The 102914-nt window shown below is 40.1% G+C and overlaps 2 protein-coding genes across 2 annotated transcripts; one reads left to right on the top strand and one right to left on the bottom strand.

The window, feature by feature from the left end:
- Positions 1 to 4002: 4002 nt before the first annotated feature.
- ctnnbl1 (catenin, beta like 1) lies at positions 4003 to 86573 on the bottom strand. Its single transcript, XM_085344516.1, has 16 exons — positions 86428 to 86573; positions 85287 to 85517; positions 83432 to 83538; positions 83104 to 83255; positions 82430 to 82515; positions 78407 to 78500; positions 74445 to 74536; positions 72052 to 72124; positions 70814 to 70872; positions 70419 to 70567; positions 60109 to 60290; positions 39830 to 39927; positions 35834 to 35914; positions 18652 to 18789; positions 17918 to 17990; positions 4003 to 4606 (listed from the first exon to the last, which is right to left on the bottom strand). The coding sequence occupies exons 1-16, from the start codon at positions 86455 to 86457 to the stop codon at positions 4518 to 4520; spliced, it is 1734 nt and encodes a 577-aa protein (XP_085200642.1). The 5' UTR covers positions 86458 to 86573; the 3' UTR covers positions 4003 to 4517.
- On the top strand, positions 21714 to 24526 carry LOC146610687 (zinc finger protein 862-like). The gene has a single exon (XM_085344465.1). The coding sequence runs from the start codon at positions 22180 to 22182 to the stop codon at positions 24448 to 24450; it is 2271 nt and encodes a 756-aa protein (XP_085200591.1). The 5' UTR covers positions 21714 to 22179; the 3' UTR covers positions 24451 to 24526.
- Positions 86574 to 102914: the final 16341 nt, after the last annotated feature.

Genomic DNA, 102914 nt, shown 5'->3' with positions numbered 1-102914 from the left:
ACAAAGTGTTGCGAGAGCCAGTGGCTTGTTTCATCACTGTACACACACACACACTGCTAAACTCTGAAATAACTGCGCCCACAGTGGGCATCACAACCACGTATGGCTAACTGTTTTTTTCCCCTGTCCACGCCAATGTTTCCTGTGCACCTAAATACATTGGCGCTGTTTGGGGGTCTCATAGCTCACCTCTTGCGTCCAATGTGAACCACTCACTACCAATGTGAGTGGTGGGAAATAATTGTTTCTTTTGATGTAGCTGACAGTCTGCTCACTGATTCATTGCATTGTTTAGACTAGCAGAGCCACAGTAATGAGCTTCATCGCTGATTTGGCGCTGGAGTGTGGTTTGTTTGCTTGAGAGACTGATGTCAGGGGCACGCTGCCTGTGTGTTGTGTAGCTGTCCGTGGTGCTGAAATGTAGCCTCACTGCTGTTCGCATGAGCAGTATAGAGATCAGATTTCTCAATATAGGGCAGCCCAGCCAAGAGCATCATTTTTGTCCACCTTGTTAACCAAAATAACATAAAACTCTGGATGGTGTTTTTTTTTTCTTATCAGCTCTGCCAACTGGATTTTATTTGTCTTAAATGCTTCAAAAAGTGTGCAAAATAGAAATTGAAACTTTACTTTGAATACACATATGTAACTTATACCGGTAATATGTTTTATTATATTTTGTTCAATGTTTCTGTCTATCTCACAACTTTGAATTACTTAGCTTAAGATATGTATTTGTGTTATTTTCCAGTGGTGGGTCTGTTTCACACAAGGCACAGATGAAATATTCAATCAAGTCGCTAAAGGGGCAGCTGCCCCTCCAGTCTTAGGTCAGTATGCAGTAGCATTGCACTCTCTGTCAAATATTGCCCATTCAACATAATTTGTCCAGTGTTTTGTTCCAATAACCTTGTGAAAGCTATGCATTCTTTGTTTTGGAGGCAGGAAACAATTTTTCATAGTATTTTTTTCCTCCTGTCCACTAACACCATTCTTTCAGTTTTTCCCGTTTTTCCCTCAATCATAGGTGCTTGTAGGACATTGAACAGAACTTGAGCAAGAGCATAACTCGTTAGGAGTGTCCTCCTAATGGAAAAGGAGGACACTGTTGTTGATGTTCTGCTTGTCATTCTGGTTGTAATACCTGATAGTCACTTTGCAGGGGTGCCATTAGGGCACACTTACAGTTGTATGTGTGCTAGTAATATTTTGCCAGGTCTCACTGAAAAACTATTTTCACAGTAGGGAACGAGAGTGGATACTCTGGTGGAAACATCTTATGCAGCAATAAGTTCAGCCCCTATGCTGAGTTCTGGCGCAGAGCGGCATTTGGACTACAGGAGCAATTAACTTTTTTCGAGCCTGCGAGTTTAAGTGCTGTTAGCTTTATGTATGCAAACTGCTAATGAGGCAAAGTTGATGATGCTGAGAACTTAAGGAAAAATCAGTTTCAGTGGTGTAAACTCAGGGCCACATGTACCCCACCAATATCGATCGACCAGTCGGGCCATTTAAGGCACCATGCCGGCAGACTGAATTCACAACCAATAAGAGACGGTTGTCATTAGACCAAATCTCACCTGTCTGCTTCAGGTTTTCTGCTGTCTCTTCCTTTACCTTAGACAGCCATTAATATAGGTAGAGGGTGTTAAACAGCCAGCCTGCCTCTTTCCCTGTCACCACCGGTATGCTTACTCAGTGTCTGCTGTCTACATGGGCGAGCTCATGACTGAATATGTCAACTCCCGGCCTGCTAGATGTGTTTAGCGAAAGTCGCATACAGTGATTTTGCCTGGCAGTATACATAGATTGTTGCCATCCTTCCCTCCTCATCACACTGCTTTTGTTATTTCTTGCCATGTTTACTGAGGGTCAAAATACACAGCTTTTATTATGCCAACATTTCAAACCTAAATATTATTAGTGCTAATACATAAAAGACTTAGCTACAGAGCTATATTTAGCCTTACATGTTAGCTTTACAGATTTTATCTGGTGTGTGTGCAGATCTATTTCTCTATCTATCTATCTCTCTATATATATATCAAAGCATTAAGGTGTCTGTTTTGCAAACTTTACCAATCCCTCTGTTCACTCTCAATAACAGAATACCTTCTTCTTCCCTACTAAAAAGAGAAAAGCTCAAAACCACAGTGGTGCACAGTGTTTGCACTCAGTCATTCGGAAAATACAATTATTCTCCCTCCCCTCGGCTGTGAAATTGCTGTACAACCGCTGTTAAACACGCTGCAGTCATAATCACTGATAGGAGATGCATGGGGCTGGGCCTCCTCCGCCAATACGGTATGCAAACGACGCCCCGCCGCTCTACCCATCTTGTTACTGAGTGATATTAGACTTTGTAAAGGCACTTAGGAAATGCAGCAGATGTGGCAGCTGTCAGTGAGCATCCCACCCAGTCCCTCCCACCACTGCTGCCTCCTGTCAGCAGTCATGGTCAAGGATCTGGAGAGGACATGGTGTACTTAAATGGGTGATTGATAATGTAAGCCAGTTTCTAACAAAAGTTAGGATATAGTGTAATAAAAACCAGAAGCCACTAATTAAAAAAAAAAAAAAAAAGAACCTTTCAAGGTAGAAAAGCACTTTCCGTGCTCCACAGTCAAATGGTTTAGATTCAGGATCTGCAAATAATCTTAATATTTAATCGTCATCATCTATGGTTCAGATGCACAGAAATCTTTACCTGTGATAGGAACAGGCTCTGATCTTTGAGCCCTGACTGAGTGTTTTGACAGAAACCTGACATAACTGCGTCATATAAATCTCTTAATAGGCTCAGATGGGGCACAACCATATGCAACTTTATTAATATTCTAAATAAATTTGGCTCTGAGGTTTATTGCTCTTTGTAGATTTAACCAACTTAATTCAACAAGATATAACTAGACGTAACACCTGCTTCCCAACATCTATCAAGTATAAAGCTAGTATGAAGATGGATATTTTAGATTTAAGAATCCTCAGCTAAAATCTAAAATTGGTGCGTGACCTGACTTAGCAATGACCATAATCGACACAAGTGTCATGCACAAGTCTAACACAGTTCATCACTTAAACGTCTGCCTCTGCACCTATGAAGGAAAAAAAAAAAAAAAACATGTCCAGTATTTGCGGTCAATAACACAAAATGATTGTATTTAATTTTATTTTCAATCAGCCCAATGAAGCACTTCACTCTCAGACGCGTGCCTTACTTGTGGTTCCTAACCTATTACAAAGAAGAAAGAGGGAGAGCTTTCAGGCCGCTCTTCTGTGAAACCAGCTCCCAGTTTGGATTAGGGAGACAGACACCCTTTCTGCTTTTAAGATAAGCTAAAAACTTTCCTTTTTGATGAAACTTAATAATAATTAGGGTGACCCTGTATCCCCAACCAGTGGCAGGCTGATGGATGCCTATCCCGGAGCATGGCTCTGCTTGATGTTACTTCCTGTTAAAATTGAGTTTTTCCTTCCCACTGTCACCAAAGCGTAAATTCAGTCTTTATATAGAAATTACTCTTATAAGATAAGGATGATACTAGGCTGATATTCTCTCTCAGTTAACATGTAATTCATAACAGGTTTTTTTCCTCCCAAACAAAGATGCAGCCTGGCGGACAAGACAGAGACAATAATGCAGTAGGTCTGTTTGTGTACACAGCTGTACTGTAATCCACCTCCTCACTGATGTGCGTGAACAGCATCAGCGTCAACGAAAAACAGCAGTGGGCTGAGAGCTCCGGGAGGCTGCTGCGATCCATCCGTGGGTGGGTTTAGACAAGTAAAGAAGAAGCAGGTCTGCCTTTCCGCAAGGATTCTAATATTGCGAACGGGGCTGCAGATATAGGCTTGCTGTCTCCATCTGCGCTCCGTGCAACAGTAACCAAGTGGGGGCATAATGAAATTCATGTGCACAGACCGTTATCAGCTTGCTGTGCCAATCCCACGCTGTAAAACATGACATTTAATCAAAATCAAAATGGCCATCAGAATTCCATCACCAAATGTTTTTATTAGAAAATATTTTACACCTAAATCTATAAAAAACAAAAACAGAAACAAAACAGACCAAACAAAAACTCGCCAGGTAAAAAGCTTTGAGGGGGGAATTTCTGAGTTTAAAATCTGTGTCCATGATTATCCTGCAGTGTCCAACACCAGAGTTCAGTAAATAAACAGCACTGTTGCTGAGAGTAGTCTTGCTGGCTGGGTGTTTCAGTCAAGATACAATTTTCTGCCCTCCAAACTCAACTCCCACTGTGTCTGCAGTAAACATCTTCATTGGAACTGAACCAATTCTCTGACACAAGACTTAGACAAGTAGACAAAAAGGATATTATTAACTTAGGGCTGTAATTTTAAATTCTTTCTCACATGAAACCCTATCTCCCTCCACTGAATGCTTTTAGCTGTTTCTGTTCATTTAATCATTAATTTTCTGGGTTTGATGATCACCGAGGTTCTTTGTGTTTGAGGGTGGGAAAGCGTGAGCGTCTGCAAGAGAAGAAGTGAGCTTAGAAGTTGTCTGCGAGGTCCATGATCCTCTTCCGCTCGGCCTCTTTGAACTCATCGCTCTTTCCATCTCCGATGCTCTCGGCGTACTCTGCAATACATAAAGAAAAATCAGAGGATTAGTTGGCTTGACAGCACAGCCGTGGGCCTTCTAACTTTTGCGGTTAAACAGAACATGCTTGGAGCCAGAAATTGACAGAATTGGTCCTCCTCCGGCACTGAACAGGAGGCAAATGAGGGAAGAAAAACATCGTACACTTCAGGTTTAGGAATTTTCCTAAGAAGTTTAATTAGAGTAATGTAGGTTCAATAATTCATTTGTTCAATAAAACAGACAGAAAAACGCAAAGATATTCACAGAAAAACAAAAATTTATTAGATGGGTTTTTGTCAAAGCCACCAAAAACTAACCAGTGCTCTGGTCCTGAAACACCACCTCACTTCAGCTTTACTTTGTGCTGATTAATTTAAAACTGACTGAATACAAATATACTTTGAATTATGCATGCAAGCTGATTTGAGAAACTGACCATCAAGGGCCCTGGGGCAAGTCTGCAGTTCAGTTAGAAATTACTGGCACTGACGCCTGCTTCCTGCACTTAAAATGCTGAATAATTAGAAAGAAGCAGAGCAGAGATGCTGTAACTTCGGGAGGGAGAGTGAAAGCTATTCTCTGTATATTAAAAGGACTAAGCGAAAGGGAACTATGCATTAAAAGGCTTTTGTTATTAAATAGCCTTTCACTCTAGTCTAGACATTCTTCAGTCTGTACATCACTTTTCAACAAAAAGTCAAATTATAGGATGTTTCCTGTGGAAAGAAAGAAAAAAAAAGGGCTTTTCTATAATAAGACGCCCTGCAGCAGTGGCTGCACTGAAATCTACCCTGTTTCCTCAGTAACCGGTCCAGGTGTATTGTGTAGTGCTTGTACTTAAGTGTGGACTGCTCTACATTTGACTGTTTTCTTTATTGTCTGCCTCTCGCACGAGCCCTCTGAGACAGCGCGACGGTCGATTTGTGAGTCTAATGTGCAGAAAGTTGCAGCTGCCGCAGCCCCGGCGGAGTCCGTGCATCCGGCGTGTCTCTCACCCAGCCTCTGAGGCAGGGATTACACATTAAACTCAGGGATGTCGAGACAGAAAGATGGAATAAAAAAAGAAAAAAATAATAAAAAAAAGATTTTTCTCTGGGAGACACTTCAGAGAGAAGAGAATGAAGGGGGGCTTTCCTCACAAGAGCCCGCAGGGTTTAGGAGGATAAAGAATGGCTGCCAAAGACACAGAGAAGACTTTGCTTTTGAGGGTAGAAGGATGTTTTTATGTTATTAGATTGTACATAAAGGATAGTGACAGATGTAATAGGGCTGAGGACGAACCTCAAGAGATACTGTAAAAGAACACTACTTGTTTACAGATGTTCTAGAGGAACAGGCAAAATTATTTATTATGTTAATTCTGGTTTTATAAGGACCTGTTTCTTAATTTTTCATCGTTCTGACAAAAACAAAAGAAATCAGTTTAGACTTTAAAAAAAATGTGTTGATGCTCAAAAAGCAGGATATGGATATACAAAAATTTAAGTGTTTCCACGTGTCAAGAACTGGAGTGAGAAGTATCAACTATAAATTCAAAGAGAGCCACGCAGCACCGAGCAAGCCTGGCAGAGGTAGTCAAGGACACTGGAAAGAAAACAAGTGAGAGATATTTCTTGAGACCCCAGAACAAATGCAGAGACACGAGTGAACTTAGCCATGTTGGGAAATGTAGTCCCAAGGAAGATAATCACTAGGACCCTGCACAGGAATGGACCGTGAGGTTGCAGACCAAGAAAAGAGACACATTCAAGCCAGACTGAAGCACGCTAATGATAACCTGGAGAAAGATTATGTAGACTTCTTTGGCGAAAGAAGGGAGAGGTGTACAACCAAAGATCACAGTGTACCTGGAACTGTGAATCTCGTCAAGGTGGAAGGAATCATGAAAAAAGGATGTAGGATTATTTTGAAAAATAAACCTCAAGCAGTCAGCAGGTAAACTTAGTCTGGGTCACCGTTTTTATCTTCCAGAAAAACAAGAACCAAAGCACAAAGCCCTGATCTAAATTCTACTGAAAATCTGTGGGGTGAACTGAAGATCAAGGTCCATCCCTGACGACCATCTAATGTTAAAAAGCTTGAGAGATTCTCCAAAGAAGAATGGGCTAACATGCAGACATGCCTAGCACACCTGCTGGCCACTGTACGGCTACATCCTACAAATCTGTATCTATCAGAGTAGTATGGGAGAGCATTAATAGCTACAGTGGGGCAAAAAAGTATTTAGTCAGCCACCGATTGTGCAAGTTCCCCCACTTAAAATGATGACAGAGGTCAGTAATTTGCACCAGAGGTACACTTCAACTGTGAGAGACAGAATGTGAAAAAAAAAATCCATGAATCCACATGGTAGGATTTGTAAAGAATTTATTCGTAAATCAGGGTGGAAAATAAGTATTTGGTCACCTCAAACAAGGAAAATCTCTGGCTCTCACAGACCTGTAACGTCTTCTGTAAGAAGCTTTTCTGTCCCCCACTCGTTACCTGTATGAATGGCACCTGTTTGAACTCATCATCTGTATAAAAGACACCTGTCCACAGCCTCAAACAGTCAGACTCCAAACTCCGCCATGGCCAAGACCAAAGAGCTTTCGAAGGACACCAGGAAAAGTATTGTAGACCTGCACCAGACTGGGAAGAGTGAATCTACAATAGGCAAGCAGCTTGGTGTGGAAAAATCAACTGTGGGAGCAATCATCAGAAAATGGAAGACATACAAGACCACTGATAATCTCCCTCGATCTGGGGCTCCACGCAAGATCTCATCCCGTGGGGTCAAAATGATCATGAGAACGGTGAGCAAAGATTCCAGAACCACACGGGGGGACCTGGTGAATGACCTGCAGAGAGCTGGGACCAAAGTAACAAAGGTCACCATCAGTAACACACTACAACGGCAGGGAATCAAATCCCGCAGTGCCAGACGTGTTCCGCTGCTGAAGCCAGTGCATGTCCAGGCCTGGCTGAAGTTTGCCAGAGAGCACATGGATGATACAGCAGAGGATTGGGAGAATGTCATGTGGTCAGATGAAACCAAAGTAGAACTTTTTGGTATAAACTCAACTCGTCGTGTTTGGAGGAAGAAGAATACTGAGTTGCATCCCAAGAACACCATACCTACTGTGAAGCATGGGGGTGGAAACATCATGCTATGGGGCTGTTTTTCTGCCAAGGGGACAGGACGACTGATCCGTGTTAAGGACAGAATGAATGGGGCCATGTATCGTGAGATTTTGAGCCAAAACCTCCTTCCATCAGTGAGAACTTTGAAGATGAAACGAGGCTGGGTCTTCCAACATGACAATGATCCAAAACACAGCGCCTGGGCAACAAAGGAGTGGCTCCGTAAGAAGCATTTGAAAGTCCTGGAGTGGCCTAGCCAGTCTCCAGACCTCAACCCCATAGAAAATCTGTGGCGGGAGTTGAAAGTCCGTGTTGCTCGGCGACAGCCCCAAAACATCACTGCTCTCGAGAAGATCTGCATGGAGGAATGGGCCAAAATACCAGCTACTGTGTGTGCAAACCTGGTAAAGACCTATAGTAAACGTTTGACCTCTGTTATTGCCAACAAAGGTTATGTTACAAAGTATTGAGTTGTATTTTTGTTATTGACCAAATACTTATTTTCCACCCTGATTTACGAATAAATTCTTTACAAATCCTACCATGTGGATTCATGGATTTGTTTTTTCACATTCTGTCTCTCACAGTTGAAGTGTACCTCTGGTGCAAATTACTGACCTCTGTCATCGTTTTAGGTGGGGGAACTTGCACAATCGGTGGCTGACTAAATACTTTTTTGCCCCACTGTATTTCACGGTTCTTAAATGGCATGGTAATTGGTTTTAACTCGTTATTTAAAACCAGTAGCACTTTTAAACTCCTTAGCTGACCAAGTGCATAAAGTTGTCTTTGTCTACAGTGATTAGGGCTGTGCGATATGACACAAAATCTCATATCCCGATATAAGACATCTATCGTCCGATAATGATATAAATCACAAAAATGTAACATTTTCTGTAAATTCTGTGAATCTCGGGCAGCTCGTCTTGCGTGAAGTGGTTCCAGCTGGGCGTCGTGTATCTGGAGTCGAGTGTTTTAACCGATGCATGAAAGTATACAATTTTAGATATAAGTTGTAACGGCCGCCGTTTTCTTTGTGAGTATTTATTACGTGCTGCGGGGAAAAGCCTGTTCTAACGTCTAAGTCTAAGGTTTATTTTTTAGCACTTGACGGTCTTTTTTGCTTCTCATCTGAAAATACTCTGCATACTCTTTCAGGTGATTCAGTTTATTTTGAAAAGTCTCAACAGGATCTTGAGCTTTATTGTGAAAGGTTTATGTGGAACAAGCGGACACGTGACAAGATGGTTTTACCGTCGTTGTTGCTAAAGACAACACATAAAAACAGGCGCTTGTCCGTCCGTAGTGTGGTTATATTAAATATAAGAAAAAGAGAGAACTTTAAGAAATTAATGTAGCCACTACAGTGACCATCAGAACGATGAAAAAATATTGCCGTAAACAGTTTATTTTGCGACACCACGAAACAAACGATAGCGTAAAATTAAACATAAACGTTTTTATATCGTCATCCGATATATATCGTTATATTGAACAGCCCTAACAGTGATTAATAAATTTCTTTCTCTAACTCTTATTCAATAGGAAAGCTATTAACAACAACACTTTCTATGTTTCCTCACCACAACAAATAACACCTAAATGCAGCATGATGCATTCTTTTTCATTAGGAATTTTAACTTTGTAATGCCACTCATGGAAAGTAATGTCAACCTTTGTAGGTCAAAATATGTATGTATAAAATTTGCATTCAGAAATTCTAAAAGAAGAAAAATATTTCACATGATTTTAACACCATGCTTCAGTTGGAGATAGCATTTATCATGCTTTAAAGCCCACAGTACAGCAAAAGTATAGATGAGTAGACTGTAGTCAGTAAAAGCAGAATTTCAAGCCCCTGCAAAGTTGTAATGAATGGAGTAATTAGCCGAGTTTGGCCACTGTAATAATCATTTACATCTAGTCGAGGGACTGCAGTCTGTGGCACTTCCATGTTAGTTTCATTTTTTTAGGTCAATGCTTATTTCACTAAGATGAAGTCTGAGGTAAATCTGAGAGTAAATAAATGGAAAATGCCAAGCTGTGCGTACAGTTGAGTTTGACATTTATTGTCAGCTTTATGCAAGAAATTCATGCCAAGTTTTGATTTTCTCTTCTAAACAGCTTGAGCTAACACAGAGATTTTTTGAAAAATGCATAATTCTTTGACTGTTCTGTACAGTGAAACTTGTAGAGAGACAATGATAATACCTAATAGCTAAAACTATTAAAACTATTTAAGAAGAAGAAAAAATGGCTCTTTAAAGCACTAAGATGACAATGAGCTTAAATACCTAAACCCACACTTCTGCCAAGCTTAATTCTTGCCTTTTCTTACCTGATAAGAAGAGTATATTTATTTAAATGTTGAGTAGAGATGAACGCTACAGTGAGATTACCGGAGACGCCCAAGTGCAAAAAGAGATTTTCATATTTTTATGGTAAATGGACCAGTTCTTATGTAGTGGTTTTATGTAGTGGTACTTTACACAACTTTGCTCATTCATCCATTCACACAAGCACTTTTTTTCTATACTCTTTCTATACAAGTGCTCCTATCTAACATCCACACATTCGTAACTTGGGGTTAGTACTTTCCCCAAGGATATTTGGCATGCAGACAGGAGCAGACCTTACTTTACCACAAAAAAAATAACTGAAGTGAGACTGCAGAGATGTATTTAAGTTTGAGCAACATTAGAAAGAAGTTAGAAGTAAAGGCAGCATAGCACGCTACAAGAAGTGCTTCTAGAAGTACAAACACTGAGCTCAGGTCAGAAGACGCTCAGGATGACAGTAATCTGCTCGGGTTACTCCATCATTGAGTATTCAGGGGAGAGCTAGGTTATAGCAGGCCACAGCACTAGGCATAAAGTTAAGTGTAAAGTTAGACCAGCATCTGCAGATATGAGGATGCAGATTTGTCCACAGATTTGTGCAAATACAAAAGCCTTGAATGTCAGAATCAGGGATTTTAATTTGATCCGCAGAGGTTTGGATGCGAACGAGACTTACTTAAAAAGGCACAATTTTAAGGGTGACTGAGAAAAGCAGGCGAGGGGCAACTCAGAGAAAGCAACTCAACAAAAACATGATAATCTATGGCCTCTATTACTGCCAGCCTGTCATTGTGACCGAGTGCCAGTGTCTCCATGTCTATAAATGGTGTTGCAGTCAGCCACACAGACAGAGAGGTCAGAGATTCCGTGACTCTTCAACTCTCTGCAGAACCTTTTCTTTGGCATGCTGGTACCCTCTCCTTCTGTCACCACGGCAACACGGCAGAGGACAATACAGTAGTGAGCATCGCCATTACTCAGGTCAGCGACTGGGACGGATCTGCCATGAATACAAGGAGAATCATTTCCAGGAGCAGCCTCTGCAACGGCAGCCAAGGATAGGGACACGCTATAGGACTTTCAGCGTGATTACAGCTGCAGCTGGAGCACCATAAGTCATTTAAAACACTGCTAAACCAGTCTCAAGCCACTGTGATCCCACTGAACAAAGGACAGCTGGTACAGAATATGCCCACAGTGGGGTAACCTACCGTCTATAATCATCATGCAGTTTGCCTTTTAACAAACAAACAAAGAGAGTGGGAAAAAAGATACTGCAAAAGCTCTCTAAAATCTGGATACCATGACAACATTTAGCAAGACATAAGCTTCAAAAAACAATAATTGCTGCAAATGTTTATTTTCTTCTCATAAACCAGTTTCATCAGCACATCTAATAAACACAAATAAATTTTTATCTATGTCTATATTTTTGATATTTTCAGAGAAAGTCTGTGTAGGGTGGACTTTGCTACTTACATTAAATGCAATAGTTTGTATTTTTAATAGAGATGGCACGATACCACTTTTTTATGTCCGATACAGATATCGTAAATTTGGATATCTGCCGATATCGATATGAATCCGATATAGTGTGTTTTTTAATCAATAAAACGTTTTTTTAATATCTTGCTGCATTTTGTATAAGTTTTTACTCAAGTTTAAATAAATAACAACACTAAAGCTATTCTGTTATACCTGTACGTAAAAAAATACACTGCGCCCATTCTGTTGGTTTTTGTCTTTTGCCCTTCTCCCCCGTCCCTCTTCTCAGCTGTTTCTCTTTCCCTCTTTCTTTCTCCCCTTCTTTCCCCCAGTCAAGTCTGTCCCGTATTCAGTAAGTGAAAATAAAATAAACAATAAAAGGTGAATCAAATGGACCATTACGGCAAGGCTGGGATGGTCAGTTTGGTAAAGTAAATCCGTTGGGCATCTTTCTTTACCTTTAGACAACAATTCTGATGGCAAAAGAGCCAAACGGGACAGGCAAAAAAAAAAAAAAAAAAAAAAATACACTGCGCCCAAAATATTTCATAGTTCAGCAACACTGATCAATCTAATAAACTTAAACCTATTCCATGCTCCCTATTCTGGTATTTTAAAGAGTACTTAGCAGAAATATTCAACAACCTAACTAAACTCCCAGCAAAAAAAAAAAAATAGGGAACCACCCTCCACCTCATGTTGCTTAATCGATGTAATCAAATTTAATTTGATGCAGGGGGAAAACTGCACAGAAATAAATTCTTTTTCAAGAATAATTAAATAGATTCAACGTCTTTCTTCAACAGAATTGCAGAATTCACAGATGGTACTTTCCCAAAGGAAAAAGTACTATAGCTTACTAGGGTATATTAGACTTAACAGTTACTACACTGAACAAAAATATAAACGCAACACTTTTGTTTTTGCTCCCATTCCCCATGGGATGGACGTAGAGACCTAAAATTCATTCCAGATACACAATATAACCATCCCTCCCAAACAGTGGTCACAAATCAGTCCAAATGTGTGGTAGTGGGCACATCTGCCATATTGAGATAATCCATCCCACCTCACAGGTGTGCCACATCAGGATGCTGATCTGACATCATGAGTAGTGCACAGGTGTACCTCAGACTGCCCACAACAAAAGGCCACCCTGGAATGTGCAGTTTTGTCTCACAGCAAAATGCCACAGATGCCACAAGCAATGAGGGAGCGTGCAATTGGCATGCTGACAGCAGGAATGTCAACCAGATCTGTCGCCCGTGCATTGAATGTTCATTTCTCAACATAAGCCGTCTCCACAGGCGTTTCAGAGAATATGGCAGCACATCCAACCGGCCTCACAACCGCAGACCTCGTGTAACCACACCAGCCCAGGACCTCCACATCCAGCAGGTTCACCTCCAAGATCGTCTGAGACCAGCCACCCAGACAGCTGCTGGAACAATTGGTTTGCACAACCAAACAATTTCTGCACAAACTGTCAGAAACCGTCTCAGGGACGCTCAACTGCATGCCCGTCGTCCTCATCGGGGTCTTGACCTGACTCCAGCTCGTCGCCGTAACAGACTTGTGTGGGCAAATGCTCACATTCGATGGCGTCTGGCACGTTGGAGAGGTGTGTGCTTCACGGATGAATCATGGTTCACATTGTTCAGGGCAGATGGCAGCTGAGAATGTCCCAGTTCTTGCATGGCCAGCACCGGACATGTCACCCATTGAGCATGTTCGGGATGTGCTTGACCGGCGTATACGACAGCGTGTACCAGTTCCCACGAATATCCAACAACCTCGCACAGCCATTGAAGTGGAGTGGACCAACATTCCACAGGCCACAATTGACAATCTGATAGACTCCATGCGACGATGTGTTGCACTGCATGAGGCAAATGGTGGTCACACCAGATACTGACCGGTTCTGGGTCCCCAGACCCCCAATAGCGCAAAAAACTGCACATTCCATGGTGGCCTTTTGTTGTGGGCAGTCTGAGGTACACCTGTGCACTACTCATGATGTCAGATCAGCATCCTGATGTGGCACACCTGTGAGGTGGGATGGATTATCTCAATATGGCAGATGTGCCCACTATCACACATTTGGACTGATTTGTGACCACTGTTTGGGAGGGATGGTTATATTGTGTATCTGGAATGAATTTTAGGTCTCTACGTCCATCCCATGGGGAATGGGAGCAGTAACAAAGGTGTTGCGTTTATATTTTTGTTCAGTGTATATACAGTAATGGATTTCTATATATTTTACATCAGATTAAAACTTTGGGTGTAAGATTCAGATAATTATTTATTAAAAGCTAGACATTTTAAATGAGAATAAGAAAGAAAAGTATGTCTTTGTGCCCCCTTTTCCCTGTTCATGCCCTATCGGCCCCCCTGGCTAAACTTTGCTAGATCCGCCCCTGCACAGTTACAGCCGTCAGCTGCGTAGAAAAAGATCCTGGTGTAGAAAGTAATATTAAATAAATTCTAACAACAGCTTATCAAGCTTAAACGTGCTGCTGTTGTTCAGCCGCTGGTTTCCTCGTTCTGGTGAGAAGTGGGCCAAAAACAAAGAAGGGAGACGGACTCCCGACAGAAAAGCCGATCAGCTGATCATTGATCAGTTTCACGATTGAAGTAGCAGGAGGAGAGTGAGAGAGGCAGTCTCTCCATATATTGGTTGTTAAGCTTACCATGGGAATGCTTTACAAACATTCAGAGATGAACTTACACACTTGCTTTACTTCTCTCTGGGATAACTTCCTCGGAGATGAAATGCCTGATTGCTAGCAAGGCTACAAATACACACAGCCGCTCTATCACGTGATGCATACTGCTGCAACTTGCTACGGTTATGAGCAGAGTTACGCCGTGTAGCAAGTTTTGTGAGGTGCTTTTTTGATATTTAATGGATCGGATTACATTTTTTATTTCTTGCCGATATCCGATCCAGCAATTTGGGTCAGTATCGGACCGATACCGATACGTAATATCGGATCGGTCCATCTCTAATTTTTAAGTCTTGCAAGTTCTTTCTTTAGTACATGTTCTTACCCCACAGGATACCATGGGAGCCATAATTTCTAGTCCCTGGAATAAGGGCTTGACATTACTTAACTGTTCTTTTGTGATGGGAGGGTGAGCAAGGGTTTCAATATTTTTGGTCAACTTCCACCTTTAGCTTAAATACAGCGTAAAGACTTCTTTTGCACCTTTTTCTTTCTTTACCTCTTGAAGGCCGACTAGGCGTAAACCTTGAAGCTCTTTTTTGAACTTCTTATAGAACAAAATAACAGAGTTTGCATCAGCAGTTAGTCAGGGTAGTCTCTGATTTAAAAACCCCAAAACTATTCTAACATCTTTATTGATATAAAGATTCATGCCACAAGAATGTGCTGCAGGAAAGAACCCAACTTCTTAATCGACACAGTCGCTTAAGTACTGTTTTAGTCAACGGTACAGTTCAATGGCACAAAGGCTGGTTTTCATTGTGTTAAAATAATTTGAAGTGGAGACTTTCAGTTTTATTTGAAGGTATTACACTGAATATTTAAGAATTGCATTCATTTTTGTCCACTGTAGGCTCAAAACTACTAGTATCATAACTTTAAGTGTAAGAATTAGCTTCAATACTTGGGTAAAAATCCAAGTATTATTATACAAGGTTATCACAACTGAAACATTTTAAAAAAGGCAAATCATAAACCTCAGAATTCAAAACCAAAAACTTCACAACACAAGCAAAATTGTTCCTGCGGAGCAGTTTTTTATTCTTCAGTAAGCTAAAGCCGTTAAGGTCAAGATAGCAGAGCAGGCGACACACACTGCATGTGCTTAACCTTTTCCTGTGGTTTAACATTGACCGGGTGGGGCACTTGAAATGGGAGATGGCTCCACACACTGTGGCCTAGTAGAAAGGGTGAGGTCACTGAACCACACGCGCGCAGATGAATTATGATAGACATATGCAATGGCTCTAAGCTATTATGTATGCGGACGCATAGTTATTTGCAGAACACATAAACACAATATAGTTTATGAAAAATAAGTCACATCAAGATCATGCAAGGAAACCTAACATGCACATTAATATGTAGAAAACATTCAAGGGCAGGCACGAGTACAGAATGTAAACTGAATCAGAAATGAAGTAAACATCTGCAAGGATTTCCTCTCAAAGGTTTGTTAATATCTAAAAAATATGCAGATAAAAGCAAGCAAGGACATGTGCGTACAAATAAACATGGAGACATGCTAATGGCAATCACTCACACACACACACACACACACACACACACACACACACACACACACACAAACTCTGTAAGTAAGCAAAAACATAGTGTGGACAAGCACGATGTGCGTGTATGCAAATATGCAGATGAAAACAAAGAGTCACACAGCCACATTTAGGATACAAATTCCTGCACACACGCACACGGGGAGGACTGGAGAAATGCCACGCTTGCTGGCAGTGCCATGTGTGACGGATGGCTCTATCTACAGTGTTACATGCCACAGAGAGCCAGAGGGTGTGTGAACGGAGCCACGTCCTCGAGCTTTATCCAACAATGATACGGGAAGGATGGATGTCGCGCCGCGAAGGAAATAACACAACCTGCTAGGTCTTTGACGGCAGAAAACAAATATAGCACGAGGAGAAATCTCTGGCTAAGTGAAAAAAGTGAATAAAGGACAGACAGACTGTCTCTGCTCTACTCAGTGATAATATGATCAGTTCAGATTTGCAAGCCAGGCTCAATTTCATCATATTGTTTTACCATCTGCAGAAAGGTAATACAATTAACAAAAACAAAACAATCACATCTGCCTGGATATTTTAGATGCTCGATTTTATCGTGTTTATTTTTCCATCTGAATTGTCTATATCGTAATAGTCAGGACAGTCTAAATATTAAAGACACCCCTCTCATACAAGGTGACCTCTGCTACTGCAAATGCAAAGGAAGAATATACTAAACAAAGGTCAGAGTGACAGGGTCTCCCCAGGCCTACTTCTTTGTTCAAGAGAACAGGAGCATATGACATTATTTGTGGTATTTTATTATATTCCAACCTAACCACTTTGGCAGGCAAACAGCACAGGCTTGCTATCAAACAATAACCAGAGCCAAAGAACAGCGATTATACCATCATTTTCCCCTGAAATGCTGTTTCCTTGCCAGGCTGAGAAGCACTTGGAAACAGGATTTTACAAAATGTGTCAATAAAATGCACTTCTGAAAGTAATATAAATCTCTGTGGGTGTAAGAGCAACTTTTGAAGGCACCACTTTGCCCTTTCAAAATATGCAGTTTTTCTACTTTTATCCTTGTTCACTAAGGTGAAGGATCTGCGCTTTTGGGCAAGGTCCCAGATCAACCTGTAGATTTGATATAAAGTCACGGGAAAGGCCTGTGCTGAGAAATGTGTCACTACAGATTATTCTCCCATTTGCAGAGTATGAAGATAAGGAGAAAATTATTTCACACTTTCAATTTGATAGATGAGGACTATCAGAATGGACGTTTTTGTCAGAATTCTTCCAACTGCTTTTTTTAACGGCGCAAGGAATTTATAACATAGCATTTCTAAGCATACAATAACATAATTACTTCAGAAAAAGCAAAAGCAGTACTATTTGCCTTCTGAAAAACTAACCTTTTTATCAAACCACTGCTGTGCAATGATGCATTTCAACTTTATGTACTGTAATACTCAAAGTTTGTAAAATCAAGCTAAAACTGAGGATTTTCTTCCACAATATAAAAACTTCAGCGAGAGTTTGAGCTGTCACCTGTGAAAGCATCATGCCAAAAGAACTCAGTTTGGACTTGAGAAAATGAAGGATATCTGAAGATTTCAACAGTCAGAAGCCAAACTGGATCTGGGTCGTCATTTTGTCCTCCAACATAAACACAACTCAAAACATGCGTAGCTCCTTGTAAAGAAATATCTCCGTCAAATTTGTAGAAGCTTGAGAGATTTGCCAAAGAAGAATGGCCTGGGGAGAAGGCGTGTTACAGACTTGTTGCAAACCACAACAAACGACTGCAGGTTGTTATCCAGCAAAAAGGAACTGATTGATTTTAACCCTGGCTTTTTTGGGTTTTTGTAAAATAACTTTGCCTGTTTGCAAAGTAAAATAACATAAACATCCAAAATAAAAAGCTATGTTCAAAATTCTTTACTCACGTTAACAGCGCTTAAAAAAATACTAATAACCTTTTGTGTATTGATCAAACACATTTATATGTTAAAGCACTCCCCATATGTTTTCACATAAAACAGTGTCTGTATGTTTATGTGCAGCAGAGTAGCAGAGATACTAAGGAAATATTGAGAAGATAAAGTTACTCACCTCTCATGATGTGGCGCACTACTTTGACAGAACCTCCTCTTAGGTTAAGAATTTGATGGACCCTCTGTTGAAGCTACATGCAGACAAAAAAGAAAAGAAAATAGAATTCCTATTATGTAAAGCTGTATATTGTTGATTGTTTTGATGTGTCTTATTACTTGGTCTGTATTTTAGTGATAAACAAGAACTAAAGGTAACATTGTAGCTAAAAAGACAGTTTCCACTTTGAGTTAATGCTAGTTTGCTCAGCTTAAAATGTCCAACTTTAAGCTAATTGTTTGCTCCATATGTTTATTCTTGGACTCTACTATAGTGGCTTTTATGTTATACTAGGCCTTTTAAACACTAGTGCTTGGAAATATTGCCTCAAATCTTTATCCCAATATTTCATTCATATTTTTTACAATATAGAAAACAATGCAGTGGTTGCACCTTGCAGGCAGTAGAATTTAGCCCAAACCCTGACAAAAGGTTTCAGCAGCAGTATTACAGTGTAACAGTAGTGACACGGCGTTATAGACTGTGACATAATGCAAGTCAAATGCCTAAGTAGTATTTTTTTTTGCCTGCAACTGCAACACTTTAACAAACTGCACCCATTAAAAGCTATTTGACCTCCATCTGTTTTCATAGTTTGTGTGATCAGACATGTTAAGAACAATTAATCTGAAAGGAAATTGGCAAGCCAGGACCAGTTTGCGTGCGTGTGTGCATGCGTGCACATGTGTGTGTACCTGTGGGATTCCTGAGTTGCTGATCTCCACCATAATGTAGCAGATCAACTGAAGAACAAATAGCCCGGCGTCCAGACGACGAAGGTAAAACTCATCCTCCATGCTGTCGTCCAAGATCTCCCCACGACGGACCATCTCCTGCACACACACAAACAGACAGAAAAGCCTTGTAAAAAGAGAAATGTTTTCAAGCACAAAGCAGAGTTTTCTGTTGTTTGTGGCACACTTATAAAAGATTCAACAAACAGAAAAAAAATCAGAGCCCAAGTTTAATTTAGGTGTTGTTTTTCAGCCTCTTCCACAAATCAATTTTCTTATTGACCAGACAAACAAATCAATCGATTTCACAGCTCTACTGCTGGCTCTCACACACTTACACATACGTACACACACTTGCATAGTTATCCATCTTAACGGTCCTGTCAGTATGCCAATAACACAGTGGTGCCAATAAGCACACAGCCTACATTAATCATCATTAGAGATCAAGAAGCAGACCTGAGGGGAGAGGGGAATCTGAAGCGTAAGCCACTAGAATGGCACAGAAATACAAACAGTGTGTATAGCACATTGCAGCCTCTAAGATTTACATCTAAACGTCATCAGTAAAGTCACTATTTATTGTGAATGATGCAACTGGCCTGGTAATAAAAACACTGAAATATTCATGTATTTGCAGAATGACAAACTGAGTGTATTTGGTGACATTCACAGGAAACATGCTTTATTAAGCTACCGATAATGCAAATGCAACCATTTTCTAATGATACACCTTCATATTGAAGCATATAAATGGTAATACTAACTTTTCAATGAGGCAGCCAAATTTCACTTTTACCAAGCAGCTAAAAATCTGATTCTTGCTGCCAGACAGAATGACGGAAAAGGGACACTTATTGCCTAGCCTCTATTATTTAAAAAGAATTTCAGGGTTGACAAAGTACAGTGGGGCAAAAAAGTATTTAGTCAGCCACCGATTGTGCAAGTTCCCCCACCTAAAATGATGACAGAGGTCAGTAATTTGCACCAGAGGTACACTTCAACTGTGAGAGACAGAATGTGAAAAACAAATCCATGAATTCACATGGTAGGATTTGTAAAGAATTTATTTGTAAATCACGGTGGAAAATAAGTATTTGGTCAATAACAAAAATACAACTCAGTACTTTGTAACATAACCTTTGTTGGCAATAACAGAGGTCAAACTTTTACTATAGGTCTTTACCAGGTTTGCACACACAGTAGCTGGTATTTTGGCCCATTCATCCATGCAGATCTTCTCGAGAGCAGTGATGTTTTGGGGCTGTCGCCGAACAACACGGACTTTCAACTCCCGCCACAGATTTTCTATGGGGTTGAGGTCTGGAGACTGGCTAGGCCACTCCAGGACTTTCAAATGCTTCTTACGGAGCCACTCCTTTGTTGCCCGGGCGGTGTGTTTTGGATCATTGTCATGTTGGAAGACCCAGCCTCGTTTCATCTTCAAAGTTCTCACTGATGGAAGGAGGTTTTGGCTCAAAATCTCACGATACATGGCCCCATTCATTCTGTCCTTAACACAGATCAGTCGTCCTGTCCCCTTGGCAGAAAAACAGCCCCATAGCATGATGTTTCCACCCCCATGCTTCACAGTAGGTATGGTGTTCTTGGGATGCAACTCAGTATTCTTCTTCCTCCAAACACGACGAGTTGAGTTTATACCAAAAAGTTCTACTTTGGTTTCATCTGACCACATGACATTCTCCCAATCCTCTGCTGTATCATCCATGTGCTCTCTGGCAAACTTCAGACGGGCCTGGACATGCACTGGCTTCAGCAGCGGAACACGTCTGGCACTGCGGGATTTGATTCCCTGCCGTTGTAGTGTGTTACTGATGGTGACCTTTGTTACTTTGGTCCCAGCTCTCTGCAGGTCATTCACCAGGTCCCCCCGTGTGGTTCTGGGATCTTTGCTCACCGTTCTCATGATCATTTTGACCCCACGGGATGAGATCTTGCGTGGAGCCCCAGATCGAGGGAGATTATCAGTGGTCTTGTATGTCTTCCATTTTCTGATGATTGCTCCCACAGTTGATTTTTTCACACCAAGCTGCTTGCCTATTGTAGATTCACTCTTCCCAGTCTGGTGCAGGTCTACAATACTTTTCCTGGTGTCCTTCGAAAGCTCTTTGGTCTTGGCCATGGCGGAGTTTGGAGTCTGACTGTTTGAGGCTGTGGACAGGTGTCTTTTATACAGATGATGAGTTCAAACAGGTGCCATTCATACAGGTAACGAGTGGGGGACAGAAAAGCTTCTTACAGAAGACGTTACAGGTCTGTGAGAGCCAGAGATTTTCCATGTTTGAGGTGACCAAATACTTATTTTCCACCCTGATTTACGAATAAATTCTTTACAAATCCTACCATGTGGATTCATGGATTTTTTTTTCACATTCTGTCTCTCACAGTTGAAGTGTACCTCTGGTGCAAATTACTGACCTCTGTCATCATTTTAAGTGGGGGAACTTGCACAATCGGTGGCTGACTAAATACTTTTTTGCCCCAATGTATATCGGTAAAGCAAAAAACAAAACATGGATTTCAGCATCAAGCTAATGGGTATCCCCATGACCTTCAGACCCAAATGATTTAATCTCTAAGGACTTCTCCTTTAAGATCAATCACATTGAAAAGCTGCCTCTTCTGAGGACTACATTACAAGACTATTTTGTGGAAGCCCTTTTAAACCATGCTGCAAAGCTGGGAAACAAAATAGCATGTCAGTGTAAGAGACTTTGTGATTTAACAGCAGGATGGAGTTTGTACAAGTCTAACAAGCTTCAAGGTCAGTGTTTGGTATGCCTACTTTATTCTGCAAAACAGCCTGAAGTTTCTTAGGCAAGCTTTTTAAAAGTAGTCTTCAGGAATATTTCTCCAGGCTTCTTAAAGGACAGTCGAGGCTCTTCTTTGGATGTTGGCAGATTTTTGTTCTGTTTTCTGTTAAGATCCCACGCTGCTTCAATAATGATGACATCCGGGCTCTGAGCAGGCCTGTCCATGATCAACAGCAGGGCTCGCAAAATCGCTAGCCCGACGTCCCGGGGCTAGTGATATTTCCAGTCGGGCTACCAAAATCTATCTCAGCCCTGCCCGTCGGGCTATCATAGGAAGTAAAAATATATGACAATGCCTTTGCTTTCTTTCGCAAATGTAGCTGAGTAATTAGCTGAGTCCTCATCAAAGAACAGTGCTCTTTAATGAATGCAGCACATAACTTTACATCGTAGAGGTAACAGGGAGACATATCGAGTTATCAGATAGCCGTCTTAACTATATTCTAACTCTACAATTTCCCGACTGCACTTTCCTCTTATTTCACGACACCACCCTCTAGTGGTGCAATATGGTATAGTCAGACAGGACACAACATCACTCACTAGCTTACTCTTCAAACGTGGCACGTGAAATCTCCCGCAGCAAGCTTAAACGTGCTAGAGGTTGACTGCGCAGAGAATTAAAAAAAAAAATCTCTGGCATGTGTAAAGACAGATGGATTTACGCAGGTATTTTAGTTCTGCTGAGCCAAAAAAGACAGGTCAGGATGAAGAAGGGACAGGCAAAGAAAGGCTTACCACAAAGCGGAAAAGTTATGATAAATCAGATTACGAGGCAAAAAGAAAGCGCAGTTTTTTGGATTCATGGACAAAAGAATTTCTGTGGCTGGAATATGACAAGGTAAATAACATGATGTTCTGCCGGGTGTGTCGTGAGTTTCCCTCTATTGCTGAGTCGACAAGCGCCTTTGTTACTGGGACCAGTAATTTTAGGAAAGACCCCATCAGAACTCATGAGAAATCTCTGCATCACAAGAAATGCATTGGTGCTCAGTCTGCAGCATCTGTCCCAGAACAAACACCAATTGCAAAAACCATACTAAAAATAAACCAAGCACAACAAGAAGTCCTGAAAAAGCTGTTTAGAACTGCGTACTATGTTGCAAAGAGTGAACTACCACTGGCAAAATTTAGCAGTCTTTGCAAACTTCAGAAAGCAAATGGCCTAGATCTTGGTTCCACTTACCTCAATGACCATGCTTGCAGAGAGTTTATTGGAGCAATAGCACAAACTTCAAGAGACCAGATTGAAAAGGAAATTCAAGAAAGCAGGTTCTTATCCATTCTTGCAGATGGCAGTACAGACACTGGTATAATAGAACAGGAGTTGGTTCACGTCAGGTATGTGAGGGATAATGGTGACATAGCCACATACATGATCAAATGTCAGCCAGTCAAGAGTGCAAATGCTGCAGGTATTTTAGAGGCTATTGATGAAGCAGTGAACACCATGGGTATCAGAGAGGACACATGGAAAAAGAAAGTAGTGTGTGCAAATTTTGATGGTGCTGCAGTGATGATGGGTGAGAAAACAGGAGTAGCTGGGAGACTGAAACAGAGGATACCCCACATCATAACAATCCACTGTGTGGCACACAAACTAGAGCTAGCCGTGCTGGATAGCGTGAAAGGCTGTGAGTACCTGGTGAAATTTGAAGATACACTGAAAACCATCTTTAAGATGTACTACTATTCCCCAAAGAAGCGAAGAGAGCTGACAGAAATAAGTGAACTGCTAAATGAGAGGCTGGCACATTTCAGTGGGCTGAAGAGCACACGGTGGCTTCCAAGCCGGCTGAGATGTCTAAAGGCTGTGGAAAAAAATTACACTCCCACTGTTGTTCATATGGAGAACATGGCAGAAGGAAGTGATGTCAAAGCCGAGGATGCAGCCAAGGCTAAGGGGGTGGTGCAGGAGATGAAGACTGAGAAATTTGTTCGCTTCCTGCATTTCATGTTGGACTACAGTACCATCTTATCCAAGTGCTCTACTGATTTTCAGCATGATAACCTAAACATCACACGAACAAATCAGTTAGTTGAGAGCACAACATCACGCTTACTCAGCCTAAAAACAAAACCAGGAGAATATCAGAAAACCTTGGACACAAAGTTCACAGCGAACCAGGATGGTAGCATTTGCTACTGTGGAACTCAGCTAACAAAAAGTCAGCGACCTGCTAGAAGAGGTGAGGGAACAGACAAAGACACCTTTGGTGCAGAGATCCAGAAGATTATTGACAACACAGTCAAGTACATGGACAACAGATTTAAAAATCTCCATGAAAAGCCTCTCTCTTGTTTCAAGGTTTTTGACCCTTCCACTCTTCCCTACCCCAGAGAAGAACTAGCAAATTATGGGGATGAAGAGGTGGATTATCTTGTCACACATTTTGCCTGTTTGCTAGATGCAGAAGAGAAAGAGAAAATTCCACAAGAATGGATGGATCTAAAAGTGTGGCTTGCAGAACGCCGGGGTCGCAAAGTAGATTGCTTGTACAGAGATCTCCTCTCTGAGAATCCAGAACATCTCTCTCATATCTTGTTGCTGGTGAAATTAATGCTGACACTTAGTCCATCGACAGCCATCTGTGAGAGAGGATTTTCTTGCATGAACCGAGTGAAGACAACACATCGTACCTCTCTACACCCTGAAACACTGAATGACTGCATGCAACTCTCCATTAATGGGGAAACAGTTGAATCTTTTTGCCCTGACAAGTCGATTCGTTTCTGGATGTTTTCTGGAAAAGGTTCAAGACACCTGGATCATAAAACCCCGACAAGAACAAAGAGCAGTGAAATGGAGGGCAATGCACAGGAAGAGAAAGCTGATGAAGGAGATGCTATGCCCTCAACGTCGAGTGGCATTTTCTCATCCGAGACTTCAGTGGAAATTTCAGATTCAGGATCTGACACAGACTAATTCATGTTCTACACAGTTCTAACAAGTTCACAGAAAATTCTGTTTAATTAGAACCAGATATTTGAGTTGATTGTAATGTTTACACAGTTGTTGTAATTTGTGTTTTAACAATTTTTTGATTGATGTTTTGTTTCCTTTACAATATTATACAATAAAAATAATCTTTTTTTATTCGGGCTACTCAAATTTATTTCGGGCTACCAAAAACTAAAGAGTGTCTGCCCGAAGGGCTACCAGGGATTTTAAAATTTTGCGAGCCCTGAACAGCATTCCATTTTCTGTTTTTAATTTTTTCTTCCTAGTTTTTTATGACCATACGTTTCTTTCTTTTCATCACCATGAACTGTGTTTTACAAATGGGTGTACCTCTCTTCATAAGCCTTATTGTCACCGACTTTCATGTGTAATCTGGCATACCTCAGCCTCTTCTCCCCATTTCCCTTCTTGAAGAATGGCTTCTTGATGGCCATCCTTCCACTGACATCACTTCTGATAAGGAGCAGATGAACAGCAGATAAATCAACTAGAGGTCCAGATGCATCTCACAGGTCCTCTGTCAGGTCTTTATTGGATTTTTAGGTTTGCCCACATCTTCTTTTGTCCTCCACTTGACCAATTAAGACAAACTACATAGCATGCTCAGATACACCAAGTTTTTGGTTCTTCTTAGTAATCACCTTGTTGGCCCAAAAATATTATTTTATGCCTCCCAAACTGTGTTAGCATTGACATTTCTTTTTACTCCAGCTAAAGAAATGGGAACACATAATATGTTTTGCAACATTTGCAGCCAGCTACTAGTAACAAAGTAACAACAAAAAAAAGTAAAACTATTCTACTTGTACTATAAAGCACACCTACCTGGAATGATTCAGAGAGCAGAACTGAAACATGACAGGTGATGCTGATTAAAAAATACTTGATTTGGAGTGCTGCCATGTATGCTGAAAACTGGTTATTAAGTTCAGTTTACAAGTATTGTATGGTGCATGACTGACTTAATTAGTGAATCCAAAAGAAACTAACAGGTTACACATGGTTTCCCCTGGTTTAGGCTTCATTAATTACAAGAATAGGGGGAAAAATACCCAAGTCAGCTAATGTCCCTGACATTTTAATATCATACTTGTGCAAAATGTTTTTTTTTAATGTCAGTGAAGTATCAGATTTGCATCATTTTTATTTGCTTCCACAGTCAGAGGCTCAGTTTAATTTATTTAGTGCTGAGAAACTGTGCCAAGGAGAGAGAGGTGTTTTTCAAAATGACAGAAGAGGAGGAAGAGGGAAATGCTCAGAAAACTCCTCCTCAGTATGATCCTGGCAGCTACTAATATTAATTTTGAGAACTTTATCACCTCAACCTCTAATAGAAAAAGCATCTGCCCAGACTCAAAACACATTTAGTGTATAATTTTAGAGTGTACATATGGCCGGTCAAGGCAAGAGAAGCCATGATGTCACCAATGGAGGATGACAGAAAGAAAGAAAATTGCAGTTAGGCTTATGTTGTCACAGAAAAATGTGTGCAAGGTTTTCTTTGCTGACATAAGACAGCTAAGATCAGCACTCTGGTATGTTAATCTATCAAAACACATATGACTAAGAATAATTTCACTCATCAAAACAGAAGAACAACCTTCATTGATGGGCTCTATGACACTTAAAGCAATATTATTTGTCAGATAATTCAATTAAATGAGTTGCGCCTGGTTAGTACTTGGATGAGAGACCACCTGGGAATACCAGGAGCTGTACACTTTTGGTAAGCTGTAGCTCAGGTAGAGCAGGTCTTCTACTAATTGGAGGGTTGGTGGTTCAAACCCTGGTTTCTCCAGTCTGCACGACAAATATCCCTGATATTAATCCAAAGTCGCTCTCTGATGCATTCATCAGAGTATAAAGGTGTGTGAATGTAGATAGAAAAGCCTTTAGGTAGAAAAAGCATAGAAAAAGTGCATGTATGAATGGGTGAATAAGGCAAGCTGTATACAGCACTTTGAGTATTAAGAGTTGAAAAGCAGAATATAAAAACCATTTACAAGGAACTGATTTTTTTTTCTTTTTTTTAAATGTCATTTTAACGTGAACGTTTAAGGGGGTTGCAACGCTTTCAGAGCCAGCCTCAAGTGCCCAATAGAGAACTGCATTTTTTGGCACACAGAGGAACCAGCTTCCAATCTAAGTTACAGAACATACAAATCTAGGTGAATTAACACTGAAAGTTTTTCATTTATCTATATGAATACCCCCCCCCCCTCTTTTTGGGGGGTTTAAGGGACTAGAAGCAGTTTTTAACCAAAAGCCTTAAACTCTATAACTGTAACTCACTTAACATAATTAATGTGTGACGTTTACTTCTAAAGGCCTTTTCCGTAACCCATGATCCACAATCCATTTAGTTACACTTCAGCAACAACGGGCCTCATCAAAAAGAAAAAGTAATAAAAATTTTGCAAAAGTCACCTGCAACACTTTACAGTAACAGCAAGAAAAGCTCGACAGATCAAGAAAGACCTACGAACGTGTGAGAGAGTGGAAGTTCTTTTAGAAGCATGACGTGCATTTACAATTTATTATAGAAAGCAGTGGAAGTGGACATTTGGGATATTAAAAGCTGAACCGGCGTAGGCACTGTGGCAGGATTCATTACAGCGAGAGAGTTTTGTTCACTCGTAAGTTTTGACAATGTGACCAATATCTTTTGTGTGTCAGCTCGGTCCCTCTGGCAAACACCGGACAGAAGAAGCGGAGGAAGAAAAACGTGTTGAAAGGAGGGACTGGACAAGTCAATTACTGCAACCTCAGGGGAGCCTGGCAGCTAGGCTACAGTACAGACAAAGTAATAAGCAGTGATTTTCAGCTGCATTGTGCTTGTGTTTGTGTGATGGCATGTGTATGATTTATAGAACAGTCTGCATACTTTTGGAAATCACATAGGTTTGTTTGGGTCTTTGTTTGACATGTTCATAAGCGTACATATCTCTGAACAAGAGCCTTTATCTAGTGTGCTCCTTAATGTATGTGTGTGTGTGTGTGTGTGTGTGTGTGTGTGTGTGTGTGTGTGTGTGTGTGTGTGTGTGTGTGTGTGTCTGCTTGTTATTCCGGTGCTCTCTTTTTTGCTGGCATACTTCGATGCAGAATTAAAGTGATTTCTTTGTCAGCAATTTACAAAAACCCACTGTGGCTGTGTGTGTAGGAACTAATGGTTTTTGATGAAGCTTAAGCAAACTCCAGAAGGAGGGGTTAGATAGCCTCATTATGAAACAGAGATGCAGAGGTTCACAAGGAAAAATCTGAACCAAACACTGCTTTGTGAGAACACACGTTGACATGCTGATTTCTAGTTGTGATGGAGAGAGCCAAAGAACAGTCATCTGCTTCTGGGCTTGTATCAGTTATCGTTTGCTTACAAAGTGGGGAAACGCAAAACAGCAGTGTTACAGGAAGATGGGGTGGGGTGGGGGCTATTTACAAGCAAAAACAACACATTCGGTGCTGAGCTCTGATCAAATGTTGAAATGGTTGACGGTAAAACACAGTTTGTCCGTGTTCATTCTCAAGCAGCTTTGTGTTCTCGATCTTTGACAGCTTCCTTCAATGTTTCTTTTATGAACAGGACTACACTTCTCCTGTAATTTATCTTTTAAGTTGTGATTGTGAGTTAGCCCTGACTGGATGACTCAATCAAAGACTCAGGAAAGCAGCGGCGCACTGCTTTTAGCCAGAGTTGGGGAAGTAAAGCAAACATCGTAACAAAGACGGTAACAAAAGAGTAAAAGAAAAACCAACAAAAGGTGTTTTTCTAAGGCTACCGTTTTCTTCTAGAACCAAACATATTACCTTATTTGGTGTCGTGATGCTGAAAATAGAGAAAAAAAATTTAACATATTAGCCCAAACTACCAAATAAGCCCAAAAAAGTGTCCAACAGAGTCCTTGGGAAGGCTATAGCACCTGATACATCAGACCTCCAAAACAGCTTGGACCCATCAGGGCATGAACACAGACCTCCTGAGGTACGCTGTGGAAATCTGGCACTGGAATGTTGGCAGCAGATCCTTTTGGTCCTGACAGTTGCAGGGAGGGTCTCTGTGGATCAGCCTTGGTTCAGAGCATCTATGGATGCTTGATTGGACTGGGATCTGGGGAGTTTGCAGGCCAGGTCAACACCTCAGGCTCTTTGTCATGTTCTTCAATCCAATACTGATGAGTTTTCACAGTGTAGCGGGGGGGGGGGGGGAGGGGGGGGATTATCTGTGTTTTCCACTTTAAAGCTACGTAATGGCTTCACACGGGCACTTCCCTAACCTACTTATGGGTCCTTCAGGGACTGCCTCGCAGTGTATGAGACTGGTCCAATTGGACTTTTACCTACACTTATTTTTGTCTCGAAAACAGATACAAACAACTGATGGTTACAATATATCAAGAGTATTCACACCCGGTAACGCAACTATTTCCAATATTAGGTTGTTTACTGCAATAGGTATTATTTAGGCATCATTAGAATATTACAGTTTGGTAGTATTTTCAGTTTAGATGATACATTCTCGCCGTTAATCACATGACAGCAAACTCATTGATTCAGGCATGTAGATATGGTTAAGATGACCTGCTGAAGATCAAACCAACCATCAACATGAGGAAGAAAGATGATTTAAGTGACTCTGAATTTGACATGGTTGTTTGCACCACACAGGCTCGTTTGAGTTTTCCAGAAACTGCTGATCTACTGGGATTGTCCACAGCAGATGATCACCATATCTATGGTTTAAGGGGAATGGTCTGAAAAAGATAAAATGCCCAATGAGTGGCCAAAATGCCTTCTTGATACTAGAGGTCAGAATAGAATAGCTAGACTGATCCAGGAAGGCAGGAGTAACTCAAGCTAACACTTATTACAGCCAGCGTACGCAGAAAAGCAACTCTGAATGCACAACCTTGTCGAACCTTGAAGACAGAAAGGATAAGGAAGCAGAATACCACACTGGGTGTCAAGTTGAACAATAGATGATTGGAAAAACACTGGCTGGCCTGATGAGAGTGTCTTTTGCAACATTCTGGTGGTTAGGTCAGAATTTTTCATAAGCAGCATTTAAACGACAACAACAACAAAAAAACCCCACAAAAATGTTTCTGTCTTTGTAAGAATCAGGCTAATGGTATGGCGGATACTTTCTTGGGGCCCATTAGTAACAACTGAGCATTGTTTACATGCCACAGCCTGTCCGAGTATTGTTGCTGACCGTGTCCATGCCTGTATGACCACAGCGTATCCATCTCTGGGTGTCTGCTTTTAGCAGGATAATATAGTACATCACAAAGCTCAAGTCATCTCAAACTGTTTTCCTTAACATGACAATGATTCAGTGTACTCAGCTAATCTCCCCAGTCACCAGATCTCAATCAGAGAACCTTTGGGATGTGGTGGAATGGGAGATTTGGATTATGGCTGTGCAGCTGAAAATCTGCTGCAACTGCATGATGCTATGATATCAATAAAGACTAAAATCTTAGAGAAATATTTCATGTTTCAATGTGTCATCACAGTGAACAAATAAGGTACGTCTGAAGGCAGAAAAAAATCTAACCGTGTGCAAGCAAGGAGTAAATAGTTAAGTGGCCACTGAGTGTATATCTTTAATAAAAGAAGCTTTTATTGCTGCATTAGGCCATATTCAGTGCTAGACCTAATTAAGTTCATCATGATACACCAGTATTGGCAGTACCCACTATATATTAAAACAATTAAACATAGACATCAGATCATAATGTATTTTCTTTACAAAGTGCACATGAACAGAACAGTTATGGTTTGACTTACTCACCAATTTAGCACGGCTCTGCACTGATGCCTGAACTTACCCACTCGCCTCATGGCTAATTGAAATAAGGTGACTATAGCTATCGGCATTCACCTCTCACATACTAACTGAAACTTCCCACAACAAACTTGCTAATTTTGACTGAGTCACTCACATGGGTGTAGATTTGATTTAGCTAATTATTTATTTAATTACTAGTTTTCTGTCTGCTCTTTCTGCTACTTCTTCATCCCTGTTTCCTTTCTATCGCTGACCTGTTCACTCCATCACCATGTCCTTGACTCAGAGGTGTTTTTGGATGGCCTGATTTAGTCACTGCAGTTTTTTGTTGTATTTTCACCTGCTTCACATTTCTTGATACCAGTTTAACCACATATTTTAAATATTTACATCTGGGGAATTGTTTTTTTTTTTTTTTTTAAAGCTATCATGGTCATATCATTGCTATTGTCTACAATAATCATGTAGTGAAAATCAGTGATTGTGACACTTCTATACCACATAAATGTGTTGGTTAAAATAAATTGGATCACTGGGTAAAAGAAAGAGATTTTAACAAGGAGATGCAAAAATTGGTCTCTGTGTATCTGACACTTGACTCTAAGTTTACAGCTTGGTAAAATAATACCACAATACTTCCATCTGTGAAGTGCAACATTACCTGTAAATACAACAGCATTTTTTCCCCTTTAAAATGTATTAGTCTTTAGAAATTATTTTTATATGAACACAGTAGATGAAGAAATGAGAGACATGTCTTTTTGAATTAAGACTGAAAAGTTAATACCTGTTAACATTAAATAATTCAGTCCAAACTGGAGCTGGGCACACTCTGGTTAAAGGTAATTTTTAGTCCTAAATCCCTGAGGACTAAACAGTCAAATATATGAATGGAGGGTGACTTTTAAAGGGAAAGAATAACAGATGAGGATAAAAAAAAAAAGCTGAGAGGAGAAAGAGAAATGATGACAGGAAGATAAACAAGCTGTGACACAAACAAAATTTCACTGAAGAATCGTGTATGAATCAGGAAACAGAGAGGGAGAGCGAGTGAGGGAAAACATTTATCCTTGGAGGACGTTTAAGAAAACTAAATATATCACATCCAGGTGCAAAACCAATTCCAACTTAACACAGACTTTCTTTGAAAATGTCTACTGTCACTAAAGCTAAACTAGCTCATTTCTGCTGTACTTGCTACAGACCAGTAAAGGAAACCCACACTCGCTCTCTCTCACACATGCACACACACAACACCGCCAGCAACTGAGTTCTTAGGAGCTAGGAAAGTGCACTCAGGCATTTTACAGTATTGAGGTCGGCCTCAGCCATGTTTTGCTGAGCTTCATCAATCTCAAAGAGCTGTTACCAACAAGCTGAGAGCAAAGGGAAGGTTTGGAAAGGAAGAGAACTGAAAGCAGCGGCATTAGGGAGAGGAGGAAAGGAGAACTGAGGGAAATAAGAAAGATGTGTGAGGAGTGAGGTGGTGTGATATAGCAACAGAAACTGAGGATGAAGGAGAAAAGATGCACAACAAGAAATACATTTTATACATAAGCTGCTCACAAGGAAGTAAAGGAAGAAGGAGAGGTAGAAGAAAAAGGGGGGTATGGAAATTAAGTAGAATAATAATATTAGAGGTATGTAAAAACGCAATTTAATGCAGAAAAAGGAAAATTGGAAATATGATAGGATGAAAAACAGCTTTAAGAAAAAGGAGGAGAGAATGAGTGGGATAGAAAGAAAAGAGAAAGAGATACCAAGGTGGAAAGAAAATAAGCAGCTTATTAGAAAGGGACTGGGCTGGAGATGCAGAGAAAAGGCAGCAGCAGCTTTTCCTCTGCTATCCTCCTGAGAAATCTGTGGATAATATGTTGCAGAGGAAAAACATTTTGCTTACCGCCCCTTAAAAACAGGCTTAACTAGGGGAAACCAAAAAGCACGGCGGAGAGAGATAAAACGCTGCTGCTGCTGACGGCAGTCGATTCTGACGAGGCGCTGGACAGAACTGGGTTGGCGTCTTTATCGCCTTATTTAAAGTAACGTGGCATTTGGATTCACACAGACTTAAAATATCACTCGGGTGTTTTCAGGACTGGATGTCGGACCAGCGGGAAGGAAACCACTGCAACCGCAGTATCATTTGTTGTCCAACATTAAGGAGAAGAAGTGATCAAATCAGAAAACACTAATGGAATTTCTATGGTTTGTGAATTAAAATGACATGTCAAAAGGAGCTGGAGAGAACAATCATGGCCTCATGGGTACACGTGAGGCCATAAGTTACACACAGCAAAACTTCCTCGCTGATGTCAGAGGAGAACAGCTAGACTGCTAGAAGAATTAAGGTGTAAACAACATGAAAACATAGATCTATACAGTATCAATGGATGTAATGTATGATGTAATGCTGTGGGGGATCATTTCTTTGCACACTTTTGGCCCCTTAGCACCAACCGTACATCATTTAAACACCCATCCTACCTGAGTGTATATGCCCTTATTTTCACTTTAACCTTTTATGAGTGTTACCACTCCAAATGTGACAAAAAGCACTTCAGTCTATAAATGACTTTGGGTCCACAGACAGCACCACCCCACCGTAAAGTACTTCATATCCCTGCTACATGCTAGAGGCTTCAGGCTACAATATGCATGCCAATATATAGCTCTACACCAGGAATATCCCACTCCAGGCCTCGAGGGCTGGTGTCCTGCAGTTTTTAGATCTCACCCTGGGTCAACACACCTGAATCAAATGATCAGTTCATTACCAGGCCTCTGGAGAACTTCAAGACATGTTGAGGAGGTAATTTAGCCATTTAAATCAGCTGTGTTGGATCAAGGACACATCTAAAACCTGCAGGACACCAGACCTTGAGGCCTGGAGTTGGACCCCCTTGCTCTACACCATTAAACACTTATATTCATATAACTATAAGTCTATAAATGGTACAAGTGCTCCTTTGCAAGCAAAAATAAAAGGTGAATAATGCTCACCAACACGGAAACTAAAACAGTGCTCTGATTCAACCTAAAAAATGTGCACTCGAATAAAGAAATGCATCTTATCAATGTGATTTACTTGAGCTCATGACTACTAGCTGAAAAAACCTCCAGTCAGAGCCTAGATATTTTAATTATTCTCTTTTTCAGTGTAAAATGAAGAGAATACTGTTGCTGTGCGACAAACTGGCTCACAGTATGAAGGCTGAACTGGCTGAAGCAAAACCATGTGGCTTCAAAGATAGCTGCACACGTAGACATGTTTCTTATCACCATGTTATCGCAGTCATACTTCCACCATCACGGAAGAAGAGGCGAGAGAACGATAGAGGGAGGCAGGGAGAGAGAAGAGAAAAGGAGAAAGAGAGATGGAGAGAAAATGTCAAACTGTCTGGTCTTTTCTTGGCAATCCCACCAAAGATGCCTGTCTGAGAAATTAATCTTCTGTCATCTTTAGATAGGAATCTCACACTTATCTGTCTCCAGCCAAACCCCGGTTCCCCTTGTCATTCTCGCTTTCACTCAAACCTCGCTCTTTCTCCTTGCATTTATGACACCATCTCCTCTTATTTTGACTATATATCTGTTGAGATATTTAAAGTATAACTATGTCTTTTCTTATCTTCCAACCTTTTTGAGGCTCTTTCTCTCTCCATTCAAGCCATTATCCCCTGCTCGGTCACTTATCTTCTATCTCTAGCCCTCTATCGTTGCGTCTAGCCCACAGCTCAATGCGCTGACATATACACACGCAGACAGCTCAATAGGTCACTTTCACACAGCTATCAAACTTTCCATTCTTCTGTAAACTGTCATATTGTTATCAGCAGGACTGTGATTGTATTTTAGGTCTCTTCCCTCATGGCTTTGGATGTGACACTGTGTGGAACCGCACACCTTATCTACCCCATCCCTCCAAAAAAACCAAAAAGGACTGTATTTTTGAACGCAAACACCAATCCTTTCAAACAGGAAATGCAGCTGAAATCTGAACATCTATATTGCAGTGTGATTTAGCTGGTGGACAATACAAAACCATGTCTGTCTGATATTGCGCTGCGGTCCACATTTTTTCCCCCGTCCGTGGACAATTCCAACTCAGAGTTTATCTTGTGCTGTTGCGATGACCTGCTGCAGACTGCTCAAGTAACTCACAGACCTGTCTCTTAACTTCCTTCTCTTCCTCTCTCTCTAAATGTATTCAACCTAGCAATGCTTCTGTACGTGTCCTTTAAAAGAGTGTCGACGCAACACCACAGATAAACCACCTGATAAATGAGCTCTTACTGACAATACATTTCCCTCTTCCCATTTTCTGACACTCTGAATAGGCCACCTGTCCAGGGGGGTACCCCGCCTCGTGCCATATGACAGCTGAGATAGGCTCCAGCACTAGCATGACCCTGAATTGGACAAGTGGTTAAGAAAATGAAGGAATGGGTGGACGGGCTTTTATAAAACATTAAACTAAATTAGGCTGTTCATCACTTATAAAAAAGGGCCATAAATCTTGAGTAAATGGCCCCAAAGTTTTCTCTATCTATAGCCTTTAATACACACACAAACTCTTCCAGGCCTGGAAAGGGAATGCAGGAATGGTAAGTTCTGGGCAACTTATCTGGGTGCATTCGGTACAGCCTGCCGTCCACAAACGCAGGACAAAGCTTAATCATGCAAAGACGAAGCCATATTTGAACAAGGTCCAGAAATAGTGCTTCTCTGTTCTGCGGTCCAATGAATTTACATTTCTGCTTAGAAAACATGGACGCTGTGTCCTAAAGAGGAGAAGGATCATCCAATTTGTCATCAGTCCTCAACGCCAAGGTCTGCATCTCATATGGTACGGCGGTACATTGGTTCTTATGGAACTGGCAGCTTGCACAGCTGGAAATGTACCATCAGTGGTGAAAGATCTATTCAAGTTTTACAGCAACATAAGCTCCCATCCATTGTCTTTTTCAGGCAGGGCCTTGCATATTTCAGCAAGGCAACGCAAAGCTGCATACTGCAGCTTTTACAATAGGATCCTCTATCAGACAAGAACGGGAAAACAACACTCTCAAAAGTCTAGCAGCTGCTCTCCTCAGTCCCAGACATTTACAGACTGTTGTGAAAAGAAGAGGGGATGGCCTTAACCCATGTTGATGCCATCAAATTAAAAATAACTCTAGTTTCGCCTGAAATGGTACATTTCTTCCATGTTTTTTTAATCCATTGTGAGTAAAACATTGCTTAATGGTATTTGGAAATCATTGCATTCTGTTCTTAGTTATATTTTACAGAGCTTTATTGGAATTTGTCTTGTCCTACAAAACAAACAAATCAAAAAGATCAAACCAACCCAAAACAGAAAAACGCCTGTATAGCAATATTACTCCGAATAATGTCTCAGTGACTCATAATTCATTGGTGGCTTTTGTTTGTGGTCAATAATGAAATCCAGGAAACACGAATGCATAATGTAAATTCATCATCAAATCAAAAAGCCTCACTGACAGACTGAGAGGGTAAGAGGGAGGGATGGGAAAAAGGAATAAAAGAAGAGATGCTTACATGTTTCTCTCCTTCAATCCTTTTGTCAGCCTGTTGAACAGCCTCGAGGTACTTAAAATGCAACTCCATCAGTCGATCAACCTGGAGAGAAAATGAAATAGAGCAAAGTAGAAAAAAAGTGAGAGATGCAAAGTGGAAAAAAGAAACATAAAGAGGACACTACAAAGCAGCGCAAAAGCAGGATGAAGCTCTGCGAGCATATATGGAAAAATTCTAACAGGGACAAACAAATTCCACCTTCTTAAAATGAAGTAACAATAGAAAAATACATTTCCAATTTCATATTTCTTTTTATATGTTAGTATGCCACTGATCATCCCCTCATTTATTTGGCTACAGACCTTTTGCAGGGAGTAACCTATGGAGTGGCAAACAAAGAGAAGAAAACACAAGCTTCCCTTATTGCCTTAACGCTGGATACAAACCTTAAAAGCTGATTAAAATGAGACTCTAGGTTGCCTCAGTAGTGAGAAAGCTATCGACATTTGATTTGTACCACAGGCATTTTCAAAAAAAGTCATGCATCCAATAAAATGGCCTTGAGCCACAGGCTGAATATGACACATTTGGGCACATGTGAGTAGGATCGTGGGAGTTGAGGTGGGTGGTGGGAGAGTGTGCAGTGTGTCGCGCTGTCAGGTTTGACATCATAATTGCTTTCTCACATTCTGCAACATATGGGAGACGGTATACACAGGTACAGAGTGACTCGATGACCTCGGTGTATTTAACCTCTCGTAACGTCTTAGAACTAGTTTCTGGAAAAAATAGAACTACTGCAGACTGGTTCAGGTAAAGGTGTTCCCCAAGTGTGTGGAAGCTGAATGGCCTTCTAATGTGAGTATGTTATGAATAGGGCTGCTCAATTAATCGAATTTTAATCACGATTACGATCTGGGCTTTCAACGATCATTAAAAATGACTGAGCCGATTATTAGCCCCTCCCTCATTTATCCGCGACACCTTAAAGGCCGGTCCGTGAAAATATTGTCGGGCATAAACCGGTCCGTGGCGCAAAAAAGGTTGGAGACCGCTGATTAAGAGGACCCGAGGGAAGCTCGGAAAGCTAAGCAGAAGTTATTTGGAGAGTGACTGCCGTTGGTTGAAAAGAGAGTTTAAAAAAAACAAACTTCAGTGGTGTTGCACACTATTTTATATTATTTTTTTAAAGTCATTGTTAACCCTTTAAAGCCGGTCAGAGCAGCACGCTCCGTTTTGCGTAACTATTTTTAAATCCCTGTAGAACCTGAACCGTGTAAGCTAGCGCAATAATTTGTTTTGCATATGAAACCGGAGGAGTTGTACTTACATCTTATGCCATCAGCTTGTCCTCGGTCACGGTTTCGTTCCACATATAGCTTTGCAAAAATTGCATAAAAAGCGCTTGCAGGAACAAAAACATAATATTCCAGAAACACGCTTTGCCGTTCCTATCAGCTGTTCGTAACACTTCCCACAGTGAAATGATGCACATGCTGTTTTCTTTGCAAATTTGCATCATAGGATTGTTTTTTGTTTTTCCTGCAGTATATAAAAATTGGTGTATCTCCAAAATAAAACTATGAAGACACTCAAAATAAATTTCCTGTGGTGGGAAACTATTTTTTGCAACTTTATTGTATTTAAAGTTTTGAGGGATAAACCTCTTAAATTTCTCCAAGTAGAAATATATGTAAACAAAACAAAAGCGATTTTCAATTTTTTTTGTAGTTTATTGCACTTTTTTGCAATTTATGTAATTACTATGGACTTAATGCATACATATTATTAAAATATGGGCTATAACAGTTGTATTGATGTATAGCAACTTGAAATGCTCCCACAAATGGCACTACAGCATGTAAAAAAATAATATAAGCTCTGGTGGACTTGGTTCTATAGTAGGTCTTAAAGGGTTAAATAAATATCGTCAAATAATCGTGATCTCAATTTCAGTGAAAATAATCGTGATTATCATTTTTGCCATAATCGAGCAGCCCTAGTTATGAAAATAAGATCTGTGGCAAAGCCCAATCGTGGATACGCTGAATATTCAGGCTTTCACCTTTAATCACTTTTGCTTTATTCGTTTCCATGTATACTAACCTTTTTAGCTGTGGTATTTCTACCAGTTTCAAAATAGACTTTTTTGTTTTTGCTTTTGAAAGAAAACATATGTAGTCTATCTATGATTAAAAATTATTTCCAAGAGTAATAATTTGTACATTCATTATACATGTTCAACACTGTTGTCATGAAGTTAAAGCTAGGCAGCCAGTGTTTTGTTTTTACTGACCACACAACTTTAATACTTTTATAAATGAAATGTCACTGAACTTGTCTTTTTTTTCCTTTTGATCCTCTACAGTTGCTGTAAAACATTTTGCATCGCAAAGACCGCTCAAAGTTACGACTGGGCGTAAGTTTTGTTGATGCAGCTCACGTAAATTTAAACTAAAGACTAGTTTGAACAATTTTCTGACTAATAGTTAAAAGCTTCTTTTGGCTGCTCCCTCACAAGGGTCGCCACAGCGGATGGATCTGCATGTTTGATTAGGCACAGATGACCTCCAAATGTAATCCTCCCATTTAAGTGGGCTTGGGGCCGGCATGAGGAGTACACAAACTTGTGACCCCATGAGGCTGGGATTGTATCTCCTCCCAGTCCTAACCAAGGATCTTCTCTGTGTAAAGAGAATATGTAAACCACTACACCAGCGGACTGGACCGGTAACAGTCCGTGAGTTGTTTTGGTACCGGGGTGCAAGAGTTGAGGCTTGGGTGCGAAATTTATGGTTTTTATCGTTAACTCGGTTTCCCTGGGTCTTTTCCCGTGTTGTAGTTGTGTGTCTTATTTTGAATGAAATATTTACGCATTACCATAGCGACAAGAGAGCATTAAGGGGCAGAGAGGAGGATGTTACACTCAATGTTGTTGGCGCATTTCAGGATGATGCTGCTAATAAAGTTACACAATTACACAGTGAATTTGTGTTTATTATTATATTTACAAAATACCACAGTTTTTGTCTTGGTCGTATGATTTTATTTTGTTGTATTTATCCGCGACACCTTAATGGCCGGTCCATGAAAATATTGTCTGACATTAAACCGGTCCGTGGAGCAAAAACGGTTGGGGACCGCTGCACTACATCATGGAGCACAGAGAAATACGTAACTACCAGTGTCCAAAAGGGACAGATGATCAACTTTTCCCAGTTCCGATAAAATGACTTTAAATGTCTGCAGATACAGAGTACCGAGCAGCACTAGAAGTATTCAAAACGATATTTTTTTTTAAAATGTATAACGCAAGATCAGGACCTAAAGATTATGTCACAAAATAAAATACACAAATAAAATACATAAAAAAAACACCCCCAAGAATATACATTTAGTAAACTAATAAATGAAAACAGTACAAGGATAAAGAAAATAAAAGATTTAAAAAAAATTTGATTATGCTTTTCATCCAATATTTTTTCACTAGTCTCATTGACTAGATGCTGCTCTCATCTAGGGGCTAAACATTATATAAGATCAAATATTAGCAAGTGTGGATGAATGACAGAAAGAATCCAATATGGAAAGCTTCGTTGCCTGTAAGTTTCATTCTAGTATTTGGGTAAAAACCAGTTGCAAACATATGACAAAGTGCAGAATAACCCTTGCTGTAAGGCTACTTAAGCTCAGTCATGCTGTAGTAGTATTCAGAGCCTTCTCTCACCGATTCCCAGTCCTGACACATTTGAGTCAGGATTGGACCATTATCTACTCCTAATATTGATCAGTGCGTTTCTATTGCACAGAGTACAAAGCAATTTTAGAAAATATATTTTTAAGTCATTTAAATTTAGGAAATATAGTACACCTGCTCGGAATGAAAAAAAAAACAACTGGTAATGAAGACAACAACACAGTCTGATGAAGCACTCAAAAACATGAGATGCAAAACAAAAAGGGGTTGCAAGGCAAGAAGAAGAATGAAGAAACCAGCAAGACGACAATGATACAAACCTTCTCACAGTCGTTCTCCGTGAACTTGCTGAGGAGCCTGCTTCTCTGCTGGGACTTGAGATTTCTCAGCATGGAGGCGATGATGGAGCAGACGTGTTCTGAGAAAGAGTAAAGTGAGAAGAGAAAAGCTCATCAACGACACAAAATATCTCTCAAATATCTCAAGCACGGCATCGCTTCACTGAAGACCTCACAGGGGTTTACAGTAAGCTTAAAACCCAACAGGTGCATGATCTTTCACCACAGTTACAGTTAAAGCAAACAGTCTCAAACTCTTAAGAAAAAAGAACCGATTACCGCAAAGCTCATTCTCACCCACATCCACAGAAAGGACAAATCGATTAGCACTTGATAATTTGCAATTAGAGCATGCAGCCGGCTAAGCGTGGATACTCTTACAGAGAGTGCACAGAATGAGAGGAGGGAAAAATGTTAATGAAATTTAGAAATCAATTTTCATTTTAGGGCATGCTGGAACATGCTAAATGGTTTTGGCTGTGGCTGAATTACATTTATCGGGGTGATAGAAATTCGTCTGTGGCAGCTCTGGGGCCATTTAGCAAGCAGGAGGTCTAGAAACATGTTAATTGACTGAATTAGCAACAAACACCAGTTAGTCACATTGAGTGCCCTTGTTAGCCAAATTCATGCTATGTAAGACGTGTTATCTCATTCAAAGACCTTCTTAGTCACAAAGCGGCACCAAAAGGCAGCAATCGCATAATATTGCTCCATGATATTGAATGGGAAATACAGTGTACACACAAGGGGGGAAGAGAATATGACATTGTAAAATCTCTGGATATACAGAGTGGAGGGGGAAAAATGTAATTGGACTTTATCAACAAGAGGTCAATATTCTCTCTCAACGAGGCTTTGCAGTTGCTAAGCAACAAGTGTGCAGGAATCAATCCCATTTCTACTTTTTAAAAGGGGTCGTATTTGCTGTCAGCTCCCTTTGTGCAATCCCCTATGACCCGCAGGCTCTCTACCCACAAGAAGTGAAGGCTGGGAACACTTAAGGCCTCTAACACCTGCCAGATGCAGCCTTTTCAGAATATAGAAATATCCATCAAAAGCAGAGGAAAAAAAAAACGTGTGAAAATGAACTGGAGTTGCAGTGTTTCAGCATGGCAATTCAGCGGAAATGTAAAATGTAAAAAAAGCTAAAAATTAAACAATAAATGTGTATTCCTGCTAAATCTGCAAGCCAAATATTTGGTTATTTTAACACTTCTGTTCGCATCTATTGCTCTTCTATCAAACTAAATCCCTCCAATGTTTTACATCAAACTTCTAATAATTTACTCAATACTTCTGATATAATTAAAGTCCCTGAAACTGTAGCTTTGTGCTTTAATTATGCCTCTAAGCAACCAAATATTCTTGAATAAAAAACAGCTTTTAGTTATTTGTAATGTTGGTGATAAGCCCTATATGGGCATGGCTTAATCAGGTGTGACATACGGTGATGGCAAAATAACAACACCACGGTTATATTTTGATTCAAATATTATTAAACTCTGATTCATTAAAATTTGAGAATTCAATACGTGAAACTTTCAAGGAATTCTGAATTCACATTATCCATATCTCAACAGTCACTGCAAGAATGCCCATGTCTAAAGTAGACCAACTTTTTGATTTATACTGCTGTGATATGTTTGTTTACAGGAGTAAATTAAGGATTAATTAACCATACTTCAAATTTTGACAAACTAAAATCACCTCAGCACTTCTATTAAAATCCTTTATATCATCATGACACATCAGAACAAAGGAAAAAATAAATGAACTATTTCTGACTGGTTCAGAGGTATCACAAGTATCTGCTCAGGCTGAACATCAGGACGGTTCAGTCCAAAGATCCCTTATTTTAATGTAGACAGCCTTATTTCCTGTACACAAAGACAAGGAGGCTAAATGCCATTTCCAAAAGGACACTACTTTATCAACTTGATCCAAGTGGTAATTGATGTCACCACCTCCACGCCCTGCCGGGGAGGCTATTGATCGCTGGCTGCAGAATGTTCTTTCCAAAGAGTTTAAAACTAAGCAGAGACTGCTCCTTTGAGATTTGTGAAGGAGGTGGGAGCGGGATTACATTGTGGCTACCAGATAAAGGGCAAAGCTGAGTAAAAATAAGCTTCCTCATCTGTCTTAGAAAAGTGTGCAATCAATACCTCATTTAAATGTTTTCTTTCAAACCTCCTTCAGTATTTCACTATGGGAAGCGCCCTCTGGCGTGACCAATCACGGAAGCGCCACTACCACCACGCCTGTTCAAGACAGACCAATTACTTCAAGGACAAGGGCCCCCCCAACCCCTGGCCCCCACACTAGGCATTCTCACTTTCTTCCCTGTAAAGATTATAAGAGCTCCTCAGCGGTCCTCAACCAGAATAATTAATTGAATATGTTCATTGACGCAGCCATTAAGGTTGTTCAAGAACGTGGTTGTTTTTTTTAGTTTTCGGGAACATTTATTATGCTGTAGCTTTGTATTTTCATTGAGGAAATAATAGCAGTTGTCGCGTTACTGCTAGCACATCCTGTGCCTTTGGTAGAATTGTGGGTATGTACTAGGGGTGCAACGATACACAAAATTCATGGTTCGGTTCGATACTCTGGTATCACGGTTCGATATTTTTTCGATACAAGAAAATGTTCATGCCTTTTTAATTTGTCATTTATTAAAATTATAAATATATGTTTTAACTCAAAAGTATGGTTTTTAAATGTAATGTTGCTGAAACAACAAATTAAAAAAAATAAATAAATCTATCTGATCGAGAAATCACTCATCTTTGGAAAAGAGAGTTTATTACAGATAAATGGCTCTTTCCAAAATAAAAGCTATACTATCCGCTTCTTCTGGGCTATATTCTCAGCAGCATATTAAACATATCAGGTCCCCATAAGGAGAATCATGTGCTAACGGCTGTCTAAATGACTCGGGTAAAGTTTGTAGCATGCATGCTTGTTGTTTTTGTCTGCTTCCACTTGTCTTTGCACTAGGATGCTGTCGGTGTAAATGTGCAGTGATATTCGTTGTGTTCCCACTAGTGCTGTCAGCGTTAATCTCGTTAAAATGACATTAACGCCATAACGCAGCAAATCTCCGTTAACGAGTTACCACGGATCGCCCCGTGTGTGGGGCTGGACGGGGTCAACACGTTAACAAGATAACTGTGCTAACGCACTAGTTCCCACCAATTGAGCATTGCGTGGCACATCCGACATATTGTTTTTCTTTTGTCCATGACGCGCTTACCATCAGGGTCATGCTTCACATGAAAACCAAGATAGTTCCAAACGCCAGATCTGAATGAGGGTGGGGGAGGTTCAGCTTTGAGCTTAGCTTCTGTCTTGCTAGCTTGAGCTGCGCTCAGTGGATCTGCACTCGACAGTGCAGCCTAGGCACAGTAGTTGAACGCAGATTCACTGAGCGCTCAACACAGACAGCATTGTCAGAAGAAAAGTTGATAAAATAAATAAAATTTTTTGTATTGTTCGATACATATGCGTACCAAACCAAAAGCACTGTATCGAACGGTTCAATACCGATACGAGTATCGTTGCACCCCTAGTATGTACGGACATGTTTTATTTTTTTTATGAAGCCAGACATAAAGCCAAGAGAGCAGTGTGACTGGACCTTGTTTCTGAACTTTCGTCCCCTGGGTTAATTAGCCGCCAGGGTGGAGGAATGGCAAGCATGCGCAGTCTATTCATGAGTGTTAACAACCGTTGCCAGGGGCTACAGGCTACAGTTTGCAACGAAACCAACCATTTACAATGGCGTGGTGGGTTCAATGGCTACAGAGCAGGGCCAAAAAGGCTTTAGAGAGCAAAATATCCTCTCTCTTAAGCTGAGGAGTGGTATCTAGGCTTTTATTCCAGACATTTCCAAATTCCGAAAAGGTGGGGGATCATTTGGTCCCATTCTGAAATTAACGCTCCCTCAGTTCTCACCTCAGAAAATACAAATTCAGAATGTTGACACAAAATGTGTTGTTTCGATCTATTCACATCGATAGATCTACAAGACACTCATTTCCACATTTCCAGTTCTGGATAAATGCTAATTCTTTAGGTTTGCGTTCCAGGTGTGGAGCAGGGAAATTATTTTACTGCTATTGTTAAATAATTGTCATCATTACCATTACCAATATAATCTGGAGTTTATATTGCATTCAGGGGTTAAACAGTGTCTCTTTCAGAAAGACTGAGTTGCAGGCTGACAGGAAGTTGTATGCAGAAGTGAAAGCAGATAGTTATTTTGAGCCGCAGGCTAAGACGAGGCTTTAACAATGTAACAGATAGCTTTAAGAAGGCCTTAAGCAGTTATGACTATTTTATACACAATGCATATCTGTGCTTATTAAAGAGTTGGAGCTCGGTCAATTAATTGGGGGTCGGAAGCTTTGTTCGGCGCGATGTTCGGACAATCTATTGTGCAAGTGACTTGGAGCCATAGAAGGAATTGCAATACATGCTTACAAAACACTTATATATCAGATCATTTTATATTAAGGTTTTAGTAGAGGTTCTTGGTTAAAACATTTATTTAGTAGAAGACATACACATAGTCTCAGTGAGCTTCTGGTCTGGTAAAAGGTCAGAAGTGCAACAGGTGAATTGAGAAAGAGCATTTGAGGACGAGACACAGACAGTAGGTGAAGAGGTGACACAAAGAGCATGTGAGGTCGTGACACACACACACATAGAGTTAAATTTATTTAGAGGAGAGATTACTCATGTCTGGTTGTAACTGCAAAAGTGTCTCGGTAAAAGAGGAACCGTTCCTTGTTGTCTCGGCAAGAAAGAGGAACAAGACAAGAACTGAAAGGTAGACAGGAAGGGCTAGCCATGAAAATAGAAGATGATCTTCTGGGTTAAAAGTCTGATCTATGTATAAAATGTATCTGTGACGCATGAAGGGGCGTCAGTAAACAAACCCTGATGCTATAAAATATCTGTTCATGCTTTGATTAAGTCGAGGACTACTGGCTGTCTGCGTACAGAGTGTCTTCCCACGCGTGTATTCATTAAAATCATTGTTGGACCAAGATCCTCTGGACCATGGGTGGTGTGTACTCTCCTTCCTCAATTTTGAACCTTAACACAGGGCATAGCCTACAAATAACTCTGTTTCGCAACAGAAAGCTGGTCTCATTAACAGCTTGCTTGCGTTTAACTGGACTGATTGTTTCGGTGATTTCCGTCATTTCCCCAGGGGCTGTCCTCGCTGCAGCTGGATGTGAGACGTTATCTCAGTCATATGGCCAAAATTTCTCCCCGAATGTCTACTGGCTCTCGGTCACTGGAGGGACCCCAAACTGTTCACTGTTGGTGACCCTTTGAATACCGTTATTATGAGGAAAATTGACAATGGATACTACATTAACAGGATAGGGGTATATTTCCGAGGGGTCCGCCGTAAATGACACCTCGCTAGAAATTACTTGGAGCTGGCAGCAGTTTTTCCAACGCTGAAGTTAGAGCTGGGCGATAGAACGATAACGATATGTATCGCGATATAACTTTTACTCGATAGAGAAATTAAGCTATCGCGATAGACCTCGCCGCTCTTGTCCTCTTAAAAAAAAGAAAAAAGAAAAAAAAGAGAACAGCCAATCCAAATTAAGTAGCGCAGAGCCGAACCAATCACAGCCGCAGCGTCACGTCACGTGACTTGTTACGTACAGCACAAGTGCCAAGCCGCACATGTGTACTTGTTTGGGAAGCAGCCAGCCACCGTACCGCCCGGGTAATGGAGGAAATGAGTGAGCCGACTAGAAAAATCAACCGAGCGTGACCGAAGAGAAAACAGATGACGGTTCCAACGCCGGAGAGATTGTCGAACGGAAGAGCCATAGAAGTTCCGTAGTGTGAAGGTATTTCGGCTATTTCAAGTCTGACTTAAAAACAGAGTAGCGTGCACTGTAAATTGTGCCGAAAGCAAGTCTGGAAATTAGGGCTGAACGATATATCGCATTTGCGATAATATCGCGACATGATCAAGTGCAATTTTCTAACCGCAAAGGCTGCGATTATACTCTGGACATGTCCAAATTCATGGGCTGCATCCTCCTGAGGCCGCATTTGTAGACCGATTACGTCACAGCGACGTGCCGAAGGCTGTCCAAATTACTACCATATCCCAGAATTCATAGCGCGGCCCAGCCAAACTCCAGTTTCCAACAATGGCGGCCGATACTAAGTTTTAAAATTACTCATACTAATCTTTCTGGGTCACAAAATAAACTTTTAACATATTTTCAGGCGAGAAAGTAGTTGTGTAAACATCAAATATCTGCTCGGTTTATCAAGATATCCCATATTTGCAAAAGTGCTTCGACGTTTTCAGAGGCGTCTGCTACCCACCAGCTCGACAGCTAGCCGGGAGCTCGAGGGTTACTGATGCGGCCGAGAACGGCACAACTCCCGGCACATCATTTTCAGATCACCGCGGAGTTTCGCTGCTCGGGTTAAACGTAATATATAAGTCACTTAGACAACCTAAAAATGTTATTGTTGGGCTTTTTTCAGTGTTTTGTTTGTTCGTGAGTAAATCGGTTTGGCTGAGATTAAAGTTATTAGATTAGATAAAATAAAACTTTATTAATCCCCCGGGTGGGTTCCTCCTTGGTTTTCACACAGCTGACTAAACGTCAAACAGAAAACTGATTAAACAGAAGTATGAGACAGTCGAGAATTTACGCCAGTGTCTGGTTATATTTTAGATAGCAAGAAGCAGACGGCCGAGTTTATTAAACTCCACCGAGACAGCGGTGACGCTAATCAGAACTAGCCTTCTGATTCAGCAGGCTAGACCGTCCAATTTCACGCCTTTAAATTTTAAAGGCGTGTTTGTGTGTGTGTTTATACAATTGCTATTATGTTTGCACTTTATGTGTAATGTTACTGACTGCAGAGATCAGTAAGATGTGTGTATTTTTTATTTATTAGTTTTATTTATTTAATATTATTTTTTAATTGAATGACTGTCTAGTAGTTCACAGATGTCGAAAAACTGAGTGTGGTAAAGCCACTGATTTTGTTTATGTATATTTCTGCAATCTGCACATTGTACTGACTTTCATTTTAATGTTTACACCAGGGTTCCTTGTCAGCACTTTATGCTCAGATGTTTGTAAGCTAAAAATAAACTATTGTGTATGTTCAAATATACTGTTGTGATTGAAGAAGTTAAATAAAAATGTCAGTCATCAATTCATGCATCACCTCATGTCATCATAACAGAGGTCTGTCTTCCAGGAAAGAACAGTTTAAAATTAATGTAATATAGTATTGGCCATACTATATGATGTATTGCTTGTCTTTGTTTAATAATACAGAAGACAAAGACCTTAAAAAATAATCGCATATCGCATCGCAATTGCAATATTGGGGCAAAAAATCGCAATTAGATTATTTTCCATAATCGTTCAGCCCTACTGGAAATACAATAAACTGGTGCATGCGCTACGTCCACACGTACCCGGGTATTTTTGAAAACGCAGATTTTTCTATGCTTTTGCACCTTTCGTCCACACGTAAACGGCGTTTTTGGTCACTGAAAACGAAGATTTTTGAAAACTCTGTTTTTGCATTTACGTGTGGACTAGAAAAACGGAGAAAACGCAGCGTCAAAGGTGTGCGCCACGTTATTGTTTCGGTGAAATGAATTTCTACAATACTGTTAATTCTACTCTCTGCAGTGTTTAAATGCTTACATATACACACAGTTACTGTCCCTCCACACATACGACTCAGTTCTGCTTCTATGCCCCAGCTTTGTTTACTTTTTCCCACCGAGGCTTCTAGACTTCTGATTGGCCAACATTTCTGCACGGTTAGGAATCTAGCGCCACCTGCTGCTTTGGCATGTTCATAGCAGCGTTTTCCTTCATTTCTGCCTTTATGTGTGGACGGGATTATTTTTTAAAACGAAAACGGAAAATCTCCGTTTTCAAAAATACCCGTGTACGTGTGGACGTAGCCTCAGTCTCTGAATGGAAGCGCTAATTCGTCATTCGGCTTTTGTCAGACTAAAGTAACTGTTAAAACTGTTTGAAAAGCTAAGCTATACAACAAGGAGAGATTGAGAATTTCCTTTTAGTTCTGTTTATTTGATATTGACAAAAGTTAGTCAGTTTTGTCTGTTCTTCTGTAAAACAAACTAAGATTTATTTTTAGAATTAATATTTTGTTTCTAAGTGGAATTGACAATTTAGTCTGTTTCGTTTGTTCTATTTTGAAACTTAAACGCTTTAGCGGCTGCCTTTTGTGTAGTTTGCAATATTTGCCTTTATCTATCTGAAAAAGTCTCATGTTCCTTAAGTACATCTACCCTGTTGAACTTATTATGGGAAATAAATATTTAAATCAAAACAAGCTGCTGATTATTTCACATTTTACTCGTGAGCAACGGCACATTTAAATCTTACAAATATAGTTATTTGGCTTATATCGTGATAGATATCGTTATCGCCTGAAATGAAAAAAACATATCGTGATATGAAAAAAATCTCATATCGCCCAGCTCTAGCTGAAGTGTTTTTTGCCGCTTCTGAAAAGTTGTCATATCTTAGTTAAAACAGACATAACAGCAGTGCGTATATACACCGTCATGAGGAACTTGCTCTGTAACTTTGCACAGACTGACACACAGCCTGATTACGTGCAGCAGCAAACACCTCCTGTCATTACGCACGACACACATTCCCAGTGTGTTGAACACCATGGCAGATCTGCTCTCTAGAGGGAATCAACTCTACCGGGAGTTTAGACCCAATTCAGAAATGGTGCAACAGCTGTGGGAGAGGTTCGGACAGATCTGTTCGCATCACACGAAAATGCACAATGTCCTCTGTTCTTTTCGTTAAGAAACAAGGGCACGCCATTAAGCGAGGATGCACCCATCCTATTGCTGGCTTTGGCATCAGCGAAAACAATGAGTGATTTGCATGCTATGAATGATTTATCTATGTCCTGTTCCTGTCTGCAGTTTGTCCCCCATCCTTATAATAATTTTATAAGGTGGCTCTGCGCCCCTGCCTTCATGCCTAAGGTTAGGGAGTCTACCTATAGCTGCCCCAGGATCTATCAGCTTTTCCTCTGCCATTTGTTGCTGAGAGCCAGAGGTGGCTAAACTCATTTTGTCCTGTCCGATCATTAGCAATCTGGGAGTAGGCTATATCTCCCATAGTGAGATACCACAATTGGTTTTCAGAGAACAGAGGTTATACAAGTAACCAAAACTTTTGAATAATGAGTGTAACAACTGGGGGGGGGGGGGCAATCCACAACAAAGTCCTTCGTTATAAATGTCAAGCAACAATGTCGTCTGAAAAGCCTACCTCACCGTGTTAGAGTTACATCATTGCTGACAATAAGACAACGCGAGACTGCTGTTAGTGTTTGCACTTCCAAAAAGTAATGCACGAAACCCTCGAGTAAAGTTAAACTACTTCACAACAGTGAACAAGGTCCCTGTCAAATATTCCTAGAAATATTTGCACTCACATTACCCAATGCATAATATTCCAATTGCAAATATTCACTCATCCTCCTCCAATCATTCATCATTTGCATTTGCCTTGCCCCAGGGGATCCATAGCACTAAGTTAACATGCAAATAACCCTGAGGGGCCTGGATTCATTTATTGATTGACAGTTAAAGGAAGCATGGTGTAATTCTGAATGACAGAAGAACAGATAGGTGGTAGCTAAATGATAGACTGATTGAGTCTGGACTAAGAGCACCCTAGGGAGAGCAATCAGCCTCTCAGCACCACAGGATAGACTGTCAGGAGGTACCTGAAGGAGCATGAATGAATTGTGGGTTTGTTTGTTTGATTTATTTCATTGCTATCAATTTGCTATCATTAGCTTGGCTAAGTTTAAAAACTTAATCTACATATTGCCCCTAGGAAATGCATAATACATCTTGTTCCAATACCTGTTGGTGGGTACACAGTCTGATAATTTGGGAACTTGGGTGGAAATTTGCAGTCCTGGATGTTTTCAGCTGCCACAGTAACTAATGTTTCTGTCCTATTTTTGTCATAATTGAAGCAATCATCTGTTTAATTAGCATCTTCACGGTTCCTCAGATGAGTACATAAACAGGTATCTGAGAGTATGTTCTTGGAAGCAGAAATGGATTTGTGGGCAGAAATGACAAAAATTAAGGTTTATTTATGCTCCTGTTGACAAAATGCAGGCCATCCTGATGACTTAACACACATGACATGCAGAATCTGTTTGAATATTTTGTGAGTTAAAATTATTCTTCTTAATACAGCTGTACACACCAACCGCACAATTTCCATAGAAGACTTTGTGGCATTTGTTTTTCTTTTAACCAAGCTTGAATTTTCAGATGCGAATAAACAGATCTGACCAATCAGACCACTGTGCTTGCAGCTCAAAATGCGCACAGGTACTGGATATACAAATAGTAAAATAATACTATTTTACCTCAGACACAGATAGATGCTGCTTCGGCTCAATTGGCTCTCTAAAATTGTTTTTCTGTCTGAAATGTGGTCCCAACTCTAAAAGCAAAAGCTCAAACTGCCCAACTGAGATCCTGAAATATGTACGAAAGCGGCCATGATAGAGCTTGAAATCTTGGCTCAAACCATGAAATTCTCCCTGGTGCTTGCTTGTCTTGAGAATTGGATGAACCCAGAATCTCCATTTCATCCTTTTTCTGTGCAGAAAGACCAGGTCCAGCTTGTCATCACTAAATTTCGACTTTTCTTTTTCCACTAAAATGCAAGTTCATATCCAAAAAATTCAGAATTTAGCATCACTTTTTTGCAATGGACTTGGTGAGTAAAAGGCTTTTAGAAGTTCCTCTGGAGGATAAGGTCTGGAGAAAGAGACCCAAGTTCACATCTTCGGATTCATTCATTATGTTTCTCAGTAAGATTTTCAGACTTTGTAACACATTATACAGTACAGTTTTTCTTTATGGGAGCAGTTTTTGTATACAAAGTATATCTGGTTCTAGTCTATATTTGTCAGAATAGCCATGATCACAGATGAACTACAGGCAATGAAGCAATTTGTATGTAATTTGTATGGGACATCTAATGTTGTCCTTTCTGAGATGTAGCAAACAATAAGAGTTCCTTTACTAATGGAATTGAGCAAGGATGCTGCCAGGTTGGAATTTGTGGCAGGACACTTGACGTCTGCTCAGCATGCATATTTCAGACCATTTTTTCCAACGAAAAAAAAAAAGCAGCTGTCAGGTTAAATCAATATCTGACTGTACTGGACACACGCAGACAGCTCCGCCAGGTAAGATAAGAGAATTTTAAGGTTGCACTTTTATTGCTTCTAAACAGGTGTTAAAGTGGAACGGAACAATCCAGAATGGGAATCCCAGTTAATTAGTAGTCTAATCTGACAGGCAGTTTCCTAAAGAAAACTATCAAGAAAGTTATTTACCTCTGTGTTGCAACTTGTATGTTGCTCACAGTTGATGGGATGAAGATGCTTGTTCAGTACTTAGAAAGTAATGTCATCCCACAGTCAACTTATGTCTTCAACACATCCTTTCTTCTTGTAATCACTTTGACGTATTCATGCTCCAGATATCAATAAAGTTGCCTGGCTAAAACTACAGAAGATCAGAAGGGAAGGAAAAATGTTCATGTGTGATAATTCATTTTCAGAGACAGAGAAAGGTGTTAAAAAGAGAGGACCGTAGAAGTAGCTGTGAGATTATTTTCAGAGGTAAGGACTGCTCAGTGAAATCTGAAACGCTAAAAATCTAAAGGTTGGGTAAAGTTCTAAATTTAGAGATTTTTTTTTACAATAGCTCCAGGATTTATTGATGATCTGTTGCTGAATTTATGTATTTTTTTCATATAGTGAAAAACATAAAAACAAAATGAAGTACAGCAGTTTTGTTGCATCAAAATACACTTTCGTGCAGGCTAAACTGGTTATTGCGCAGTATTCTGATGAAGACTGCATGGACCGATGCAGGGCAAGCTCTGGTGTTCTTGGTAAATGTCAGATTATATCAAGAGTAGCAGACAGTAATTTAAATTTTGTTAAACTATCTAATTTACAAAGTGCAATAAAACCTAAAGCAGCAACAGCAGCATGGGTCAGCTGGTCACAACCTGTATGCAAAGAAAATAAACTAGAGCTCACGATACAATTTACGTCTCTTATTTCTAAGTGATTTTTTTCCCTTGCTGCATGGTTACACCAGAGAACAAGGGTTCACAGCTACCTGCCAAATCCCATTTTAACCCATGCTATTAATCCATTTCTGACAGACAGTATATGACCGCAGAGCAATCATTTTCTAAAAACTACAATAGGTCTTATAAACAAAACAAAAAAAAGAAGCTTTTTGTACGGTATAATATTAGTATATTATATATTTGTTCCACCTTGTTGCACCAAACAACCCGTGCATTGGAAACGGCTGAGTTTATTACTTGCTACTACTACTAAGTAGAGCAGGGCGATATGGCCAAAAATATTTATCACAATATATATTTGAAAATTTGCGATAACGATATAACTGATGATATAATTGATGCGAGACAAAATACAACTCCACAACTTTACCAGCGCAAAAAAACCCCATCCATTTATTTTCACTTAAACAAGCAGCTGTTTTTTATATGCATTAAAGCTATTTAAAAATTTAACAGTGCAAATGCAAATTCCTTGCTGAAAGTTTAACCAAAAGCCATTTCCAGTAGAAATGGGCTGACATATCCTGAGCATAACCATGTATAATATCCACTGAAGTTAAAAAGAGGTGCTTTGCAACATTAAACTGCAGTGTGCCAAATAAAAAAAGTCTAATATGTATTTTTCGGACCATAAGGTGCACAGGATTATAAGGCACATTAAGCAAAACAAAGCAGTCAGATAAATCAAACTTTATTCAACTCATTTTTCTTGCTTCCTCCACTTCTGTACCATTGATTCATTAATGCTGTATTCTATCACAGCTGCTCTATTCCCATGTTGTTGCAGTATATTAATGACTAACCTTCTATTGTGGATGGATTGTCTCAGTTGTTCTCCTGACTTAAGTTTGGTCCGTTTACAGCATCCTGCCATGCGATTGCATTTGTCTCTAACCGTCAGGAACCCTCACGTTAACTTTTATCGAGTGGAAAAGTGTTAGTGTTCATCCTCCAGCTTCACTGTTTATGTTATGCTAACATAGCTGTGTCGCTAGTGATCACGTAGCACATCATTATATACCAGCTAGCCCAACCTCAGTAACCTTACAAACGTCACTGCTGTTTAGTTTCCTGTCTGGAAGTGATAGCAGAGCTGTACGTTTGAATTTTTTCAGAAACCTCTCAGCAGAACATGGTATATCATGCATAGGTAACTAGCGAAAATAGCGAGCTAACTTCCTGTTAACTTCTAACTCCGTTAAATGTAATAAATTCTGTTTTCATTGATGCCTGGATGTTAAACTTCATAGTTAAACCTGGTAAAGCAGCAATGCTGATTGCTTTATTAAAGATGAAAGAATTTAGACAGTTTTTAACTCTCAGTGATGCCGCAGTGTTCGTTTGACTTTGGGACCTTGGGAGTTGGGAGTTTAGGACACAGATTACTCCCAGATTTACGAGCACCTTAGTCCGACAAATTTGGCAATAACGACGGCCCGCTTGCATGTTCTACAAAAAGAAATGTACTTTAGTGGGTATCTGACAGACAAACACCAAACCAGTTCCACATCACTGAAGTGGCACCATTTTTACAAACCAAATCTGGTTCATCCTCACTCAACGATCCGCTTTCTCCCTTCTCATTCTCCGTTGCCGCCATGCTTTTTCGGCCATGTGCGTATGAAAACAAAGGCACTGTGCATGCACGTTTTACCCATATTCTATCGCGATATTTCATTTTCTTATTGTTGCCTAACATTGTACTGGTATTATCGTGAACGGTATAATATGGCCCAGCCCTACTACTAAGTAATACATTTCGCCTAAATGTTGTCCAAGTCCCTTTCTGATCAGTCTGTTGAAATAAACCGTTTATATACAGTACAAGTTAATATACCCCAGCACATTTCATTAAAGTTTACAGAGATAAAACATGATCCCCCTACAGAGGAAAGACCAAATATGAAGAAGATGTTAATTAGATATGTCTTTACACAAGGCTCTAAAAGCATATCTCTCCCTCTGAAATACACTAATAATAGGATTAACACAGCACGACTACGACAACACAGTTTGCAATCATACTTGTAAAATGTTACTGATACCAATCTATGCCTAAAACGTCTGTGCTGGGAGAAGGATGAATAAAGGAGATTTCTATTTGATTCTGGGCTTTTTTCCCGAAATATACAAGTTTCATCTTAATATCTAGATAACCAAGTTTTTCCATTATAGTCACTTATCTAATGTCATATATTTTACTATGCATTCATGCTTTAAGAAAAAAAAATCTCATTTGTTAATATCAGAGAAGAGATGCTTGTGATAAAGTAATAAGATGATAGAGTTTGAAGTTTCGTCTTTGTAATGAAATCTCTTCTTGAGGACGAGGAGGAGTGGAGTTGCTTTCATAAAGGGATGCCGTTTCCATCAAATGGTCTATTCCATCTTTTATACCCACAACGTGTATATCTTGCAGACCTGCAGAGCCATAAAACATGATGGTGCTTCTGGTCTCTTTCTGGCAGCATGTCTCACTCATTACCTATAGTAGTGCAGTCATTAGAAAATAAGGGTCGCGATACGGCCGTTCGCAGCACTGGAAGGTGTTTGTGTGGCATTCAAAATGTATCATGCACAAAGGCCTCTGTTCCCTCTCTCACCACCAAACAAACACGCACACGCACACAAGTGCACACACAAAATAAAAAAAAACTTTTCTGAGTTGGAGCTGGAGAAAGAGCTAGGACTATTGTGCCTCACCATGTAAATTAGTTGTTTACTTCTGTTCCCTCCCGCACTCGCTCACATCATTAGCCACCTAAATATAACAACCGGCTGCCACCAATTTCCATCATACAATCTCATTTCACTGGTAATGACAGAGTACATACACCAATAAACCGAGACCCTAAAACAAGGTGAATGGCGGAGTCGAGACAAGAATACTTATGAGCACAGAAATGTAATTTGTTGTTTGGGTTTTTCTTTTTTCCGCGTCTTTTCAGTGTTTTCTCGTCACTTACAATGCCCTATTAATTATGCCATTCTGTGTGCTAACTTGGTCTGGCAATCCCTGGTCATTTGGGCTATGCTAATTTCAAAAAGGATTTCACAGGGATCAGTCTTCACAAAAAGGTTTATGATAGAGAGACTAATAGAGTGAATGTAACCAAGGGGACTGTGGATAGAAGGACAGCGAGGTGCATACTTCCTAATTACTTCTGTTTGAAGCGCATGATAGTTAATTAATCTACGCTGTTATGTTATTCCAGAGAACCACTTGAGTCACACCATATTCAATTAGAAGTCTTACGGAGAAGGAGGGTTCACTCTTATATTGTGACAGGCAACTCATTACATCTATTGCTGTTTGACGAATCAATACAGACGTGATTGGGAAAGTTACGCAGGTCCCATTTGTAACCACAGAGAATAATAACAGTAATCATGTGCCAAATATCAAACTAGGAGCACTATATTGATTCTACGAAGTTATTTTGAGTCCCCCTCCCCCCAATGATTATGTTTGTATTTGAAAAAAAAATAAAATAAAAATAATAAAATAGAAAATAGTAGAGATGCACAAAATCAGAATTAGTCTGCTTCATGCACAGTGGTGGAGGCAAACAGCTGTCCACACAAGTTCAACAAAGTAAATATAAGTAAAGTAAAAAGGCAGCTAAAGCAGCTGGTGTGCCCCACACACACACACACACACACACACACACACACACACACACACACAATGTTTCAATAAAAAGTTTGTAATTTACTAGTTGGTGTAATGCTGCATAAAAATTAGAATAAACAAAACACTTAAAAGACAATTTTGAATTCATTGTATGCCTGTTGCTTATATCTGACAGGAAATATGTGCAGTGTTTTGGTGTTGCTGGTATAACCTTTTCCTCTTTATCATTAATAGAAATCTTGAACTGTTAAGAGAAATGTAGAAATTTGTTCGAGTGAACCATCCTCTTTGTAGCTTAGGATAAAAACATGGAAGATTAAGTTAGATTAACTGGGGCTTCTATAGGGCTTTTCCACGCTGAGCTTTGAAATGTTCTTTACTAGAAGCAACATTCACTGATTCATACACACATTTAATACAGCACTTTGATGTATGTGTTTAAGCACTCTATAGCTACCACTCCAAGCGATGCTTTCAAAACTCAAGGAGCCAGGGATCAAACCACTCACGTTCGCATTAGTGGATGGCTTGCGACACCTCCAGAGACACAGCCACCCATTTAATTAAAAGACCTCACATTCCATAGGAATATATTCCATAGGAGGGAAAATATTTTAACTCTCCAAATCCAAAAATGTAATATTTTTGAACATTTTTGTAGTTTGCAGTTTACAAGAGAAGTTGAAAATCTTGACATTTAAGAGAAATGCATTTAGTGCATATGTAATAAATTCCACCTGCCTACTTCCACCTTCAGTAGGAACTGTTCTGCATTTATGATTTAAAAAAAAATAAAATAAATTATATATATATATATATTAGGGGTGCAACGATACACAAAATTCACGGTTCGGTTCGGTTCGATACTTTGGTGTCACGGTTCGATATTTTTTCGATACAAAAAAATGTTCATGCCTTTTTAATTTGTCATTTATTAAAATTATAAATATATATTTTAACTCAAAAGTACAGTTTTTAAATTTAACCCTAACCCTTGTGCATGTTTTTTATTTTGACAGCGAATGCGCACCTGCGGACCACTTATGTGCAGCCCTGGTTATTTAGCTTGTCATATTGCAGCCACAGAAATTATTTTGTCCATGAAACCATAAAGCTGCACTTTCTTTTTGCCTTATAGTCTGATTTGTCATAACTTCTCCGTTTTGTGGTAAGCTTTTCTTTGGCTGTCACTTCTTCACCCTGACCTGTCTTATTTGGCTCAGCAGAACTAAAATATATATCTGTCTGTGAAGGTTCTCAGTCATCCAGGTCATCGTAGTCAAATATAAATCCTGCTGCTTTTACACACGCACTCACATAAGCTCAGCGATTCTCTGCGCGATCAACCTCTCACATGTTTAAGCTGCGGGAGATTTCACTTGTCATGTTTGCATAGTAAGCTAACAATTAATAAGACAATGTCAGAGGAATTGGTGCGCAAATTATCATCACTCACAGATCAGTGCTGTCGCTCTCTATACACAGTTCGCGCGATTGCAAAGTGAAAGCAAAAAAACAAGCGCAAATTCAAACGCGATTTCAATATGTCACATATTGACAGTGGCTCACCGATGCCAATGACATAATTACCCAGCTACATTTCCGAAAGAATGCAAAAGCATTGACATATATTTTTCCTTCCTACAATAGCCCGACGGGCAGGGAAGAGATAGATTTTGGTACCCCGACTGAAAAACACCACACCAAAGTATTGAACCGAACCGTGAATTTTGTGTATCGTTGCACCCCTAATAAATATATATATATATATATATATATATATATATATATATATATATATATATATATATATATATAATAATGTCATGTAATGATGCCTATAAAAAGGACCAGTAGTAATTCCCCAGTTTTTCCCTTGAAGACCACAAATCAGCCCAACTGAGCATGGTTTGATTTGGCCTAAAAACATCATTTTCTGATTCTGAGCTTGACCTCTTTAATCATTACTGCATATCACACTGTTGAGCTCCAAACACAGCTTATGTTGTCAAATACAAACCCATGAAGACCACATTTGTCAAAATTCAAGGGCTGGGAGAACCTTGGGGATGGATTTCCACATTAGTCTTTTAAGAGTATGTCTGCCCTGCCAGAGGCTTCAACACACTGAGGGGGGGCTTTATTATCTTGGTCCTGCTCTTCAAGGGGGTCAAAGGTTAATTTATTGAGTCCCTGGGTGAAAATGGGACACAATGGAAGACAATTTGTTCTTCTCTGCAGAGCAAGCAAGCCCCAGCTGACATATGAAACCTAATTAATACGAACAGAAGGAGAGGAAGGATTTTACGTCTCGGTCGTTGATAATCAAACAAAGGGCAGAGAGATGGACAAGCTGTCTACCTCCTCTTCCTTCAGTCTCCTCTCCATTTTTACTCACTTGTCGTGTATGACACGAACCTACGTCTCTCTCGCCGTCTCTCGTTTGCGCTTCCTATCTCTCACTCAGAGACAAGAGAGGTTCGAGAGCACAGGCAGGAAAATCAATCAAGATTGGATTGATAGTGTAAACTGACAGGTCAAAGAGGTAGCAAACCATGATACATGAGCAGATTAGGACTGAGAGCGCCTGCAGGAAATGAGTGTGACTAGACGTTGCAGAAAACTAGAAAACAGGAGCAGAAACAAGTAGGGATGGGTATCGAAAAACGGTTCTTGTTGAGAACCGGTTCCCACTGTTTCCATTCCTTGGAATTGTTTGCCATTTTTGCAAACGATTCCCTTATCGATTCCAGTCGCCCCGAATGACGTCACCATGTTGCGGAGCGTCATTTACCTGGCAGGAAACATGGCGGCTCAAACGCTCAAAAGTTAGGTTATACTTTACTAGCAATACTTGCAAAGTAGATACTTCATTTAAGGGAGGAAACACTACGAATATGCAAAAGCATTTGCTCACAAAACACGTGATAACCTTAAATGAATGTCGTGTTTTTAATTCCGCTCCGGACTCGTGAATCTCAACCCAGCAGCAGCGGTAACGTTTGCATGTCCTCTCCCGTTAATGCGGCAGGTAAACAGTGCATATTATGTTAGCACGATCTGCCTTATTACAAAACCTGCCTTTACTGTGCATTTAGGTGACCATGATGAGAGAGACAGACAGAGTCTGGCTCAGATGCTGGCAGTTGTCGCTGCAGTCTACCGGTAGCGTCTCCTTTCAGGCCACGATAGACGAATGTCACCGAGCAGTGACTAAGTTTGTGGTAAAAGGTTTGCACCCATCTGCCACAGCAGATGCCTCTAATTTTCAGAAAGTGAATGTGTTTAATTGTAGGCAGGGACATTACTGGATATTCTGCGGCAATTGCTACAGAATAATTTATGTTATACTTTGTTATTGCTACAGAAGAATATTTATTTTATTATTTTACATTTACAATTTTTTTTCCTGGGGACCCTGTGACACCCCATTGAAGAGCTGTAGGCTGTGGATCTCTTAAGATCTCACTGTTGGGTTTGTAAGGCCATGTTACTCCTAAATTTCTATCTTGGTCAAAGAGAAGATATAAAACAACAACTGTCAATTTCTTGATATTCGTTTAGAATCACATCTGTAAACCCTGAATATTTATTACTCGGTGACTTGTATATATTGTGCCAGTCCTCATATCTTAACATACTGTGTTGACAAATAGTCTAGTTTGTTTTTGTTGACGCTAGTGTACTGGAGCAACTGTAACCCACATAATTTCCCTAGGGATTAATAAAGTATTCTGATTCTGAAGAGTCACCATAACTTTAAAAAGAGACTTGCTGCCCCTCATACAAAGGTTTAAAGAGGGACATGTCTTTTCAGGTATGGTCACAATTAAAAATGAACCACAGTTTGTTTAGTTCTGTGAGCAGCCGAGTTCATTAAAGCTACAGTGTTTTATCATTTAGTCCCAGGGCCCATTTAAAACCTAGAATCGCAATACAGCAACACTGTGATGTTGAACATTATTCAAAACAATTATCTTTAACACATCACAATGTCTGTTTAACTCAAAGAAGAAGAAAAATGCAAAAACTTTATGCAACTAACATTAACCAATTTCAAGGCTGCATCTCTTCAGGTTTTTGCCTTTTCCCTGCTCTCAAACGCTGTGCTTTGTAGACATTTGAAAAGTGCCACCACGAGGAGTCATGAAGTACTGACACAAAGTGAAAAAGTCAATACATTGGCACCAGTGTATTGATAATGTCTCTGAGAAAATGAAACCAAAAACAGTCCAATCCCATCAATATTTTGTCCCCCTAGATTTTACGCAGTTTAGAAATGTTGCAATAATTTCTTTTTCATTGCTTGAACCAACGTGTCACTCTACTCCAAGAGATCAAAACAAGGTAACAAGATTACAGCTGAACACAGCCTCGCTGACCTGCTGTAATTAGTAACTGACCTTCATGCTCCCGCTCTGAAACACCAGTTTTTCTCATCTTCTTAGGAGTTTTCATGAAAAGCGGGAAGATTGTTCGCAACCCCAAGATGTCCACAAATTTATGGCAGTTATCTGTTCCCTCTGGTCCAATCATTCCATGGTCCAGGACCTTCAGAGCACTGGTTCGGGACATCTTCTTTTCTCTGCAGGATAGAGAAGAAACACTGAATAAATCTTAAATGCAGGCTTTTTTATTTTGTCCTGGAAAAGTCTAGCTAACGGTATTGAGACACCGATAACAGACATGCCATTTTTTTAATGCATTTATATCTACATGAAATTTCAGCCTTGAGGTGCATGTTCTCATTTCTGACAGAAAAACAATATATATTTATTCCTGCAGAGTCAAACAACATGGATTAAATTGGACCACAGCTTTACATGATCACTAGAATTAACAGATACAAAAAAACAAGGTATTTGACAATTATGCTGCTGGAAATTTTAAGCACTTAAAATAAACAGTGGAGTGCATAAAGAATTACTTGTGCAAACACTTTTGTTATCGAGCACCACATAAAAGGGATTTCAGCACTTGCTTCTGGCTTTTGGAATGTTCTCTTATCTGCAAACAAAACATACAAGTGATCCAGATCTAAAATAAAAGAATACGTTTTTCGCTGTTCTCCTCAGCGTGAGGTTTGTGAATTTACTGACAAATACTTGGCGTTTTTGCGTGGCAACTTTAAACTTCTGTAGTGGTTCAGAAAATTCCTCAAACAGCTGCCTGGCAATCCTTCTTTATGGTAGCTGTAGGTGTTGTTGACAGTTTAGCAGTGCATAAACATATAATAATATCTTTCAGGGTCTATATGTCACATCCCTCGAGTATCTCTCTTCAAAGCCAGGGCTTGGTCTAAACAATTCTTAGCATTTCATAGCATTTCACAGACTAAAAATCATATCTTACAAACACACAGCTGCTTTATATTTGATTCACAACAAATAAGTGCAGTTTTAAAGAGCTGATTTGTACAAGTTGTAAAACAACACTCACAGTATTAAGCATGAGAGATTTGAGACGTTCAGGAACGTGCAAGCTTGCCAAGCAACAATGAAATGTTGCCTATATTCTCCACTCACATCATTTATTAAGTTGTATATCCCTAAAGGCTGTCGGCCCAATGTAATGCATGAAAACTCATATATGCTTTTACTAATAAAAGAAAACGAGTAAACACGACAAGATGAATTGTCATCTGTTTTTCATCATCAATTTATTGTAGTAATAACGAGGATATGCTGTTCTCTTCTCTTTGCATCAACCCCGTCCGCTCTACACACTTCTTGTAGGAAATGTAGCTGTCTATCAAAGTGTCACTTCCTCCATTCCCACCAATGACAGATGACAGTGTTTATCTCACAGGAGGGACACATATTTCAGGCAGTTGTGTCTGGTTCTGCAGACAGACACATTATATATGATGGACGGCAGTGAAGGGCAAGGGGGAGCGATATGCAGTGTACTTTCAGAAGGGAACCTTCTGAAGGGAAGCCAATTCAGCTAACAGACAGCTGACTTAACTCAAAGTCCTGGTGTCATGAACTACTCTGCTGTCACATAAAAAATGGATTGTGGGTTGTATCTAGTGGATACAAGCATGACAGCAGCAGTATGTTTTCGATTTCAGTCAGATTCTAGATTAGACTAAACCAGAACAAAGTCAAAGAACCTGGAAAAGAGTTTATTAACCTGAGCAAGACAGTTACGAGGATTGATCAGAAAATGGCTACATCCCACTGGAAAAGACAGGGAACTACATTAATAAGAACTTGTATGAAAGCTGATGCATTTAAAAGTCTTACTGTGTGTTTGTAAAACTGCTCTGATAAAACTCTGTTTCAGTGGCGGGTCTAACAAATATTTCGCTCTGCCAGGAATTCATCAAGACACCAGGTCTCAAATCTTTTATGTTATATGAGGCTGAAGAGGTCTGAAATTGAGCTTTTGATCGAAGCGTCACAGTGAGTAGAGCAGCTTTTCATTTTTTTATTATTCTGTTTATCTTGGTTACTTTGTAACTCAAAGATCAAAAACACTACATTTTGTATGATGTGGGGTTATTTTGTTAGGCATGTTGGTGGTTTATCATAAATATAAGGAAAATGTAAGTGATCCGGTGTTTAAAGTGAATCTTTATTCTAATTTACATCTCTCTTTTAAACCACACCTAGCTTTTTTTATGATTCACAGTTCAAAATTATCCTTATTCATATTATACTGGACCTTAGTGCAAAGCCTGATGGCTAATCTAACAAGCTCCAGCATTGCTCTGTGAGGAGAGGAAACCTTCCAGAACGCCTACCATTTCTGCAGCACTCCACTAATCACTTTTCAAAATAAGGCACATGACAGCCCTGCTGGCGTTCAGCAAAAGGCATAAAGGACGCGCTGACCATGATAAACAAAATTCTCTGGTCTGATGAAACAAAGACTAAAGTCGCTGGCCTCAATGCCAAGCGTCATGCCTGGAGGAAACCAGGCACCACTCATCACCTGGTCAATAGCATCCCTACAGTGAAGTATGGTGGTGGCAGCATCACGCTGTGGGGATCTTTTCTGGCAGCAGGAACTGCAAGACGAGCCATGTTCAAGGGAAAAACACAGAAACATCCTTGGTAATAACCTTCTCCAGAGCACTCTGGTTAATCTTCCAACTAACCTAAGCACACAGCCATGATAACAAAGGGTAGAGCTGGGCGATAGAACGATAACGATATGTATTGAGATATAACTTTTTCTCGATAGAAAAATTAAACTATTGCGATAGACCTCGCCGCTCTTGTCCTCTTAAAAATAAATAAATAAAAAAATAAAAAAAGAGAACAGCCAATCCAAATTAAGTAGCGCAGAGCCAAACCAATCACAGCCGCAGCGTCACGTCACGTGACTTGTTACGTACGGCACAAGTGCCAAGCCGCACATGTGTATTTGTTTGGGAAGCAGCCAGCCACCGTACCGCCCGGGTAATGGAGGAAATGAGTGTGCCGACTAGAAAAAAATCAACCGAGCGTGACCGAAGAGAAAACAGATGATGGTTCCAATGCCGGAGAGATTGTCGAACGGAAGAGCCATAGAAGTTCCGTAGTGTGAAGGTATTTCGGCTATTTCAAGTATGACAAAAAACAGAGTAGCGTTCACTGTAAATTGTGCCGAAAGCAAGTCTGGAAATACAATAAACTGGTGCATGCTCGGCTACGTCCACACGTACCCGGGTATTTTTGAAAACGCAGATTTTTCTATGCGTTTGCACCTTTCGTCCACACATAAACGGCGTTTTTGGTCACTGAAAACGAAGATTTTTGAAAACTCCGCCCAGGGTGGATATTTTTGAAAACTCCGTTTTTGCATTTACGTGTGGACTAGAAAAACAGAGAAAACGCAGCGTCAAAGGTGTGCGCATTTTTTGACGTCACACTGTGCGCCACGTTATTGTTTCGGTGAAATGAATTTCTACAATACTGTTGTTAGTCTGTGGTCTGGGAGAGAGTCCTGTAACTCTGTCTGAAAAATACAGTATATAATGACCAATGTTGGGCAATTAATTATGTAGTTACTTCTTCAAAAAACTAACTGAGTTATGCAAACAAAGTTTTTTGCAGCTGTTTACCTAAAAATGCAGCCAAGGCGTTTTTTTTTAAATAAATATTTCAAACTATTTACAGAACAATCAGCTGTTCTGCATCAAATTTGATGCCACACAAATCATTTGTGCCACTCCAAAAAATAATTTCTGTCCACTATGAGATAAAGGAGAACATCACAAGCCTGATACCTGCAGGCCTGACAACAGGAGATGCATCACTCCTGTAACACTCATTGTTCTGACGCACACAACAAAACTATTGACTACACTACACACTAACTACACAAGATTTGTGCTAAACGTCGCAAATCTCTCACATCTCAAAACACCGCCGTCACTCCTAAAACTTCCCCCCATTCCTAAACAACTAAATGCCATGTTACCATATTATTTTTTGATTGGTCGACATGGTACATTTTTCCACCAATAGGAAAGGCTGGGGGTTTTTTGGTTTTGTATTTGCTCACAGGCGGAGAGTGCTTTCGAGCGTTTTCCTTATAAAACGCAGTTTCATAAACAACGATAGTAATCAGGAAGGAAACCAAACATTGCATATTTTTAATCATAACTCTGGTTTTACGTGGCCTATCAACACAATTTAAAAACTAGTATAAAGTCCACACTTTTTCCGTCAATTGTTCCGTCTGTCCTGCTCACATCTCCAATGGTTGTACACGTTGTCATTAACGTGGCTTCAGCCACGCCGCTTTGCTAGCTAAAACACCAGAGTCGGCACATAAGGACGCTGTCATAGCCTCACAACGACGTTGATTAGCTGCGTATAGAGCTGGGCGATAGAACGATAACGATATGTATCGCGATATAACTTTTACTCGATAGAGAAATTAAGCTATCGCGATAGACCTCGCCGCTCTTGTACTCTTAAAAAAGAAAAAAAGAAAAAAAAAGGTCAGCCAATCCAAATTAAGTAGCGCAGAGCCGAACCAATCACAGCCGCAGCGTCACGTCGCGTGACTTGTTACGTACAGCACAAGTGCCAAGCCGCACGTGTGTTTGTTTGGGAAGCAGCCAGCGGGTAATGGAGCCAGCGCATAATGGAGGAAATGAGTGTGCCGACTAGAAAAATCAACCGAGCGTGACCGAAGAGAAAACAGATGATGGTTCCAATGCCGGAGAGATTGTCGAACGGAAGAGCCATAGAAGTTCCGTAGTGTGAAGGTATTTCGGCTATTTCAAGTCTGACAAAAAACAGAGTAGCGTGCACTGTAAATTGTGCCGAAAGCAAGTCTGGAAATACAATAAACTGGTGCATGCGTCACACTGCGCGCCACGTTATTGTTTCGGTGAAATGAATTTCTACAATACTGTTACTGTTAATTCTACTCTCTGCAGTGTTTAAATGCTTACATATACACACAGTTACTGTCCCTCCACACATACGACTCGGTTCTGCTTCTATGCCCCAGCTTTGTTTACTTTTTCCCACCGAGGCTTCTAGACTTCTGATTGGCCAACATTTCTGCACGGTTAGGAATCTAGCGCCACCTGCTGCTTTGGCATGTTCATAGCAGCGTTTTCCTTCATTTCTGCCTTTATGTGTGGACGGGATTATTTTTTAAAACGAAAATGGAAAATCTCCGTTTTCAAAAATACCCGTGTACGTGTGGACGTAGCCTCAGTCTCTGAATGGAAGCGCTAATTCGTCATTCGGCTTTTGTCAGACTAAAGTAACTGTTAAAAGTGTTTGAAAAGCTCAGCTATACAAGGAGAGATTGAGAATTTCCTTTTAGTTCTCAGTTTATTTGATATTGACAAAAGTTAGTCAGTTTTGTCTGTTCTTCTGTAAAACAAACTAAGATTTATTTTTAGAATTAATATTTTGTTTCTAAGTGGAATTGACAGTTTAGTCTGTTTCGTTTGTTCTATTTTGAAACTTAAACGCTTTAGCGGCTGCCTTTTGTGTAGTTTGCAATATTTGCCTTTATTTATCTGTAAAAGTCTCATGTTCCTTAAGTACATCTACCCTGTTGAACTTATTATGAGAAATAAATATTTAAATCAAAACAAGCTGCTGATTATTTCACATTTTACTCGTGAGCAACGGCACATTTAAATCTTACAAATATAGTTATTTGGCTTATATCGTGATAGATATCGTTATCGACTGAAATGAAAAAAACATATCGTGATATGAAAAAATCTCATATCGCCCAGCTCTAGCTGCGTATATACGAATGTGAATCGCATTATTGGCTGGACTATGGGATAAGGTGGCATCGTTCTAATCCCATACAGGAGCAGCCAGTTACTTACTGACTAACACAGCAAAACAGAATTGTTAAAGTATTAATTTTAATTTCAATTCAGGTTACATTTTTTTTTGTACGCAACGCAGATTTTCTGTGTGCAGAGACCGCAGTGCGCAATTGCACATGCGCGCAGCTTAGAGGGAACATTGTTGAGATGTTGTTAGGGAGGTAATGAATACATGAAGACTGAGGGCTGCAGCAGGATTATTTAATATGATAAAATGGAAGTTTTCTCTGTACGAATTTAGCGTCAAATAAAGGTCATCCTTGCACAATGAAGTGCTCAGAAGTGAAAAATTACAGAACTTGTTTCTTTCTAAAGAAGACATTTACAACATTCCCAGAGTTATATATTCTGCTCCATCATATGTTGTTGTAATTACTCCCCCACCTCCTTTTCTGACACTCTCTCCTTTCCCCTGGTAGATGATTTACCAGAAAAAGGGTTCTGCATTCCAATAATGAGATATTGATCGAAGCATTAAATCTGCGTGACCAGTGATGTGATTATTAGAACAATAATGCAGAAGCTGTGAAGGTTTCATAAAGGCGTGTAATGTGCCTTTATGAATCTTTAAGGTCACATCTCTGCGGTGCTGCAGTCCACCAGCTGTTGATTGATTGGACTGGCAGAAATGGCAGGCATAGAGGTGCGTAAGGAAAGCTGTGCCACAAGGGCCCCATTCTATATCAAGACGTTTAATGTTTATTTTTATATCAATGAAGAAGTCATTTAAAGTTTCACTTATAGTACTTCTGTACGTTACTACACTGAGAACAAAGTTCATACACCAAGTTCTATTTATGAATTTGTGGAAGTGATACTGTTCATTGGTACTCAATATTGCAACAAACATGTCCATGTACGGGTGGCACGGTGGTTAGCACTGTTGCCGCACAGCAAGAAGGTCCTGAGTTCAATTCCACTGTCAGGCCGGGGTCTTTCTGTGTGGAGTTTGCATGTTCTCCCCGTGTTTGCGTGGGTTCCCTCCGGGTACTCCGGCTTCCTCCCACCGTCCAAAGACATGCAGCTTGTGGGGATAGGTTAATTGGATAATCCAAATTGCCACTAGGTGTGAATGTGCGAGTGAATGCGAGTGCGAATGGTTGTCTGTCCCTGTGTGTTGGCCCTGCAACAGACTGGCGACCTGTCCAGGGGGTACCCGGCCTCTCGCCCTATGACAGCTGGGATAGGCTCCAGCGCCCCCCGCGACCCTGAAAAAGGATAAGCGGAAGCGAATGGATGGATGGGATGGATGTTCATGTACGATATCTATGATGCAGATGAAACTAAACTGTCGCCAGGTATATGGCAAGTAGCGTCACTAAGTTTTATCTATTCACATTTAATTCGTTCTCATGTAGCAATTACTGCATTTGCAGTAATTCACCCATATATCAATTTTTATGGCAGAGCACTAAACCAGTCTAATTATTAAAATGAGTGCCCTGTTTCAACTGCAAAGGACTGATGACTCTGCTTTATGCCTCAGTCACACTAGAGCAACAATAAGACAGCGACTTACTTGCAACTGGGGAGGTGGGGGTTCCATTAAATCTGTACATTCACCTACCAGTTGAAAGTAGCTGGTTACCCAGAAGCTGAGTGAGACACATCTATCAATGTGAATTAGGGGAAACGACTCAGCTATTGCCATTTGGTTGGAGTTTGGTTATATTCCTATAATAAAAGCAATGCTGCTGTGTCTGTCGTTTTGCAGTTACACTGTGTTCCTACAGCAACTACATAACTATCTTGTGTTTCTGTTTCAGATTCATGCGGTTCCGACTGGTTTCTGAATGTAAGCAGTTTGAATTTCTGTGTATGTAGACAACAACAGCCTTGCAATTTCACAAATTTATCACAGTTCATTGCTGTATTATCATAAAGACACTGCATTTAATAACCACTGACAGCAGACTGACTCCATCTTTTTTGCTTTTCCTTTGCCATTTTGAAACACCAAGCTGCTTTCAGAACAGTAACTGACTGCCGAGTGGTCGCAAACCAGACTGCTGTCTTCAAAGCAATTCTTTCAAAACATGAGAAGACTGTAAGTTCATTACACATGGATCTTGCTGTAGTCTCTTACAACTGTTTTACCTAGTGAGACTGTAGCATAAGATACAGAAGACACTATAAGCTGTAGATTACATAAGTATAATCTAAAATTGAAAGCTGTCATAGCACAAATGTTGAGATTTTGCAGCAAAAATGTAGAGCTCTAAAGTCCAAGGTTTCCTAAAGCTCACAAATATATGAAGGAGTTCTCTTACACAGTTTCTTGTTCCTTGAATAATTAATTTTTTCTCCCTGTGCGAGCCATGAGTTCTGCACTAGTCTTTATTAAAAAAAGAAAGAAAAAAAAAAGAAGATATTTTCAAATGTTTTCATCTTTCCTTTCAATATAACCATGTTTACAAGTACTACTGCTACTAAAAAGCTTAACATCATTTATTCAAAACTGTGGTAGAAAAAACTAAACCGCATAAATTTGCATTGTTATGCTAATCCTATGTGAAGAATATAATAATAATAATAATAATAATAATAAGGATAACAATAGTTGTAGATTTTTACTGTTATAATACCCTGTTGCCAGGCAAGGACAAAATTTAATAAATTGAACCTTGAATTGCCTGAACTCTGTTTTACCTTGGAGTTTGACTTTTCTAAAAGGTTGTATGAATAATGGACAAAATAATAAGCAACAAGTTTTTACACGTTGCATCCATATGTTGTAAAGAGAAGCTAGTATGTAGGGCTGGGCCATATCATACTGTTCACAGTAATACCGGTATAATGTTGGGCAACGATAAGAAAATGAAATATCGCAATAGAATATGGGTAAAACGCGCATGCGCAGTGCCTTTGTTTTCATATGCACACGGCGGAAAAAGCATGGCGGCGACGGAGAATGAGAAGGGCGAAAGCAGATCGTTGAATGAAACGGATGAACCAGAATTGGTTTGTAAAAATGCTGCAACTCCAGTGGTGTGGAACTGGTTTAGCTTTCGTCCGTCAGATACACCAAAGCACTATTTTTGGTAGAGCATGCTAGCGGGCCGTCGTTATTACCGTGTTTTTTGGAAAATACGGCACACTTAAAATCAATCCTTTGATTTTTCTGAAAATCGACAGTGCCCCTTATAATCCCATGTGCCTTATGTATGAATATGGACAGGTGCTGCTAGTGGGAGAGAGATGTCTTTCGCCGAGTCCTTTAGTGCTGCAGGCAGGAAACGTGCTCAAATAGCGCACAACTTCGGGTTTTTTAATTTCTATATGATAATTCTGTATTATTAAGCAATAAAAACAAGTAGTCTGATGTCCTGTAATCATTACGAAGCTATATTATTAGAATTACATAATACAATTATATATTGTATTATGAAATACAATGAAACATTAAGTTTTTGTACAAAGTATCGGTATCGGATCAGTATCGTCGATGCCATCTTGAATTTTACTTGGTATCAGATCGGAAAGGAAATCAGTGGTATCGCACATCACTAATGGATTGTCGGAGCATCACGGCTATCGTAGTCAGGAGCCTTGCAGAGTGATACGTACTGTGCTTCAAAATAATATTACCGTATTGTGTGTGTATAACCTCTTTTTTAAGTTTTGTGGATATTATACATGGTTATGCTGAGGATATGTCGGCCAGTTTCCACTGGAAATGCCTTTTGGTTAAACTGTCAGCGAGGAATTTGCATTTGAACTGTTAAATATTTATATAACTTTAATCCACATAAAAAACAGCTGCTTGTTTAAGTGAAAATACATTGAATTTTTGGGGGGTTTTTTGCACTAATAAAGTTGTGGAGTTGTAAAGTATTTTGTCTAGTGTCAATTATATCATCAGTTATATCGTTATCTCAAATTTTCAAATGTATATTGGGATAAATATTTTTGGTCATATCATCCTGTTCTACTAGTATGGCAATATCAAGTTCCTGAAATATCACAGTTTCCACCGTAAGATTAAAAATGTTTTGTAAGCAGTAGTTATTATCACGGCAGTAAATGATAGCACTACCTTGCCAAACAAAAACACTAACTGGGCAGATGTTGTGAACAGCAACAGTTAACATGAGTGAACTGTCAAAGAGGCCCACCACCAAGCACTCAATTTGTAGAGAAACTGGGAAGTAAAACATTGTAGTCGACATCTGCAACAGCAGGAGAGTGAAAGCTGATTTCTGTAGAGGGTTAACAAGACTGAACCTAAATTACACTTGGCTTTAGCGTGCAATATGTAGCTGAGTATCATAAGAAAAAAAAGTGTATTAATGTGAGATGCAGACATTGTGGGTGGCTCTCAACCAGGTGAAAACTGAGCATCTACAGCATGAAGCCATCAGGGAATGTTCCACTTCTACATTTCTACAACGTCTTACACAGCCTCACCTCAGCATGAGATTCATCAGCTGAAGCCCTTCACCTCTGAGAAAGCGGTCACGATTGGAGGGCAGCATGAGGCAGGAACACAGAGCGTCAAACAGGTTCTCCATCATCTCCTGCTCTTCAGCTGTGGACGGGTTGTGACGCTTGAACACCTGGAGAAGGTAGGTGGGAGAACAAAGGAAGAATTTTGAAAAGGATACATAGTATGCACATTTCTTTTTTTCTTTTATTATTTTTTACATTTCTAACAATTTACCACGGATCTGGAGAAGCTCATATTAGAGAAATACTAAAGCTTCACCTGTGTATGCCTCTCAAAGGGCTGTTGGGAAAATATGAAGGGTAGTGCACAGAAGAAACTAAAAATAGAAGGGGAAAAAAAAAAGCAAAAATCTTACAGATAGTTGCTGCAGTAACACATCAATGCCATCCATCTCACCCAGTAGTTCTCTGGTATCTGTGAAGGAGAAAAATAAAAAGGAAAAGACAGCAGGGAGATCATGTCGTGATGGTGGCAAAAAAAGACATTTAGTGAGCAGCGGGGAGGACAGAAAGCAGGAAAAAGAATGTTTAAGTGGACAGAGAAAGAGGAAAACAAGAGAAATGGTGGGGCGACAGAAGGGATAAATACTGAGGAACACAACTGCTACGAGGGACCTCCAGAGAGTCAGCAAATGAGGAAAAATGAGGGCATTGACAAATACACATCCTCACAAGTTATTCCATGTAGACCTGAGCATTACACAACACACCTCTGCTTCTCAGCAGACCCAACTGGCACACACTCACACGTCCTATAAATTGACATTAGAAAGTGGCACACACAACACTAATAATATTATGTGCTATGACCTTTTTCCCCCTTTACCTTTCTTTGCTCGCTTTACAATAAACAGCTGAATGAGCTGGAGAACATGATCAATTTTCATGCTATTTATGGACTGGGATGCTGAATTTTAAAATGCACTCTTTCAGAGTCCAGTTTTAAATCCAATTCAACATTAAAATTAGCACATCAAGGCTCTTTCTTAGCAGCTGTATGATTTGCCTTACTTTTACTTCAAATAAGGTACATCATTTCTGGCAGCATTTCTCAAAAGAAAGAAAAATGTTCTTTAGTAAAAGAACCTTTTTTTTAGATTTACATTATATTTTGTGTTCGAAAGGTAAGTGGAATAGGATGGAGGCAGCGCGAGTGAATGAGAAGGGTGGTGAGCTTAAAATGAGACAACTCCAGCTGAATGTCAATGTAACTTGTACCATTAACGACTACTTGTTTAAGGACCAGATAGTTCTGTGTTTGCGTGAGGCTCTACTGGATTTTTAGTGTTAGCGGGAAAGACGGCCAATGCACAAATGAGAACGAGAAACATTAAAAGGTAACATGAAGTCATAAAGTGGTGGAAGGAAAAAGAAAGGGAGAGAAAAGAAAAGAAAAGGTAACACTGAGGAAAAATATGTAGGGAGGGAAAAGGGAGCACGGAAAGGGCACAATAAGATAAGGCTGCGACAGACCATGACTAAGCCTAAACCCGCAGAAAAAAGGAATGAAAAGAATGGAAATAGGTTGGCAAAAATATGAAAGATAAACTAATATCATTTGGAATCCACAAACCATTTAGTGAGACACACTTACTGTCATTGTTCTGCAGCAAGATGGCCAGGATTTCACTGCAGTAAAGCTTGTTAGCATCAAAAGGCATCTTTGCCTTAGAGGGAGAGGGAAAGAGACCAAAATCTAATTACTACTCATCTTGAGAAGCTGTGCTTAGTTTTCGGGTGGAGGCTTGTGGTTTTCATGAGAATTTGGAAATCAAAACATATTTTACAACAAACTTGTTTCTTTCTTTCTTTAAACTGAAATTCTTGCTTGTATTTTCTGGTTTACAGAAACTCCAAATACAAAAAATTAACAACAACAACAAAAAAAAAAAAAACCTCCACCAAGGCAGCTTACTCTCTGGACAGTATTTGTATTACATTTCGTATATATTCATTTTGTTTTCTTTGTTCTTTTTAAACCTACTTTAAGAAGTTTGTAGTAAAAAGGGTAGCATGACACGTTAGCTTTACACAAACATTTTGTAGGAGTAGGTAATGATAACAGGCATTGATTTGTAAATAACTGGACATGAATAACTTCATCTTATTATATAATATTTTCCTACAGTACATTTCTAACTAACTCTGGAGCTCATTCTCTTTCTCTTGACAACACGCTCTTTAAAGATATGACATATTTTGAGGTCAACTTGAAAGAAAGGCAGATTAAAAGTGATAATAATCTCCAAACTCTTTTACACTACGTCCACACTTAAACAGGTATTTTTGAAAACGCAGCTGTTTCTATGCGTTTGGACCTTTTGTCCAAACGTAAACGGCGTTTCGAATCACCGAAAATGGAGATTTGTTTTTTAAAAACGCCGGTTTTTTGCGTTTCCATGTGGACGAGGAATACACAGTTTGTCACGCAACGTCAAAGGTATGTGCCTTTTTTCACGTCACGCTGCGCGCCACGTTATTGTTTACAAGAGATGAATTGCAGAATGGCAGATAGAGACAAAATACTGTTAATCTGACTATCTGCAGGTTTTACACGCTTACATATACGCACGCAGTTACTGTCCCTCCATTTACAAAGGCAGAGGCGTCACGGTGTGATTATTTTACATGTAGTTGTTTTTTTCCTGTGCAATAATATTCAACATTGCTATCAATACATTTTTCAAAAAATGCCTCTCTGTGCAAAATGGGTTCAAAAACATAAACAGCTGTGGGATACTGTTTGTCCGTGATTTCGACAGGGGGAACAAATCGTGGCAGGATCAGCCTGATATTATTTGTATCCCGCTGTAACTTTACTGTATGAAGAGCTAACATCTCCAAAATGTCAGGAGTAGTTAGTCATTACAAGAAGTGTTTGTGAACTAAAAATCAAGAATGTGAGATTCTGTTTGTCCGTGATTTGGAGAGCCCAGCGCTGCTCCCGACGCAGGGGAAACTAATTCTGTCGCAGAGACCTGCCTCTGCACTTGTGCAGGTGAAGCCAAAGGGAAGACATGCTTCACCATATTTTCTAGTATTTGGCTTAGAATGAAGTTTGTTTGGAAACATATTTGGCAATGCTTCATCTCCTGCTTTGCGTTTGTGTTGGCGCCCCGTCAAAAACCTGTCCATTATGCTAGCAGTGTCCAAGCGTTCTTTTTATTTTTATTTTCATACCGCGCCCCCCCTGCAATGGCTCAGCACCCCCCCTAGGGGGCGGGCCCCACACTTTGGTAGATCATTCCCTATATGCCTATATGTCATCAAAACAAACAATAGAAGAAATATAGTTTTAAAATAGCTCTATACTTTGGATTATTATCACTTTCACCTTCAGATCAATCAACTGACCCTGAAGGAGAGGTCAGAGGTCATATGTGACATTATTTTATAATGTACTTTCTGCGTCTTCACAATACACACCACACTCCAACAAATAATTAAGTTGACCTCAAAGACCTTGGTGGATCTAAGCCTAATTTTAACAGATTGTTAACATGAGCTCACTCTACACCCACAACAATTTCTATGAGAATTAATTCAAACACCTTTAGGAGCAAGATAGCTTAACACTACGTGAAGGTCTTAAAGTGAAGGGAACTAAAGGCAAATGCTAATTCAACATCAAAATACTGGTAAATAAACTCCATAACACAGAAGTCACGACATATTTTATCCTCAAAATATTTTGTTTTAGCTTGGGTCTAAAAATCGAGAAGGACGCTGAAAACTCTGGATTAGTTTTTGATATTTGCTTAAGAACATGATGATGACATTTAATGTGATATGTATTTGTAAAGGCTCAATATCTTGCAACAACAAATAATCATTAAAAAGAAATGTATTAATCCAGATTGATTCCACCGTTACAAACTTCTAAGTTGGCCTTCTGGTGGGAAAAATTAAAAAAATTATTCAAATCCTGCTAACAAACCAATCACGTAGCCTTCTTGGGGCAACTTAAAACAATATTCTCGTTCTTACCTTGATTCTCTTGAGCAGCCACTGCATGAGTCCCTGCTGGGCAGCCTCTGTGCACATGCCTGGTCTGAACTCTGCCATGTTCTCAATGATGGCTGCAACACACAACACCATAGTTCAGTCTTTACTGTTAATATCAGCCCTTCATTCTAAGTAAGTTTCTAAAAGGATTTCTGATAGACATCAAAATCTGCCAGATTGATATCAAAACCAATGCCAATCTTATTTAAGGGATTAAGAATTGCCCGGATGTGACTAATCCACTTTCTGCCTAATTATAGAAGCATGTCTTAACATTTATGTTTAATCTGTGTTGCTCTGGGTTCCTTTGTGTGCAATGTCGTTTTATTTCTAAGCCTAATATCAAAATCAACTATTAGTCAAAAATCATTCTCTGACTTTACAACATGGTGCAGTTTTATAGAGGGTTAATCTGTTTTCTGTCCCAGCTTCTTCCTTAATGTTATCATCAGAAAGACTTGATGTCTCCATCACAGTAGACTAAGTGCAGAGGGGGTTGAAGGGAGCAAAAGACATTGTGGGGTGTTCATGACACCAGGGGGAAAGAGGAAGATTAACAGGAAGGAGGCAGAGGAAAAGCAGAAGGGAGGGAAAAGGGGACGGGAAGACAGTGTCAGGGATGAGGGATGGAAAACAGAGTGAATGAGGAGATAACAAGATGACAAAGGGAAGAGAGTTTTGCAAGAGCATAAAAACTGAAATAAAGCAAAAACATCTGGAGAGAACAGCTGCAGATGACAGGGAAATGATTGAAAGAGTGAAACAGGGGATGAAGTGACAGGGTGCTGAGGGAGAGATGAGCCTTTATCAGTGATTCAAACAGAGCAGACAGACAGCATCCTGGAGGACAGCCGGCTCAGAGTAGAGAGCAGCCAAGGTAGACAAAAGGCTTATTCAAGCTTGGAGAGCTCCCTTGATAACTCGCACACACAAACTTGAGCAGAGGATGCACAAGCACTGCCCCCACGACATAACCCTCATACACAGAGCCAAATACACACACCTAAACAGCCCTCTTGACACTCGGCCTCAATCTGGCAACAAAGAGGAAAAAAATCGTCTCAGTAGACTCATTCTACACAAAAAGAGCTGAGAGGCAGAAAAAGTCTGATTCATGTGGGGCTAAATACAGAGACCAGGACTTTTCAAACTATCTGCTGGCCCATGCCCTCTCCAGGACCTTGTGTATACAATTATTACTCCCCAGAAACTCTTATGACTTTTATGGTAGGCTCTGAAAAGGTATAAAACCTCCAAAGAGTTGGTGCTAGAGACATTGACAGCTTCCTTTCACTGTCACTGAAAATTTCTAGGGCAGCTGGCAACAGGGGGACACACTGCTAGCAGAATACAAATAAAGTTAGTCTATAGCCTCTATGATGTATACCCAAGTCTGCAAGGACTTCCTGTCACCGCACTGCCCAAAGACATAACCCTGGCTCATACACACCTTACAGGCACACCTCCCTCTCGAAAAGTTTCAGTTCTAAAAAGAAGGCACGCTTTGCCAATTATTCTTGCTCAAAATATTCAAATCTTACTGAGGTGCTATTTTTAACCAAGTCTGTTTTTATAGTGTTGAATTTAGGACCAGACTCTCTGCAGCACCTGAGATAGGACACCAAATAGGAGTCTCCCTTGTTTTGCATATGAACAACTCTGCATTTAGGGTGGCGTCCAATGTTTATTGCTTTATGCTGCTCACTTGGAACTTGGTATAAATTGTAGCCCTTATTACGTGTTACATGAGCAACTTAAATATTTACTGATTTCTGAAGTTCGCGGAAAAAAACTGAACACAAGCATTACGGCAAACACATTAAAAAGAAAAAAAAACAAAAGAGGTTTTTCTTCAGCATAACATGCCCCCTAAAAATTAATTAAGGTTACTAAATGTAGGAAAAAAAAATAGGTCACTGAAATACAAAAATAATAAAAACTACATTTTAAGGGGGGGGAAAAGAACTAAGATTTTATTTGCTTACAAACTACAAATGTGCAGTGAATGTCTTTAGCTTTAGTTTTAAGACCGCTAGCCTGAGGAGGCTTTAGTGCATCCATTTATTGAAGATCCAGATATCTACATGCATTATGGACAAAGGTGTTGGGCCACAATTCAGGTGTTTTCAGTCCCATTGCCTCAGGATTATATAATAAGAAAATAAATATATACAAAAACTCAAGCACCTAGCTGTTCAGTCTGGCTTTACAGCATTTGTGAAAGATTGGGTCATTCTAAAGAGCTCACAGGTCATGGGTCTGTGATAGCATGCCACCACTACAATACGTCAGTTTGTGAAATTTCTTCCCTCCTAGATATTCAACAAGCAGCTGTAAGTGTTGTTACTGCAACTAAACAGCAGACCAAATAAAGTTATTAGACAGGATCTCTGAGTGTTAAAGCACACAGTTACTGTGCAACATGAGTATAAATATCTATAAATGTAAGAGTTGTTTGCCGTATAATACTAGTATTTTAGAAAATAACCAGAACATTTTTGTTTCTATTTTATTCTGATAAAGTCAGAAAGTAGAAGAATGCTGCAGCATCAACTCTGCAAAGGGTCACATAATTCGTGCAGCCACAGAATTAGAACGAATAAAACATGTGGTGGGTGGAAAAAATGTATCTATAAACAAATAATAAATATAACAAATAAGAACCTGCTGACTCATCGAAATATGTACAAGGGCAATCCCAAAAGTAACATCTCCAAAGCAGTGGGGAAACTGTTTGTACGGCTGTTTGCCACACTGTTGTGGTTGGTGCTTTCTCCACTCCGAAACAAGCATGCACGACTTCGCTGGGATTCTCAATCTTGGCTTGGCAGCCCTTGAAAATGGAGCTCCCGTTGAACGCTACCGCCAAGTGTGAGGTTCGCGCAGTTATTCCACTTTTGAACGCAAAAGGCATTAAACCGGTTGAAATTCAACGCTAACTGACGAAAGTGTACGGACAGCCGTGCATGGATGTCAAAAACGTTCACAAGTGGTCTAGTGACTACCACCTGTTCCCTAAGTTGAAAGAACATTTGTCCCGTAGACAATTCTACTCCGATGAAGAAGTGACAGATTCAACGCTTCCTGAAGGACATGGCGGCGAGCTGGTATGACACAGGCCTTCTAAAACTGCCGCAGCGTCTACAAAAATGCATCCACCAAAAAGGTGAAAATTATTTTTTAACCTTTAAAATGATGTAAATATTATAGAAAATAAACAGTTGTTTGTATTTCTAAAAAAACGGGAGACCTTACTTTTGGGATTGCCCTCGTAGTTGTTAATACCAAAGTGCCAAAATCTGATAACTTCAAGCATTCAAGCAACACAGAAATAAATTAAAAAAAGCTCATATGAGACTACTGAGGAGTACTTGAATTACTTGAATTCACTCCACTGAACAACAGGACAGAAACAGACTGTTTAAAAAAATAAACAATTCCAATTTTTATTCCTGCCACCTGGTTTGTTTGGGCAGTTTCACTTGTCTACTATTCCACTCAATCCATGATGAACGTTTGACTGCTTCATGCCAAAACGTCAACTGACTGCTTGATTTATTTTACATATATATGTTGGACAGGTGAGAACAACATGACTTTAGCTGTATTTCAGTCCTATTTCAGGTGGTAGCGCTGTAGTTTCAGACATTACCTGACTGAGGAAATCAAAGTTACATTCATGTTATTTCCACAGCTGAAAAAGCACCGTGTATAGTCTTTTAAACCATTATTCAATGTCATTTTAGCCAAAGTGGACAAAACCTTTTTTCAAGCATAAAGTATGGAATTAGCTGACAAACACATTATTACATGTAGCCTTGTTTAACTGTAAATCCATGTTTTGTTTTGTTTATGTTTTTTCTTCCTGAGTGTGATGACAGTTTACTTGAGGACAACTAGAAATTGGAGTTTCATTGCTAAGATTTTGGATTATGTCTCCTTACCGAGGGTGTTATAGATTCCATCAGCCTCCTCCTTCACCTGCTCGTCCAGACGCTCCATATTCTGCACCAGCAGGGCAACCACCTGACCCTCCAACTACAGACACACAAAGATGAAATTCAAGTCACGGTTCTAAAACAATTTTGCCAAAGGTCATATACAACTTTATCAGACTTTTGGAGAAACAATTTTTCATCTTTTAAAGGTTTTGGTGAAAGGTAACATAGCAGAGACAATATTTTTTCATGTTCTAGAAACACTCCCACCCTTGCACTTTGTTGGAGGTCTGTCAGATGATTGTGTCTACCCTGTCTGAAAACAAAATTATAGTCTCAATCTCAAAAAAAAAAGAAGAGAAAAGATGTATATAGACTATCCAGGGATAACAGAGAGATGGTTCACTTTTAAGACTTGTCTTTGCAGAAGACGCTTGCTTCCTGTTGGAGCCTCTCTGACGATGTCCGAATGTTATCAGTCAAGTCAAGATTGGAGACTCATAACCACACAAAGCTTGCAAGGTGCCAGCGGGCTGGATAAATGTACTCTTATAGATGAAAGAAGACAGTCAACACAGATTTATGAGCCACTGGAGACCACCGTGGATCATTTTGATTTATCTTACCAAGGATGCCACCTGGCCTTCAGGCAGCAAGGACAGAGGAGCCGAGGGCATTACAGCAAAGAGGACAGACAAATGGATTCAACCAACCTTTGCTGCCCTGAAACTGTTTCCCTTGGAAGTAGCTGTAAAGAAGAGTGAGGTTTATGGGCGCTCCATTGCATGGTAAATGGACTGCATTTATAAAATTCCTTCATTCTGCGAGCCCTGCACAGCTACCCGAGTCACTATCATATAAGAAGCCAGCTCACAAACACACACAAAAGCCAGTTTTGTCAGCAATTTCTGATGTTTATCCTGCTTCATCTACAGTTCTTCCTATCACACACCAATATAACTAAGATAGAGGCCTCGGATATGTGTTCTTAACTTGACTGTGTCAGTTATTTAGAACACAAACAGTATTTCAACATATTATACTTACACAGAAAGTAACATTAATATTCTGTTCTGTGTTTGTAAGACCATTTCAGAGAAAGACCCCATGGGCAACACCACAGAAACCATCTATACATCCAAACATTCAATAAAATGAATACATTTCATTAATTATTTACAGTGGCACATGCTATTAAGGAGAGGTAGGGAGATGAGCTGAGGAATTTGACAACTACACGACAGCGTTAGGCCAAAGGAAGGCAGTTCTTGTGAGGTATTGTGGTATGCAGTCGCCATTATGTCTACAGAAAGGACAACAAGCCCAAGGCTTACTATACAGACCAACAGCACAATAACACAACTGCTGAAAACCTTAATGAGGGCCACAACTGACAAATGTGCAAACCATTCATTGCTGCTTGCTACATAAAGAGCTGTGCCTGCTGGTGACATTGCACACTAAAAATTCGTGTCTACCTCTTAATGTGCCTGCAAAGAGGAAGGTTAGCATGAGAACCAGAAAACAGAGCAGGTTGGTGTGGTCCAATGAAACAGGTTCTTTCAGGGATGTCAATCAGGAGGTCTGGGTCCCAGAATCGGTCCAGGAAAGACTCCCATCCAACCCACTCAGACAACTTTGGAAAATTTGAGCTTTAAAGTTTTTTGTGCAGATAAAGACCTCCACCATGGCCACTAATACTATGCCAAAAGTAATTAAGTAATAGATAAACAAAAATAAATGGCAAAAGTTCCTGTTTTTTTTCCACTATCTACTGTATAATTGTTTTGTTTAAATATATCACAGTGAAAGAAAATTTTGTGTGAATTAACAGAAACCATCTGTTTTATAATCACAGGACAATTTGAGCTGAGCTACCAGAACCTAATCTGTCATTTTTCTGAAATTACACAATTTTTTACATTTTGAGCCCAAAGAGTTCTTCTGACAGATTTCTTCATTTACTACAGCAACATTTGTTTATCATATTAAAAAACAGAGACCTACTGTTACAAATACACTTCCATTCATATAATTAGATATCACAGGGATTGAATGTGCAGTTAAACACAGATAGAAAGAGGATTTTCACTGGTCCGGCTTATGTGATATCCCCACATTCTGCTGCTGGTACTGTGTTTACTGGGCTTGCAACATGCATTAAAGGAAGAAGCTGAGCCAATGAAGGTACTTTAATATTATGAGTAATGTTCTGCAGTGATCTCATTGAATAGAACAGGATGATGCTACCAACTATACTGCAGAAATTGTTCAAAGAGCACAACCAAAGATCCATGGTGCTGGTTTCACCTATAAAATCCAATCTACCATCTATAGAAAGTGCTAAAAATCCACAGAGGTCATCCCTCCATCCAACTATCCTTTTCGGCTTATCCGGGGCCAGGTTGTGGGGGCAGCAGCCCAAGCAGAGAAGTCCAAACTTCCCTCACTCCAGCCACCCCCTTCGGCTTGGCCGGGGGGACACCAAGGTGTTCCCAGGCCAGCCGAGAGATATAATCTCTCCAGCGTGTCCTCAGTCTGCGCTGGGGCCTCCTCCCGGTGGGACATGCCTGGAACACCTCACCCAGGAGGCGCCCAGGAGGCATCCTTGTCAGATGCCTGAACCACCTCAACTGGCTCCTTTCGATGTGAAGGAGCAGTGGCTCTACTCTGAACCCCTTCCGGATGGCCGAACTTCTCACCCTTTCTCTAGGGGAGAGGCCAGCCACCCTTCAGAGGAAGCCCATTTCCGCCACTTGTATCCGCGATGTTGTTCTTTCGGTCACTACCCACAGCTCGTGACCATAGGTGAGGGTAGGGACGTAGATCAACAAGTAAATTGAGAGCTTTGCTTTCACACTCAGCTCTCTCTTCACCACAACAGACTGGCACAGCGTCTGTTAATCTCCTGCTCCCTTCTCCTGTCACTTTTTAAGTCCATACCAGGTAAATGAATAAACTTGAATTAGCTAACATAGATACTTAAAAAACAACAACAACAATAACAACACAGGTCTGGTGTTAGCATCTTGTTCACATCAGAAACAGTGCTATCCTCGTGAAGTTGCACTGAATTTATCAGTATGTACAAAATGCCACGCGGACGTGTAAAATATTGGGATCAAACTACTCAAAAACTCCCAAGACTCCCAACCAAAGTTGTCAAGTGTAGCAGAGAAAAAAAGTCAACTGATTCTCTTATGAAGTGTCACAGTGACAGGTGTGAAGAAACACAGGCATGCATTTCTTTTCTCCATCATGGCTTTACCCGCATATTATTGTAATTTGACCTTTGTCTGTGTCGATCTAAATGTCAAAAAACATAATGGGCTATCAAGAATCACGACACTCTAATATTTATGAAAGCCCGGCAACACGACAGGCTGAACTAGAAAAGGAAAAAAAAGGAACGAGGGGGCTAAATATACAGAAATGGAGAGACAGGGAGAGATCATCAACGGTGAAGTGATGCCAACACACACACAGCCGGAGGGTGACAAAGAAAACAGAACGAAAAAGAAAGAGTGGGAGAGTCGATGCTATAATTATGCTGATCAAACTACATACTGAAATCCATTTTTTCCTCTTGACTGAGTTCTTGTCATGTTGCTAATCCCATCATGTTTTTTTAACTGTCACAGCTCACCGCTGAGAGATAATTAAAAAGACTTTAAATAGATAAATCAACAGGTAACTTCTGACATTTGTGCCCCTGTAAATGACACTGGCAGCTTTACTAAGAACTAATGTTTGTGGATTTGTTTCCCCTTTGAAGTTATTTTAATACAACGCTTTTTATTAGAATTATTTTAATTTAATGTAATTTGTGTTTCAAACCACACACAAAGAAGACAAAACCAAAAACCATGAATGCTTCTAAGTGAGACTAAACTGAAACTTTGCTTTTGATTCATTAACAAAGACTAAGCAATCAATTTCTCTCCACCAGAGCCAAGAAGCTTAAATACTAACTCCAAACAGTGCTGCTTCATCAATATCATCAGAGACTCATGAAACTTTTGTACTCACCAGAGCATCTATGAGTACCTCAGCACCATCCTCGCTCTCATGAAGTGTGTCAATATCTGTCAGCTCCTGCAGCAGGTCCACCACGGCTATGGCGACATGTGGCTCAGGCTCAGGCCAATAACAATACTCCATACTTGATTTAACTCTGCAATCCTATAATACTGTAGAAGTAAAATCAATGCTTTCTCTTTTCCTCTAAAAGCCAGGCGACTACTTTACCCACAATGCAAATTCATCACCCAGTTTGGTCTATATTTTTGGTTTGTTGCTGGGAGATGCATCTTGAGTACCAGTGCCTTCACTGAAGGTATTTTAATGGCTACAGTAATATTTATTTTGTGTATTTTTAAGGGTTTATGCATTTACTCCAATATGGTTTTGAATCTGAAATATGACTCACTTAGTAAATTGTATTTTGTTACAGTTTTAATGTAAAAGCAAGTTTATAGTAAAAAAAACAACAACAACAACAAGCTTTGTGTGCAACAAATTCAATAAAAAGTTGACACATCTTTACTCTCTTAGCTCACATTCATTGTTCTTATCCTGTCCTTGGTTCTTTGTACTAGCTACGTTTACAACAGTAAACTTCTATGATACAGGGAACAAGTTTAAAGACCAATGTTATGTAACAAAACATTCAATAGAGAGAGGTGATCTGAATCAATCTCAACGTGAAAGGATATCAGTATTTTCATGACTGAGGAGGCCCAGTAGTGAGTGGACGGCGTTCAGCTCCACCAGCAGGTGGTAGAGATCTGGCATCGTAGCAATCACATGCATTTCCTGGATAATGTCATTCAGATCAAGCTCCGACTCCATGAACCTAGTTTAATAACACAAATCAGAAGTTTTGCATTATAAGTTTGATCATAATGACAGTGTTTCTTAGAAATGCTGAGACCCTCTTTTTTTCTTTAGATCCACTGAAGTCCACATATAGTTTTGTTTGTTGGAATAAAGTCAAACAAGACTTTATTAATCTGTCTGTAATAGGCTTACTTTTCTGGATTGTCTGGAAACTTAATCCTTAGTTCCTGGTTTTTGTATGACCTCTTCTCAAAGGTCAGGATCATTTTCTTCACTGAGCTCTCATCGACCAGTTCTGCCTGTTTGATTAGCACAGGGGAAAGGGAGCAAAAAGATGGAGAAGGGAAGACGGGGAGAAAAAGGGAAAAATAAAATTATTAAAGCAACTGCTGCCATAACAACAAAGAGACTGTAGGGTCACCTTAATCATGTGATTGAAGCAAATTGTGCAGACATTTTGTTCAATCAGAAGGAATGCATCTGAGTGAAAAGAGAATGTGTTTGACCTCCTGATGGATTATAAACCTCCGCAGTGCTGGACAGATAACAATGTAGAATAAAACAACCTTTCCTGGAACTTATTTTTATGCTGTTTCACCATGTTAGGTGTTTCAATTCAAGTCTCACTCTCTCCAAGTTTCTTGAAAGATCCAAGATTAACTGGGTGATTCAGGACAGCAGATCCTGGTTATAGTAATCTAGTTTTGTTTGGTTTGTCAAAGCCATAAGAGCATTAGACCCTGCAGACTGACTGCACACCCAGTGTGGTCACTGAATATGGGACCAGCAATACTGGCAAGACTGGCAACTTTGTGATTGGAGGATTGATGTATGGGAAGTTTGAACCCCAGTGGAGCAAGAGGACCTCTCAAAGACCTTTCAGGAATAAACCATTTTGCAATTCCTTTTTTTAAAGCAGAAACCTGGATAGAAATCAACCAGAAAGATTAATGAACAATACGAAACTGAAAGGGAAATTTGGGCAGGGAAACCAGTGGGGAATCACAGAAAACTATGAAAAAGGAAAGTGAAAAGTGGCTATAAAAAGCTTTGTGTGCCCACTACAATAATCATCTGACAGTTTATATCATTTATTGCTTATTATTCTAAGCTGGTACTGCAGACTAAGCAGCTTGGAACAAAAATAAAAAATACAAAGACACTTTATAAATGGACGTTTACTTTTGTTTTTTTAATTAACCGACTTTAACAGGTCACAGAACAATAAACAGACATGACCGCAGTGGCCAAGTCTCGTTTAATGGCGTGACTTTAAATGATGTAAAAAGAGGGATCTCTTAATCAGACCCAAAGGCAGGATGCAGCAGTAGTGAAGAGGAGAATTTGAGTTAGTGGCAGCACCATCAAATCTCACATTTGTCTTCAACAAAGGAGTGTGAATTATTTCCTCCTGACTAAAGCAGAGATTGCCTAAAAGAAATTAGTCAGCTTTGTCATTTAACACTGTATTCCATTTGAATTAAATTGCTCTTTTATATTATCAATGCACCATTCACAAAGAATGCCAATGCATTTAAGTCTGTTGTTTGTGTTGTTTACAGGAAACAAACACGCTCTTGAGTAAGTCTGACTTAATAGATGTGCTCCCACGTGTTAAAGAAACTGAACTTTTGTCTATTTAATGTTGTCAATCTTAATCTGTTCTAATTACTCCACCGACACAGATGTCACAGGTAGTTACATTTAGACACAATGCATGCAGAGTATACCAACAAATAACATCTAATAAGTCTGATTCGGTATAAATCTGGCTGAAACATTTTTAATCATAGCATGTTTGTGTTTGTTTTAGTAGCGTTTGTGTAAATCTATCTGAATTTGCTAATATGGCTTATGTCCTGATGAAGCATGCTAGTATGGTGAAAGCTGTTTAAAGATTGCCATGCAAACTATGAACTCAAAACATATGAGAATAAAGGAACATATTTAATTTTCATGATCTTTGTCACATTTCTTCATTTTTCATCACCCAAAGAAACCAGAGTAACAACTCTATAATAATAACATAACAATTACAATAACCCACCTCGGGTTCTTCTGCATCCTGGTCCATCAGCTTTTCCAGGATTATCTTCTTGTCCCCTATGAGCTCCTCAGTCTCCCTCATCTCAGCACCTCCTTCTGCTCCTGCCACCTCCCTGTATCTGGCCAGCTCTCTAGCACTCATCCCTTTCAGCTGCTTCCCTGCTCTGGAGTCTTCATCTCCTCCTGCTCCTCCATCCTCTTCGCCCCTGGGACGCTTTGCTCCCCTATCAGGCTGCAACAAGAAAAGGGATCATTAAATGTGTGTACAGGGATTTACTCTATAAGATGAATATATGAAAAAGTGTTGGGAGAGCCCAAAATTATGTGGTTGCTTGTTTTCAGCAAGGTGGCATTTAATGAGATTAAAAACAAATCAATGAAATACACCATTATAGCACCTGACTAGGTCATATCTGGCGCAACTATAGAAAAGTCAATCTAGAAATACTCAATCATGACTTTTCAAATGAATTTTAAAAAAAGAAGCACATATAATTTTATCAAGTTAATCGAAGCAGCTGTCAAACAACTAATCTAAGAAAACTGATGGCATTAAAAAAAAAGCTGCAACTAAACAGTGAGCCTAAGTAGAAGACGAGATTTTACTGAAATACAGATTTATGAAATGGGACATATAATGGCGATTTGCATATTTGATGCAAATACTGGGTGAAGTCGATTTCTCGTACGTATGCCTTGTATGATAAACGAAACTGTTCAGGTACACATTTGTTTCGACATTAACATATAGAAGACCGAATCTAACTGACGAAAGAATCCCAAAGATTCAAAATGCTTTGCTAGGCATAACTAGTTTTAAACAGATGTATCTCAGGGAAGTCCGCAAAGTTTCCCCGCTCTTGATGTGCTGCTGCGAGATAGCTAACAGACTTAGCAAACGGGCTAACTGCTAGCGTTAGTAAACACGGACTTGAGATCCAAAGTTGTTTTCTTTTCGCGCAAGCGTCACTCAGTTCTAATTGACTGATCATTAAACAAGGACGCAAACAAAGGAGGCTAAATAAAAGTCTACATGCTCACACACATTAAACTGTTAGCGTTTATTTACAACCCAATGAATGAGATAAGTTACTGTTAGCTTAGTTAGCTCTCACACACATTATCAGGAGTGAAACGTCTACCTGATAGTTCAGGAGCTCTCCGACGTCCATTTGTCCAGGATACAAGTCTCAGCTTTCTTATAATTTTATTTCAAAGTTGAAAAAGCGCTCTCACAGTTTAAGTAGACAGCTATTCCGCTAACTACAAGCTCCCTGCATACACATGCCTGCCGTAAAACAGTCTTCACTCATTGCCGTAGCAACGAATTGTCGTAAACGTTGACGTTGCATGAGCAGAGTTTTCAACCATCTTCGTAAAGTGTCGGAGCGATTATTTGGACAGGGATTTTGATTATTTTCAAAGTTACTGTCATCGTTACATCATCATCCATGCTGTTGCTGAATTCTCCCGTTGACTGGACTTCCATGTCTCTCCGTGCCTGTAGTGAACAATTGTACTAGGATTATTTGTATTCCGTTGTATCTGTGTTATTCATTTTCTCATAAGTGATTTAACCAAACTTGCAAATATAACTTAATTTGCTTAACAGTACAGCGGACAAACACTATTATAGACAACAATAATATTAAGAAATACTTTATTTTCCCCATATTTTTGAAATTCCAAGCAATGGTAAAGAAATACATAATATTTCTAAATCAGTAATAAAGGGGAAAAACCACCTTAAATATCAATAAAATGTTCAAATGAAAAAGCAGATCACTGTATGTCAGATATCTGAATTGCATTATAAAAGGTTGTTGCATCTTGTATGAAAGATTTCCTGTATCTGTTCTTGTGGCAGCGGAGCTGAATCAGTCTGTTGGCGGAAATTGTAAGCGGTGATGAAGTTGATCAGGGTTATGAATGACTGAAAATAGTTTTTTCAGTGATCACTTTTTAAATGTGTCCAGTTTGCAGCCAGTCACAGAGCCAACAGCGCACACCACAACCACCACAACTGGCTGATTAAAAATCTCCATCATTTTCTATCGGGAAGGTCTCAGCGTCCATAGGACATTGTTGTCTTGTATACAGCCTCTGTGTGGGTTTTCGAGGTCTGTGGTTAATCTGGACATCCAGGTACTTATATTCATCCACAATATCCACTCCCTCTCACTCTTTCTTACTCATGTTCAGAAGCAGATTATTTCTCCAAGACCATGCCACAAAATCATTCACTAGTGCTCTATACTCCTCCTCCTTCTGCCCATGACTAATACATCCAATCACTCCAGTCACATGTGGTGGTCAACAGTTCTCAAGCTCTGATAATGTCGGCTTCTACTTCAACGCCAGTATCATATGCTGCCTTATACGTGAGCTGTAAATTTGACTCAGGTTAACAGACACGGGTCTGAAGAAACTTGGGGCTGATACCATCAGAGTTGGAGAAGTTAAAAGTATGGTTACTTTTAGGGCCCCTCCCCCTGCCCAAAAAGAATTCTGCAAATCAATGGCAGTGCTTGAAAGTTAGATCCTCTAAACAAGCAGTAACGGGAACACATTGATTGTATGTTATCATACAATTATAATTGTATGTTATAACACAATACAATAAATGAATTCATTATTATCAGGGTGTCCTAAAAAGTGACTACAAAGCTTCAGTTGATCCTAAATGCTACAGCAAGATTAAAGAGTCTTGCGTCATCAGGCCCTATCTTATCTTAAAGGCCTCATAATACCATTTCACACCAATAGAACATTTCTGGAGCTGGAGGCTTCTTATGATGTGCTGAGTGTTACTTCTTCACTCATCTCTTTTTACTCTCCATGTGTTTATATATTTATTTCAGTTACGTAGTTATTGATCATCTCTGGCTGTTTCTACACAGTGTGTCTTTTGTCCTGTCTCCCTCTCCTCACGTCCAGGTGGTTGCAGCAGATGGCTACCTCCCCCCTGAGCCTGTTTCTCCCAGAGGTTTTTTCCTGTTAAAAGGGAGTTTTTCCCTCCTACTGTCGCCAAGTGTTTGCTCATAGGTGGTCATTTGATTGTTGGGGGTTTCTCTCAATGATTGTAGGGTTTGCATAATAAAGAATCCCGAGGTGGGTGATTTAGTGCAATATGAATAAAATTAATTTGAAGTTGGATACAACATTCTAGAATATGCATTTAAAACATTAAACCTAAATTTTTTTCATTTTTGTGGTTATGTCATTGTTCTGGTTTAGCAGAATATGTGTACATATGGATGCATTATTAATAAGCTACTTCATCCACCACTGATAATACATCTTGACAAAAATATGTTTCCCCTCCCAACAAAATCCTTTGGGCTCTGTTGCCAATGCTGAAATAAGCCCACTTAATAATACAACTAAATTACACATGACTGTTACCTCATCAGACCTCACAACATTGAATCCTGGTCTTATAGGCTCAATTTTGGTGCATTCATAACAGAAGATGCTTCATATGCCAAACTGTCCCACTGTTCCAGACAAGCAGAAAATCACCTTTTCAGTGAGCGTCATTGAGAAATGTATGAGTGCCGCATGGTGTAGAAGCCTCCTTTGCCACTCCAGTCTCTGGCCAGTGATCTGTGACAGTAGAGCAATAAAAACAACATTTAAAAGGAAGGCCACTGCCAGGCAGTCAAGCTTGACGTCCCACCAAACACGAGGGAAAATGCACTTGATCAAAGGCAAAAGAGAGAAAAGAGAATAAAAGGGAGCATGAGGGTGAAAAGAGGACTTTATATGGAAATCCCGGGGCTGGTGAGAGGCAGTTTCAGATGAATACAAAGCTTTGAATCAGGGACCTGGAGAAGGCTCTTTTTATGAGTTTGACAAATGAATTTGGGTTAAAAAAAAGACAAAAAATAGATGATGAAAAAGTATTTATACTGATACTCCCAATCCCAATGCCTGTTTGTGGTTATTTACCAAGTATACAATAAGGTAAACGTCCAGGTTCATTATTAATATTTATATTGCTTACAGTTGTATAGTATGCATGTGAACAATGACAATGAGCCACATGCATCTTCTGATGACCGAAAGCTGGATGGTGAAAGACGAAGAATATAGTGACTATGGAGGTCATCAAAATGTGAAAAGTTCAAGAGAGCAGATATCTGAGCCATGAGTTAAATGTATAGTCATCTGGGACACAGGACATGATATGATTTGATCCAGCAAAGCAGACACACACAGTGTAAGGCACTTAAAATTAAAATTTTAAATAATTAAAGTTAACTTTTTTTTTTATCACAGGGTCTTTTTCACACAAGTCACTGTAGAAAAACCAGCAGTTTATAAGACGAAATGATTAATTGCTGACTTCCATTTGGCTTCAGTTGAAGGGTATTGTGCATGATGGCTCACTGTCACATTGAAACTGTCATGCTTTACTGAGATAGTTTAATAGAACAAAAATATTGTAACACCGGTACCTAAGTCAAGTCAAAGTGACTGTAATGCACAGTATTGCAAATATATTAGTTGATCAGCGTCTCACCTCACAAATGTGCTTCTGGAAGAATGGTCAAAAATCCCAATAAACACACTCCTAAATGTTATGAAAAGCCTTCCCAGAAGAGGGTGCAAAGGGTAGGCCAACATCACATTAAACTCTTTGGATTAAGACTGCAGTGACACACAAGTTCCTAACACTTTTGTTAATATAGTGTACTTTTCTTTCTTTTTTAAATTTTCTTTTACAGTGCCCTAAGACCCATAGCCATGATTTAAGTCATAGAAAACCTCACTTACTTACAAACGCAAAGAAATTGATTTCTGACACTTTCACTTAGAGCATTGTGAATGTTTCCTGCATTCAAAATGCTCTTCAGCAGCTCGTGTTCGTCCTACTGTCACTAAGTGTTTGGTCATAGGTGGTCATTTGATTGTTGGGGTTTTCTCTCAATGATTGTAAGGTTTTTACATAAAGAATCCCGAGGTGGCTTTTGCTGTGATTTGGTGCAATATAAATAAAATTGAATTTCACTTAGAGCATTGTGAAGGTTCCCTGCGTTCAAAATGCTCCTCAGCAGCTCGTGGTCTCCTGGAAACTTCAGACACAGATATGCTTTTAAGTTTTAAATTATGGCTGCCACTTGACTTACTTGAATAAGCTTCTGATGGATGGAACAAATTTACATTTAAACAACAGAGAAGATACAACTCTACAGACAAGTTCATGTCTTTTTAATCTTAGATGTTAGACCTTATTGTATTATGTTGTATTTTTTTAAATATTTCTTTGTCAAACATTCTTACTGTGTTACAAAATAAACTGTATGCTAAGATCAAATAAAATTAATTTATTGTTTTTCTGCAAATCTACTAATGAGTTCAGCTGAAGCACTAATTAACTCTTTAAGGGGATCGTCAGAAAGGTGTATATTGTGTATCTAGTGTAATATTTTTATATAAACATGTCAACTAGAGTATTTACTCTGAATGAAGCCTTCCTTGAAGCTTGCATGATTACAAACACTTTCTGTTCCACGCAATAATTAACACGTTTTGCTATCCCTGAAGGAGCCAAAAGCTTTTCACACACAGCCGTCTGCCTAATGACACTGCCTCATCGTTTCCCCCACAGAATTATTCTGGTTCGACGCTGTGCGATCCCTTTACACAGAATCGCACAGCATTTTCCTTGAAACAGAACAATACAATTTCCCACAAGCTGAGAAGGCTGATTACATTAAATCACATGAGGTCAGTGTGATTGTATCATGCTGTGGAGACACGCATAAGTGTGTTCAAAATTCAGAGTGGCAATGCTATTAAAAAAAAAAACATTCAGAGAAGGAGCGAGAGAGACACAGAGAAAGGGGGAGAGAGCGAGAGATGATGATGACAGCCGATTGGCCTTATCATTTCCCCCTCACTAAGTCAAGTGGTGCAATCAAATGATTTTCTCTCCTCTCAAACATGATTTGAATTATGCATCACATCAGCAGAGTACTTAAAAGCCCCATTCTCCAACAACGCACATTAAGCACTTACCTTACTTAGATTTCCAGAAAACTAAAGAATTAACAAGTTGTTTGGTCATGATGTACAGTAGTTCTCTGTGGATGAACAAGAAATAAGCTTTGCTATCCTCCTTGGATGGAGGAACATTTGATAATAAATTAATTTTATTTCAACATAGCAAACTAAATAGAAATTGCACCGTATTCCTTTGATTGTTAGGAAATCGTAAAAATACAATTTTGTATATTGTGTTATAGTCTGCAGAATATGTCAAGAATTGCTTGTTGTACAAGTAAAAAGGTGCTTTATTATTATTTGGGTTATGTGCCTTTTCATAAAGCTGCTATTATACTTTTATCTAACCCTAACCAGAGAGATTTCTGCATATCGTTGCATTAGATAATGTTTGGGCTTTTTTCTTTTCATTTTTCTGGTGGTGTCTGCATTTTCTGCTGTCAGATTTAACACGGCAAGTATTTTTTGATCTATTTTAAAATCAATTTTGCTTCTATTTTGGGTAAAGCTTTGTATGTTGTACTTCACAGTATACTATCAACATGTCATTCTTTCTTCCATCCATATTCTTCTGCTTATCTGGGGCCAGGTTGCGGGGGTAGCAGCTCTACTCTGGCCTCTCTTCAATGGCTGAGATCCTCACTCAATTTCTAAGGGAAAGCCCAGGCACTCCTTGAAACACATTTCCGCCACTTGCATCTGCAATCTCATTCTTTTCAGTCACTACCTAGAGCTTGTGACCATATGTGAGGGTAGGGTCGTAGATCAACCAGTAAATTCATAGCCTTGCTTTTATGTTCAGTTCTCTCTTCAACACGATGAACCAGTGCAGAGTCCACATCACTGCAGCCGTGACCTCATCCATCTGTCAATTTCACGCTCCCCTGTCTCATCCCTTGTGAACAAGACCCCGATACACCTAAACTGTCCACTTGGGGCAGCAACTTGTCTCTGACCCTGAGTGGTCACTTTAATCTTTTTGTGGCTGAGAGCCATGGCCTCAGATTTGAAGCTGCTCATTCTCATTTAACCACCTGACGAAGCCAGTAGAACCACATCATCTGCAAAAACCAGAGGTAGGATAGGATCTAAGGCAACCAAAGTGAAAGCCTTCCCCCTTAGATAGGTTGAGCAAACTCCCACACATCCTTGCATATCCTCTGGTCCCCCTTCTCAAAGATGGGGACCACCACCCCAGTCTACCAGTCCACAGACATCGTCCCAGATCTCCACATGACATTGTAAAAGCATGCACTACATCCGGAGCCTTTAGGAACTCAAGGCAAACCTCATCCAGCCTAGAGACCCAGCCAACTGCCTCAGTGATCTTGCCCCTAGTGAGGGCTGAGTCGTTCCTCAACTCCACATGACAAGGTCTTCAGAAAGGTACTGTGAATGCCAGTGCATCTCGGAAGGGATTTATAAAGAAAAACACACATATCTAAATTATTTAAAATAAAATCCCTGCATCGTAAGGGAAATCATCTATACGGGTAGAATTATTTCACAATGGACTACCCCAGTAAATTCAGAGTTATTTGTGGGAGTCAAAGTGCATGTCTATGGAAGAGGATTAGGTACACTAGAAAAAAACAGTGGGGATTTCTTATTTTTCACTGAATTCTGAGAAAAACATCAGATTAAAACTTGACATTTCTGATTTTAATCTCAGAATTCTGTCCCTCTCACAGCTATTTGAGAGGATCTATATGGCTTGTATTCCCATGCTTGGAAAAAAGAAGTTCATGATAAATTTTCCTTTTTTTCTTATACAGCTTTTCCTTGACTGTTAAACAGCAGTTCATTAGCAGGTGCTCATTTGCATGGGTTGCATAAGTAAAATTTCTTTTTTTTAAATTATGCTAATACATTTTAACCAACAAAGAAGAACAACTTTGGATGGATGGATGTGCACACTGAAGCATGGTGTTTTCCTGATAAGAAACGCAAGAACAAGCTCAAGCCTATTTGCTACAAACGTTTTCAGAGGAGCCAGAAAGCACCTAATAGCCTCTCTCTCCATTGTGCGGTTCACAAACCTGACACCGATAGAGGCTGTAGGCTGCTGCCTGGCCTGCTGTAACATGGCAGTGAAACAAAGAGACACAGAAGATGGCAGGACACACACTATAGAGATAAATGTATGTAGGGAATGGTGTAGGAGGAGAGAGAGCAGGGAGAGAGAACAAGCGATAGAGGAGGTGGAGAGTGGCAGGAAGCGATAGAGGAGGGGAAAGCAAATTAATTTTATCTCCATTATGAATATGATGGCTGTGGTGTGCTGTGGTGGTGGCCCACGCCTTTGGGTGATAGCAAACCAGCGGTATTTAATCGGAGGGGCTTGTGTGCATGCACACGCACACACACATGCACACACACACTGTTCTTGGCTGGATGGAAAAGCCTGTGAAAAAGAATTTAGAACAAGATGTGATACAAAAACTCCAATGAAACAGATACTGATGAAAGTGTTTTAGATTGATTAGCAGCTCCTTAAAGGCATGAAAATTTAATTAATCAATCTGCGCACCCTTGTGTATACCAACGGAAGACCTGATTTAAAGTCACAGAGCAACAAAATACAGGGGGCTTCTGTTTCAGAATGGTTATAGTCCTTCTATAGCAATGTGCTCTGATAGCCTGGTGCCATATTTAAGGTCTATCCATGCCTGCACTCCTGCCCCCCACTACCTTGTGGATTGCAAAAATTACAAGTGTATATACATTCTGAATATGTATGTCCAATCTCCATATACACTCGCTCTACATACAAAGCAGTGGGGATTAATTCATAATGGACATACAGAAAAAAAATCCCAATATTACTCCAACACACCCAATTGGGTCTTTGTCACACACGGACATCTTTTTCAAATCCCCGTATTCACTCATAACCCCACTCTCGAGCTCAAGTCAGAAGTGCTGCTTGAAAATCAAATGTGTCATTAACTCAGATTTTTAATGAATTATTCACAGCACTACAGAAATCCCTACGGATTAATCCCTGCATCACGCCTTCTCAGCATGCACACACGGCACCAAGTCCCCTGAAGCCTCGCTTGTCTTGAATGACATTTTGCATGCACATAAATTCACATGCATACACGATTACACGAGTGGACACAGAAAGTTGTAGTGGCGCCCACTGAGAATTTCTTTATCGTTTCCCCACAAATGTTTCCACATGTATAATCGCATTTCCACAATGCAGACATCTGATAGTGGGATTAGCTGTTCAGAAAATTTCACAATGCACACCAGTGCATCATCATCTAAGCTTTGGGTTCAAAGATTAATTTCTGCCAGTTAGTGGGTGGAGAGAAAGCAGATTTTCTGTCAAATATTTTAGCAAACATCTAAACTGTTGTGAAAAACCTCAATTCTGTGCACACACTGTGTTCATACTATGCATAGATTAGTCAAATCCCAGTGTTTCTAAAAGCAGCAAAGTTTTTATTACTCAGCATAATTATTAAGTGTATCAGAGATCTTCTTATGCCTGAATCCTAGCTAATCAAAACAATAATGAAAGCTTTGAATTGAGAAGCAAGAAACAAGAAACATTCTAACACACAAATGACCAAAAACACCCACTTAATATCACATGTGAACCTACCAAGCGAACTTGTCAGCACTAGCATGAGCTGAAAACTTCCCAGCTCTACACAGAAAAAAGAAGTGAGTAAAAAACAAATATACTGAAATCATAAAGTGAACACAGCTTTTATTCTTTGGAAGAACATGGAATTAACATAAACATTTATTACTCTACTTTTAGTGTATACTCTTACATGTGTTAAGCGCAACATAACAATGAACTTTTTAGTTAATGAACTTGCAGTGTGTAAAATCTCACAACTTGATTTCAGTAGATTTTATATTTGGAAAAGAACATTTGGCACAAAAGACATTAAATGAGGCAGGAAACAGCAGATTGAAAAGGCAACACTAACTATCAGCCACCTAGAATGCAGTTTTGAGATCCCTTCCCAGGTGCCTTAACACCCACACACATCTTGCATCAGCTGACCTCAATATCATGTTTTCTCAACATGATAGGATGAGGCAAGGTCTCACAGTGGTTTCACCTAAAACCTCTAGCTATACTGACCCATGTCTTTTTTCACATGGGTCAGTATCGCTTGACTGGCCAGTGTGGCATAATGTGATGAGCCAAATGATAATGGGTCAACAACCCCCGTAAGGGTTTAAATACCTGTTACCCTTTGTGGGGTTTCTTTTTTTTTTTTTTTTTTTTTTTAAACACAGGTTACTGACTAACAGCCTAATAACATGGATGTGGAAAACACTTTAGTTTGTGGGACGATCAAAGTGAAACTAATTTTATTGATTTAATACATATTGTTGGTGATAAATAACATACAAATCTAACCAGTCAATTCCTTAATTCGTATCGAGTAAAATCGAGAAAGCAACATGAGGACCAAATAGTAGTACATTTCTATATTTTCTCCATCACCAATGGAATAATAACAGTGTGATTCACAGTTTGCGCTGCTCTAACTTAAAAGTTGGACTTTGTTCAGTGGTGTTAGGTGTTCTGTAGAGTGAAAAGATTTACCATACATCAAGAACGTCATGGTGGATTTGATGCACACTACATCTTCGTGAAGTACTGACGTGTCAGATCCTCCAGATCCAAATGAAGCTTCAAACCTGGAGGTCAGGTTAGAGTGTAAAGATTAATCAGCAAAGTCAGTGTCTTCACATCATTCTTGCAAATCACATGCAAGCCGAAATACAGCAGAAATGCAGGCTAAAGCAGAAGCAGAACAGAATTTGCCAGACATCAAATAGACATGGAAATTGAGATAGCTTACATTGCTGCAATGCTTAATGCACATAAAGAATTAACTGCTGCAGACAATGAAGATGGTAAAAGTCATGTTATCATCACTGGCCCTCCTTTATCTCCAGCTGTGTCACAACAACACACTGATGAATACATCAATGCACACTTCTTTCATCAGCAGATGAAAAGAAGAATACTTCAGAGTCTTGGTATAAAAGTGTTACATATGCCAGCCAACCTATGTTGCAGCCTTTCTTTCTCTCCTCACACACCCCAACAATTTCAAGACACTGCAACCATCATTCACGCCAACCTTAAAGCCTATTGCCCATTCTTATTTCACAGTGGGGTCCTCATGAAATCAGTGGCAGACCTAAACAGATTTTTTACAGAGGTCTCGGACCTTGCTGCCTTCCTTGCTCATCATGATCTTCTTACGGCAGAGTATTTGACTGTTGGAAGTCAACCTCTGTCCCCTTCTGGCTGCCTCTGCCTCAATTTTATCCCACAACTTAGACATTCACATTATTCACACTCTCATTACACATACATATAGGATCTTGGGGGTGGGCACAATCACGGAGTCCATATTACCATCAGGGTGTACACCTCACCCCTGGCGTCGTTGCCCACCTCTCAATTTTAAATACACATAGACATTGAGGGCTATCAGGAGGGACTATGCGCTTACCTGCTGCTTCTTGGCAGGTAGCTCCATGCCCTCCTGGGTTTTAATTGCACCTTAGAACACACATGCATCAACACTACAATGAGCGGGTGGAGGGAGGTTTGGAGTCTTCTCCCACCCCCATTCTCTGCGGCCTGCTGGAGCGGGAGGGCTAGGAGGAGTTGGCCGTCCGACTGCGGTCTGGAGTGTGGGGCCTCCCTGCTGCTACGGAGTCGGGGCGGTCTGCCTCTCCCCACCGCAGGGAAAAGGGTAACACCACCTGGGTCTGGGTGCAGTTCCCCCCTCCAGGGGCAAGGGTACCTAGACCCGGTTTGTAGAGTACGCTTGGGGAGTGTGATCGTGTGTACAGCGACTCTTTATGTCTGTCTCCACGTTGGTTGAGTGTGGAGTGAGTGCATATGAGAGCATGAGGGGGGGAATGGATGTTTGTATCTGTGTGTGCCTGTATGTCTGTGTCTATATGTCAGGTTGGGTGTCAGGCGCCACCTCTCTGGGGACACCTCAGGCCCTCCAAGGTTTGGAGGCCTATCTCCACCTACCACCACTTCCCCTGCCGGTGGCGGACTCCCTCAGGTGTCGGTGCGTTGGTGGTTCTTTGTGTCTGGGGGTGGGCGTCCAGGTACACACCGGCTCACTCCTTGGCGGCCGCTTATCGGGGCCTGGAACCTGGGGCTCGCTCGGGCCACTTCGGAGGTGGGGTGCCCCCGGCCTCTCGGCCTGGGGCTCGGTCACTCAGGCACAGCTGGCTGCCGGCGGAGCTCACGGGCGCGTCACTGCAACTCCCCCTGGCTTCTGCTCCGCGGCAGCTGAGTGAGCCCTCATCTGGGACTCTCCTCAGCTCTTGCTGGGACAGTGGCGCGGCTGCCCCTCTGTTGGTCTTCTATGGCCTCTTGTGTTCTGGGGGCCTCTGGATGTCTGGAGTTTTGATCTCCTCCATACCTGCTTCATACCCTGGAGGACGGGGCTATGCCCCCCCCACACTCCCTAGCAGATCGTTACATGGAGAAACCTTTGGAATACAAGCACGCTGATCCACACAGGTATGCACACGGGTGTTCACTGCTCGTAGACTTAAATTACACCTTTCTTGGCTACTACTTCGAAGCACATCTGTCCTGCGTACTGCACAACAACATTGAATATTTAGTATTTACTGCTGTTTACACTTAGCTAGATTAATGCGATGGTGTTGTGTTTAGTATGTTGCTTTGTTTTTTTTTGTTTTTTTGCTTGTTTTCTATTCTTCTCTCAACAGGTGATCCAGGAGATTCTTATTTTTTTTCTCCCCCCCTTTCTCACTGTCCCTCTCCCCTTCTGTTTTTCCTTTCCTTCCTCTTTCTTTCTCCCTTTCCTATCCCTCACTGTCCCATCTGTAACATCTGAAAATAAAATATAATAAATAATAAAAACAAAGATCGACCAAATGGACCAATACGGCAATGCCACGAAGATCCATTTGGCAAAGTAAATCCATTGGGTATCCTTGTTGGTCTTCAGACAACAATTCTGATGGCTAAAGAACCAAATGGGACAGGCAAAAAAAAAAAAAAAAAAAAAAAAAGGAAGTCAACCTTTCGCAACTCCAAAAAAAAAAGCTTAAATCTTAGACCTAGCGAGGAACTAGACTTACTTACCAAATGGATTGGAGGGGGGAATAACTTCAGCATGCTTTAAGAACGAGAGCAGTCTACGTCAATAATCCAGCGGCTGATCTTGACAGATTGTGGCAACGGTTAGATAAGAACTTCGGGAAGTTCTCCAGAGGTCATCGAAGCTTTGCTTTTCAAATGTCTTGAGAACTTCCCAAAGATCTCTAATAAAGATAACTACGGAGCCCCGCAGGGGACATGGGAGAAAAAAAAATTAAGACGGACTTTTGCGAAATCTCGCAAAACAAACTCGGGATCTCGCAAAACTTTTAGCCGCATTCTTCGGACGCTGGCTCGAAGCCGACCGGGAGGTCGAGGCACGATGTGCCGGGAAAGCGGTGTTCCTCCCGGCTGTAGTAGGTCTCGAGCTAAAGGGAAGAATGCGGCTAAAAGTTTTGCGAGATCTCGCAAAAGTTTTGCGAGATCCCGAGTTTGTTTTGCGAGATCTCGCAAAAGTTTTGCGAGCAAAAGTCAGTCTTAATCTTTTTTTTCCCCCATGTCCCCTGCGGGGCTCCGTAGATAACTGACATCTTCAAGAGCTTGCTGATCTTTTCCTTGAGGTAGATGCAGCAAAAAATTAGGGCTACCTATCTGGTTTGAGCATCCTCAATTCAGCAAGAGGAATCAACTCAATTCTGGAAAAGCTCCCACAAAACCTTCAAGAGTCACGGGTTACTGAAGGCACCAAATACAAACAAAATCGTTTTGTTCATTACCCACCAGTCTCATTCTTTGTTAAATTTGTTAACTATCATGCAGTAATGAGAACAGACCAAAGCTTTTCCCTCCAGAGCTCTAGTGCAGCCCCCCTGAAATCTGAGAGAATTTTAGATAATCAGTGGAAGACCATGTTTCCCATCTCTGCTAATAAGACAGAGGTTGAAGCCTTCAGATCTCCTGGGCCCTGTTTCAGGAAGCCGGTTTAGAAAACTCAGAGTGAAAAACGATACGCAGGGTTGAGTAACCCCGAACTGTCCAACTCGGAATATTCGGTTTCAGAAAGGCTGATAACAATTAGTTCAATCAACGCGGAGTTGCGTCAACCCCAAGTGAAGCACGCGGACGAGGATACATAAAGCCCTGATAAGCGGAGCACAGATTAAGCGAGTCACCATGGAGACGGAGGGAAAGAAGGCACGGTCAATGTATTTCACAGCGCTTGAGGCCGAAATTCTGATGGCAGCATATGCCGATAACATGCAAATTCCGCGGAAAAAAGTAACACAGCCACAGCTGCAAAAGAAAGGGAGCATGCATGGCAAAACATAGCCGACAGAGTCAATGCGTGAGTGTTAATATAAACATTGATCGAGGGATTTCCACCCATTTAACACGTTATTTTATCATATGTTATTTTATTTGTTATTTTATACATTTTATTTTGTGATGTGATGTGAGCGCAGGTGCAACCCAACAGGCCCCAAACGTGCCTGGCAGCAAGTAAAAATGAAATATAAAAACATAGTCCAAACAGGTAAGGTGTAATTGTATTATGAGCCATAGTGCTTGGTCTGTTTGTCCTATGTAAATCAATTGCAGTTAGAGGCTACATTAATTTTCTTTCTGTAAGCACTTATTGAAATTATCTGAGCACATTACAAGTACATTGCTTACTCTGTATGCTCAAATGTGACCCCGTTATAGCCAACAGAAAAAAAGCGGAGGCCCGAAAAACAGGTGGGGGTCCTCCACCACCACCACTCACAGAGGCTGAGCAGTTGGCCCTCAGCCAAAACAGTGGGCGCCCTGTGGCCGAAGGCATCTCTGTGGGGACATCCTCTGAGTCAATAACCCCGCAAGACACAAGTGCCTACATAGGGGGTAAATTCAAAATAATACATGATGTGCATACATCCTTTCTTCACAGTCACCTTTGCAGTGCTGCTCATTCATTTGATAAACTCTTCACCATAATGAATTTGTTTGTAGTGAAGTTATTTTCCTACTGATTTTGCCTTCCCTCAGTCTTGGTTGTCTTTGAGAGCATAATGACAATGAAGTGTAAGGTGCTTGGTATGTTTGTTAATTGCCATTTGGTCCCTTGTAAGTTATAAGTGACCTGTGTAAACCTCATATTCTATCAGTTGATGGTGGTGGTGTACTGCATCTGGTGCAGCCTCCTGTTGAGCCAGACCAACATGCAGTTGTGAGTAATACTCCACAGATTATATGAGTTTACAGTAGAACAGCAATGTTGTTTATTTCTTTACTACAGGAAAATAATGAAGAAACATTGACAGCTGTTACAGAGGAGGAAGCAACAGAGACACTTTATGAGGTTTACATCTTTTAATACTTTGTGTACAGGAAATACAGGCGACCAATAAAGCCAGTTGAACAAAAAATCTGTTTATTCGTCTTTCAACATGTTGAGGTGATGGGTCAAAGGAAATGATTGTGACATATGGTGTCTCTGACTGCGCTTCCATCTTGTATGTCCGTGGGAGGGTCAGGATGTTCATGGTTTGGATCACTGCTGATGTTTGGTTCAGAAGGACAGTGTTCTCCTCTAATTGTGGCAATGTTGTGAAGAATCACACATGCCACAATAATGTCACATGCCCTTTCTGGGGTGACCCTGAGTCTTTGCAGGCACTGGAACCGGGCCTTAAGCATTCCGATAGTCATTTCAATTCTGGCTCTTGTCCTGCAATGAGCCAGATTATATCGCTGCTGTGGGCCCGGTTCAGGGTCAGGGTAAGGGGTAAGCAAATAGGGTAAACATGGATACCCCCTATCACCAAGCAAGTAGCCAGTGAACTCTCCTAAGACAGAAGGATACACTTCAGTTCAAATGTCCCTGTAGCAATTGGTCTTTATATTTTTTAAAGTATTTTCAACTCACCATGTCCAAATTTTGTGCTCAGTGTACATTCACGGAATATTTGTGAGTCATGGACAGAGCCTGGCCACTTGGCTTCCACATTTGTGATAATGTTGGCAGCATCACATATGATCTTCACAGTGCAGAGAACACAAATTAGCATCCATTACTATAATGAAATAATTTGTTAGTTTGAAATGCTACAGGGAACTATGTACCTGTACATTAATGCTGTGGAAAGACTTCCTGTTCACATAGTCTCCTTCATTTACTGAAGGAGCAATGATTGGAATGTGAGTGCCATCTATACAGCCAATCACGCCTGGGAACCGTGAGAATAAATGTAAAATTTAAGTAGTAGTTCAAGTATCACCACATCATATATTAAGTTTTGGTCATCCTGATACCTGCAATTTTGTGGCATCCCTCTTTGATAAATCTTGTGGGTCTATGACCGGGGAACACCACAAACGAGTGCAGAAGACGTTTCAGTGCAACTGTAACATTCCTGACTGCCCGACAGACGGTAGCCTTGGAAACGTGCTCAGCGTCACCAATATTATACAGAAAGCTCCCGTTTGCAAAAAACCGAAGTGCAATACAAATAATATGTACAGAACTGAGAGGATGTCCACGATGTGTCACATGCATAATATATGGCCTGAGGATGTTATCCAAATAACTTATAGATTGTGCTGAAGAACGGTAACGTTCACACAGAAAATCATCAGGAAATGATAAAATGTCCAAACGCGCTCTGATCACTCTCTCCCGGCGGAGAGCTCTGCGGAGAATTTGGGCTTCACGATCTACTGGCTCTTCAAGGACGGGGCACGCCATGTCTGACACTTCCTACTGTCAGGTTTCTGACAAAGGGGCGGAGACAGTCAGGGTTAGTTGTAGTAAACCTGCTAGGGGGCAGGTTAGCTTCACAGAGTGTGTCGTCATAGTGACTCACTGAGGCTTCATCTGAACTCGCTTTGTGAAACCGAAAACCCAGAGTTTTCGTTAACTCAGGGTATACTTACTCAGTTTTTCCACTAAACCGGCTTCCTGAAACAGGGCCCAGATGGCAAAATGCCTGGCATCGATCCAGACAAGCATCGTATGATTTACAAGAAAACAATTACTCTGGAAAAATGTAGGGGTTTCAGAATGAAAACTATGGATGAGAGGAAGAGTTTTCTCAAAGAGCATTTCATGCTACAAATGCTGCATGTCTACAAACCATAAAGCTAGAGATTGCAAGGCTGTTATTCACTATTCAGAGTCCAACTCTGAACATGTTCAAAGATGTGTTTAATCAATGTATATCCTAAAGGATGTCCTGAAAAAAAGGAAGAAGCTGTATGTGTAACTTGTCATACCCTCACATATGGTTAGTAACAAGTTACTAGTCAGGTCTGCTTTCTTTGACATATTCAGCATTCAGGGAGCCAGCTCTTCTTACACCTTGAAAACACGTCCTAGCGTAATACACACAGTGGAAGAAGGGCCATGGACTTTGTGATAGCTCTAGATGGTGACGTACTCCTAGAATCCAATCCATTATTATTATTATTATTACTTATTGAGTGAAACTTAACTCCCAATAATAGAGAAGAAATTCCCGTACCTGAAACAAATGAAAAACAAGGAGCAAAAGT

Source organism: Diplotaxodon limnothrissa, linkage group LG20 (genome assembly GCF_057381915.1).
Source record: "Diplotaxodon limnothrissa isolate DT_005_m linkage group LG20, D_limnothrissa_male_GT1.1, whole genome shotgun sequence".
Taxonomy (NCBI): Eukaryota; Metazoa; Chordata; class Actinopteri; order Cichliformes; family Cichlidae; genus Diplotaxodon; species Diplotaxodon limnothrissa.
This window is presented reverse-complemented; position numbering and strand designations above follow the sequence as displayed.

Coding starts and splice junctions, on each gene's coding strand:
- ctnnbl1 (XM_085344516.1), bottom strand. CDS start 86,457: ATGGACGTCGGAGAGCTCCTGAACTATCAG. Junction 85,518..86,427: donor GAGAGCTCCTGAACTATCAG/GTAGACGTTTCA, acceptor TTCTTGTTGCAG/CCTGATAGGGGAGCAAAGCG. Junction 78,501..82,429: donor AGGTACTCATAGATGCTCTG/GTGAGTACAAAA, acceptor GTGTGTCTGTAG/TTGGAGGGTCAGGTGGTTGC.
- LOC146610687 (XM_085344465.1), top strand. CDS start 22,180: ATGGATTTACGCAGGTATTTTAGTTCTGCTGAGCCAAAAAAGACAGGT.